Source organism: Aythya fuligula, chromosome 6, assembly GCF_009819795.1.
Source record: "Aythya fuligula isolate bAytFul2 chromosome 6, bAytFul2.pri, whole genome shotgun sequence".
Lineage (NCBI taxonomy): Eukaryota > Metazoa > Chordata > Aves > Anseriformes > Anatidae > Aythya > Aythya fuligula.
The window spans coordinates 12364633-12502060 of NC_045564.1; the positions used below are offsets into that span (position 1 = coordinate 12364633).

Consider the following 137428-nt stretch of genomic DNA (forward strand, 5'->3'; position numbering starts at 1 on the left):
AGCTGTCCGGCTCCCAGGCGGACAGCGCCAAACGCACGCGTGGGCACGGCGCGTGTCGGTGCGCGGCCTGCAGCTGGCCGAGCCCCTCGCAGCGTGGCGGCCGGGGCTGGCGCTGTGCCGCCGGCAGCCGCAGCGCGCCCGGCCCCGGGGCTGCGCTGGGGCGGCGGGGCCGGGGCCCGCCGGGGGGCGCTGCCGCGGCGGGGCGGGGGCGGCGGCGGCGGCGGGGCCGGGGGCGGCCCGGGAAGCCCGGCGGGGCGGGGCGGGGCGGGGCCGGGGCGGGGCCCGCGGCGCGGCGCGGTGCGGGGGCTCCCGGCCGCCCCAGAGCGCAGGTGGCGGCGGCGGCGGCGGCGGCGCCGGTCCCGGTCCCGGTCCCGCGGGGCCCCGCTCCCGGCCCCGCTCTCGGCGCGGCGGCGGCGGCAGGGGCAGGCGCCCGGGGCATGCGGCGGCGGTAGGGAGCGCGGCGGCGATGGGCGGCCGGGCTCTGCCGGCGCCGCTGCTGCTGGGGCTGCCGCTGCTGCTGGGGCTGCCGGCGGCGGGGCGCGCCGCTTCCAAGGCGCTGGTGTGCCAGGAGATCACGGTGCCGATGTGCAAGGGCATCGGCTACAACCTCACCTACATGCCCAACCAGTTCAACCACGACACGCAGGACGAGGCCGGGCTGGAGGTGCACCAGTTCTGGCCGCTGGTGGAGATCCAGTGCTCCCCGGACCTGCGCTTCTTCCTCTGCAGCATGTACACCCCCATCTGCCTGCCTGACTACACCAAGCCGCTGCCCCCCTGCCGCTCCGTCTGTGAGCGGGCCAAGGCGGGCTGCTCGCCCATCATGCAGCAGTACGGCTTTGCCTGGCCCGAGAGGATGAGCTGCGACAGCCTGCCGGTGCTGGGGGACACCGAGGTGCTCTGCATGGGCTACAACCACACGGAGGCCACCACCTTGCCGCCTTTCTTCGGGAAGCCCACGCGCCCGGCCAAGGACGCAGCCAAAAACCTGACGCCGCTCGGTGGGCAGCACCCTGCGGGGACGGAGTGCGGGCAGACTTGCAAGTGCAAAGCGCCGCTGATCCCCATCTCCAAGGAGTCCCATCCGCTGTACAACCGCGTAAGGACCGGGCAGGTGGCCAACTGCGCCATGCCCTGCTACCAGCCCTACTTCACCCAGGACGAGAAGACCTTCGCCACCTTCTGGATTGGCCTCTGGTCCATCCTCTGCTTCCTGTCCACCTCCACCACCGTGGCCACCTTCCTCATTGACATGGAGCGTTTCAAGTACCCTGAGCGCCCCATCATCTTCCTCTCTGCGTGCTACCTCTTTGTCTCTGTGGGCTACATCGTGCGGCTGGTGGCAGGGCACGCCAACGTGGCTTGCAACCCCGAGCACCACCACATCCACTACGAGACCACGGGCCCCGCGCTCTGCACTGTGGTCTTCCTTCTCCTCTACTTCTTCGGCATGGCCAGCTCCATCTGGTGGGTCATCCTGTCCCTCACCTGGTTCCTGGCTGCCGGCATGAAGTGGGGCAACGAGGCCATCGCTAGCTACGCGCAGTACTTCCACCTGGCTGCCTGGCTCATCCCCAGCGCCAAGTCCATAGCTGTGCTGGCACTCAGCTCTGTGGATGGTGATCCAGTGGCTGGGGTTTGCTATGTGGGCAACCAGAGCCTGGAGAACCTGCGGGGCTTCGTGCTGGCACCGCTGGTGGTTTATCTGTTCACTGGCAGCCTCTTCCTGCTGGCCGGCTTCGTCTCGCTGTTCCGCATCCGCAGCGTGATCAAGCAGGGTGGCACCAAGACCGACAAGCTGGAGAAGCTGATGATCCGCATCGGCATCTTCACTGTGCTCTACACCGTGCCTGCCACCATCGTCATCGCCTGCTACATCTACGAGCAGCACAACCGGGAGGCGTGGGAGCGGGCGCAGAACTGCTCCTGCCCAGGGGACCCCCACCGCCCCAAGCCCGACTACGCTGTCTTCATGCTCAAGTACTTCATGTGCCTTGTGGTGGGCATCACCTCTGGCGTCTGGATCTGGTCTGGCAAAACGCTAGAGTCTTGGAGGCGCTTCACAGCCCGCTGCTGCAGGCCCAGGAAGCCCGCGGGTGCCGCCGCATACGGCGAGGCCAGCCCGGCGCTGGCAGGCAGGACGGTGCTGCCCAGCATGGCCTCCTACCACAAGCAGGTCCCACTGTCCCATGTGTGACCGGAGGGAGCCTCGGTGACCCCAGCCACGGAGGGTTGCAAAGACCCCGTGCCACAGAAGAGGGAGTGGTGGCACAGCCACCCCCGTGTCCCCAGCCCCGCCGCAGCGGAGCTGCCCAGGACCGAGCACGTGTGCCCGCGGGGCACGGAGCAGCCCCAGCCCCTGGCAGGGGCAGGTAGCCCTGCGGCCTCAGGGCAGGTTGTGCTGGTACCAGGGCGTGGGGCAGAGCTGGAGCAGGCAGGGCTGGCAGTGGCCCCTGTGCCCAGGCAATGACTGGCACCAGCACTGAGCCTCTTGCTGGAGCCGGGAGAGCTGGCTGGGGGGGAGAGGGGTGATCCCCGCCCTGCTGCGCCTGCATCCCCGGGCACAGCTGTGTCATGGCAGAGAGGGCTGGGGGCCCCTGGTGCGGGGCGCGGGCAGCAGAACGGGAGCAGGGCTCTGTGTCAGGAGGAGAGCACAGGCTGGGGGTTACACAGGCAGAGGTAGAACAGGGCTCAGCGAGGACCTGCCACCTGGCCTCCGGGATGGGCAGGGACAGGGCCCGGCTTGCTGCCACGCAGCCAGGGGCCAAGTGACCCCAGGGTCCCTTTCTCTGCATGGGTGCGTGCTGGCTCCACGGGCAGGGCTGGTGCTGGGGCCACACCGGCTCCGGTGCTGTGGGAAGGGTGGGCGCTGCTCCGCGCCTCTGCGTTGGGGCGAGTTTCTGGCGTCTCCCTGGCGCTGTGCAGGCTGCCTGGGCTGAGGCGGGGGCCCCAGCACCCTGCCTGCCCGCCCGGGCACGCAGCGCAGCGGCTGAGCGTGGCAGAGCCGGCCGTGCCGGGGCGGTTGCGTTTCTGAACTGGGTTGTGTGTGCATGGGGGTTTTCCGAGGCAGACAGTCGTCTGTCTTGAGAAACAGCTGGGTCCTCTAGCAGCCAGCCGATTTCAGCTCTTCTTGCTGCTTATTTGAAAGCTATGCCTCTGTCAGAGACAGCACCAGGTTCAGGAGTTACCAGTTCACTTAGGAAAGCTCAGCAGAGCACTCATACTCCTTTCCCCCCAGCTCCACAAACCTTTTTTGCTTCCCTGGGGTTTGGCAGGAGCAGGGCACTGACAGAAGCAGTGCATGGCATTAAGCCACCATGACGGCAGGGCTTCAATAAGTAGGACGCTGAGGGGCCCTGTGTCAACCTCACGGAACAGTGGTGAGGCTGGGGGAGCTCCAGAGGCAGCAGGGGATGAGAGGTGTCTGTGGCTGGCTTCAGTCCCCCCGTGAAAGCACCTGAGGGATTGGTGATTCTTTTCCTCCTGCCCTAAACAGCGGTCATGTACGTAACCTCCCAGTGATTACTCGAGTTCTTTTTGCCCTCTTTCAAGCGTGGCACTGTGACCTGGCCGCTCAAGCACAGGAGAAAAGCAGCTGGCTTTGCTCCTGTGGGACAGCGTGGGTCTGAGGTTGTTCTTGACACCCTCAGACCACCTCAGTCAAGGAGCTCTCCACCTCATTTTAAAACCAAAGCCCGGGAAGCGAGGGGCCACTCAAATGGCACATCTACTGATAGAGGCACTGCCAAGACGCTGCATGCGTGTCCCTGTGGCACTGTAGAGAGCAGCTGGTGGCACAGGGCTGGAGTACTCTGCAGAAACTTTTTAGATGCAGGTATCAGCACTCTTACGACAGAGGGCTGGCTCTCTCCAGCACGTTGCAGTACTTCAGCTTGGACAGAATTGCACCATGTTCTGTTACAAACTGTAAATAGTTGTATTATAGCCTGTTTTGTACATAGAGGAGCCGTAGTGAACTTTGATACGGGTTTGGGACAGGTGTGTTCTCAGCAGCGGGGCAGGTCAGGTGCAGAGATGCTGTGGGTAGGCTCATGTTGTAATCCCGGGCATTAAATAATTCTAACTTGATCCAATCCACGCCTCACTGGACTTGTCTCTTTCTATAGTGCCTTTTGTAGATACAGCTAAACACACACCATGCAATACAATGAACAAAAACATGTCAAAGGTTGTGTTTTGTTTTTTTTTTAAAGTGTAACTGACTATGTAAATCTTTAAAAAAAAAAAAGAAAAATTCACGGTTAGCTGCAAACTGTTGCCTGTTGAAAAATGCAAGACTAACGGCAGGTTAATATAGTCAACTTGTATTTGAACCTGGCTTCTCAGCAACAAATTGCAGGCAGGAGAGAAGGAACATTGTCTTATGCCCTATATGCTGTAGGTAATTTACATCTTGGTTTTGCGTCTTCAGTTACTGATGTTCAACTTTGTTAAAATAACTGTATTATATTTTGTGAAAAGCTGAAGAAGTTTTATTCAAAGAGAAGTATAGAGATTAGTTATTTATGAGGAAAAAAATGTGTGTTGTTTTCTTTGCTTCTGCTAGACTAATAATTACCACAAAACCTTACTGTGGGGAAGGAGGAGGAGTGTACCAGAGGGCTGTGTCGGTCTCCTATCAGCAGGGATCGTATGGGACTTGTGAGGCAATTGCGCTGGCACGGTGTGAGACTCACCTGCTAGGCGTGCTGAACCCCACGCAGCTCTGCCCTCGGCATGGGGCTGTCACACACCAGCAGTGCTGGAATGGAGGCACCCAAAAAGGCACGGTGAGTCCCAACCCGGTGGCAGCAGCCTGGCTCTGGTCTGGGCCTCAGGGCTGCTGTGCTGGCAGCAGGTGCCGGCAGCAGGTGCCCACGGCCTCACTGACAGCATTTCCCTGACGGTCCAAGGTCACACCTCAGCGGTGGCAGAGGGTTAACGATCAACTTTTATTGGTGTTCTGCAGTTTGCTCAGTATCAGTGCCTCACCCCGCACTGAGATCAGGTGCTGAAGAGTTGCCCTTTGGTTCGTGCCAGGCCAAAGGGATGACAGCTCTTAGGCAAGTAGGATGTTGCATACTGATTTAAGCATCCGTGTTGCCACCTGCTGTGTACTCTCCTGTGTTGGGAAGAGCACTCCATGAGGACAGCAAGGGGTTAAGCTGGCTGCGCTGTGACTAATCGTGCAGGACTCTGCTATCTAGTTAGGTGTGTAGGCACACACAGGTCCCACCAGATAGGATCTCTTACCTGGAAGCAGCATTCCAGCGCCCAGCGATAAAACTGACGGAGAGCCGACAGCGCAGCCTGACTCACCTGATCCTGCCGTGCTGGTGATCTGCTCCCCGCCCTGCGCTCAGGTACAGCCAGAACAGTCAGAGGCTGACTGAGCGAGGAGCTGAAGACACCCACCACCTTCCTCTGGAAATAGCACCCCATTGGCAGCAGCGTTACCACCTTCACATTCCAGGAAGCCTCCACGTCCTCAGCTCTTCAGTAAACAGAGGTTTGGCAGAGCTGCCATCCACTGCCACCTCAAGACAGTGTTTTCATTTCAAGCATGGGAAGGGCCATTGCTACAGGCAGCTGTTGGTGAGCCACCTGCAGGACTCTGCTCCTGTATGGCAGCACAGAGCCCACCCTGACAGCGCATATTCCATGCCCCATTTGGAAAACTCAGGCTACCCTTGAGGTAGTCACTGGCTTCCTTTGGAGTTGAACAGTGCAAATGCAGCAAAAGTTCACTTACTTGGTGGTATGGGGAATGACAGTACCTGACAGCACAGGGAGAATGTGTCCTCACAAATGGGGTTCTTACATCACAGGAGCAGTAGGCAACGTGGTGGTTTCTTCTAGCAATGCCTGTCCACAAAGGCAGCCTGAGACTTCTATGGCAAACAAACCCACGGTCAGCCACATGCATTCCTCAGCTATTAAACTTGGGGGGGTGGGGAGGGGATGTATTAGTACAGCAGTGCACTTATATTCACTTCTGTAGTGTCACACTGCATTTGTTGTGATTGCCTTTTTTACAGAGAATGTTATGAGAAAGCCAGGCCTAAGCATTGCTGCTGCACTATTGCTCTGCGGGAACAGCAGCTCAGGACAGGGCAGCAGCCCTCCCGGTGCTGAGCTCTGAACAGGGCGGGCTGCCCACACATGGCTGCCAGCTCCACTGCGCAAGCTCTCACCTCAATTGCTCTTGTGGCCTCTTCTGCTTGCTCAGGTTAGTCTTGATGCCTATATTCTTATCCAGAAGCAATGTTCTTGACATTTATTCCATCCCTGAAGTGCCTGTCCTCTTAACTGCCAAACCCACACTGAAGTAGTTCTCATAAAATTCCCTTAGAAACAAAATACACAGTCTCCATACACAAAGGTAGAGGCCTGCTGAATCCCAAGGGCCAAATGTAGCCCAGAAATAGTGATTTGCTCCCCATATGGACAACAAACACACAATGCTTGTATTATGTTTGATGGACCACGATGTAGCTACTGTCTAAGCAAATTATTTTCCTACCATTTGAGGAGTACTACCCTGGAACTGAACGCAGCCAGAGGTTAGCTCACCACAGATTAAATATTATTCAGCTGTTGGGTAGCAAGAAACAAGCGTTCCTGTCACAAGATACGTCATTCCTGTAGGTGAACAGAAGGAGCAGAGGTAGGTAACATTCACTTTAATCCTACTATGATTCTAATTTTTATTTTGCCTTTGTAAGAACAGAACTGCCAACATTAAGAATAGCGGAAGTTACAGGGTATCTATACCCCACCCCAGTTCAGCTCACAGCAGACCCACCTAAATAGAATTCTCTCTGAAACAGTATCACTGTTTTTCCTCTCAAGTGCGCTCTGTAAGTTTTACTTCTTATTGTTTATTTAAGAAATGCTGTAGGTTTGTTTTCCAGGCTCTCTTTCAGATAGACCAGAATGTTAAATGTTAAATGGAATTGCTGTTCTCCCTCTCTTAAGAGGTCATGTAGTAGTTGAGCTCTATTTAGTATCTGCTGAACAGATCAAAATCCTATCGACTAAGTGCTCTGGGCTAAGCTACAGAAAAACTGGAGCCAGTTAAGGCTCTAGACAAAATTAAGTTATAAGCAGCAGTCTCCTGGAAGACAGGATGCAGAAGCAGCTGTCAGCTTGAGTCGTCATTTACCTGCCAGACAGATCAGCAGGAAGAGCCTTCATCTCCTTTGGCAAAAAGGTAAAGGGCCTGCCACGAGTCTCCTGCGCACCTTGGAGCTGAATGGCTGTATCTGCAGAAACCACGTGCCAGCCCGCAGTGAAGTGAATCCAGACTGACCTCACAAAGTTGAAGGCACCTGGCAGTGCTAAGGAAAGAAAAGCTCATTAGCAATTAGGTCACAAGTCAATCCAGGAGTTGGTCACTCGTAGCTTCCAATTTAGCACTCAAGGGAGGACTTAAAAACATAAAATCACCTCCAGACAGATTCACCCTACTTAAAGGTCGTTTATGTGCAAAGAAACTGTCAGTGATTAGTTACTGGAGCAGCCTGAGCCCAGTTCCAAGTGGAAGCGATGCAGGGGAATAGCTGGGCAGCTTCATAAGGCTCCTGCCACTCCTTCAGCTGAAGCCAGCTGCCAGGGCCCTGCCCGATGCTGCAGACTGAGCACTTCACAGTTGCCAAATGACCTCTGCTGCCAGCTCCAGAGACGTTCACAAGTAACTGCAGTAAAATGAACACAGGGTGCTGGTATGGGGAAAGGGGAAGGCTCTAATGCACACCACTGATTCCCCCCCCAGCCCCCCCCGCTTTTGCCGTAACTTGAAAGAAACTGCACAGCACCAAATACTTGTGAGGGGAATGAAATCAGACAACTGTACAGAACACACATTTACCTTTAACTTTAATTAAAATAGAGTTTATTAGCTTTTCTTTTAATACAAACATGAGAAAGGAAAACCACCTGAAGATGTAGCATTATTTTCAAAATTGAATTGTGATCAATACCTGAAGTGCCAAGTTCCATGGATTTGAGAGCCAGGGGCTGGCATATTTGCATACCACAAGAGACTTTATGCATCATTTTAACAGTTGAGTGCAGCCAAACCGATTGCACTCAGACATCCCCACTCTCAAAAGCATATGGACTTGCTATTCAGTGCAAGTTTCTGGACCTTGGCTGGAAGAGGAAGTGCACAGAAACCGTGCCATTTGGAGGGAGATCTGCTCCTAGGACAAACTGCCTAGAATCTATTTGGATCCAAGAAGGGAAGATATTACAAAGACTTGTAACAGGAAGAGTCTAATAATACTTATCCTGTTTAGAGTTCAGGTTCAGAGCCTGATAGTGAGGTCCCATTCCAAAGTCTCAGAAGGAACAAAACCCAAGAGCAGTTGCACAAGATAAAATTCACTTTAGGGGGAAAAAAGTTTTAAAGAAATATTTTTGACAATTATAAATTGAACTTTTTTTTTTTTTTTTTTTTTTTAAACCTACCCTGTTAGGTAGTCCAGGATTCTCAAACTCATTACTGTCTCGTTATGAATATAAATTCCTCCCAAGAAACAAATACTCAAGGAGAGCCAGATGGATGCACAATATCAGCTTTAGGAACTCCACTGTATATAGCACAAGAGATCTGCAGTAGAACTCGAGAAGCAGTGCTGCACACATGCCATTTACCACTGGATTGCTACACTGTTTGGGATGGTGATGATGTTTCCAGACCAACTTTCTCATTCAATGCCTCAGAAAAAATATACAGATTGCGTCTCTTCCGGAGCAATAATAAGTATTAGAAAGTGAGAGAAGCACCATAATTCACAAGAAATGCAGCATGGACCCTATATATTTTAACAATACATAAAACCATCTCTCTGCCCCCAGACAAAACATTCAAAGTCTTTTGACAATCTCTACTGGAGTGAAGTTGGTGCAGAGCTGGGATTCCTTCCTGCTGTGCAGCTTCTTGGTTACGAACAGATCACCAATAATAGCAGCTTTTAGTAGCCAAACCAGGGAAAAAACCATCAACACATGTCTATGCTATTGTTTTCAGCTCCAGAGTGGCTTTATACTTTAAAGAGTCCCATTTTCTGTTTTGTTTTTGTTAACACTGCATTTTCCTGAAATACAAATGCAGTGAGACTCTGGATGACAGGGGAGAGGAGGGAAGAACATTGTAACTATAGTAATGTGGTTAGTGTTTAACTTCTAAAATTTAAAACTACTTATTATTAAAAACCTCAAGAGTTCACAGCTATAGGCCTACATAGTAAGCAAACATCTGTGGGGAAAAGATGGAGAGAAGTTTGTTTTTGCACCTCTGGATAAATTAAAAGGAGGAGAGAGTTGATTTGATAAAGGTCTTGTCTTTTGCACCAAGTATGCTCCTCAAGCTCTGGGCTCCCTTGGCTAATTTTACCCCTCCTCTCCTCCTTTTGCTGGAAGACACCATCACCGCTGGCTTGTGTGCATGGAGTGGTGGTATTCCTCCGATTGATATGGATGCTGGTTCATGGTGCTGCACCTTTCTCTCTCCTCAGGAGAGGATGGCATTAGAACGGCGGATACCAACTAAATTATCAGCACTGAAAGAACGTCTCATAGCAGCTTTTGACAAGTCTTTGTATTTATCTTCACACAGCCGGGAGATAGCCTAGGTATCATGTTCAGAAACAAAAACAAAAATACACATTAGAAAAACTGGAACATTTCAAGGAAGCTTTTACAAGTGTCATACCAACACAGCAGGCACCCTGTAGCTGTGATTTTTTTTTTTTTTAAACCAAGAATGACAGTAAATAAGAACTACTTTGGAGGGAAAACATTGAGGGGGTCCCTCCCCATGCTAACAAGAATCCTATCCATCTGGAATTAAGACATTAGAAAGGTGAGTGGTTTCCATATCTGAGTATCTTCATTCATCTGCCAGCCTCATTACCTAATGGCAAACTTGGATTCATTTCAGACTTACAAGTTTGTGCAAGTTATGTACAGAAGCGCACACAGTAGCTAGGTCTAGTGTTTAGGTTTTTAACAGCACAAAAATGCATATAGCAAAATTTTCTCATTTATGAGAGAAAAGGCTCAAGCTAAAATGGTTTCTGTACTTCCTCAAGTACCTTGGCCACTCAGTGAAAACAAAGCTGTACTAGGACCTCTAGTTTTGCCCTTACTTTCTCTACACCTTCTTCCCCAAGCTTCCCAAGATCACTCATGTGATCAGGTCAAGAAGGGAGGGCAGCCCACTGCTCAATGGCACAGCAATAACCATGGCACTAACACAGCTATTAAATACCAGCACGTGTGGACAACTTAATATTTAATGGCTTTTTCAGCCACTTACTGGCTTACCTCTTCTCTGCTATTTCAAGCAGCTTTTAGTCCAGTGCAGCTTTTCTAGTATCAAGCCAAATTATTTCAATTCTAGTAACAAAATTGTCCAGAAAATAACGTGTATCCTCCCCATAAAGTCTATTTCTGATTGAAGCTTTCAGACATGATCAATGCAAACAAGTAAGGATGCCAGTAATAAAAGGCTGAACTGAATTTCAGTTCTGAACATTTACTTCCATTAATTATTTACCATCTAGCACCAGATGAACTTTCAGAGTCCTGCAATAAGCTACAAGCCTACACCTTCCCTTTAAGGCAGAACCCATTCAGCACAGCCAAGTGTTCTGGAAGTTCAAAAGGTGAAAAGCACTCTGAGCATGAATAAACTCTTAAGTGTATTTTAAAATAATTATTTACATTTATTTCTGCCGACCTTCTGGAGGCATGCATTTGGCTCAAGAGTGGCATTCTTTGAGACACTGGCTGTATGAGCTCCCAGTGCAAGACCAGACAGACTCTCCATCCTGTTCTAATGCTAGCACATCAATCATAAGGCAACCTGTGTTGACATATTTAGCCCCAGTCACCCACATGTTGTAAATCAGTTTTCAGTCCCTGGAATACTAATTCACTGCTTCATAAGGGCTCCTATCAGCTTCTCATGTGCCTCTAACAGAAAGGTAGAATTAAAAAGAAGTTTAGCAAATGGTTTAAATATTTATCATGTTTCAGAATTAGAAATCAAAATGCCCTCTGTGTGTTAGTAGGTGTGTTATGGCAAATCACACGCCATGCTGAAAATTACTCTGGTTTTAAATACCAAGCTCCCAAATGCTAGCAAAGAAGAAACAAAACTGGCTCACAATCTGTAAATCATCCACTTATGCCATAGGCACTGAGCAGTTCAGTAAACAATTTCCTGTGGAATATGAACTGCCCTACAACCACATTTACAATTAGTGACAGTGTTAGCTTAAAGTGCAAGTAACAAGGGTGAGACAAAGCAGAAGAGCTGCATTGCTTAACTTTAAATAAAGGAATTTGTAGACATATCATACCTATCATTCCAAAGGACCAGGAGGGATCACACTTATTCCCAAAGTTCAACCACTTTGGGATGAAATAAAAAAAAAAAAAAAAAAGGCACTTGGCAGAATTATTGGGGGTGGACAATAGACAAGAATACCATAGCACACCCCTTTTTGAAAGGGGTTATGGTATCAGCGTACACAGGGCCTGCATTAATGCCTTTGTTGAAAGGTCAACAAAACAACATGCACAGTCATCAATTAAACCCGGACAGATGAAAGGTTGCACTGATCCAACAAGAAATTTTGCCTGGGAACCCAGGTAGTTTAGATATTTCCAAAGTATCGTATATATATTCACCAACAAGGAATAAAGTCTGACACTGGAAAAGGTCTTCAAAACAAGCCTTCATATGAAGGAATGCTGTGGGGACTTGCAGCAGGGCAGCCTTCTCCATTTAGCAAAAAGGGTCAGTAATCTATATTTATACTCCTCTGGACATGCTGAAGTACTCCTAAGAAGCAGCTATCCCAAAAGTTTGTCTTAACGCAACATTTCTTTGGAAATGTGAGGTTCTAAAGATTGCGAAAAGAAACATACTATTTCTGCAGCTGCCCCCCTAACAAATGGTTTATTAAACCATGAGAGCAGTAAGAGCACTCCCTCTAAATTTAAAAGCAGCTGTGCAGTGGGATGCAGTGGGAAACCTTCAGCTGGTAGTATTTAGAAAGGTCCAAGTGTGACTGTCTCTAGGTGCTTGGAATACTGACTGTGACCAGGGAAGGACAGACAATCCATTACATATGACACTAATCCTTTCAATCTTCAGTAGCCTAGCTGAACTACAGTTCCAAAAATCCATTTTATTTAGTGATCTGCTAGACTTCCATGATCTCTGTTCCCTTCCTTTCCTCAGGATACTAGTTTAGCCTAGGTATGATTTTAAAAGCGCTAACTGTAGTTATAAAGGGGTTAAATCAGCCTGTAATAGTAATACACTAATCTAAAAGCTTTTTAGTTTTTCTAACCGCCACTTAATATGATTAGCAACAGATGCTCTTACTACACATGCACACGCACACACACAATCCCCTGCTCAGCCAACCTCAGACCATTACCTCCAGTTTCTGTGCTCTCTCTTTACTAAGAGGCTCCAGCAGAAAGCTCAGGTTATTGTCATCTGCTAGGGAGCGGAGATCGAAGTAGTATTTGGCATAAACACTGGCAGGAACATTGATATTAAACTGCAGTAGCTCCAAGAAGTGTCTTTCCATCTCATTCCTAGGAGGCAGAAAACAAAGGAAAAAAAGATTGTTTCAGCTGGCAGAAAATTCTGAAGAGACCTCAGGCTAGTTTTTAAAACCAGTAACTTTGAAATAGTCATTGAGAGGCCTGCATTATTAGTTTCAAGAGACAGTTCATTCACTGGTGCTCAAAACAAGGTGCAGCTTTTGAGTCCTGGCACCTTCAGCTAAGAGAGAAAGGTAGTGCCCTGTCGTGCACTCGCTCGGCTGACCAGGAGGCTCATTCTTCGGAGTTCCATTAGTGCAGCTGTACAATTCATGCGCCATTCTCACTCTCTTGTACGGCCCCACACTATAGTGATCAGATGAAAGGAATGATGTATGCTGTTTATTAGCTCTGAAGAACTTGCAGACATTTTCACCAGGCTGATAACAGGAAGGGGGTTTATTGAAGTAGAGGCGGACTAACAAAAGGAGTAGGCAGATCACCACGGCAACAAATGGATCTATGAAGAGCTGCTGCTATTATCTCACAGAAAAAAGCCTCTTGAAGCAACATGGATTCATCTCCAATAAATAAATAAATAAGCAGCATTAGGTGGGAGAAGGAATTTTCTCCTCAATAGCATTAGGCAGGATAACAAAGTACTGTGTCAAAGGGCACTGTCCAGTTTTTACTCACTCGTCTGTTTTCACTGGGCAAAATATTTGGAGGAAAGTGGGGAAAGAGCTGTGACATAAGAAGAAAGCTGTTTCAGCTACTGTACCATGGTCAAGTATATCAGAGATGTTCTACAGAGGAAAAACTTATTTTAAATAAACAAATCAACCTGGGAGAACCGGGTGGTACCCAAACCAAGCAATTCAGTTCAACACTAAGTCACAGCGACTGTTCCTACTGGCAACAGACCTTTATCTATAGGATGTAGCAACTGTGTAAGTCAAGTGTAAATACACCAGGAGATATGTTGCACAAATTCAGTGCCAAGGCTGTTCTTGCTTTTTGGGAGCTTTTAAAATTGATGTTTTACCTGTCAGGGAAGAAATAAATGAAGGAATCATCCAGGTTGTGTCCTGTATTGGATGGTGGGTCTCAATATCAATAGCAGCTTTGTGCTTGTGTCTAGCACAGTGGACTTGAGCACCATTGAACCTAGTGCCAAAATTAATTTCCTGTTCATATGGTCATAAGCCTATAGAAATGTAAATCAGATAATGTTTTGATGATCAGCTGATCAGAGCTTGATTTACCCTGTGAATAAATGCTCTTCACTGCCCCTTTTGTACTCACTACACTAATACATTTTAATTGTATAAAAATACAATTCTTCATTGGATTAACAAGACTATTAATAGTGGTTTAAAACCTGGGAAAGCATAATGCCCATGTGTTTGCTGTGCCTTATTTACAAATATATGTAGCTGAAAGAATGAACAGCATGTGTCCCCTTAACAAGCAATCACAGCAAGATTAGCAGCTGCACAGTTAATTTTTCAGTGATTATGGATTCACTCTAATCAAAGCAAGCAAGTTTTGACAAAGGATGACTTCCAAATATCAGTTTAATTTCCTTTGATTTTTTCCCCCATTAGAAGTAAGCAAGCAAAACCAAAACATGCTCCCCTCCCCCCCCCCCCCCCCCAAAAAAAACAAAACACAAAAACAACAAAACACACAAACAAAGAACACCACAACCAAAAAGACATTTTCAGTTAAAAACAAACACACACAAACTTTGCTTTGGTCAAAGGAGAAAGGGCTTGTGGTAGGAAAAAAAGAAGATGAGCACTTTATCTATCTTGAGTGGAAGGAAACTAAGGCAAACTAATTCATCTGTTACTCACGAGGCCAGTAGCACACATTCTTTAACAAATCACAGAATCATGAATGGTTTTTGGTTGAAAGGTACCGTAAAGATCATCTGATTCCAGTCCCACTGCCACGGGCAGGGACACCTCCCACCAGACCAAGTTGCCCAAAGCCCCATCCAGCCTGCCCTTGAACACCTCCAGAGGTGGGGCATCCACAGCTTCTCTTCCCATCCTCAAACTAGGGAGGAAAAAACCACCTAAATTCTTTTTTTTTTTTTTTCCCAGCACCATCACTGCTTTGAAAATGTAAGTACTGACAATTTCAGGAGACCCAGCACTGGCAATAGAGAATAAACATCCTGCTTGTTACAGATATTTTCAGTGCTATCAATTTGATTTGTCCCAAATAGGGCTAGAAGAAGGGACATCAAAAAGAGCAAGATGTATACTCCAGCACTCCTAGCATCGCTGACCCCACTTCAGCCATCTCAGAGTTATTTGCAGCAATGCTTCAAGTATGTTCCTCAGATAGATGAGCACTCTGAGCCAGGTTGAGTGAAGATGTACATTGTATAAAATCACTAATTATGCTTTCCAGAAAGCAGGCTGGCACAGCCCTGCTTTTGGAGACAAAGAACTCTCAGGCAAGGGGTATGCATAAAACAAGATATTATGTTTGCTGTTGATATTTGCAAAACAAAATAATTTGAAACACAAAAACTGTTTCATTGAAACAAACTCTTCTATTTTTAGAATAGAAAAATTTCCCCCCTCCCCCCCCCCCCAAAAAAAGCAACCTAAAAGGAACAAATCTGGATATTCCTCCTACTAAAGGAATTTACCCTAGATAGATATTTACTTACTGTATTTTAAACATTAGCTCTATGCTGAATCCAGGGAAGAAAGCTTTGGGCAAGAACAGAGTATTTAACTTAAGTAGCCTACTAGTGCTGTGTATGAACTGCTACCACCTCAGTGTTGTCTTGTACTAGAACTGGCTTTTACTACATAAGCCTGGACACAGTCACAGCACAACAGCACGATGGAACTCAAAAAAGGACAGAGCATTTCACAAAGTTTATTAAAGCCAGAAAGTGTGATGCGAAGCTAGCTTTCTAGGATTTCTACCACCATGATAAAGAAAACGCAGGAGATTGGCTAGAAGAACTAGAAATGTTGACATCTCTAAGCTTTCAGAAAGAGCTTCGCAAGAAGGAATTTAACAGAAATCTTATGGGCCAAATCTGCTCCACATAAACACACCTCCAGCCTGTAGCCTGGGCCCACAGCCACAAGGATGAACATCCTCTGAAACTGCAGGGTTTAAAGCTGAGTGCAGCAGGAAAAGAGAACGGATTCAAAATTTTTGAAAAAATGATCCAGTATCGGAGACAAGAATATATACAAGAAACAGCTTTACATAAACAAGGAGTGGTAAGACTGAGAAATTTGTTCTCAGCAATGTAGGCAAGTTTATGAATTCACCCAAAGAGGAAGACCTGTAGCAGCAGCTAGATGCAACACACAGAGCCATAGATACCAACAGAAATGACACCTGTCTGCCACCTTAAAATACTTAAATGTTTGCTCCTACATCTAGCCAAAGCCTAAGTCACAAGTGACATCTTACCTTGCAATTTTTCAAATTTTAAAACACAATACGCAAGGAACAAGTTTAGTTCTAACAGTTTTTTTTTTTTTTTTTTTTCCCCAGAAAGACTATTGGTAAGAATAAATGTAGGGCACTTTGAAGTTACACCAATGCAAAGCAGCCAGTCCCATGGCTCACCACTGGAGGAAAAAGGTTAAAAAAAAACTAATTTTGAAGTTACTCAGCCCAGTAGTCAGAAATACTAAACTAGATTTGTCTCAAAGTAAGGATAACCCAAGTTTCCTAGGTTAAAAAAGGGAATGAGGCCTGACACCAGACATCATAGCACCAGAGACATTTTTTTCAGTAAGGCATGATCACAAAAATTACCATTCTGGAAGAACAGATTATTCAAACCTTGCAACTTACATGTCCTCAACAGTAATGTCCTTCAATATTTGGCAATAATCCACATTCCAAACAGCCTGATCATCCCAGACTTTAGAAGCCAGCAGAATAGCTCCTAAGACTATCCTCTTCCAGTTACTAGGGCAGATGTCAATCTCTGCATAGGTTAAAAGCCTTTCCAAATAAACCTATAAAAAAAAAAAAAAAAGTTTTACATGTGTAATTAAGATCTAGAGCTGAGTTGTGACTAGCATGTTTGGCTGATCAAATATGCAAATATATTTTATCCCATTACAACTAAGTGTATAAAAATAAGTATCAGTGGGTAACTACTTACACTTTAGAATCTCAGCTTTCAAGAATTAGAGGTTTGTTTCTTTATTGAAAAAAGTGAACTGGACCACCAAGGTATAAAATAAAGATACTGAAGAATCAGTTCTGAGCAGCAAGTACTGCTGTTACAGTGAAACACTGCTAGAGTTCTTTCAGTCAGTCACTGACAAGGCCTATTAGGGCCTATCTGGGATAGTAAATCACTCAACACCACGCTAACTTTTTATCATGGTTAAGGTTCAGCACTCGCAGCTTAACAGGAAGTACTAAAACTAGCACTGTGATCTATAGTCATTGGACAAAGATGCATTAATTGATATCTCTCCACAATAAGGCATTATAGTACTATTTCTGCTTCATCCTCCAAGAAACAGACTTCATTCCTTTACCTACAACAATGTCATCCTCCACTTTCATCTACATCAGTGAGATATCCAAGTTCAAAGATATGTTAAGATATGTTCCCATGCAATCTCAAATTAGCCCAAAGATATTGAAGCAATGCCTTCCTTAAAAGTTTTCTACTATTTAACACTCCTGTAATGGTCTGCGTACTAAATAACTAGCACTTTCAAATTTGAATATTACATTATATATAATATTATATATATATATAATTTGAATATAGATCGTTTTTGACATCACATTCCCTAAACCTGGTGGGTACAGGAAGCTGTTGAATAGGTCCAGTGGCAGGGTCAATACCTATTACCAGGATCTCCTTATGCTTTCTTCCCGTCCTTCGTTTGTAACCTCCAAGTGGACTAAAAGTGTTCCTATAATAACAGAGCCATCTAGTGGTAAAGTCCACTTTAAAGCCAACTATTTTTTGTTAAATATTTCAGCTGGCTAGATTGCCTGGGGTTATTTATCATCTTATTCTGTCAAATCATTTGTGTATCTTTGGAAAAGCAAAAACCTCAAACTACTCTGAGTTTCAATAGCTCTAACTATATAGCCCTTTTAATTAGCTTATTTACTTAATAAAGAGTCCTTCAAGCTGAGTCTACTTAGTTGCCACAGTCTTTTGGTGACAGTTCTTTTCTGTTCTCCTTTCAAATTGTTTGTCAGAAGCCACAATGAAGACTGAAGTCTAGTGTGCAACGAAGTGCAGAGTTTAAGAGATTTTCTAACGCAGTCATTATATAGGTTGTGTCTTTTCCTTCCCCTTTACGTACTTATAGGTATATACCTGCATGTGTGTGCATATGTGCACGTATATTCACACATACATACGTGCAGACAAACTTAAATGTGTGTGCATAAAGAAAGTGATCAGTATCATCATTTTTCTTAATCCCATCTCTGTTTTGGAAAGCAAACACCTGTAGTGAACTTACATCCTTTTACAAGTATTCTTAAGTTCCAAGTACATCCACATCACCTGGGGAAAGAGTTCAAAAAAAAAAAAAAGAAAAGAAAGGGGGCAGATAGAGAGGTGGCAATGACTGAAGGACATAATGAGAACGTTTATCTCATGGAATTCCTGCAGTATTGATCCTTAACCCCTTAGGGTGTGTTATTTGTGCACTGTTCTTAACATGAGGTCAAATCTCCTGCTCTTGCCTCCATACCTCTGAAATAAAAGATGTCTTTGCTATCCTGCTGTTTATCTTACACCATTTTATCTGCCCTTTTCAAGCTTCTTCACCGAGGTACGTATTATGAAATAAACAAATGTTTGATTGGACAAGTAATAAAGCATTACATATTTATAAACAGGAAAGGTAGTTCCTTTAAATTTAACCACTTCTGTGACTACTTAGTATACAAACGAGTTAATTGGAAAGATTTCTGTCTTCATAATTAACATGGTTTCATGAGGTACTATAACTATTTAAATTGTGGTTTGGCCCAGTTCACTCACTGACAGGACAAAAGTATTCTAAAAGCTTAAATTTCAGTAATCAGGCATCTCTTACCAATGTCACTATTGCACATTCAGCTGTCAGTTGTGCAGCACTGAAAAGTGTCCGAACAAACCGGTAGATGTGCTTGTGATCAGGGTCATGCTTGTAGTAGTCATCTGGAACTTCTTCCCGCTGAAATAAAGTCCTTTGAATTACTGAAAGTTTGTTTTATTAACTGTAAAGAACAGCCACACACAGTTATTTCTTCTCACCAAGTAGAAGCTCATACAACCATGCTCATGTCACAAAGAGCTACAACAAGATCATATACTGAAAGAAATAAATAGACTTGCAATAATGAGTATTACAATCAAAGCAAACAAAACAAAACAAAAAAAAGGAATAGATTTAGCTGATAAGGTCTGTGTTGTCAACACTTTTTTGATCTGTAAGACTAATGGGAAAGAACATGAACTAGTATCATTATTAAAAGGAGCTTACTATTGCAGATGGAACTTTTTACAGACTAAAAAAAAGTTAAAAAGAAAACCCTGAAAGTTTCTCCAAGTTAAGAAAATCACAGGTGTATACACACAAGGGAAAAACTGACTTTTCAAAAAGCAAGATTAAGTTCACAAGATCCCCTTTTCAGCTGAGGAAAAGCATAGGAACACATTTCAATAATTTCATCACAGGCAGAACTGGATGGTAGCTTACATCGTCTTCATCAGACTTGTTCTTGAGAAATTTCAGAAAGACAAAGCTAATGAACAGCTAGATTTAACTGTGACACGATACTAAGTTTATTTCTAAATACTAAATTTCTAAATTTAAATTTAAATTTCTAATTTAATAAAATTAGATTAAATTTAAATTTAATTTCTAAATTTGAATTATTTCTAATTTAAAATTAATTCTAATTAATTCTAACTCTAATTTCTATTTTTTTTTATATAAATTTCTAAATACTAAATGCTAAATTTATTTCTAAATACAGAAGAGAAGAAAAGCTTATAAATAATTAAGTTTGTGAAAACAATCCTAAAACGAGTAATGAAGAACTCCAGCCTTGCACATTTATTCTGCAAGACTGGTACCTGTATTCCAGGTTACAGGTATAGTGCAATACAGAACCAGGTGAGAACAGCACAGCTACTTTATGTTATACAGGTAGTCATAAGCAAAGAAGCAAGTATTTTCATGTGGCTTTGTAGTTCAAAATAGCCAGATAACAGTGTCAAGTAAAAGAAGAGGTAAGTTGTCTACACAACCTTCTAATAGACCACTAACCAACATTATAAATAACATGGGCAGAATCCCCCTTGCATAATTCCCTGTGTGACTGAGGCTGAGCTCAAGCTCACATGTATTAAAACTTTTTGCTTTTATAATTTGTCTACAGAACCAACAGTCAGCATAGAGGGCTTTTGTAAGGGAGCAAAGAGGTGGGAAGACATGCTATCCCTATAACTGAGCATTACTCTGAAAAACGAACCAGCATGCAGCAACAGATCCTGGCACTACCATTGGGGCTTACTATTCACAAAAACATACTGTTGACCACAGACAAGTTCTCATGGACAGAAGAGAACCACAAGTGCTCGGCACATATACTTTCCCCTTTTGCCTCTGAGAGGATCCAAAGCGGTGCAATAAATTGTCTGCTCTCTCTCCCTTCACCAGCAAGGAGAAACAGGCAACAAGTAGACAAGATCTCATAAGTCAGTGCTTAAGATTCTTTTTCCTACATCCAGCCAAACTTACAAGCCAATTCAAAGGGTTTGCATTATTAAAAAAAAAAAAAAAAAAAAAAAAAAAAAAAAAAAAAAGGATCTCACAATAACACTAGTTTTCTCCAATGGGAATGTACTTGCAAGTATAGCCTTTAATTTACTGATACAGAAGTATCTAGGCCCAGCTACACTCACAGTTCAGTAACTTGCATCTGTGTTCTTCCACATTACTTCTCTGGTGGGGATGTTAAGGTCCTCACAAATGAAGGATGCAACATGCTAAATAAACAAGGAAATACTAGAAGCATGTAGACCCAAAGAACAAAGCTGTTCCTGAGCAACACCAGGTTCCCAAAAATAAAGATTTCTGAGGTGGAAGCACAACATTCTATTAGTGATCTTGTACCTAAAAACTTGTGATAAAGAGACAAGTGAAGAAGATACTAGAATTGACTGAAACACAAAAGCATCATGCAGAATAGCAAATGGAGCCCTCCAGAACCTGTCAGTATGTGCAGTACAAAACCACATGGAAACATGTTTTTGCTGACTGGAACTGAGGAGGAAAAGTCTAGGACCAGTATTAGTGATTGAGCCCTGTGATGCTGGTAACTTGCAGTTTGTTACTTTTGTAATGAAGGACAAGAGAGCCTGGATAGTTATCTGGATTTGGACTTCCTTGTAACTGAATCTTTATAGAGGACAAGTTGTGCAAAAATTTCTTCCAATTAATCTTTAAAGGAACCGTAGATACTAGGCCCCAAACCCTATTGCTAAAGACACTAAGAAGTAATTTATACCTTTCCCCTCAAAAGTATGACATAGAGCCTTAACACTACATATCTGTCTGTGTACTGCACTAGGATAGAATAAACCTTTAAGTGTTCCCTAAAGGATACAATGATTTTCCTCTATTCCTACTCACTAATTAGGAGGGGAGCTATACGAGCTGATCAAAACATGTCAGATTGCTAAAAAAAAGAAAACAAATTGTCTGATGAAGCGGATGGAGTTCATCTTACATAAATAATTCTCAATATGAATCAACTGATTGAGGCACTTAAAACAGTTTTGGACCAGGTATTTTTCTTGAAGTGCCACATTTCATACAAGAAATCTATATAGCTTTTCTCTGAAATTCATTATTTTGATTGAGTCAAGAGTTATGTTTATTAAAGTATACAATTCCCAGCACAATAGGTCCTGTTTATGGATGAACCTCTACCAAAACTTTAAACATTTTTTTTTTTAAACTGATTGTTAACAAGCCAAATAGGTGAGCTAAATTAAGCTGCATTCACTCTAATAAGTCACAGAGTGAACTGTGAATTTTTAAAGACACTACAGCTTTGCTAAATTTATTTCAGGTGAAAGAAAATAGAGTAAGCTGTCCTACAGGACAGTGAAAGCTAGTAGTGCTCAAACTGAACATGAAAAGCACACACTCCTCCAATCTTGAGCTAGCCTGTACTATGAGGTTTTGCATCTTAAAGATTGCCTAAAAAGGTATACCAGAACCGTTTACGTTGGAATCACATACTGAATGCTCCTAGATGTTAGTGCAAACAGCATTAAACATACTGGCTTAAAATTTTTGCCTTTTAAAATAAGGATTGCTGTCTCCTACTCTGTGTGATGCTTCACACATTAAATACTCCTGTTTACAACCTTAAAAGATTAGGAACATACCTACTATGTCTTCCCAAATAAATTGTTAAACTTAACTAAAGTAGCGTTAAAAGAGGAAAAAGGAAGGAGTCAGACAAGACAGCTCTGGTATGAAAAGTATATAAAGCAAGCACATGCTGATTCATGTAGACAGATTCAGATAATGCAGAGAAAACCAAACATACATTGTAATATTCAGAAAGACTAGTTTCTGTTCCTGATCTTGTTGATATCAGAAATCCAGCAGACACCATCTGCACTGTATTTTATGTATAAAGATAAAACTTACCATCAATTTGCTTTTGACCTGGTGCTAAGACTTTTTTTTTTTTTATAAGTTCTATGGAACAAGATTTTTCAAAAAAATGTATATTAATACACATTCAGAGGATCAAAAAAAGCTACACTTACTGTGAGAGGATGAGATTTTTCATCAAAAATATCCAATGATCTGTCTGAATCTCTACAAAGTAAAAATCTATGTTTTAACAACAAGACTTAATTGGTAATGCTATGCTCCACTAAAAAGTATTATTTATTAAAGAATAAAGGAACATATTTTATAGTTCATCTTTTCCTAGAACAATGCGTGAAATTATGTTGCATTTTTGCAAAGCATTTAATGGTAAGATCTTACAACTGAATATTTAACAAGCTAAACAGTGAAGTTATCCACATTCTCACCAGCAAGTCAAATTGAATTTCTAAATACAGAAGCCATAGTTCACATTATGCTTAGTACAGTTCTCCTTTAAAATGTGAAACCATGTCATTAATATCATTATTTCAAAAAAGACAGCTGCAATTTTGAAGCACATGCTGTAATTAGCTATAATGGCAATGGTTATTTGTACATGGGATAGTGTGTTCCTTCACATATCAAAACTGATCTGAACCTCTGCATTCAGAGGTACAGCTAACCCAAGTCCAAAGGCTGACGCGTGGTGAGTTAAGTGTATTTTCCTCACTCCCTCTGTTTTGACTTTTTATGCTTTGAAGCACGTGTCATTGGATAGGTGTATTATGGACCTTTGCATATCAACTCAAAAAGGGGTACAAAAAGGAAGCAGATACATCATGAAGTTACCAGATTTTTTTCAACTCTTATAACTGGCTGTTACTGAAATAATCAAGACCATATCCCTGGCTAAAAAAAAAAAAAAAAAAAAGAAAGAGAAGAGCACACTCACCTGTTCTTTATGTGGTAGAATATTGCTAATGTTACACTACAAAAAAAAAAAAGGAGAAAAATACAGTTTTAACAAAGCATATTGTAGCATATCCTGTGCAGATTATTCTGATGCAAAAGTTGTTCAGGGCAAACTGTTCAGAACCCATAATCTATTAGCATCCTCCCACATTCCTGAATACCCGTTACCCCATTTCTGATCCTTACCTGCCTGAAGAAAAACTAGCCAAATCAGACTTGCTAGCCAAACTACTTTTACATTTGATGTAGAGATATTTGTGCCTTGAAAGAAATAACATTATGCTGGATTTTAAACACGTACCTTCATTTCCTGATTAGGTGACATTTACTGAAAATGTGGACTATTCATAACTAAAATGTGACGTTCTATTTGATGTTGCATATACTCTGCTTATGTTTCAACTCTGTATCTCTGGCTGTCTAATTTAAGATTTTTTTTTTTTTTTTTTAATTGCAAAATAAAGAATGCCAGTGTTGACACTCATTTACTGCGGACAAATTTCAGATAGTCACAGTGACAACAGGAATACTGCCATCACAGGAAATCATCATGGACAAGCACTGATCTATTGCCAACTGTACACTACTTCAAAACTGCATCAGCACTATCTTTTACATTTGTTCTTCTTTAAAAAAAAAAAAAAGATAAATAACACACCAGATACCTTTGTCTGAAACCAAATTTGAAAGCAAAAAATCATCTTAGATATTTCCAAACTCTACTAAACTGTTAAGACAGTAAAGCTTTCTGGGCCTGAAGCTGTTGTACCTTCCTTTCCCTTCAAGCACTTCTCATGTAGAGTATTCCAGATGAGAAGAACAGTCTCTGTGGTATCCAGAACAACAGCTAAAACCGCCATTTCTACTGGAGAACCAAGACAACTAACTAACTGTCGAACTCACCCATCTAACATAAGAAACATACCAGGAAGAAATGGGCACTAGAACTAAAATCAAAGCCAGCAATATACTGTTATCCACAACTAGAGGGCAGACTAATACCACCAGGAAGTAGCAAACAGTTGTAGAAACTTTTCCTGAAACTCCATACAAAATACACTTCAAGTTTTCCCAGATCTACAGTTTATTGATTTGGCTTTGAATTTGAAGACTCTGAACTCACCCCAATACACAGTTTTAAAATCAAAACGCTTACACATTTCAGCACTGGTTCAGTTTCTCAAGTGTATGACAACTACTCTGAAATATGATACATTAGCTCTGTAACAAAAGAAAAAAAGAAAGGGAAAGGGAAAAAAGAAAAGGGAAAAGAAAGTCCACTTCAGCAGTCATTTAATTAACTGGACCTCTACACCTTTTCCATGACCAACTTGAATAATGCTCCCATCGCTGAAGTGTGATACTACCTTTGGAACAGACACCACCACAAAAATCCCAAATAAACTTAGCAGTATGTTACTAAGCCCGTTATTGATAATAAATGGCTCTTACCACTTTATTGTGCTTCTAAGATTAGGTTGACTGACCGTGCTGTCATCTATAAATATTGTTGAGCATGAGCTGTATTTTTTCGTAAGCTGCCCTGGAGAAACCTTTGGGAGGAGGAAAAGAAAACAACAGGAAATAAATTCAAAAAGACTGATTCTGTAAGCTTTGGTTTAACCACAGTGAATACCAGCTTTACAGCTAAAGTAGCTACTGAGAGGTCTTTGTAGATGATTGCTCCTGGTGTGTAAGCTACCTCATAGCCATCAAGTCGCTCAGAATAAGCCTTTGTGCAAAATTGGCTTATAAGCTATCCCTTGTAATATACATATTTTTAGATGAGTAATTTTCAGCAGAATTAGCTGCAGCTAAAGCAGCCAAGTCCTTTGATTTTCTCAGTTCTTTCACTCCACTCTTGCCAGATTTGGTCTCGGCCTTTCCCTTATAAGATTTTCTTAGATTTTTTTTCTTTTTATATCCGTCATCATTTTCTCCCTTTCTTTACACCACATCTTACTCCTTTACATTTCTGGTTATCCAATATCTCTTCCTGTATAGACAGTTTTGTGTTTTGAGTTCTTTTATATATTAGAAAAAAGTAAACCTCTCCCTAACATTTGCTCTCTTCAGTCATGTCTTGGTTAGCATCTGAAATCTGGAAATAAACAACTGTTCTATTTTGTCACCTGTCTTAATGCTGTAGATTTTATACTTTAAGAAATTTTCCTATGTTATTGTAACACTAACTCAGGCTTCCCTGAGCATTTTTAGAGAATTCCTTGAACTCAGATATATCATCATAATCGAGAGAAAAGTTTTAATCTAGCAATTCAAGATGTATTAGTCTCTGCAGCCATATTTTTAAAAGCCATGTCTAGAACTACCACCAAAAACAATCCAATCACAGTTCACCTTGGTGCTGGCAGACTAAAGCTGGTATTATAAGGAGGGAGGGCTGGATAACCCCATAATTGTATTAAATACATTTGAAATATTATCTTACTAGTAACTTATCAGTAGACACTTCTGCTAGGCAGCACTTTTAAACTTTGTTTTAGTATGTTCCATTACTAGTCATTATTTTATCCACTTATTAATAAAAAAGATGGAAGATAAGTCACATCAAAGAAAAATATCCATGTGCAGAAGCAGCTTAGAGCATATTTTCAAACTTTAAAGCTAATAGCTTATTATTTGTTCATGCTGATGATACTGTTTGTTCTTCATTCTTTTTTTATGCTGAATGTTCATTACAATAAGCCTTACAGTGATGCTCAAACAGTAAGTTGTTTAAGACTTGTCATCTCAGCTGAGAAATTAATCCAGTTTTATTTGTTTTAAATACCAACATAGGCAGTTTGACTTGTATTTTATTCCTTACTGTTTTGAAATGCTTAAGACTGATAAAAGAGAAAGCCATTATTATTCTTTTGTCATTAGCTACTCTATGCTCTGTAATACTATGCCTGCTTATTTATTTTTTATTTTTAAAGATGGGCAAAGATAATTAATTTTTATCTTGCTAAGAATGACTTAGAATGTATGCAGGACCATACACATACAACTACCACAGTTGTTTCTCTAAGAATTTTACTTACATGGTTGATGTGGTTACTCTTCCTCTTCTCTCTCACTAGAAAAATGGAGAAAGAATGTGAACTTTTCTAAAATAGAATCCTGATTTACATTCAATCAAGTCATCCTATTAACCTAGTCTTCCGAAGTACGTGAGCATTAGAAGTTTCTAATTTGACTGTTAGGTCTCTAGAGAAGTAAATTTTGAGCAAAAATGTGAAATTTTATCAACCTAGCAAACTACGCACTACTTCCAGCTTTCCACATGTATGTTGCAGAATAACTACTGCCCATCACACTGACAGGAAAACGTCTCAGCATTGAACAGATGTTAGTCACTATGACAAGCTGGGTGATTTTAAGATAGTTTGAAGAGATAATGTCTAATATCAAACAGCAACCACTTAGCGAAGTAAAACCACCACATAGCCAATTTGCCAAAGACACCTAAGAAGGAACCGAAGTGCCTTATGTACATGTTCTCTCTCTTCCCATTAGACAGCAGAAGGTAAAAAGTTATTTCACTACAAAGACGATGCTGGCACAAACTACAAGTAGGTATTTATCAGATAACTGCAACCATTTTATTTAATCACCTCAGACTGTCAGACTTAAAGAAAATATCAAGGACTAGCTCCCAGCTGTAACAATAGCAGTGAAACAAAACACTGTTGTTAGATGACAGCTGAGAGTTGCACAGGTAGTTTTAAAAGTGAAACAACCTATACAAATGTGGCCAGCCTGGACAGGTAACTGTACCTCCTGCTCCAACCTTTTGACCTTAAATTATTACCACTTGTAAGAAGGACACATTCTCTTACACATTTCAAAAAATAACAAATTGAAGAGAATGTCAAAATTTAGTCTTTGTTTTTTTTTTTTTAAAAAAATAAAAAATCTCATGATTATGATAACATCTCAGTGAGAGAGAACTTAAGGATATTAATTCTACTGATCCTACGGAAGTTTAACTAAAGAAGATCCAGTGAAATTACAAAATAAATCCTTATGCTTGATTTGTTGGTAAAAAATACCCTGTAAAAAACAATTCATCCAACTAATATGAACTTCAGAGAGTAGTTTAATAGCTATTAACTCACCTAGCAGACCATTTTTCTGCATGAATACAAGCATACACATTTCAGTACATTATAATTGAGGAATACTGAATCTGTTTAAAAGCAATACTACTCTCAACAAGGACATTCATATAGTTTGAAAGTTAAAGACTACTCAGTGAAACTACACTACAACGTTCAAGAACTACATCAACTTGTAGCTGCAACTTAAACAGAGCTTGCCTATAAGGAGCCTGAAATCGGCAGGTCAGATCCTTCTGTCTGAAGGCTGACATTAAGAGACCTCTAGAAAAGAGGCCTACATTTCCTTGGTATCATCTTTTCTGGTGAATCATGCTGTTGCTTGTTTCCACTGCTTAGAGATTATCTGAACATTGTGAAGTTGATATAACTGACAATTTTACTACTTGCAATAACAGTATCAGCAGGACTGCAAGTGACAGACCTGTCAAAATAATACTACTTTTCTGTGGCAAAGCTATGCCAAGGTGGAAGACACACTGTAGCTTTCCATCAACCCAAGCATAACACTAGCTTAGGAAAATGCTTCAAACAAGAACCAGCTATAAAACAGTACAGAAGCATTCTTAAACTAGTATCTTAAACTCCTCTTCAGTTGCAACTTCAAATTTTAATACAGTAAAAATAATTTTTAATTTATGCAATATGAAAATGCCTCTGCTTTTTAACATAGCTACAGTACAGTAGTTATAAATAGCTATAGTAATTGTTCAAAATTGGCTTTCTGATTTAAATAAAGGATCTGCAAGGGAACTGGAAATCCCAATACATCCATGTTATTAAAAACAGTAATCAAGAGTAATTATGCTATGGAAACTATTCAAACATTTTAAAACAACATATTCAAAAGTAACCGATGAAGACTGATGGTTTAGGTTTACTATTCCTTACTATTCATTCTTTTTAAACTTTTTAAGAAGTCCTTGGGTCATAAAAAAAACCCACAAAACTACTTCTTGAAGCTTGAGTTACATTAGTGAAGTGATAAAGCCTTGCTCCCTCAGATTACTGGAATCCAGCTTCTGAAATCTCCTGCTATTTGAAATAACAAGTATTTTTTAAGTGTTAAGTAAATAGCCTATGAACACATTTCTGTGTAAAAGTGTAAGTTACTAAGCCTGTGCTTTGAAAGAATTAAATTAATACAAGTATTCTTGAGGTGTATAACTAAAATAGGCAATTATTTTTTTCCAGTTTTCTTCCCCACTTTAATTGGAAAGAACTTAGCTTACCATCTGTTTGAGACTTGCTAAGGAAAATTGTGCTTGCTCTAGGATGATCAGATGGATTAGATTCCAATGCTAAATCTGAAAGAGAAAGGACAAAAAAAGGAAGACCATCAATAGAAGATGACGATTACTGCATATTCCCACCCAGCCTTAAAATGTTCAAGCATGGCGATAGAATCAAGATTAGAAATGCATAGAACAGGTTCTCTAAAGCAAAATCTCTCTTTTGCCAAGACAAATAAAAAATTGTCATCTTCCTTTTTACTGGGAAAAAAACGCGGGCTTCTTTATACTGCCATGCAACTCTGAAGCAGCTTACAGTTCCCATCAAAACAAAATCTGGAAAGGTAGACCTCAGAAATGAATATATACCTTCAGAAGTCAGTATACAGCCCAGCATGTTAGGATAGCTTGATGTGGAGCCTGTGCTCAGTAGATAGCAGAAAACTAGAACTTTATAAAGATCTTAAGTTAAAAAAATAAATAACATAAAGGACACTACAGACCTTACTTTCACTCTATACTTTATGTGTCCAAGATGTCAGTAAACAATCTTTGTGGTCCTATACAAGAGCTTAATAAGTAACTTCGAGTGCTGCTAAATATCAAAACACATGTCTAACGCTATTCTTTTCTTTTGGACTTTCAAGTAAAACTCTGCATAGCTAATAGTTACAGAAAAACAAAATGGTTTCTTTAATCCTTTGCTGCAGTGATGGCATCAGATGAGGATATATTACTCCCTTAGATTAAGATGGAAGTGATCACTAAAAAAGTTTGGACTGATCAATCCGTAAACATCATAATGATTTTTTTTTTTTTTTTTTTTTTTTAATCTTTGACAGCAAAAGAAGCTGCTTGAGGAAGTCACAAACACTCCAATTTCTGTGAGTATATCAATAGAACCATCTTGCTAATGCTATGATCCTGTACATCCCAGAAGGAGCAAACTCTCAGCAATTTACATTCTGGTCTCCACCTGTGCTATTTATGCCACACTAACCATAAAAGCAAGCAAGCTCACAAACTCGCACATTACTGTTTCAAGGCAGTATGCCAATACTTTTTTAAGGGTGTCACGACTGCAAAGTCATCTACTAAGCACCATCAACTTTTCATGAAAAAAAAAATCTTAAGAGGTTTTTATGCACTGAACCAACAGAGCTCTGATTAAATAGTAGTCAAAGTATGCGCAAACTCTTGGTGCTGGAAGTCTCAGCTATGTGAATGTTTTGTGCTACTGCACCTAGCCCACAGCACAGCCACAGCCCTCATGCGTCAGCAAGTGAACGTCACTGTCAAAGTGCGTGTATGCCCGAGACTTCTCGTTCCAGATTCCCATTGGTATGCAACATCAGTATCTAGGCCTGGATATTTTCCAAGTACTTGGCTCACATCACTGATCTTAGTCCAACCGTGTTGTTCTGACACTGGTCCAGGAAGCAGACCACTGTAATTTTGAATCTCTACTGTACAAATAGGGTAACCAACGTGTACTACAGAATAGGATGATTTTTCAGCCAGGAATTTCCCCCTCTCAAAAAAGGCCACAGTCAACTACAAAAGCATATCCTCTTGAGCAGGGTTGAAAAGCAAAACAGTATTTCTATTTCCACTTTACTGTGCTCATTCCTGGCATTCAATTAACAGATGCATGTATTTAATCACGTAGTTACAATGTAAGAAGCCCTAGTTTAGAAGTCCTAGAACAGAATTTACCTTACCACTTATACCTCAAGTACTGGTGGTACATACTTGATTCTCTGAAAAAAATCCAGCATACAATAGTATGCCACACCAGCACATTCCAACTACTACTTATAATATTGCAACAAATAGCTTAACTTATTTAAAACTTGTCCACAATGTTGTAACACTTTTAAAATCACTTTTAAAAACACTTTTAAAAGGCAATATGGACACAAATTCTAGTTTCTAATGCTAGCATTCTATTAAAAGAAAAAAAAAGACTGACACAAACCAAGGAATTAACTAATAATAGCAAATTTTAAACAACTTTTGGGATTTGTGAAAGGAGTTATTCAGGAACTGAATTATTTTACTAGACTACCAAATGACCAAAGTGTCATCAACAGATGGAAGAGGACTGCAAAATGCAGAATTAAAATACAGATTATTACATTATTTTTAAGTTTAGACACAAACAGAGAAAATCATTCAGAATTTATTTATTTACAAATTAGCAGCAACTTTTAGAGAAACAGAGTAAGTCAGGTTAGAACAGACCTCAGGAGGTCTCCAGCCCACCCTCTTGCTCACAGCAGTGTCAGCTCTGAGGCTTTACCCAGCTGAGCCTCCAAAACCTCCAAGGGCTGGAAGGCTGCACAGTCTCTCAGGGCAACTTGTTCTAATGCCCACCTGTCCTCATGAGAAAAAGTGTTTCCTTGTGCCTAGTTGGAACCTCTTATTTCAACTTACATCCCTTGCTGTCTTATATTCCAGCCACACACCACTGGAAAGAGCCTGACTGCATCACCCCAGTGACTTCCCTGTAGGTACTGATAAACTCCTGTGAAGTGCGCCTGCAAGGTTTGGCCCTCTTTCCTTCAGGCTGAACAAGCCCAGCTCCCTCAGCTTCTCTTCACCTGTCTCCAGGCCCCTGAGGGGGATTAATGCCTACAGGGCCAGGGAACTCGCTACTGAATGGTGCAGAAGAGCATCTGGGGACTGTACACAAGACTTAAGTGATATTTAGGGGAAAGACTGAAGGCTGGGAAAGGGAGAGAACACGGTGGACTGGAGAGGAACAAGCACAGGAAAAGAGAGAGAAAAAGGGATGGAAGTGGCATCGACTTGTAAACAGACTGCTGGTCAACATGCTTTCTCTGGCCAGGCATGGTGCCTGATCACTGCAGCCTGTCCTGTCTGTGCAGGTCCAAGCACCAGCAACTGGAGCTCAGGTCTGCAGGCCTCGGAGTTCATGTGTCCAGGTGTCAGCAACTGGACAGACTGTGCGTCTACCACCGGGTGCTGGAGGGACCCATGCTGTATATTTGCATCTTCTCTGCTAATGGGCTTTCATCCTGATCAGCCACGGAGGAGAACAGGATGAGGCTTCTGATGCTGTTTATGCCTGTATGTCGTGTTTTCTGCCTGCACTGATCTGTATGACCAGCTGTGTATGCATTGTGCACGTGTGCCTTTTGGGAAGCCTTATACGAACCTACAGCTGCAGCAGCTTCCCCACTACCAGGCTACTGAATGTGGTAACTCCCAACATGACTGCATTTCTCCTTCCTCAATTCCGTGAGGTTCCTGTTGTCCTCCAGCCTACTCAGGTCCCTCTGAATAAGCAGCCTCCAGCATATTGACTGTTGCTCAGTAGGGTGTCACTTGCAATTTGGGTGTACTCCATTGTCTCGTCCAGGTCACTGATAAACATTACAGAGGACAGTGGTTTTTTTTCAGGGAAGAGATAGTAAGAGTTAAATAGCATCCATCCTCTTTCACCCCAAAGAAAAATACAGTTAAAACACTGATTTCCCTGAGGTCTTGATTCACTTTGAAAGGACACTTCTTGATACAGCTTTCTTCTTGTGCTTTGTCTGTCTTTACATCCATCCTTAGATGTTAGAAGTCAGGTCTCAGGCAAAAAGCACTACAAGAAAAACACCTGCAAATACAACCAACTTTCATCCTGCACAAGAAGGGTCTGTAACAGGTGGCACTGTCGGATGTATCAAGGGACAGCATATTGACACAGTCACACAAGGAAAGCGTGCCTTCCTGAACCTAATCAGACACACGTGAAGAGAGAACAGCAGTGAAAGGAAAATAGACTTCACTGGCTCCAGTTCCACAGTGGTTCTGCTAGGCACAGGATGCTTTCTGCTAGACAACATTAGGTAGATCAGCACCCACAGCACACCAAACCCACATCGTCACACAACCAGGTAGAGTCATGGTACTAGTGAACCCCAGAACACCCCATGCAGTTCCTGGTACAACACACTATAACGTGATCGGGACCAACTGTAACCAGGCTTCTTAAACTAAAATAACGTGGCATTAACAGAAACAGCACAGCTGATCTGTCTTGCATGACACTGTGAAGAAAGAAAGATGCATTTTATAGACTGCCTGCCCGTAGCTTCCCCCTTCTATGCAGCCAGAGAATTTCAACTCTCTTTGCTTTACTGTTCTCCCTGGACACAGCTTTTCTCCAAGCAATGGAAAAATTATCACATGGTTTGCTCCTCCCAAACTGCCCGTTTTGATCATGAAACAGCAAAAAGGAACAGCAATACAATTGATAAAGGAAACATAAGGCAAGAGGCAAACAAGGATGTGAGAAGAGGCAAAATGCAATGGGAAACACAGCAAAAGTAAAGCCAGACAAAGAGATTAATCCACCTGCAACCACTTCGACTCACATCCAACCATAATTCCTAATACTTCATCTTTGTAGCGTTTAAAAATCCCAAACTAAGATATCTAGCTTGAAAATAAGAATGTCTTGTTTATGAGCTGCATCAGAAGACATATGACAGAACACTCAGTCTTCACAGGTAGCTAGCTGAAAAACAAAGGGGAAGAGTGGCATGCCATGGGGTGAACAGAAATAGTAGAAATTAAACCATGCAGAAACAGGAATGACAGAAGTGACAGAACAGGATGATGCTAAAAGGCAAGAAAAAACTCCAAAACGCTGTTTTAATGGCTACCAACTCAGTAGAAGTCAAACATTTTCCATCAGAACCTCACACTTCATGACACCGAGGTGAGAAGGGAAGATTCCCACCAGAAATGCAGTCTGTGGGAGTGGCACAGAAATGGTGCCCTCCACCTCTCCAAGAACTGCATATCAAAAGCAGCCTCCCCCCCCAGTTTCAGGGTACTACCAGCCCTGTCAGATCAACCCCTCTCTCTCCAATTAGAGCCCAGAGAAGCCAAAACTCGATTCCCTCTCTCACCATCCTTGTTTTAAAGAATCATTGCAGTTTGCTTGCCCTCCAGACAATCTCAGCTACTCCTGCTGCTGCACACAGATAAGGACACAGCTCCCCTGGGGCAGATCACATTGCTTGTGAGAGCAAACCTCCATTCTTAGCTCAAGTTCTTACATCCTTTCCTTGACACAAAATCTGCATGAAGAGTACTTTTACTCATCTGTCACGTAAGAATGCATGTGGGTTTTAGGAATTTATAATGCTAACTACTTGTCTACTGTCTTACACACCTCCACAGGTGATTTCTAACTATGAAGAGCACATTTTACATACCACATCATGTTACTTACATTATCTCCTGAATAAAGCTGACAATCAAAGATGTCACTGTTACTAAGTAGCAGCCCTTCAAAGATTTCACTACTTTTGGACACTAAAATATTGTATTTCCTGTGACAGTTTTATCCCCATCCTCTGCTTCACTAGACAGCAATAACATTTTGATAGAGCACATATTTAAAGCATTAAATCATAAAACCATCGCTGCTGTAAATTGAGTTTCTTCCCTTGCTCAGTGGGTTGCTAGTTTTGATTAATGGTTGAGCTTTCCTTATTTCATCACCTAACAGTGCATAAAATATGAGTTACTTAACTCACAATAAAGATTTAAGAATTAAACCAAATCAGACCAACAAATTTGCCCATCCATTTCACATAGCCTGTTACTCCTAACAATAACTTCACATAAAGTAATTTGTTCTTTAAAATTATGTTACTCTATTCCCAACAATTTACCTACCAAATTATAATTCTGGTTTCTAAATCCAACCTGCTTTGTTTACTCTGTGCCAACCACACAGAACATGCCACAGAACCAAGCACACAAAGGTTGCTTCCATTTGCCTTCCCCTGTTATGTCCTCAGTGACACACAGCTTAATCTATCTTTTCAATTTTCCACATGTGGCTTCTTTCCCAGATTTGGGCAGAATTAAAACATTTGCATCTCGTTTATTCATCTTCAAGAAAATCTCTCTCTTCCATAACAGGAGGGACTCAAAATATATGAAACTTGCTGTTTTAGTAACTAAACAAGCAAATTTGAATACATAAAGGACTTGATTTGTGGTGTAGCAGTGCTTTTAAGCACAACCAGCTCTAAGACAGGGTATCTATTTTGAGGGAAAATCTTGGTGAGGACTTAATCTTAACTAATACTTTCCTATATACAGGTCCTTTAAAAACACTCCTAACTCCCCACTGCCCAGAGGAAATCAACTATTTATTTAAGGAAAGCAACCAAAAACAACCTACACAGTTGGTGTTTGTTCACAGAGTGACAGAGTGGTTGAGGTTGGCAGGGAGCTCTTGAGGTCAGCTAGTCCAGCTCTCCTCCCCTACAGCTACAGCAGGCTGCCCAGGCCCAAGTCCATCAGGTTTTGAAAAGCTCCACAGACGCAGACTTCACAGCCCCTCTGGGCAACAGGTTCTAGAGGCTGACCACCCTCGTTGTTAGTTGGTTATTTCTACGGATCGTTACTTTTGCATTTCTTAAACTGCAGGAGGATCCACACTGCTTTGGCCGGCCCCTGCAGCCAACCCCAGCACGATCCTATTGCATGCTGGTCACAGCCCCTGTCAGGGAAACATGGTAAGAGATCTATTCCACTGCACACAGTACCTACTGCTTCTGGACTCAAAGAAATTAGGCTTCAGGCTGTGTACCTGCAAGTGTTACAATCATGTGCACGCATTTTAACTAGGCAGAGCAGGATGCCAGGAGCACCCAAAATTCCACAGTGAAGGCAGGACCAGTGAGAAAGAAGGAAACTAAATGTCTATAGAAGTGTATATTGGAAGTGGAAGGAAAACAATAGTTCACAAGTAAAATCTTAAAAGTAGCTAACATTTTGTTAGAAAGGTGTTTCTGGACAGCATCCAATGTAGAACCATTAACAAAGCCAAGGAAGAAGAACTGCTTCCACACTGCCCGCTTTTCACTGCCCATATAGACTTTTACATGGATCACAATTCACTACCATGATAAGATAATGAAAAAAATAGGAGCTGTGGAGTTTCTGCTCTAAGTCAAAATAAAATTTTGTAGTGGGTTTATGTGGCAAGGTTTTGGTAGCACGGGGACTTGGGGTAGTTTCTGTGAGAAGGATCTAGAAGCTGCCCCATGTTTGGTACGGGCCCCACTGTTGACCTGAGCCAAGCCAATAAGCGATGTTGTTTGCGCCTCTGTGAGAGCATATTTAAGACAGGGAAAAAAACGCTGCGCCACACAGCAGCTGGGAGAGTGAGAGGAGTGAGGAACGGCCCTGCAGGCACCAAGGTCAGTGCAGAAGGAGGGGGAGAGGTGCTCCAGGCACCGGAGCAGAAGTCCCCTGCGGCCTGTGGTGAGGACCATGGTGAAGCAGGATGTCCCCCTGCAGCCCATGGAGTACCACGGTGGAGCAGGGTTCCACGCTGCAGCCCGTGGAGGAGACCACGGTGGAGCAGGTGGCCCTGCACTGATGGAGGCTGCCACCTGTGGAAGACCCCTGCCGGAGCAGATTCCGGGCCGGACCTGTAGCCTGTGGAGAGGAGCCCACGCAGGAGCCGGTGACCTGGCAGGAGCTGCTGCCCGTGGGGGACCCAGGTTGGAGCAGTTTTCTCCTGAGGGATGGACCCCGTGGTACGGACCCATATCTGGAGCAGTTCTGGAAGAGCTGCTGCCTGTGGGAAGCCCACGCCGGATCAGTTCATCAGGGACTGCATCCCGTGGGTGGGACCCCACAGCACAGGGGACGAGACTGACCGAGAAGGAGCGGCAGAGAAGAAGTGCTGTAGACTGACCATAACCCCCATTCCCCTGCACTGCTCGGGGGGAGGAGGTGGAAGAGGGTGGATGGGGGGGGGGGGGAAAGGTGCTTTTGGTTTCTTTCCTTTGTTTCTCACTTCTCTAGCTTGTTAGTAATAAGCAATAAATCTTACTATCTCCTTATGCCGAGTCTGTTTTGCCCGTTACAATAATTACTGCGTGATTATCTCATCCTTATCTCAACCTTTGAGCCCTTTTCACATATTTTCTCCCCATTCCTCTTTGAGGAGGGGGAGTGAGAGAGCAGCTGTGGTGGAGCTCGGCTGCCCACTCAAGTGGAACCACGACAACGTTACAACAATAAATTTTTCTACACTTTACACATTGAAGCAAGATCAACCTAACTTTCACTCCTAAATCCATGCCAATAAGTTCAAGGGAAGGTTTATCCGCACCAATATTTTGCATGCACGCTGCCTTCCTTCTCACAAGTCATGGTTCAGAAAGGAAAACAGATGAGTATCACAAATCCCTGTATCATGTAGTGTCTACAGGTAACACAACTATGATGCACTGTGCTGTGTGTTAGGTGTCACATGCCAGTCCATCAGGTGGCACGTTACATTTTTCTCTCCTCTTCCAATTGCTGACATGGATGCATTAATTCAAGCTTCACATGAAGTCTGGATTTTTATTAAAGTTAAAAGGGTTTCAACACATCTTTTGTGCCATTTGAGGCACAAGCTCAAACACAGTCGCTCTTTACAGTGGCTTTGTGAGTTCTCAGCTTACCTTCATTTTGTTCAATAAAAGAACAATAACTATCTGTATACAAAACACGTCCAATGGTTTTAGAGGAAAGCTGGTTTTGGCTTTGAAAGAAACCAGCATTCAACAGTTTATTATCCAAGTCTGACTGACATGATTGATGACAAGCCAGTGTTACTTTTCACAATGTAAAACAACAAAAAAATCAAAACCCAACTATGTTTGATTACTGCAGTGACTGAATATCCTTTCCGAGTTACACAGGCAAAACTGTGCTATACACGCACAGTTCATCAAGCGCTGCAGAATGCTATCAGGTTGATAGCAGTATATTTGTATCAGCTGTGGAAGTAAAAACCCTGACACCTGTATCACCTACAAGTGGGATTTTCAGTTTTATTCATCTGGCTTCACTACCCATTTGAAAAAAACAGCAGAGCTATTTAAGCACAGTTGCATCTTCTTTCATCCCTTCAGGTGGAAACAATTCAAAGTTTTCTTCTGAAAACATGATTTTCATAGCAAGTGGAATAAGAGTGCACATTTGAACTCTATCTGTAACAAAGACAAAACAGTAAGATTTAGAAGTCTCAAGATTAGTTTGTTTCAAGGATCTGCAGATCCAAGGTCTCGGTTCTTAATATCTGGTAGTGCTTCCCTCCTACCACACTCAGTAACTTCCTCTTTCTTCCTATATGTGGAAGACTGTTGGAAGCCTTGATGTAACGTGTGATATGAATTTGGGAGGAGTAGTTTTTTGCTTTTTGTTGGCTCATGCAAGAGTTAGTTCCCCTGTTAGTCATCGTCTCAGTACAAGCTCAGCACACTGAGCACATCGGAGAGAACAGATACCTCTAGCTACAATACTTCTGGTGTTCTACAGCATCTACCCCAACAGGTAGAAGAAAAAAGAGCAAGTATCATAAAGAAAGCCAGAAAAGGAGAGGATCCGAGAGATAAGTTACATGGTAAACATAGTAATTTGGAAAAAAAAAAAGTTAACATGAAAATGAATTCAGTTTCCTTAACTCCCTAAGTTTCATTGAAACCCTCAGATTAGCTGTATATTTCAGTATGTCATTTTATGGAAATCTGAGTTATAATAGCTGCTACACTGTAAGTCTGAAGAAAGACACCAAAACAAACAAATCTGCTTCCCTCCAGGTATGCTTCCTGTATACGCATTCCCTATCAGTGGTTCTTAAAAACCTAACTTGCTAGTTACAGACATCCACAAGATTTGGTGGAGAGAAACAGAGGATTCCTTAGCCATCAGCAGTATCTACACATAAGAACAGAAATACAGACATTGTAGTATGGCAATATTTTCTTCTATTCCCAAACGTATAGGGCAATTTCAGCACTGCTTCTGAAGGACTTGCCAATCCCATCATTCCCACTCTGTGCACTTTTCAGGTCACTTCATAAGGCATTAGGCATCTTAAGCCAACAAGGTGGAAGGTGTTTCAGGCTTGTAAGAGTCAATCCTTTCTCATTTGTCAAGACCCCACACTATTTGTAACTGCCGCAAATACCTAGTTACATGTAATTCCTAGTCAGCGGTAGGAAAGGGATATTGATGCTCCTTGGGAAAAGAGAGAGAGTTATGTAAAAATCTCAGTAAATATGGGGAAAAGGGGAGCAGGAATAACAAGGACAAATGTATCTACTGGCTTCCATCCCCAGTTTCATATGTATCTAAGCACACAACTGAACAGAGCCACAAAAGACAACACAAGATGGTTAAGTCTCTGATGCCAGCAGTTTTCAGCACAGAAAAAAGCTGATTCCTTGCATCAAAGTGTTCATCTTAAAAAAAAAAAAAAAAAAAAAAAAAAACATTTAAAGCAGGATTTTTAAAAAACCATCCATATGCTTTAAGCAAGCTGACATTATATAAGAGATGAACAAACTTACACCTTCTGCAAGGAGGTTTAGACAAGTTATTGGTGAAATCTGATCACAGATAGTCAAATATATTGATTATCTCTTCATCTCCAGCACTGGTATGTAGACAACTTGAAGCTTGCCCCTTTCACTGCAGCACAGTTTCTGGACAGCCAGAGGTTGTTTAAAAAAAAAAAAAAAAAGGAAAAGCAAGTTCATGGGTAGCTTGTAAGAGTTATGCTATGCACTAGTCTAAGCCTGTTCAGGTAAATCTCACTTTATTCTCTATTAACTCTCCTCTCTCATGTCCCCTTATATTTATTTTCCCATCTAGCCTCCATGCAATTATCTTGTCCCACTCAGCACCCCTCCTGATCCTGTTTGCTTTTCCCTCTCATTCCTGATCCTCTTTTCCCTTCATTCTCCAGCCCCCAGCTCTTCAGGGGAAGGTACCGCATGATTGTGTCCCATCAGATCAGTAGGTCAGCAATCCTCCACTTGGTTCATGGAATCAGGCATGCCCCTGATCAAACTGCTGCACTCAGCAAACAGCAGTGCTGAAAGGAGATATTTTCAAGTACAAATGAGAAAAGCCTGCCAAGTGAGGCCTTGTTCTAGTTTTATCAAAGAATTAAGGAATTTATGAAAAACTAGATCTATGTTTAAACACAGGGATCTGGCAAGAAAATGTTAATTGCATGAAGTTCTCCACAAAATAACCAGAAAAAAAAAAATCAGAGGAAAAAAAATAATAACTCCCTAAAATAAAGGTTATCAGACACTTGTTTGGAAAAAAAACAGTAGTCAGCACAACACAACTGAAACACAACATTAAGATCAAAGAGCTGCTGATTGTAAAACTAAGCAGGAAAGCCTTCTTGGTCAATTCCAACTGCTTTGGACTGCTGCTTCACACAGAAGCAATGAACACTTAATGCTCGGCTGAACAACCAACTAACAGCTTTAGATTTTGCTTTTAGCTTTTGATATCAAACATCAACACGAGGCATGAACCTATTTAGAAGAAACTATCAGTTTTCCAAATTGTGTTTGTTCCATTTACTTAACGCAGCTTGGCTTAGAATATCAAACCACAAATGCAGGCTTATTTCTCATTCAGAAAAAAAATCTGCACGGAATAGGTTATAGCTCAGGATCTTGATAACAAAGTCATCCTTTAAATGCTCTTAGCAGCGGAACTGACAGTCTATTCCCATTTGAATCAACTTTTGTTGAAGCATTACATTTTCAGTTTCACAGTATGTTTTATCTCCCTCCCACTTACCCTTCCTTTTTTGTCTTATATAAATACCACCTCATAACCTTCCTTGTTTAATTCTGCTTTGATATAGACAATCTAAGCAGTTCTGACTGGAAAGCTTCTGGAGCCGGTTGACCACCATAAACCCTACTCCATTCCCTGAGGAGTACTTTGGATAAGCATTCTATTTCCAATTTTCGACAGCAGTTACTTCTATATTTTTAGCAATGAGATGTAACATAAGTATTTTAGATTTATATTCTGTATTTACCTACTGTATTTCACACAGTATATTTGTCCTTTTCTTCCCCAAAATAAAATTAACGTCCATAATGTAATGCTTATGAAATACAGTGCCTGTTAAGCAGTAAGCTGGAGAAGCATCAGAATAATCCCCATTTAAGAGTGTAGACCTGTGAGGACCACATTCCACTTGCTCAAAAAACAAACAAACAAAAAAAAACAACAAAACAATACCAAAAAATCCCAAACTCAGCTGGTAAATTATGCATTCCTGATAACCAACATATTCAATTCTAGCAAAACAAGTGGAAAAGGATTCAGAGATTCAGGAACAACAAACTTTAAAGGCAGACATTTAAGGAATTAAGTCTCCATGACATTTGGATGCAAGTTTTCTGATATATTTAGCTGTGTTCTTAGGAACTCGTAGAACTGTGCATCACAAAACAGAAATAGTCAAGATTATATTGATTTCTTTTCCCCTGTAGCTTTTTATTTTTCTCCAAAGGATACAACAAAAGGCCAGTTAATTGGTTATGAGGCTTCTTTTACTACAAAACTGTCTTATCTTAGCTAACCATTGTATTATACACTAAAAAAAAATATAGAAGTAATATTATCCCTCAAATTGAAGTGCTGGACTACCTACCACTACACCAACAAAGTCATGTTCTGTAGTAGCCAGCAGCACAGAAACGTGTAGGCTGCCTGCACAGTTTGGTATGCTGACAGCTTTTATATCCTAGAGTTAAGAGGGATAAGCATAGGTACCTGGTATGTGTAAGTGCTGCGTTTACAGATTTAACATTTTCATAGGAGGTCTTAAACAGACAGCAGTATCGCTGACAAATTCATTACAACGTCTGTTTTGTAACACTTAATTTCAGACTCTTCACAAATAATGTTTTACATTATGAAGTTGATTACTTATTCCTATTTGGTTAGCACTTCAGCATGTTCAAAACATGGACACAAGATACTTTACATCTAATATTCAACAAACAGAATTGTATTTTTGTAAATGTATCAAACTCTGATACTTTTTGCAACCCTAACCAGTCACATCAGTCAGAAAACGGTAGACAAACAGCACTCATTACTTGCAGCAAGATCTACCTCTGAGGCCATGCAGTCAGGAACCTCACAGCATAGTAAAAGTGATCTTTAAAACCGTCTAACATGCAAACTATCAGTACTAACCTTAGGATTACCGCCATCCTCAAAATCAAGGTTCCCACAGCCACAAAACTAAAGTTTGTGACAAACAACCACCACCTTATTCCTGGCCTACACACTTTTACTCATGTCTGCAAATTATAACAAATAAATAAATAAGTAAATTAGTACTTCCCTACTTTGAGGCCAATTCTGACATCTGAATGAGATCAAAATTAAACCTAATTATTTAGCACTGCTGACATGATCACATACTAAGGAGTCAATCAAATAAAACACTTATTCCTGAGCAGGCTTATTTAGCTTAGGCATTTTTGCTTGGCTTATTAGAACATTTAGAGTTTAGTTCCTTCCCGCTTAATGAGCATGGGAGAGTTCAGACATTTCTGCAATATCTTCTCGCAAGAATAAAGTTTTATTTCTCCTAAATGGCAAATAAAATTTTTTCTGCTGTATCGCACAGCTGTCTCAAAGGAGACCCAGGGAGCTGACTGCTCCATCTCATTTCTGTAACAGCTGCACCATACAGGGCTGTGCAGAACCACACAAGTTTAATAACTCCATTTCTGAAGGTTTCCTCGCCGTCACGCAGCCAGTTTCTCTACCACCACCAAAATTTGTTCACAAGCTTGATATGAGCACGGAGGACCAGTAACGATTGTTATTGTACGCATCCTACACTAAAGATGTCAGGCTATTTATTTTTCCAGCTGAATATATTTCATGTAGGCGTGGTTATAATTACAAAGAGGAATAGCAAAGCACTTAATTAGAGAAAGTTTTGAATACCATCAGCTCTTCCACTATGCCATATGCCTGCAGAACCACGTGAGCTGACAGGCAGACAGGAGCACCCCTAACCTGTTGTCTCAGTAACTCTGCACAGCACAAACCCGCGAGCACGTCTCAAGAGGAGTTACGCCGGGAGCGAGCCTTTGCGACACCCGCACCCCAGGTCCGATCGGAGGGGATGCGCGCAGCAACACGTCCACGGGCAGACCGGGGGCACGGCGAGCAACCTGGGAGCCAGGCAGCCCCGGCCGAGCATCGCACGGCGCAGGGCTGGGCTCCGAGCCCCCGGTGATGTCAGGCACCCGGCGCCGTGCCCTCGCTCCCCACACACCCTCTTCCTTCCTCCCGCCCGGCACAGCCTGGGAACGCCGCGAGCACGGCGCTGGAGGCCGGCCTCCCCCCGCGGCCGGGGGCGCCTCAACGGCGGCCGGGCCGGGCCCGGGGCGGGCAGCGAGGGAGGGCCCCGAGCGCCGAGCCCCGGGCGGAGGCGTTGCGGCGGGGCAGAGCCCGGTGACAGAGCGGGGGGCCGGGGGGGGCCCGGCCGGGACAAAGCGGCCGCCACCCCCCTCCTCCCTCCCTCCCTCCCCGCCCCGGGCACCGGCCCGCGCCGCCGCTCACCATCCGGGAACTCCCGGTCGCTGATGTGCTGCAGGTGGGGGCCGCCGCCGCCGGGATCCGAGTCCCCCGAGTCGGCCTCCGCCGCCGCCGAGCCGACACCGCCGCCCGCCGCCGCCGCCGCCGCCTGGTAGGCGTCCGCCCAGCGCTCGGGCCCCGCCGCCGCCGCTCCCCCCCCACCACCGCCACCGCCGCCGCCGCCGCCGCGGGCCCGGCCGAGCTTGGGGCTGGCGTCCGGCGACACGCAGCAGGTGACGGTGTTGCCCATGGGGCTCCGAGCTCCCCCGCCGGGCCCCGGCTGCGCGGCTGCCGGGATGGGGCGGGGGGAGCCGAGGCGCCGGGGAGGGGAGGGGAGGAGCGGCGGCAGGAGGAGGGGCCGCAGCTAGGGGCGGGGCGGGGCGGGGCGGGGCGGGGCGGGGCTCAGCGCCTCAGCGCCGCTCGCGCGCGGCCGTTGAGGGCGGGCGGGGCCGCGCGCGAGCCCCCCACCAACGGCCGTCGCGCGCGCGGCCGCCCGCCCCCGGCACGGGGAGGGGCCGCGCCTCGCTCCCGCCCAGCGGCCCGCCGCGTGACGCCGGCCCGCCAATGGGCGCGGGAGTCGTCACCGGGACCCCTCTCCCCCGCCCCCTCGCCGAGCCCCGCCCCCTCGCTAAGCCCCGCCCCGCCCCGCCCCGGGAGCACACGTGCCTCGGGCGCATGATGGCGGCGGGGCTGCGCCCGGCGGGGGGTGCTCAGCGCTGCCCCCCGCCCGCTCCCGTCTGCACGAGGGCTCCTGAGGAGCTCCCGCATCCGCAGGCTCGCTGTCGCCCACGCAGCCCGGAGAGGCTCCTGAAGAGACCGCAAGGAAGCTGCAGGGTTCTGCTTCAGCTGCACGCTCAGCATCGGTCCCAAGCGGAGGCCAGCTCGCTGCTAATGGCTGTGCCTCACAGGGCCCATGAGTTCAAATCCTCTCAGTTGTGCGCTGATCTTCACCTTGGGGTAGTGCTGCGTGTGCTTTTCCGAGGCTGGGTGTCTCCTCGTCTGTGGGGAGATGACACCAGCGCCGAGACGTGTTTTCATCCATTTATCCCTTCTTAGAAAGTGTCTCGGCTGCAGAGGAGGAGCGCGCTCTGATCTGGCTCTCAAGCAGTCTGTGGATAACTTGGAGGAGGGCCACGGCATTGTCTTTTCCTGGAAACATAGCTGCAGGAAGAATGAATCACCAGGTTGAACCTGTATAACCAACTGAAAACAAAAGCTCAGGCTTCTGTGCCTCACTGCTGCAAATAATGGGGGGAAAAATAGGCATCCTGTTTTGAAATCCACTACCAGCTGACGGGACAAAAATATTGCAGGCGTGATTGTCTTCTGAAGCTGACACGTAACATAAGACCATGGCCATTTAAGGGAAAAAAAATGAAGCAAAACAGTAGTTAGGGAAATAGATCCAATGCTTCCTTGAGGACTTGAATAAAAAGTAACCGGCGAGGTTGTTCAGAATACACAGGGTGGGTTTTTAGTAGCCCTAAATTTTCAGTTTTGAAATCACCTCCTGGAGTATTCTTGGCTAGGATGTATTCAGCACTACCCAGCGAGCCGGGGCTGGGAGGCTGTGCTTCGTAGCACAAAGACAGACTGCAGCAGCGGTGTCATTGATTGAAGTCATACTTTTGTCTCCGCAGCAATCCAAGATGTCATTACAGGCAGTGCAGGGGTTTCTTTATTAGCGTGCAAACATTTGGATCACTGCAGTGATGCCAATCGAACAAACATACGGCAGTGAATGTTGTTTGACCTTAGCTTCTCCTTTCTGATCCTACCTTTATTTTGTCTTAAGAAAAAATAAAACCGGCTTTGCAGTTATCAAAGGCTAAGGAGAACAAATTGCAGCCGGTAGAGTTAATGGAGACTTCAATGCCTGAGAAGAGAATTTGAGATGTGCTGAAGTCAAGAAAGAGCAAAGCCTGCAAAGCTGTCCTTTGTGTGCTGCTGGGCAGAGAGCTGATCGAACAACTATTCTGATGAGCCAAGCGTTAGAAGTAGCTGTTACTGCAGGTCATGTGTACGGTTTTCCTACGAGGAAAAGGAAAACGCTTTCCAGTATTTTAACACAAACATTAACATGGATGTGTGACTTCATTCAGAAAAGGCAAATTGCATGAGTAAGCCCTGCAGTAGGTTTGTTTAGGGTAAACTTCTGAAGGTTTAATTCCAACCTGGGCCGCCAAAGCCTGGAAAGAGGCCCGCGGGAACCCTTCCTGCAAGGTCTAAGGTACATGAAATTGCTCAGACTTGACTGTTGCTTTCTTCTCCATTGTCTGAAGGATTTTGTTTCTAAAAAGTGGAGAAAAGCTGCTAATATCATCATGAATTAAAAGAAACAAACAAACAAACAAAAACCATTTTTCTTAAAACTTGGTTTCTGCTTGGTTTAAAAAGAGTAACCTTCGCATTGTGGCAAATGCTCCTGCATCCATATGAATGTTCTAGCGGCTGTCTGCCTACGTATAGACAAATACTGGTTTTAAAGTGGTTTTAATTAGTTGTTGTTAACTAGTTTTAAATACAGTACACTGCTTGCACTGTAATTTCCCCTCCAATTACGTAACACTGCACCTATAGAACTCATCAGAAATTTGGGCACCTAAAATGAAGCCTTTAGATCCGTCTTCAGACTCCACAAAAGGGTATTTTTTGCAGCATTTTCCCTGCCCCAGCATCCCACATGCCAGCCCCACGTCAGCCCGGTGTGTGGCCATCAGCCAGCTGCAGCAAGCACAGAAGCTGCAGGAGGAGGAGGGCACCGGAGGGCCCAGAGCTGCCCAAAAGCCACCTGTGTGTGCACTGATGGCCACTCACACGTCGCTCATGCTCCAGTGGGTGAGGCGTGCTCCTGTCACACGGCCCAGCATGTGGCATCCTGTGGCCTGGAAGTCTGGCTAGTAGAGACCTGCAAGAGGCTGCAGATCAGTGAGCATCCACAAGCATGTTTGTAAGAGGTGGAGGTTTCCAGCAAATGAAGTGCAGTTGTTGCTTATGGAAAGGAAGATCTGGCTCATTTTGCTTTTTGTTGTTTAATTAAAATTTCAGAATAATGTCAGCTTTCAGAACTGCAAGGCATTTGAGAGATCAGTCACATAATTCCACTAAAAGCTAAGTGATTCTTCTGTAGCAAGAGAGTTAATAAACATGGTGATTATGTCTGACAGTTTATCAAGATGTGAGGTTTAAGGCGTGAATGCAATACTACTGATGGGAACTATTCCTTCTTCAGAGGCCCCAGAAACATCCTGTATTTCAGCTCATTCACTTATGAAATTATACATCTTTGTGTTTTCTCTCATTACTTCCATTGTTTAATGTAACTGTGTGAGTAAAGAAAATGATACAGTGGATGATACCTTATATTATTTTGATATTTATAATTTTTCAGTGATCTTGCTGGACCAGCAAGTTGTAATGTCTACAGATAACCTGTCAGTTTCTGCAGAAATTTAAGTTTTCAGTTTTAATTCACCCTGTTGGTTTCAAAGATGATCCAAGTCAGTTCAAGATGAGGCTGTCTTAAATCTGCAACTGCAAGCTGTGAAGAGCCAAATTAATCTCTGGTTTACTCCCTTTTCATTTAACAGAAAGCAGTTCACCACCCCATCTATCTCAGTGGTGTAGAGAATCTGGAAGCTCCTGGTGAAGATTTAAGTGTAAAAGTTTTTAACCATTTCGCTGCTAGTCCTTTGAATGGCCACTTACGGTGACAGTTAGGGAGAAAGACCACTTTCTTTTCTGAGTTTTCCTCCATGCCTTGTGTTTGCTAGTTTTTGTTGGCTTGATGAAAGTTCTTCACAAAATAGATATTTGTCAAAACTTTTCTTCAAAGACAGCTTTTGTTTTTCAGTGGAATGACAACCAGACGTAGATGATATTTATTTAGAAAGGAAGGATTAAACACGTATGACCAGAAGTTTCTACACAAATAGTTGCTGCTAGCCTTTTGTACAACAGAACCATTTGGGATAAGGCGTTGCTGTCAAAGGGTTATCAACAACACAAGTTTCCAGATACAGAGTTTAAAAAAAAAATAGATTGCTTCTATTTATACCTGCCTTTGCCTTGGTAACCAGAGACTGTGAGATGGATGCAGTATCTTCCCCACATTGGGGATGGTATTGTGGTACATGCAGTGTCTGCAGAGCCATCACAAGAACTGTTGCATTCATTTCTAAGGCAGGATTTTAAACATTGAGCAGTAAGGAGAAAATTTCAGTAAGGAAGGTATATTACTATAGCTCCAAAATAATTTGCACTCATTTCCAACTCATCTACTTGATTCTTTGATCTTCTGAGTATTACAAGGACCGCTACTCTGAAACACTTTTTAAAATTACCCGAAGAAGCTTATTGGTATAGCGCAATTTACTTACAGTTGGACACATTACGCCTTTGTTCTATTAAGCAGTTGAATGAGATAAGAACAGACTTGAATCAGTGTTTCTTTTAACTCACCCTTGCTTTCCATAAAATGAGCTGTTTCCTACTTTGAAAGTTTATCTGCTGCTTAGGTGTCTCTCTTGCTTTCTGCAGTCTTAAAAGGATGAACCAAGGTACATTCTTGAAACTTTATCATTGTGCTAAGCTCTCACCCTGCTGGGAGAAAAAGCATTTCAGTTCTGGACAATTGTTTTAGGCCTAAAATTCTCTGTTGTTTCATTTTCCTTATCATTTTACTGTCAGGAAGGGTGGAAAAAAAACACATCTCTTTCTTGCCACTATAGTAGTTGGATATTGTAACTTAAAAAATAGATCTGGACAGGGAGAAAGTTAAATTTAAGTTTAATTTAACTAAAAGCTTTCTGAGCTTTTAGTGCACTTGATTGCCTTTTAATAGCTTCACTATCCAGTACTAATCTGGAAAGTAATTCCTGACCTTCTGTCTAAGGCTCATGGAAGTCAGTGCCAAAGAAACATTAGCAGGGAAGAAGGGAAAATACTTCTGGGAACCAAAGCAGGATCGCTAGAGAACCTGCTGATCTCCAAAGATATTCAGGGATATTTGCCTTACAAAAACACATTCCTGAGAAAAAAAACACTCACTACCTTATTGTCTTTGAGAACAAACGCGTACATTTTCATGTACAGCCTCCTTTCGCTCTAGTTACTATCTAGCCAGATTCTACATCTTCCAAAATACAGCTGGGGAAGAAAACTGCTGGGGGTGGGGTGGGGGGAAGGAGGGAATTAGGAGCACTGGAGCCCTGCTGCACTCATCCACATCTCCTAGACTGGAGATCCCAAGGCTGGCATGTGATTTAGGAGGTGGAGGCAAAAGATGTGTGCCATTTGGGAGTTTCCCTCCATTTGGCTGATGGTGTAGTTTAAGCACAGTGTAAGTGAATCAAAAACTCACCCAAGCAGAGCTCTTATTTCAAGTGCAATCATTCTCCTAGCTTTTCCCACATTGCCTATATAAATAATTTAAAAAAAAATAATTGAGATAATAGCACAAGCAGCTTCAAACTCTGAAAAGCAGAAGCAGTGGCAAGGGACCAGCACTTTAGGACATAAAACCACAGTAAGCTGAATCATCTCACCTGCTCTGGCATGCTTATGAGAAGAAGTCTGTATTGCCATAAGACAAGTACAAACTGGTTTGGGGCAAATGAAATACTGGTTTTCATTCCCCTACAGTAGCAGAACCCTAAAAACAAGCTCTGGTTCCTGCTACCCCTGTGCAGCCTGTAATGCTCTTCCACAAAGGTTCATGAATCTTGAGCCATTCAGTCGAAATCAACGGCTTTCACATGTAACCACATTTGCTTTCGTCTGCCAGCCAGATTCACTGCTTCCTGTGGGAAAGTGTGGGTTTTTTTTTTGAGCTGGTTATGCTCCTCAAGTTTGAGGGCTGGCCTAACTCTTCTTTCTGGTGGTGACTTCTGGTTGTGTGCCGAGCCACACAGCCAGAGATGGGCACAGGGAAGCCATGCTACTCCATGGCCCCACTCCCCCAGGCATTTTTCTTGTGGCCCTCTGCACACAAGGTCTGGCTCCTTGCATGGGCTGAAGAACAGGTCTGGAGCTTCTATGCCTGTGGGTGGAATACCTGCAGCAGTGCTTCTAGCGAGCTGGAGTGCAAGCGCTGCCAGGACGATTCCCCAGCCCTCCCATGGCCTTTAGCAGGCTTTGGAGCAAGTTCAAGTAACTGGTTATGAAGACAGACAAAGGAGAGGAGCACTGTGTTGTTTTGCCAAACAAGATTAAACGGAGCCAAAGGTGAAGAGAAACCCATGCACAAACAAGGCAGCAGGAGCGTTAGCACCACACTCCCACTCAAGAGCAACTCTGGCTTTGCTGCCGTGATCAGTATTCTGGCCAGATGGACAAAGAGAGATGTGTTTCTGCCATGGTTACCTGGTTATTGAGGGGCTACTTCCAGGCTGGTGATGAGCACTTGCAGGGACCACGTTCACAGAGCTGGCAGTGAGCGATGAGGCTGGCAGGTTGGACAAATCTGTTTCCTTTACGGCCGTTACCTCAGAGCCCTGAAACAGAAGACATGAGCTGAAGCCACAGAGAGGCAACAGTGGCAGCAGACAGTGCCTCACAGAGCGCTTGGCACCTCTTACCTTTCGGTATGGCACCCAGGTGTCAAAAAGAGAAGCCCACCGACAAACTGGTACCAGTTAGATACTCACTGGGTGCCGTGTTCCCCCCTCCCCCTCTCCTTTCTTTCGTGTTTTCCACTTCCGCCCTCATTTTTTTTTTTCCTTTTTCCTTTCCCCCCCGCCCGTTGTGCAGCTCCTACCCCCACCCCGAGCCCGCCGCCGGGCCGCGCCCCGCCTCAGGCGCCCGGGGAGGGAGCGGCGGCGGCGGCGAGAGGCCGGGCCGGGAGCGGGGCCCTTCCCCCGGTTCCCCCGGTGCCTGCGGGAGGCCCCCGGGATGGCGCTGGTGCCCTACGCGGAGGGCTGGGGCCTGCAGGGCCTGCGCAGCCCCTGGGCCACGTTCCGCTTCGCGGGGCGCACCCTGCGCCTGCGGCAGGACTGGCAGCGGCTCGGCGTGGCGGCCGTGGTGTGGGACGCGGTAGGTGCTGCTGGGGCACAGCCCGTGTGCCCGGCCCTTCCCGCGACCTCCTCCCTCGGTGTAAATCAGCAGCGCGGTGATAACCTGACCGAGGCGAGCCCCGTGCTGAACTGGCCTTGTCTCCCCGCTTAGGCTGTCGTCCTGTGCGCGTACCTGGAGATGGGGAGCGTCGATCTCAGAGATCGGGCGGTGATCGAGCTGGGAGCTGGGACGGGGCTGCTGGGAATAGTGGCCACGCTGCTGGGTAAGGGTTGGTTTGTTTGCCTGAAGCGATTTACAGCTGCACTAAAACTGCCACTTTTACAGCTACATGCCTGGTACAGAAGTTAATACCAAAGCCACCGATGTGAACTGGGATGTATCCTGCCCGAGTCATCTCCCTTTCTTGTCAGCCTTCGGAGCCTGCTGCGTTATTTATTGTGGCGGTGGTGCCACGGCAGTGTACTTTATGGTGGGACCCTGCTAAGGCTACCGCCTGTTACCATGGTAGGCAGCTCGGCAGCACGGAGTTCTGCAGCTCTCTTCCCCTGGGGAGCAGGAGCTGTACTTGCTGTCTTCCCCTTGTCCTAAAATGCAGCACGGATGAAGCTCCAGACAGAAATCACTCTGTGCTTGTGTGAGCCTTGGTGGCCTGCCTTGCAAACAGGGAAACCAAGGTCTGGAGAAATGATTTACCTGGGATCCATGGCTGAGGCAGGGACAGGGTACGATGTTAAATTTGTGCTAACTGTCCCAGACTAGCTTTGTAATTCAAAGCTCTAGTGACTGTGGAAGGTGCCAATTGAAATAATAGAAGCAGTGGCATGACCACATTTTGTCAAACTGCTAAATCTCACATCCATAAATTTAATCTGACCTGTGAAATAGGCTCTCTAGCTGCCTCTCTTCAACAGCACAAGTAAGGAATCAGAGCAGGTTAATTGTAGCAATCCCTTTAACTTTGTTGTCACCTATGGAAAGGCAGAAAGTAACTACTTTCCCACTGAGAAAAAACTCCAGGACACTTTGTTTAATCTGACAATCTTTGTGTGAAAAATACTCTATATTCTTAAGTGACTGATGAAGAATAGGATGTGTGGAGACAGCGGGCTTTCTGCTTGTTTTGCTCTTTTGTTTTTAGTCAAACAGCTTAGGGGAATTAATAGTGTTTAACAGGAACTAAGGAGGCTGCTTGACTTAGAGCACTGTATTCCAAATGCTGTTTACAGACATTAACCTGAGACAAACTCTTGTACCACCTAGGTGCTCGTGTTACCATCACAGACAGGGAAGCAGCACTGGAGTTCCTGGAGTCAAACGTACAGGCTAACCTACCTTCTGAACTCCATCCAAGAGCTGTGGTGAAGGAACTGACTTGGGGAAAAGACCTGGATAATTTCCCTCCAGGAGCATTTGACTTCATCTTCGGTGCAGACATCATTTATCTGGAAGAAACATTTGGGGAACTGCTTCAGACATTAGAGCATCTATGCTCAGAGCAAACTGTGATTCTTCTTTCCTGTCGTATCCGCTATGAACGGGATAACAACTTCTTGAAGATGCTGAAAGGCCATTTCTCTGTATATGAGGTCTACTATGATTCCAATAGGGACATTCATATCTACAAAGCACAGAGACACAGTCACAAGGATGACTTTTGACTCTATACTTTTTTAATAAGCCACTGATCCTGTTCAACCCTATCCTAGTTTCTATTAAATACAATTGTTCCTAAGCATATAATTGCAGAGGTTGTTATTTCACCATCTTCTTCCACTTGGTCTGACAGAGCAAGGATTGTACTTACCTTCTGCTTGTTTAAGTTAAAGTTCTGCTTCATTCCTCAATAACAAACATATAAGGTCTTCCACTGACTTTTTATCAAATGTAATTTCTGAAGCTGATTTAAGCTTCAGAAATCTTCATGCATGAAAAATGTCATAAAAAGACCTGTTGTTTAAAATCAAACAACACTTAACTTCCGTGGGAAACTTAGATTGGGGATTAGGATAGATAAAGTGGGATTTTTCCTCCTTATAATTTCAGCTTTAGAAAAGTAAAGTAATATGGAAGAAATATAAACTAAGACTGCAGCTCCAAATGCTTTAACTCTTCAAACCTTCTGCACCTTTAAAGTTGCAGTAAAAGAAGCCATTCAAAGGGCAAAACCAACAAAGGTAGATGCTATAAAGTTTGTCTGTTGCTGCCACTGCTGAACTGAAGAGGCACAGGGAAACAAGGGGTGGGTCAGCAGGGGGGGAAGGAGCAGCATTGCAGAGTAAGCCAACTTGGAAATTAGCGGTGATTATATCTGACTTGCAATTGTGGAGGCTATGCCTGCAGTACTGAAGCAGTCCTGGTTCCTGGGTTGGCCCTAACAGTCTAACTTTCCCTCACACGGATCAAGGCTCCTCTGAGCAGACAGAAACGCATGCCAGCAGGGCAAATAAAACAAGGAGACTCAAACTGCTTTTTAAATGCCAGTCCTTGACTCTCAGAGTACCACTTCTTACATTCTACCTCAATTTGTTTGGGTCACTGTCTCTGAGGGCAGTTATTTAGGAGAGGAGACTGCTGCTATAAAATCTTTAGAGTTGGGGGGAATGTATTCTTCTACTACTGGGGAGCTTGAGGCAGCATCTAGATTTTGGCATGCCTCTGGTGCACAGTGATAGTTAGATGCTGTTTTAAGTAACCTGCTTTTTTATCTTTAGCTTTTGGAAATACCTGTGTGTTTATCCCATAAAACCTACATGATAAATAGGGCAGCTGGGAATCTGAATCACACCACTAGCAGATTTCCATCTCTTTCTAATGGTAGAAGCAGGAAACTAGTGAAAGCAGTGGCCTAGATTTTTTTTTTTTCCTTTAAACTTAACCCAGGTCAGGTTCATGCATGTCTTTGGCACTGACAACAGCAAAAGCCAGCAGCTGCTGCTTTGGGCCATGGATGTAACAAGCTCTATATCTCCTCTGCTTCTATCAAACTTCCCAACTGGAAAAGATGCAGAGGGTCTGTGGTCCAGAAATGAAAGGTAGACTGCAATCTGGAAATGACACATTTGTCATTACAGCTCCGATCAATGAGGCCCAAAGGTCTTGTGTTTCATCACTGGAGAGTCTGTCAGCTGTTTTCAGCTGAAGTTCTCTGCTTGGCTCTGAACTCAGCCTGAGGGTGGATGTTTTGTAAAACACTTGCTTACATTGGTCTGTTTAGAAGCCACATGGTGTCACTAAAACAGTACTTACACAGCTTGCTGGGAATCTGCAGTCTGAAACCAGTGCTTAAGTCCTTTGAGGGAAGGAGGACATCAGCTTTAATTAAAAACAGAACACAGAATGAGTTTTAATGTGCCAGACATAGCATTTTCTGTCCTATCAACTGGGTGAGCAATGCTTGGGAAAAAAAATTACAAGCCCTCCCCACTCTGTTTCTGTATAGTTTCTGGAATGTGACTAAGTTCTCACCACTCCTCTTCCTTTTCCTCCCCACCAGTGCTTCCTTCTCTCTTAGCTTGTCTGTGGTCACTGCATATTTTAGCTTCCCCTGGGGCTGGAGCTGGCAGAAAGCAGAGGGCTGTTTTCTTGTGCCTGGGTGTGCATGTGACTTGGCCCATGGGGAAGGTCTGCTACCTAGCCATGCTCAGCTCTTGCAAGAAGCTGCAGCTTGCACTGTTACCTTAGTAGGAACCTGCTTAAAATGCTTAAACAGCACAGAAGAAAGCCTACGTGCTGTTAAGAAGAGGGTTTTGCTCCAGGCGTTGCTTTGACAATAGAAGGTCTGCATTTTTAAAACAAATCCGTTTAACTGTATCACTTTCTAATGTCTGGCAGCTCACAGCATGTTTTCCTAGAGCTGCTGTTACAACCCATAGCCTTCTGAGAGCAGGAATGTGGCAGAAGAGATGAGGCCTGACTTTTGCAGTGCTGCTGTTGCACAGGAGCTTTTGCAAAGCTAAGGGAGTATGTTCGAAGGCACTGCTAAAGAAATGCTGCTGCTCATAAGTAAATACCCATGGAGCACAGCATAAGACAGATGCTGGCAGCTCAGGCAAGTGCCTTGCCCTGAGCTGCAGAGCAGAAATTTTGGTGGCCCCACGCCGCTCAGTGAGCTCTGAGTACAAAGTGGCACCCCCTGAAAGGGACACCTTGTCTTCTGACCACCACTGGGGTGCAGGCACTCCTTTAGATTCAGATGAGACCCAAATCTAGGCAGGCTAAGCAGGGCCTGCCTCCTCTCCCTCCCATAGCAGTCCCTTCGTGCCTGCAGACCCTCATTTTGCATTAAGTGAGGCCAGCAAGCTATGGCAGGGCAGAACAGGGCAATGTCTTCTAAGATGCCCCCCACCTCTTCATAACAGAAGAGAGTAAAGCACATGAGTTGATGCAGCAATACGAGGGCAGGGGTCCCCATTGCCAGTGTTAACTAGCAATCTGAGGAAAGGCAGGCTGTGGGGTGAGCCAAGAGAGAGAAGGAGAAAGGGAGAATAGAAATACTGCTGCTGGGCCACCACCCCAAGCACATCAGTTCTGGTTGCTTTTTAAGCTACAGTGTTCAGTGGCAGGCAGCATCTGTGAGAACAACTCAGCTGAATACCCCACTCCTGTTGGGGTGGTGCTCTCACCCTTCTGCACTAGCCAATGAGCAGTACCTTCTGCCATCCAAAGCTAGGCTACAGAGCTTTTTTTATATTCCCATTACACAGAGCTTTAGGCAAATGCTGGCTGTGAAGCACTCCAGATGTGCAGGACAGCAGTAGGACAGGTGTAATTGCCCAGTCAGCAAGCACTGATAGCACCTCTCTGCGGTGACACCTGAAAGCCTGAGGTGGAAGCAAACTCTGGTGTCCTGACCGATCAGTCCCAGGTGAGCTTCTGATGCAGAACAAGATGATGCACATCAGTGCTTCAGCAGCTGTATGGTATTTATGCTAACACCCTGCCCAAGCACCTTCTGTCACTGTGTTCATCCTAGAACTAGAGAAATCGCCATGATTCCATTTTGGGTGGTTCCACTATATCAGTCCTGCTTTGTGACACGATGTGAACTCAGCTGGAGGCAGGACCTGTTTGTGCATCAGTCCCTGAGCAGTAAGGCAGTGCATAAATAGACTTGCAAGAGAAAAAATACTCACCCCTGGGAGAGGATCCAAGACACAGGAAAGTGACTGGATAGACATGAACGTGATGTGAATTTCTGTAGTCACTCCTCAAACATGTCATGCTGTGAGGAAACAAACTTTTCTGAAATGTCATTGCAACACTGAAGTGGTATTCAATTAATATAAAGACATGGACTATGATATTCAACTCTGTTTTATGGACAAAAGAGCTTTGCGGTGCAGTATCAGAAGAATCAGCTTTACCAGATGACCTACTGACTGCAGAGGGACCTGCATTACCTGATTCTTTCACCATGAAATTCAAGACAAACTGCATTTTTATCTTATGGACTAATCCCTGCTTGATTCTCCTTCATTACCGAGACGTGGATTTTGTGAACAAGTATAGGACTGACATTATGCAAGTGCTTAGTTGTGAGAACTACAAAATCCCAGCCATAATGAGCTGACCTTTCTTCTTTGCCTTGATTTCACTAGAGGTGTGTTTGCATCAGTGCTGAATTTGTTCTTCTGGCTTTTATCCCAGTGTTTTGATTCAGCCTTGCAGATTACATAATCAAGTTACAATCTTTGCAATGCTTGCTGCCTTCTGTTCTGTTCTTAAAATTGGTAGTACACGGCTTTCAGGAATGCTTAAAAGTGGGAAAGACAGCATATTTAAACTGTGAAAAGAAAAAAAATCTTTCACACATTATTAAAAAACAAAACTAATTGCCACCAAAGCAGATACAAGAAAGCAGGTTTAAAAATAAGTATCAGAAGTGGAAGAGAAACTGTTATTCAGGATTTAACCTCTCATTAATTCTATCTAATTAAGATTTAAAAAGCCTTCTATTTGGGAAAATTATCTCTTGAATACTCACAGCAGGCCACAGAACATGAGAGGACATCATCATTGGCTTAAAATATGCCTTTTCACATATTCCTTTCTAGTTTTACCCCTAAATTAGTGTAAACTGATCATCCTGTCCAAAAAAGAGACTTTAAGAGTTTTTAAAAGCATGTTTATGTGACTGCACATAAATGTTTGTGTAAAAAGGGAGTTATGACAGTTTATACCACAAAGGTTACAGTAAGAAAAAGCACTTCTTTATGACAATAATTCACAAATTCACAAGAATCACTTTAATATACAAAGCAATTACTACCATTCTGAAACACAAAGCAGCTAATATGTACATAGTGTTAATAAAATGCATTATAACCCAGTACATTTTTTTTTTTTAAAAACACAGATAAAGCACAAAAAAAAAAAGTAAAAAAAAAAAAACACAACAGGGATGTTTCTAAATTTTGGGGAAAATGTAAATAAGAACTTATTTTCCTCCAACAATGGATTTTCATTTAGTCTTTTAACTTCCACAGGAACGTGGGAGTCAAGCTCAAATACCCTGTTCTGTGCTGACATGGTTTGGGTAAAGAATCAGAAATGCAGATGAGGTGAACTTGCTCTTTCCAGCTTACATTACAAAGGGAGAATAACCACCCTCGCTCTGGAAGCTTCCCTGAAAAACACTGTTTCAAAACAATTTCAACTTATAAATCCAGACTACAAGTAACTCATTTTTGAAATGAACAACCAACCTGTGGACAAGTCTGTGGAGGGGTTGGCTGCCAACTAGCACCTCTTCTTGTCCTGTTCCCCATCCCATCCCTAGAAGTCCATATAAGCAGCACAGCGTCAAATCTCATACAAACTCGCAGTTCTAGAACTTTTTAAACTTCATGTTTTTATATAAATAAACGTCATTACACACACAAAAAATGGAGTGGCACCTGGATAAAACACAACTTGTGGAGAGCATCCAAACATCCCCAGTTCTTAACAGCGGCCATTTCCAGGTAACTGACTGGCTCAAGGCCTGCCTTCCCCTTGGTCTCACACTCAGCTATCCCCTAATTTAGAGAAATACATAGTTGAGGCTGAGACCCAGTGAACTGACTGCTCCCAAGTCGTGAGTACAGTAAACGGTCAGCTTATGGAACTGCACTAACCGTGGATCACTACGGCCGATCCCTCGCCCTTCCCCTGCCAGCACCCAGCTCCTGGTGACAGCTGGCTTTTTGTCCTTACTGCTGGTGAAAACAAGACCTAAACTCACCATTGAGTAACACAAGTCAAAACCTGCACTTGCAGCACCACAACAGGTCAATGTCTTCAATTTGTGCTACGCAAACTAGGCTGAGCAAGTCTCTTTGCAGGCCAAAGCTTAAATACACATAAAAAATACATTCCAAGGCAAAATGCTTGAAATGTAATCCCCCCTTCACCAACTGGATCTGGTCCCTTTTCCTAAAAGATGCACAGATTTAAGACACATCCATCCACAAACCTGAACCTGTCACAAGCACACAGCAGATAGGTTTTCATCACCCTGTTTCTCTTTACCAGTCCAGCTCCTCCCAGAGTGACCAAGCTTCATGATACATTCAGCTTTCTGCAAAATCACTGTCTTTTACGACTAGCAAATTCAAAAGCTTAGGAAATTGAGTTCCCAGGCACAGTACGTGAGAACCATGTACGTACCGTATGCTTTTAAAACCTGCTTACGGTGACATATTTTAGGATTATAGATAATTATCATTGTTCCTGCAAAAGGAAGTTAGTTGTGCTTTTTTTCTTTTAAAGCAGGCTGACACGCTATCACTACATCTTCAATTCCTGGTGCCAAAGAATTGTGATTTTGATTTATTTTCCTAGAATGCAACTTCTAAAATTTGCAGCCAAATTTCAAATTAAGAAAAGGGGAATAAAGTGACTGAGAAGGAATTTAGTTTTCCTTCCAAATTAATTTACCTTTCTCACTTGGGGTCACTGAACTAGTTCTACTCTGTCTAAAAACAATTTAATAACCATCCTATGCCTACTGCTATGACACCATACACTTAATTCTTTCCAGTCTTCAGTAGTGCCAGCCCAGATCTGCCATTTTGAAGCAATGCCTACTGGAAGCCAGGTGCTAATCAGCAAGTTAAATTGTTGAAAGAGTCAGCTGCTGTGGGGAGAGGAGTGAGTTGTGTGCAGGTGGCAGGACTATAGCAATTCTGCCAGGGAGCTTCTCAAGCAAACCCAATTTCTCTCTCTTTTTTTTTTTTTTTTTTTTTTTTGTTCTGCTTTGTGTTTTTTTTTTTTGTGTTTTTTTAAAAAGTGCACATTTTAATTAAACATTTACAAAGAATACCGTGTAACAAAAATAAATACATGACCTTTTGGTTAGATCATTGGCAAATGTGACATCACTAACCTGCTTCAGGGTAAAAAAAAAAAAGACAATAAAAACAGGGTCTTAGGAAACCAATGAAATCCCCTATGATCTGTTGATCTGTCGTAGATTCGCAACCACTGATAATAAACTTGCTTTGGTGGGGAGACTTGTCTTTAACCCATAAAAAGCACTGGCTATCTGTCTAAAATAAAATAAAATTAAAAAAAAAGGCAGAGGCCAGTTTTCACTAATAGATGACTACTTGCAGCTGCTGTTTACTGGAAGCCCGGATTTAAAAAACCAAAACAAAACAAAACTATAGTACAAATTTAGATCAGAAACTATTAGGGCTGTTTTCCTTATTAAATCTAACTTTTTTTTTTTTTTTCCTGAGCCTCTTAATGATTCCAAACACCCCACCAGTTTTCTGATCAATGTAAAGTACCAGAGAAGATAGTGGTCTGCAACAAACATGAACTACACAAGAGCCAGAACGTATAGGTGTCTGTACAGTCCTGACAATGACAGGCTAAAATTGTGCTTTCAGATACAAGCAATGGTGCCAGCAACTATCTGATTCACTGGTGAAATCACTGCTTAAATAAAAATGCACAGCCACTACCCCAGGAGGAAAACAGAAGTCTTACCAGTGGTTCCTTTTAAAAACAACACCTTAACAACCTTTCCAATTGATCTGCCTTTGATATATAGCTGCCAAAGAGAAAAAGCACAAAAGTGAATTATGCTGCAGGGTGGTAGTTGTTTTAAAACAACTGGTTATATAATTTCAAAATTCTCCATCAAAAAATAAAAAAATAAAAACAAACCAACTCACAAAAATCATGAAAGATGAAAATAAAATTCTTGAAAATGGATAACTGAGAAACAGCACAAAACAAATCAGTAATAAGCGCTAGAATAATGCAGCCCAGGACTACTGGGGCAGGGGAAGCTTTCACACACGCGCACACATCCACACACACCCAGACACACACAGAGAAGTAAAAATTTTTTCTGACCTCCATATACTATAATACTCAGCATTCCTGACTTAAAAGCTCTCAGAGCTGTAGATTATATACTGTGTGTATATATATATATATGTACATATATTATACATATGTATTTTCCAAGAATATCTAAATTAAAAGAGCACCTCTGACAATATCTTAACTGCCTGACTGGTGCTGTTGTTTTGCAAAATAATGACATTACAAAAATTATATTTCAAATCAATTCTTGTTTATTATGAACATAATGGATCTAGCCCTTTCTAACCCTCTCTTCAGGTAAAACAGGCTATCAATTCTTGAAAACTCACAACCGTGAGATATAAAACTAACCTTCCCTCCCCCCTGCCAGCATAATTGCTGTCCTACTTCCAAATGGCCTTAGTTTATAGAAGCTGATTACCCCAACCTCACTACTTGGTAAGTAACATATGAATGAATGCCTGCATCATATCCTTTCCCTTTTTGGGTCACTATGAGTAGTAAAGTATGTATGGGTAACCCTAGCCAGCCTTGTACTTGGCCTAATACATTTTTTATCAACATCATTTAAAATTTCCATTAAAGAAATTCAAGTCCCTAAATCCTCAGTGCAGCATAAATAAAAATAAAGATTCTCGCAGATCCCTAGGTACTTTAAAATAATGTTCTTTTTCTCAATTAAATGCTAGTTGCTAACGCAGTCTACACTAATAACACAATAGACTACTCACAGACCACGCACAGACAAACTGGTAATGCAGTTCTCCTCTCACTGCTTCACAAATTGGCTTCAACGGAAGAACCATGTCCAGGAACTGCTTTAGGCTCCCCTGTCCATTCAGCTGCCAGGCTTTGTGCTGCATGACTACCAGTGAGCATGACCTGCTAGGAACAGCTCCCAGATCTCGGCTAGCCTCATGCAGTTTCAGTACAAAACCTCAAGCTTTTGCAGACAGATGGTTCTGCAAAAGAGAAAGCCTTCATGTAGGAATGTACATCTTTTCTTCATGTTTCTCAAAGCTGGAGAAACCATCCCATGTAACTGTGTAAATCAGGCCATCATAAAGTTAAATATTTTACGAGAATTACTCCTGCATTATCAACAGTCTATTTCTTGCGCTAGTTCTGAACAACTGGTAACCGTCATACATGCACATATTCTCTGTCTTCAAAAATCAGACAATTGTTAGAAAAGCACTGCTGAGAATTTAGGGTCTTCTTTAAATTTGCATTGCTAAACTCATAAATTCATTCTCCATTAAATAAAATCATGAAAATCAATTCTCCATGACAGATAAAAATAGACCATTTATAAACCCCCTCAAAACTTAAGTTGAAAATGAATTCTTTCATAATTCTGATACTTATTTTCTCTTATTTGAAATACAAACGATTTGAAATTATTGATAACTCTAGATTTAACAATAATGCTACAAGTTTAACCCTGCTCCTTTTAAAGTCTCTTGGAAACTGAATGCCCTCTCAAATGAGAAAACTAGAACTTTTAATACTGCTTAGCTGTTTGAGACTCAACTATCAAGAGTCTTGCAAAAGTTCTTCCTACGTCACATTGATTGTATAACCTTTTAGAAGCTCATGTTTGAAATTTATCTTAAAAACAGATAGAGCAAATGGGAAAAAAATATTAGCTAATACTTTGCTAGGCAAGGCATTAGTATAGACCAGAGTCTTATTCATATGTCTCTATACATAAAAGTTGGACCAGAGGCCCAAAGTAAACATACTCCATCAAATGACCCAAGTTGAGAAATGAAGAGACTGGCTTCAGAGGGCCAGTAAACAAACTGAGCATGATTCTTTTTGACACACAATGGAAGTCCTAATGCCGAGTAGTTATTTTTAACATGATCTACCTTTTTAACAATGTAAATCTGTGAAAGATCATGTTTCCTCAGTACACACAAGAAGTTTGATTTTGCAAATGTCTGAGGCACATAAGTAATTTTACCTACATGAATAAACTACTTGGTAAATCTGACCCTTTGCATGAAAAAATCCTCTGAATAAATTAAGAATTTGTTTAGCCTGGGAAAGTTCAAATAATATTGTCTCTTGCGAAGCAGAAGCCAGTCGGAATATTCATGTTTGAAGTTCTCTTCGATATTTGAGGTTGTCCTGGCAGTTACCATACTGCAGTTTAATTAACGGATGGAAAGCGCAGCCTCAAAGTTTGAAAAATAACCTAGCAAACCAGGACAATGTTTCCAGTAAGTACAATAATTCCAATTACATAAGATAGTGGTAGGGAAACAGAAATACCTGATCGCTTGAGAGGACTTGGGACAAACCATCAGAGAATATGTATGTGGAGTTGGCCGTGCTTCAACTGTTTAGTTGTTCTGCATACACATAGGTAGTGCTTTCGTGTGTTACCCTTGCTTACTACACATCTGTTTTCAAAACGTCACTATTGTACCTTTTTAATTCTGAATTCCATCCCCATCTAAATATCATTTGCCAACCAATAACCTCTGAAGCTGGTGTTTTCTTTCTGTGCATTCAAAATGCTGAACACACTTGCACACATATGCTGCAAGAAGCAACAACTGACCAGTGAAGCTCATTTCAATCCATTTGTTTCTGTGGAATAGAGTTTTCACTAGTCCAGGAGGGACTAGTAATGCAGATTACACATCAGAACCCCTCCTGTGCTAGTTTAAAAAAGGTATGTTAGCTCCACACACAGAATGTGACTGTGAAGTGCCTTTCCTTTGGCATGCCACTTAGACATGTATTTTTATAGTTTAAAACAAGTATGTGAAACCAATTTGGCAACCACTGCTTCTTAATTGCACCACGTGTGCTCCACGTATGCCGGCCCACAGCTCTCTGGGCCAAGAGGCTGGGGTAGTTCCGTCTCTAAGGCAATGGAAAGAACTCAGCACAAATTCTTGAAATCATTACAAAAGGACCCTCCCCCACAGTAACTTCCCAAGTGACCACTGTTATTCCTTGAAGAGGATGGGGAGATGAGAAAGGAGCCTGTTCTTCTTCACGCTGAGATTATTTGACGATGAAAATAATCTTGTAAGGGGAGAACTGGAGGCAAGTATTTGAACATTCACAGTTTGATGCAAAGCACAGATGAAGTATATTCTGTAGTTGCTTCAGGCAGTTTTGCGCATAGAAAAAAAGAAATGTTTAGAAAATAAAAAGTTTACATTGTCTCTCTGGGTATAGCCAGAACCAGTCTCTATCCCACCTGGACAAGTGAAAATGGGAATCCAAAATTAATCCGATTTGTGGCAGTAAAGGTCCTTAAGTGCTTTTAACTCCTCAATCAGTGTCTTGTTTTGGTTTTCAAGCACAGCCACTCGATTTTCTAGACATTTCACATACTCCTTTTTCTTCCTGCGACATTCACGTGCTGCCTCTCTGCAAAGCAAAAAAGGACATTCAAATCCAGAACAATTACTTGCAGACACCAGCTATTGAACTGTTCAGGTCAAACCTTTACCTAATACTGTCATTTTTACAATATGCAGGTACTGGAAGAAACATTCACGAATTAGTAAAAAAGGCTGACTTCATAACAATTTCTCAAGATCCGCGGTTTGTTTCAGCATATAGATCCCACTATGTTAGGCTCTCTTCCTGCATCATGGCTTGTCAAAGCAGTATACTGTAGATACATGTAACAGACATGCTTGTTTGCCCTGAATTGTGAGGTGCAAAGGAGAGCAACTTCAAAAGGAGAGCGAATATTCCTTCATCGTAAATACTGCATAGATTGGTGATAACATCAATGTTCTGGGAAATGAGAGGACAAAATTGAACCCAGTTCTTCCACTCATTAGGTAAGTAGTAACTGTACTACAAGTTAAAAAAGAGCATCTGTTCCAGGATCTATCTAGTAAGACAACTCTAAAAGCAACTTTTGAAATTCAGCCAGCTCTGCAAATGAAACAGGATGAAAAAAAAAATCTAGTTTGTAAGCCCTGAAAGGACTCAGGTATCCATTTTACACTCCTACAAACACAGGTTCATGTGCTTGTAGCACTTCAGTGGGCCACGTGGAACATTTGTATTTTAAAGTCATTTTACTCTATTACTTGTTTCACCAATAGATTAACTACTACTACATCAGGAAAGAGTTGTGCCTCCCAGTGGTGAGCTACTAAGTTGTCTCTTGGGTGACAGCTTTTTCTTTCTGTGACTTTGTGCCAGCTTGGGCTGCGTGTTAAGCCACTTTGAGTCTGTGTACATTAGGTTTGCATTATGAACAGCTAGAGTTACAGTAGTTTACACAACAGCTTTTAAAATGTAAAAATTGCTCACAGAGAAATTGCACAATAATATCTATGAATATTTACACTCCAATCCTTCATTAAGTACCACCTCCCCATACACCTCCTCTACATCCTTCTCCCCTGCTTCCCTGTGGAGCCCAGATTTGCAAATACCTATTAAGTAGGCAGGCTAAAAGCACCAAAAGCAACATGATACTGTTGCAAAAGCTGTCCATTTAACTCAAATGGAGATAATTTTCCACTGTTTTTCTAGGCTTTTCCAAACAGCAAAGCCGTCTTTTCCTGGAGTACGGTTTCTGACTCAGTGAAGGGATTCAGAATTTTAAATAAATTTTTCACAAATGCAGAGCTAGAATGGGTGAACAATGACATCTACTATTTACTGATATCCAAGAAATATGTAAAAAGGGAAGACAGGTGAGATTATGTAAAAAAGAAAAACAAAAATTTAAAAAGTGAACTCTTGTTCTTCAGCACTATTTACCTCTTCTTTCAAACTACCCAAACAAGCAATGGGTTTGCTCAGGCTTTCTGTTGTGTTCAGAACTTAACAATCCACAGAAGATAAATGCAACTGTGTGACATAACAGAATGACAGACCAATTCAACAGCACTTCCTGGGGCTTTCCCTCCACATTGGGGAGGGAAGCACAGCCCTTTCCCTGTCAGGGTGTAACATACAGGCTCAAATCTCTGGCCTGTGGAGGGAGCTCAAGCCTGGTGTGATGATGGGTCCTCTAAGGCTCACCACTTTCCTCTTTCACAGCAGGTACTCTTAAGGAGCATCAGCCTGATTTCCCCGTGCAGTTCCATTTCTTGGCATCCCCCACGAAGCCCCACCTAAGGAGGCTTGGTGGATCCTCCACCCCACACACTAACTCCTATGGGTCAAGTCTCCTCTCTCAGCCCCTTTGCTGCCAATACTGACTCCACAAAGCATAGCTGCTCATTTAGCCTCCCCCTGAGTCTTTCTGCCTCTGGAGAATAAAACCCAAAGGGCAAGCAGCTAAAGAGAACAAGTGAGACATGATAGAAAGCGCTCATGAAGAGAGTGAGTCAGCCAGTAGCAAGGATAATGCACACAGGAGGCTAAGCTATAGATTTCAGGAAAGAAAACTACATGAATGTATTAACTTTAAAAAATCAACTCACCTCAGTGTTCATGACAACACACCTGCAATCAAACAACTCTCTCACCACTGACTTTTTTCCTTATGGCAACAAAAAAAGGGAAGGAGTAATTCACTCACCTCACAGAATGAGTCTGACACCGTTACTTAAGGTGTCCTAATCAATGCATGGCCCTCGCAGATGTGTTTCTTTGCTTTGCATCTTTAAATGACTAAGAAAGATCACGATTCTTACTGCTTAACACTCTAGTTCTATGCAGAGCTGATCGGGAAAGAAAAAAAAGGATCTAAAGGTACATGCCTGTTCTTCATTAGACGCACTTCTCTCTTCCGTGCGGCCTCTTCTGCTGGCTGGGTTGGAAGTGCTGGAGATGATGCCATGACTACTCCTGGTGCAATGGTGCTGGTAGGGGCGGTGCGAATCTGGTAGGTCTGCACATCTCCCGAGGCAGCTGAAAGACAAAAAACACCGGTGACCATATCAGTTGGGTGACAGTACCGTTAATCATCTATCTAACCACATATTTTGAGCTACAATACAGGATGGATGACCATCACCTGGGTGTGTCGTCATTGTCATCTCACTCTTAGTTTATTAACCATATGTAAGTTTTGTGCATTCCTGCTGAAGAAGTCTTCACTTGTGCTTGGTAACTTGATTTGTCTGCTGCATTGCTGTACTTCTTCCCTTAGCACATTTCTTTTATTTCTCTGATTTTAGGCAGTTTTAGCATTGGTAAGAAAATGTAGGATGCTAAGTGGTATTTCTAGCTGTGCTCCAAATTTCTACCTGCAAAAGGAGAAACTACGTGTGCAGGTATCTGGGGCAGAAAGAAGGGTATAGAAATGTAGCATTTACTCCAACAAGAGAGTGCAAATTAGGCACACTACTCCACCACTTCTCTAGAATGAAAAACGTCTTGACTTTCTTTCATTTGTTTTAATCCAGGAGTGTATTATACTTGCCTGAGTATAAAAAATATTATACCACCTAACAAGACCACACTTCGTTAAGAACACAAAAAACAGAAAATTAATGCAACAATAGTATTTTTCTCAGCTATGTATTTTCACTGGTGCCTGGAGACCTCTCCACTGGATAACCTTCAAATTACCTGCTTTAGAATCATAAAGGCAGGGATACAATTTTCTGTTATTTATAATAAATATTTTTCTTAATAGCCTCCCCCTAATTAAAAACAAACAAACCTGTATTTTAATAAAAAAGAGAAACTTGGTCTAAGACTGAAGTACCCCTGCTCTAAGTGGAGGTCTTGATGAAATGACCTAGAGCACTTTTCTGAAGTATTCTACGATTCTAAGACTTGATGATTAAATATTTGGTGACTAGCTGCAAACCCACAACAGAAAGGAATTATGACTTCCACTTGTAAAGGGGGAAAACTTACTTATCATTTTTTGTAGAACATGTAACACAAATCATGTAGGCAGACTGCAGAAATACAGCATGGAAAACCAAAAATGAATATATCATTTTAAGAAGTAAGACCCAAATATCTATAAACGTATTGATCTGAAGTGAAAGGCTCCGAGAAAATGTGACAAACAGCTTTGTCCAGCATTTTCTTTAATCATTTTGGAGACTGATTCTGTACCAAAGTTGTTTGTTTCCTGACACGTTTGAGGGAGTTAGGTTGGCAACTTATATCCACGTGAAGAAAATGTTAAACAGAATGACTGGCTGTGAAGTATCTCACCTTGTACAACAACTTGGTTGCTGGGTACAAGTATCTGCTGTCCATCTGTGGTCTGTGCATATTGTAAAATGGTGGTGCCAGGTTGGGTTGCAGCTGCGTTGGTCATAGTCAATGTCTGAAGACCTTGCACGCCATCTGTGCCATTGTTAGACAACTGTATCGCCCCTCCTTGCGTAATAGCAACTGAAGATGAAGCAATGGGATACAGTATTTAAGACATTAATGCACTCATTAACTTATAGTAATAAACCTAGATGCAGAAGACTACTGGTTCAAGTTAAATCCTCTGAACCCTTATACACCTTCAAATCAGATACATGACTTTAATGTACATTTAAAGAAATTATACTTTGACAGTAAGCTTTTAATTTTTCATGAGACTCATTTTGGGGGAGACACAAAAACCACAGCTTAAAACACAAATTAGTTACTCTAACAACATCACACAGAGGAGCTACAATCCTCCCCTGGGGAATACTTCTTATTTATTAGTTAGTATTTTCTTCTTGGTTGGTTTAGGTTTTTTTCCTTGCCTTTTTCTTCTCATCTGAAATTCCTCGCCTCTTCCATGCTTTACTCCCTTCAGTATCCTCTGCTGCTACTGCTATCCATCTTGTGTTTCACTTTCTTCTTGCTTTGGCACTTTTTTCTTCTGATTGTATCTCCTCCCCTTGTCTACAACTTCCTCAGCACCTTCCTAGCAGTGTTTTCACTCATACAGGTCCAGTTTCACACATTATTTTCTTTCCTTCATGCAGTCTTTGTTTTTGTTTTTGTTTTTCCTTTCCCTCAATCCTGTCATTGAGGTGCACTGAGACATCACTTCTCATTTCTACTTCCACAGAATTTCACTGTGTTCCTATATACAGACATACCAAAATCTTAGGTATCTACATGACCAGGTAGTTTTTACAGTTATGGCAAGAAAGCAGAGTTAACCACATCAGTTTCAATAAAGTTAGGCAGGGTACAAGTGGCTAAGGAGTAAACAGAGATACAACATTTTAAAGAGATTTTAAGAGAAAGATATGAACCGAGAGTTCTTTCTCCCTCTTGTACATTTAATACTGAGTTTGCTTGTGCGAAACAGTATGTGGATTCTAGCTTTACTGCTGTATCCTCAACCCTTTAAGTCAAAGGACTGTATCTATAAAATCTAATGAATAAAGACATTGAAAACACACAGAAACTTTGATTTACTACATGTTTTAAAAAAGGTTGCTAAGTCCTTCTTTTTTCAGGACTTTCTAAAAATGCAATGGCAGACTAGTGGTTTTTCTATTAAGTAGCCAACAATTTGGTCACCTGGGATTAATAATCTGTCAGATAAAAAGGAAACTTCTGAATTACCTCATCTGGTTCCTGAAGCTAAAAAGTTTATAACAGCATTGTGGTTAACTCATATTTTGCCTCAGGGCACATTAGCTGCACTAGCTGGCAAGCAGTCCCAGAATGTTCACTGACCGTTTTGAATATTTACAAGAGCAATGTGTTTAAAGGGCATGGTCATCCAACAGTCAAATTCAAGTAATCTTATTTTCATCTCCTGCTTTGTCCTAGCCCAAGCAATTATATAAATGATAGCTCTTCATCTTCTCATCCCCACTTACTAGCACCACCGAGAAATTCAGACTACATACTGTACTGCCCACTGCTGGTTTGGTAAATGGGAGTTGGCACCGTAACAGTGGCGATGGCAGGTGCTGCTGTTTCCTCTTCAGACTTTTCTTCTTCGATCCTTGGCACTCCTGGGGCGTCTGAAGACAAGTCATTCAAAATTTTTCTGGCAAAGACAGTGTGTTGTAGAGATTTTAATAAAAAGTGGGAGGAAAAAAAAGTATTTTTGATACGTAATTCTGAGGAAAACTGCAAAATGCAGTGAGCCAGCAAGGTAAATATGGAATGAAAAACCCAGACTAACTTCAAACTCTTATTGGAGAAGACTGCTCAAAGTGCCATGCGTAGATGGGCAAGGGAGCCAGCGAAGAACAATGCAGGTACTTCTCAACCCAAGAGACAACTATTGCAACCTTCCCGTTTTCTTAAAAACATGTTTCTATCTCATGCATTTTTACTTGTTTCCTGCTTTTACCCACAAAAGATTTGAAGAAAGCAGAGTATGCAAAAAACTATCTCCTCATTTACATCAGGGGGAACTGCTTCATTTCAGAGACTGTAAAGGCCTCAGCCAGAGAGCCAGAAATAAAGGAAGTTAGAAATGCCTGTAAAGAGCAACCAGCTTACAACTGAACAGCTTCCTGGGAGATGATGCTGACTGTTCGAGTGGAGTCACACTATTATGTTTACAGTGAGGTAAAAACCCTGCCTGGGAAAGCTTTGAGATTAGCATTGGTAAAGAAAAAAAAACAGTTTGTTAATTACGTCCATGGGTTAATTATCCAAAGACCAAACAGCTAAAACATCACAGCTACAGGTCCTGTTGACTGAGATTGTAAGACTGACCATAGCAATTGTAACTTGCATCATTTAGAATAAGCACTGTCCCTCAGAGAGGACCATCAAGCCCTTTTTAGTACTGGCACATTCTACTATGCCACTGAAAAATGCTACTTAGGTGAAAGGGAACATTTTTCTTAATTCTCCTCATATACTTTACTGTGAACTGTCTCTACAGCTCAAAGTGTGATGAAGAAAACAACTGTAGATCCTAAGCTCCAAGACAACAGTCATTGCTTAAATAAGGCTCCTAAGGCTTTGGGAACTAGAACTTCTGTACATATAGCTATCTGGGGAGACTGGTCACTCTGCTAAGCAACTTGACAAACAGAGCTTTGCTGTTACTATTTCAGCTCTGTGGGCATGCAAGAACCCCAGCGTTGCACAAGCACTCCACTGTGCCAAGCACCACTTGGACAAATAACAAATTCCCGCCCAGAGAGTTTGCAATCTAGGTGTTAGACTAGAAAAGTTAGTGGACAAAACAGATTAAAAATATAGAGAAAGTGGGCAGGATGAGGAAGAACAAAATCCAAGAAGCTCAAAATAGAAAAGAAGAAATTACAGCTCACCCGATTTTAAACTCATGCCAGATACGATTTGATAGTTAAACTCTATCTTTGCATTCTTAAAGATGGTTTTAAAGTAGAAGGTAAGGTGATAGCTATATAAATATACGAGATATGAACTGACATGGAGAACACATGATGTATGTCAGTACCAGGATCAAAGTGGAGTTTCTGAGGAAGAGGTACAGCTCTTCAGTTCTGTGAACTTATCTGTACCAATCTTGTCTCTAGGGCCATTTACAACACCTTGGATAAAGCCAATAGGAAGTCACCAAATACAGCTGTAGTTTGGATCAACCTTTCTGGCTGAGCCTGGCCCAGAGGCTGAGCTGTGTATACAAGCTTTACAATCACTAAGTTTTGCAGTTACCAGGATCTGATTTGAAGGACAGAGGCTGTGGTGTGGCATCAGTGCAGGCATGGGAGTACAATCCAAATGAGAAGTTAGCATGCACAAGTCCCCTCTTTTCAGTTTTGCTGTTTGTTTATTTAGCTCTGTTGTCTCATGATATTCAGCTCCTCTTCCATATATAGTAAAAGTGTTTCGCTGCAGAAGCAGACTGCAAGGAAGTCTGTAACAGCATTTATGTTAACATTAATGTTAACATTAGGAGCAGTAATGTTAACTGCTCCTCACAAATAAGAGTGTTTTCCCAGATATATTATGGTTAGGGATATTCAGCAGAGATTTGCACTATCTTCAGCAGGACAGCCTTGAAGGCTCCTATAGAATGTAGAAAATAATCTCCAAGTGCTAAAAAAAACACAAACATATGGGTGAGATATGCTTAGACTAGAGTCTGTCTTATATTTCTAAGGCTATGTTCATAATGAAAAAAGGGAGCAGATGAAATTTCTGAAGCAGCAGGAATCCACAGGTCACTTAAAAACTGCTGAACTCCGTAGCTATTCTTTGAAACTATTTAGCATGTTTTAAGAATGAAAAATGAGATTTAGTACAGCCAGAAAAAGCTGTGGATAGGCTTAATTAATAAAGTAACATATACTAGATGTCTATCATTCCATTAAACACATCCTGACTTCTCAAACTTTAAATATAACTTTAATCATAATTTCGCTCAGATAGAAATTCTCTCTGAGCCACAGAACACCCCGTGTTCATTGAAAGTTACATGGGAGAAAGGAATTAAGTTTGATGGCTGCTAGCATTTCAAAACAGTGAAAAACAATAGAATCGATTTTATGCAGACTACAGATTATGCAGAAGCCACTTTCTTGCAAAGCTTCAGAGTAATGCGTGTGTTAAGTATGCAATAAATTTATTTTTAAGACACCGAGCACAGTGAAACCTCAATGTTTCACAAATTTTGCAATCAGCTTATTCTCAGCTCATTTCTGTCTTAATTGAGTGTAACAGCTGAGGTTTCTTCCTTCTCATATTTGTTTATTTCTTTATATCCTATTACAGAAGAAGACATTGCAGAAGAGAGATTTTGGTAAAACAGTAGATCTGAAAATAACCACTGAATCCCACCATTTGATTCCCCATGTGAAGAACACATCCATCAAGCAAAATGCATCTGCTTTTGACCCCCATACCTGTAGGACGGTCGTCTGGAAAGAATTTCTCTCCGTTTTTGTGAATCTGTGACACTGTCCACTGATTCCTGTGAATCTTCACTTTCTGCTATAGTGGAGATCTGAAAATAAGAACAGCAATCAAATTTAACAGGACGTTTCCGATGTCTGTATTTTAAGGAATTGTTGATATGTGAAAAGCACTAAAATGCAAGTATTAAAGAGAACTATTACCTAGGCAATGAACATAAAGGGCAGGCTGTTTGGTAACGGATACAGTGAAGAACAACCAGAGCCAGGTATTTACCCATGAGATACCCAGGTATTTAATGTGTCCCCTAGAATTTAAAAGCCCCAATAAGAAAATACAAATAGTAATCCCATATACTTCTTTTCCTTTTCAAGAAAGACCTTGTTTCCATCCTTTTTAAGGGAAACAAAAAGGTAGTCAGATTTAGGGAGAGAAAAACTGAAAACAAATTAAGATAGAAAGCAGAAAGGTTAGAAAACAAAAGAGCAAAATATTGAAATTGAGAAACATTAACTTATAAATCATTGTAGGGATATATTACAAAAAGACTACCTTTTCTTTGGGGAAATTGTCAGGAAAATTTCATAACTAAAGATGCTACAAAATAATGCAGTGATACAATTCTGAAAATCTGTGCTAAAAAAATTACAAAAATTGATGACAGAAATCTGGAATGTTTGTATCAATTATAGTTCCATAATTTTAAATTCAAAGTGTGCCAAAAATATAAAATATCTCCAGCATAAAAACACAGAGACTGTTTTCCAAATGGCTATACTCATGTTACAAATATACAAAAGCTAATGACAGTGAAGGGCAAAATGCCTATGTGAACATAGCTCGCGGCCTGACACTTCAAGCACCGTAGGGAAGATACCTCAAGGCTCAAAAAGCGTGCTGGCTCCCAAATCTCAGTTATCGGATAGATGGCCTGGATGGGTCCAAGGCTGATTGTGAACTACCAGGCTTTGAGTATCGCAGCATTCCACACACATTCTTGTTTTGCACTGAGCCAGGTGAATTCCAACCATGCTTTCATTGTCAGTCTCTTATCTTCCACCCCTGGGCTAGTAACTTGTGCACTTATCTGAAAATTGCTTGTCTCCAATAGATTAAAACCCTAAACTTCTGACTCCGGCAGCTGAAGAGGGTAGAGCCTGCCAGAAACTCATCATTCAAGCTGACAAGGAATACACAAAGATTACTATCAGAATGACCTAGTTTTAAATTATGCATGCTTTATTATTTTTACAAATAATACCCAGCTAGATGTCTGTATCAAATAATTACAATGTCTACCTTTTAAAATTAACCTTTTTTTCTGTGTTCAATGTACTAATAACTAAGGAATGATGTACAGTCCTTGCCCTGTGTAGCTACCATACTCCAACCAATTTCTGTGTTCGGTAACACTGGACTTGAAGTGGTTCCAAAGGAAAAGGAAGGAAAGGGGCCATGGATTTCAGACTACTTTTCTCCTAACTCTTCAAGCTCTCTCTTCATTCACATTGCATTAACTTTCTTGCTTTACAGAAGAAAGACAACATTCAGCCGGCAAATTAAAAATTATTTTTATGAGGAGACTAATAAGTATATTTTAAAGACCATTAACATACAGATGTGTTTTTTAAACCAATGCAAACATTTTCTAAGCAGCAAAGACTCTAATCCCAGAATATCAGCTTTACTAACGATTAACAGGTTACATTATAAGAAAAATTGCTGTTGTTCACTTCAGGATAATTTGAACACTTAGTCATACTCTTACTGTAGGAAAACACAGTAAAGAGAACAGAAAAATAATGTAAGAAAAGAGAAATACTGTAAGAAAAAACATTAAGCTGTTAAACTCACCAACAGAGTTCTAGAGGGAAATGATACTCAGTGATGTATGAAAGTGTAAAGTGGTTAAAACAGAACAGAAAATAGTCACAGAGTAGCAAATAATGTACAGATTTTGCTGTTAAGTTTATAGAAGTGAAAACATAATCCAGGACATGAGCCCACTAAGAAACCAGCGAACTGGCAGAACCATTCTGAAGGCACAATTAATGTATTAGGAAGTTCTTCAGAAAGTACCTGAACTGTCTGGACCTGTGGAGACTGAATAACTGATGGCTGGGCAGCCTGAATTACTCCATGCACTTGAACCGTCTGCCCATTGGGCAGCTGAACTAAGGTCACCGTGGGTGCAGAAGACGTTGCGTGAGCTGCTGGCATAGATACCTGCAAAGAAGAGACAGTGAGCATAAATTAAGTTATTGCAAAATATTTTTTTTTCATGATCAGGAACACTTTCTGGTGAAAGAAGAATGTCTCTTCTAGACACCAGCTAGATGACCCAAATGTTTCAGTGTAACACAAAAACCTCTGAATTGCTATGCCCAACAGCTGACCTACTTTACAAATTAATCTAATGCAAAATTTCTGCAGGCTTAAAACATCACTTGTAAAAACACTGAAAAGAGTGATAAAAACACAACTGCATCTATTCTGAGGTAACCTAATAAAAACATATTATTAACCTTCACTTACTTCAGTTACACACTGCTAAGAATTGGGTGTACTCCTACAGACACTGTTGAGTCAAAGGCAGAAACATATGGGAGTGGAGCTATTTTTGTTTTCAGTCAAGAAAATGCAGTTATTTGCCAGATGTAAGAAGTTAGAATTTTTAGGGAGTCATATCTTTCAGACTTTCTGGAGATTAAACCACGCGGAGCAGCTGGCAAAGTCCATTCAAATGAAGAAAACTGACCATGTGTTTAGATAGAAAAAACAGGTCTGAAGAAGAACAAACCGTTTGTAGGCAGTTATTTTGATCCAGTGTAACGAGTCAACACATCCTCTAGTCTTAGAGTTATTTTATTTCTATGAGGAAAAATGGCCCAAGTCCTAAAACCTCAGTCTCTAAACACAACTTCTCTTGTAAAGCACAGACCCCCAGGCACAGTGGCTATGCCAGCAGCTAACTGCTGCTATGGATGTCCCCGTCACAGGAGCTCCAGCCCTGGGGACAGTGGTACCCAAAGAGCTGTTCATGCCATGCAGGGAAGTCCTGCTTCTTCACTGTGGCAGGCGACAAGAACCGCGATGGGCGACTGACAGGCCGTGCACTGGGGTTGCTTTGCAGCTGGGCAGATGCTGGTGCTCAGCCCCAAGCTGGTGACACGATGCACGTGGCCATTCCTGGGGCTCCTTGGCTCCTGACTCACCATCGTAGCCCTCAGAAAGGACTCGTAGGCCGCAGCCAGCTAAGGGGTCCCTCACTAGGCAGCCTGCTCCTGGGCACCGAACAAAATAAGTCTTCCTACGTGTAATGGCATTTTCAAGAAATTCAATCCATTTAGCTCCAATGGGAGAAGGGGTTGTACTGCTGTCCCACCTAGTCCCAGAGAATGCTGTATGGACCGCAGAAGTAAATCCTCTGCTGTCCTCATGGACACGTGGCTCTCAAAACGCTGCAACAGCTGACCACTGAATTCCCATAAACATCCATCATTTACAAAGAAATCTTGCTCAACAACAAAATTAAGGGGAATTACATGTAGACCTCTCTCCTCCACAGCTGTCCCTTCCTAACCCACAATCTGTGTTTGCCTTTCCCTTCCTTTTTCCTGAAAATGGCTGCGGTGTTACGTGGCGGTACTTAACTCACATCTGAGAGAAACTGGGACTGAGATTAGCATGAACTCTCCTCTGGCAAATCACACTCCTTCACCAAGCGACCTTTTTTAATACTGCGTGCCTGACTGAACAGTCCTTGGCAATGACAGCAAAGCTGATCAACTGGAGGCTACTCTGCGGTTTCACGAAGCCAACAGCAGAATGCAACTTCCGCAGATGTCTCTGACTCATACCTTGTGGAACTGGAACAGTTTCCTTTTGACTCTGAAAACTACCCTGAACTCGCTAAAAATGCAATGCTTAAACTCAGCTTACAAAGGGGGTGATCTTACAAGAGATAATGAAAGAATTAAATAGACATAATTAATTATTCAGATTTGCCTAAGCCTCTGAGGGCACTCCCTAATGCCAAACACTGCTACATCACATATCAAAAATAACACACTAACATAAAACTGCTGATCAGAACAAGACAAGGCATTACGTTTAGACTGTTCAGTCACCTCCAAAAGGAATATAAAGTCTGGGAAATAGCCAAGGTGCAAATAATACAGTAAATGACAATAGGGGAAATTAGGGAAAATATTACGTATTTGCTTATAGTTTGCATGGGTTTTAACCATAGCTGTATAGCTTCTTCTTAGTCAGAAAAAAATTCTCATTCAAGTGCCAGGGTAATTTTGCCTGAGTAAAGTGCATTCAATCCACTACGTACCTGTAAATTTAGCTACCTGGAGGGTAGTATGTCAACACACAAATTTAAAACATGCTTGCTTCTCTGGACTATATGTTAATGCATACAAAGTGAGAAGCAGTTTACTGGTTTTGCAAGAGAAATAAACGACTTCCACTTAGTTGACTCTTAAGTGTTATTCACACCACCTACATCCTCTGCCTAAGTTAGACAGTGAGAAAACTGCCCAAAGAGGCAAGCTGGTGCAAGGCAGCTGGTGGCCTGAAAATTCACACTACAGGTCACTGAACAAAAACCACCCTGCTCATTTCAACAGCTCTGATCTCTGTAATATCACTTGAATGGAAGTGTGCTATCTCTGCTTTACTAAATGGTATAGAGTTCTTACAGACATTAATCATTTATAAAATTTAAGTGATTCAACACTTGTGCCACTTAAAATACATTAAATTCCCCAGACTGTGTAAACTAAAAAAACTGTTAGTTCTTTACAGACTGCAAAATTTTAGTTTTAAAATGAAATGGTTACGTGATAGAGAAGAACAGACTCTGTACTCGTTTACACAATGGAGTTGCTCCTGCCAGCCATCAATGTATCCAAGAATGACCCCAGGTTCCAAAATTAGAGATGTAGCTGGGATTACATAATTTCTTGTCTCTCCAAAATAAATTTGGGGTAATAAAAGATCTACTATCTCTCTGAGCAGCGAACAATTCTGTGAAATTCAATAGGATAACATGAGCTGTCAGATACCAGTTTGTTCCACTTGGTCATAATGTTTATAGTATTCATCTTAGATTTTGAGTTTATTTCCTCCAGAATTAATCTGCTATAGACAAGATTCTAACAGAAAAAACAACAGCAGAATAATCCAGTCAATATAAAAAAAGACAATAAACTACATGTTTAAAAAAAAAAAAAAAACACACCTTTCAGTGGTATGGTTGTGGTGAAGAATGCTAGAAAACTTTAATTATTCTGTTAAAATTGCACAGTTTACATACACACGGTTCTTCAGATGTGTGATGTGAAGTTAAAAATCTCTACTGCTATAAAATTCTGAAGACAAACATTAAAGGAACTATACATAGCACCTGTTTCAGAATCGTATCAATAGGACCTTCTCTCAGGCCCATAAGCAGACATTATCCCTCTAAAAAAAATTACCCAATAGGTAAAACTATTATACCATATCATTTTATACCTGGGCTAACGTTGCAATCTGTGGTTGTGCCTGTACTGTCATCTGTTGGGTTTCTGCCTCTGTAACGGCTGCATCTCCACTCTGCTGGTTCTCTGCTCCAGATTCCATGGTCATTTAGTTACCTACAATCACAATATTTGTCATAAGTCTGTGTTGGTATGCAATTCCATTACGCTTGGTGGATCTGGTAGCAATCACTGCAGCTGAATTCCCATTACTACATATTAGTTTCATTTGCATATTAAAATGTTGCCAAACTATTAGCATTCAGGCAAAGTTTTGCATGCCATGTGTCTGCCTCAGGTTGAGTTTTCTGTGTGTAATGTTTCTGAAAAAACTGGTCCAGTCTCCTCCAAAAATGAGATCAGAAAAAAATGTGTTTTGCTCATGTTAAAAAAATTGCTTGAGCAATTGTACTATGATGATCTAGTACCTCCATAATTTGGAACAGTGACCCATAGTTTGTCAGGAAGCCCCAGTGCCAAGGTAAAAATATGCCATAATCAAGTCTGAAAGGCATTCCCTGCTCAGCCCTCCCTCTCCCCGAGACTGCAGTTTGCAGGTAACCAACAGCAATTGTTTCTGTGTTGGGTACTTAGCTTTCAGTCTTCCATCTGAGCTAAATACGCAACATCTCCATCCAAATTGTTTCCACAACCAGACTGTGTATAGGCCTATCTATGCCACAGGTCTTTTCTACTCTGCAGTTTTAAGATCATACATGTAAAGATAGAAGGCATTTCTATATGAACCTTACTGCAAGTAATTATTTTTATACTAAGAGGTACACAGTATTGTTATGACCTCAGTTTTGTATCTTACACGTTTCATGACAAACTTTTATTTTTAAGCAATAACTGAGTAAGTCTAGATCACCAGAAAACACAACTCTATAAAAAGAGGTTGCATAACTTCCAAACACCAGCATGTAGGCAGAGTGCAATGAATGCTAAATTCTGCGCTGATCTGTGAGAATTAGTTTTCAGTTCTTCTTTAAATACTGATATGAAAGTATTTAATATCTAACAAAGAACTTCAAAATACAAGGAAATCTTCCCAACAGGGATACGGCAATACAATAGTAAATATACAGAACTCCAAATACCAAATAAGAGGAATGGCCATTACCTCCACAGCCACAATACCAATGTTGTGTACCGCTCTGTGCTGCCCAGTTACTCAGGCTTCTCTCTACCCAGCAGCACCACACCTCTCCAGAGCTGGAGCAAAACCACCAGTAGAGCATTTCTGCTTTCGGAAGGGCCTGGAGGCAGAGGATGCTCAGATCAGTAGGAAGGTGGGAAGAAGGAGAAATCCCCCTCTCCCTCCTGAACTTTACTGGCCCTCTGAGAAAAAGATTTAGAAGAGTCAATATAGACGTGGTGGCACCATGACCACATTTGAGATACTGCATTTTAAACAAAAAGTCAGGGAAATGTACATTTCAATGCAAACTATGCTTCAATGTTATAGCAAAGAGAATACTCCTTGGAGGCATTGCCTAAAGCAGTAGGGTCACACTTCAAATCCCAGTATAATAAGAAATTTCCATCTCATGGTAAATGACTGCTAATCGAGATAAAACAGCATTTCAAAGTAGTAACTACATCTAACATAAAAAGAAGGCAAATCAATGTATATAAACCCAAACCTGTATGTTTACTACTGAATGTGACTGTTCAAATGAGCCTTTGTGTGTGTGTGAAAACACTGAAATGTGTACATACCAAATATTTAGTTCCAACATCAGTTTATAAACTGTTAGGAAGTGAAAGAAGCAAATAATTAAAGCTGTTTTTCCTTAAAAACAAACAAAAACGAACAAACAAAAAATAAAAATTACAAATTTTTGGAAGAAGAAAATTGAATTCTCTCTCCCAAGCGTCTGGGATTTTGTTCTGCCTCTCCCTCGTCATGATTTTATGTTCCACACAAAAACAGACATTAGTCTGACAAATGCTCACAGATGAATAATACTCTACTTATAACTATATACTTGCAAACTGGCAACGAAAGAAATTCATTGTAAACTCACTTAATTTTAAGTAATCTATACATTACTTTTTATAAGAATGTCAAGATTACTTGACATACTGTGCCCATGCACACGTAACTCCATTCTCTTCTACAATCCCAAGTCTCTGCCATGCTGCACTTCATCTGCCAGAAAGCACAAATGAAAACCCCTGCACTATTATTATTAACAATACACATTACCAAACAGTTCTTAATTATGTTATTAGTGACACCAGTTTAATTGGTTTTCTCTAACCCGAGTTTTAATAGTTTTAGTTTCCGTTGTCATATACCCAACTTTTTTGAGTATCGTATGTTTTCAAAAGTTCAAACTACAAAACAGAGTACTGCAGGTTTCCCATGGATTTTTATCATTTTTAAGGAGGTGTCCAGTTTGATCAGGTTTTTTCTCTGTGTGTTAGCCAGTTTGTCAAGGTAAACACAGCAAAAAAATTCTCCCAGTTCCTGTGTATGTATCACGGTCACACCAGCCAAAGGTCTACCTAAACAGACCCAAGGAAGGATTTACAATCTTCTCACACAGTATTAAGCAAAGGACCCCTGGTTTTACAAGCTTGGTTTCTATGCTTGCATCATCTTTTGTATTTATCAGTTTAAGTATTAACTGTTTAAGGTGCTCCCTCCTCTACAACATCAATAATTTGGAAATCAAATTCTTAACCCAACTTGCAAAGACCTAGAAGGAACCTCCTCCTAATGTCCAGTAAGCATCAAGCAATGCAGGAAGCTGCCTGCATGATTTCCATCTTGACATGTGCAGTTTAAACAAGGGTGACTTGCAGGGTTTTTTGGACAGGCTCTGAGTCTTGTTTTTTTTGCAGGTTCTAAGTAATCTTGATATTGGTTCAATTTACTATGCACTTACACCTCACAGCATTTGTATTCTAACGTCTTAATTACTACCTTTTATAATAACTTATGAGAAAAAGAAGGAACTGTATTTGTGAGCATTGTGGCAACATATTCCAGATACACTGACTACTACATTGTCTCATGTTTGCTTTCGGAGCACAGTATTACAAGATTGCCAAGATATAAAAGACAAGGCACTTAGAACACAAAAGCTTATTAAAAAGTACAGACTGCTGTATAAAGCATGACTCGTTTTACAAGTGTTCCTTAAAAAATATTTGTTAAATTTATCCATCTAAAAGAAATTACCAAGTCTTTACATGATGCAGGTATCAGTTTATTAATTACGTGGTTGTGTGTAAGACTATCATGGCTAAAATTAAGGTTAGTAATTCCTATTAGTTCTTGCAATTCACAGCTGCAGTTCATACACAACTGCTCCCTGTTTCCAGGCTGCTTTCCAACTTGTCAAAAAAAAACCCTCACATTCCCACTTTGAGAAAAAAATAGTAATCGGTGTAGTGCATTTTGACCTAAGCATTCCTAAAAGAAACTAAATGATGAAAAAAAAAAAAAAAAAGTTAGCTGTAACAAGCAGAGTTGAAAAAGACAGGAATCTGCTTGCCCAAAACACTCCAAGTATGAACTCAGAACACAGGTTCAGAAAGCTGATGAGATTACTTGTTGAGATACAGTTTAACTCAACACTTTTATTTAATAGATAAATTTCTTTATTAGTTCAAAAGAACTAGCATTTTTGCCATACTTACTAATGATCTGAAGTTTCAGAGGTGAAGAGCAAAACATGCAGCTGACACACAGCAATTTGTTTTAACCACATCAGGACTAGGAGAAAGAAGTTTAGCAGAAGCTAACTGTACTAGGCAAAGTTACAACATGACAGCATAAGATGGATGATAACGAACACAAACAGTTGCAGAATGCACAGGGAATTCTGAACTACATACACTGCAGAATAATCCAAATAAACCTGTCTCATTCATAGCATAAGCCTGGGAAAGGGGTCTGGACACTACTGCAGCTAGTTCAACTCAGATTTCTGCTTAACATACACCTATGACAAGAAAAGATGAAAATTTAGAATGCTAGAAAAATAGTTAAAATGTCAGAACAGTAATAAGATACAGGGTAGCCCTTACAAGTTCTATTTTTATAGATGGACCCTATACATCAGCTGGATTACAGTGCAGGTCCATCTAAAAAATTAATGTTGTGGAATTTGGGTGTTCAGAGAAAGCAAGCATTTGGGGAATGAAAACCTGTTGAAATGTTCACTGGCTGAATGCAAAATAGCGAAGCTGAAAGGTGACAAATTTTAAAGTATATAAAAAAAAATTAAAATGATTAAAAAATATGAAAATTGGTACTTCATGTACTACACAAAAAGGCCATGGATGCTGCTGCTGATAAGCACTTTATCAGAATTCAAACAAGGGTTAGACATGCAGAAGGACAACAAGAATATCCAGAACTAGAGGTCCCTTCCGACTCAGGATGTTCTATGGTTCTTTCACACAAAAAAAATGTGCAAAAATGAAAGGAAGATAACATCTCATGAGTCAGGCTTTAAATCAATTTCTAATCCTTAAAAAAAAAAAAAGTCTTCATGAGGGGGGCAGATTATCTCGCATGTAATTCTTGCAGTTTCCAGTACAGTCTTGAGGTACTTTCTGATCTTCAGTATCTTAGAGACTGGATGCTGAACAAGGTGCTCTGCAGCTAACAGTAATTCCCATATTCTCTGTAAATTAAAGTGAGCACCAATGCTGTTTATTCAGGGCATGAGTACAGCCACCTCACTTCCCGTGTCCCTTAGAGCCAAGAAGATATAACTTTTTCTCACAGCTTTCATAGCTTCTTCATTCCACAGTACTCACCTACTGGCAGCTATTTGGTCTCCCTGGCATATTTTGTTTCCTGACTCCTTTTATATCTCCTATTTGAAATAATATCCCAAGAAATAATATCCCAAGAAATAATATCCCAAGAAATAATATCCAACATCTCACCCAAATGTGATGTTCCACTCCCAGGAACACTCCTTCCACTCCTTCCTCGTTTAACCAGAGGCCTCTTTTTACTCACTCACAAGCACCACAGAGCTTTCCTGTTCTGCAAAGACAGCTTGTCATCATGCAGGACCAGAGTGGGGAAAACACGTAGGGGCCCCTTCCCAACCACCACCATTAATATCAAGAAGCAAAATACCTTGCTGTGGCTGCTACAGCAGAGCTAACCTATGCAAGGAAGGTACGGAGTGCCCCAAAGCTCTGAGGCAATATGCATCAGTCTACACCTGAGACTTAGTGCCACTGCCTGCTCACCAACAGGCACAGCCATTATCTGCAACTTACCATGTCACACTCTGTGCAACTTTGGAAGGTCTCCTTCTCCTCCACAACTAGGTGATGGCTTCTGGTTTTACTTTATTCAAGTACCCACACAGATTTTGAAGAGCACCATGACAGCCTCCAACATCAGCACGGAGCAGAGGCCCAACAAACCCAGGCCTGCTGAGCCTGACACGAGCCACATCCAGTCACACCTTCACACAGACATCACCTGCAAAGGCCACTGCTATGGCCACAATCTTCCTGGCCCAGTTCAACACCCAGCTGAAGGGATGCTCGTGGCAGCGCAGGGCCAGGGCAGTGTGGGGGCTGAGGGAAGGGAGGGCGCCTGCTCCAGAGGAAGCACCCCATGTTCCCCTTTACAGCCTATCAGCAACAGCTGCTCCATGTTCTGTTCTGGTGATTTTCTGTTGCTTCCTCTAGGCCTGTGCTTTCTGTTTCACCATAACGTGCTTAGGGCCTAGGAAGTGCTTGTGTTGTAAAAGGTATGCGTGCCTAACTCCTACATTAGAAAAGTCGCTGTTCCCAAATGGACAACCAGTAGATGACTCTGTTTTTCCTTTGATTCTGAAGTCTGAGGAACCCCAAGAGGAAGGAGGGAACACCTCAGCATATTCGACAACCCTCAACAGTCTCATTCAGCTACTGCATATCAGATAAAAACTTGTTAAAGGCTCACAAAGATGCCTCTCGTAAGGAGGAGTGAGAAAGGCCTACTCTACAGACGTGAGGCTATCAAGAAATTCTCCAGCAAAAGGGAAAATTGCTTGGCTCAGGTTAACTTGCAAGGAAGCTGTGAACCAGAGTGAGACTGAGGTTCTTTAAAATACATTTGTAAGCAAAAATTGGAATAACACCTCTCCTCAAAAATATCTTTAAAATGCAGTAGCTACAAATAGAGAGGTCTAGATGTATTAAATGGAATAAACTGTTCCACAAAGCACTTGCCTTTCACATGTATCACTTATAGCTTCTTGTTCTAAATACATTTTTTGCCCCCTTCTGCATACCACCTTTCATTTTATTATCTTTGGCAATATTTGGCATGAGATGGATTCAGGGATGTTCAAACAAGAAAGTAAATATGGTAACAGCTTTTGTTTTATGGCAATTTAACACCAGTGTCAGGCAGCTACACAAACATTGTGTATACACCAATCCTGACTTCACTGGATGTTCTGAGTTCTGGAAAGCTTCTCCAAAGCGAGCACGTCAAGTCTGTTCCTCAAGCAGTGCTCATTACAGACTGTATTTCAATTTATTCATAGCAGGCATACCAGCACCATTGTTCAGAAAGCAAATACAGCTCCAGTCTACAGTTCCAGGAATTCAACTCACTCTGTATTTACTACATGTGGCTTTATAAAGCCAAAGATCCACCATGAAAGCACTGAAAAGGTCATAAAACATGGCTCTTGTGTGCTATTATTTGTTTTCACCTTTTCAGTGTAATTACTGAGGACATTCACTTCAAATCTGTAAACATTTCTACTATTACCTTGCAGCGTGGCAGCCCTTTCAGCTACGGCTGAGCAGCTGGCTCTATGAATTCCATTCAATCTCTGCCAGGCTGAAAATGTTCACAGAAAAATAATTTTATTTACAGCTAACACATGGGACTTCAAATAACTAGCAATAAATGTTTAACAGGACAAGACAGGCCCATAATTATCTCTGTCACTAATGACTACAATGAGTTGGCACAGGAATTGCAATTTTACCAGAGCTTCACTGTCATCCTAAACTGCCACTGTTCTCAAGTATTTGCTCATGCCTTGCTCTCTCCTTTAGGTGACTGAAGACTGTGTGCCATGCTGTGAACACAACTTAGTTTGCTTATTGTTCTTAAAAGTACCTTTTACCACTCCTCTGAACCGGTTCATCACACACCCAATTGACGATTATGCTGGCTTCTAGAAAGGGCAGTGCGAGGGCCATGCAAACCAACTTTAAGTGTGAGTACAAGAATGGCCTCAATAATCACCTCTGTTGAAAATGCCAAAAATGGAGAAGATTCCCCAGATATTTGCATCCAAGTACAGCATTCTGCCTTGCAAATTGAAGAATAAAAAGCTGGAAAGGTTCTTCTTATCGGTGATGATAAATATTTGATCTTGAACTTAGACGGAAAACTGAACCTCACTTTAAATAGTTGTCACACAAAGTGGAATCAGACAATCAGCTGAACGTAATACCCACAGTCTACATCAATATGATACTGAGAAATGCCTCTGAACACTGTTTACTGAATATAAACTGTAGCAGCCAAAGCAAGTGAGGTGAACAATGTAGTATTTTCATACAGATAGATCACTGAAAAATACAACCAGGGAACTTGGTTATTACACGTAACAAACATTTTTGTCTCATAACATTTTTAGTAGAACTTCTAATGCACTTGTAGCTGTACTTTCAAAGTCAGTGTAAGCTTCTCATAATTAATAGATTTAGGTATCGAAGTGATGGCAGTATCGGAACAAATTATTTGGTTTGCATGCTCAATCTCCCTCTTACTAGTGAAAAAGCTGTCTCAGGGTTTAAAACAAAGGAGGGAAATTTAAAATCTGAATTCATACCTACAAAATAGAGCACTCAAATCAGCCATCAGTTTTTTTATTTTCTGTTAGCGTAACACAATAAAGCTTACATTTACTAGGCAGAGGTGAACCGATATCACAGAATCACAGAATTTTCTAGGTTGGAAGAGACCTCAAGGTCATCGAGTCCAACCTCCAACCTAACGCTAACAGCCCTCCACTAAACCATATCCCTAAGCTCTACATCTAAACGTCTTTTGAAGACTTCCAAGGATGGTGACTCCACCACTTCCCTGGGCAGCCTGTTCCAGTGAACATATGCACATGTGCAGTGTGTGAATGAATGATGCTTTAGCATTCTTCAGTGCTGGATTTTCCTCGTTCGACTCTACACTCTTGGCATTGTATTAGTATCCAGTGTTCCTGCCTTCAAGCTTGCTTAAAGGATCAGAGACTCCGACAGTAATTAACTGCAATTTATTTATTGAATATGTGAATTCTGTGAACAAATACATGAATTCTGTGAACAAATACAAGCGCATCCAGCAAGCACCTGTACACATTCATAATTAATCTGTACCACCTTTTCTTGCTCATTATAACATCACCAAGGGACCTAACTGAATTATAACCTTTTCCTTCAAGAATAGGAATTGGGTGCTAAATGTAAGGTGAATCCTCCTGCCCATCTTAAAAAAAAAAAAAAAAAAGAGAAAAAAGCAAACGTATTTTAGTGCAGCTGATAATATAGTTTCTATTTAAACTACAAACCTCATCTAATAGTTGGGATGAATCTTGTGTGAATACACCACTTTTGCCAGGGAGCCCTCTAGAACCAGAGGGCAGGAGATGAGAGCAAGCCTAAGACATTAACCATGAAAAGAAAACAAATGCCTTACCACTGTCAGACTTTACTTAAACAAAACGTCAAAACAAATTCAAGACAGGTTATAAAGTCATTTGCCAGCTATCATTATTACTATTGAAGATAGAATCCTTAAATATATTCTATTTATAAATGTTCTGTCCACATACTGAATGCACATAGGGTATGAAGAGAGTAATTCATATGCTTTATGCCTGTGATCTTTATCATAAGACAGAAACATGATAAATATTTATGAATACCTTTAGCAAATATGTGAGAAAACAGAGATTTTTAAGGATGACCTAGGCAGCATACACAATCTATTCACAAAGACTTCAGGAGAACTTGCATGTTTCTAAGAATTTAGCAAATCTTGTAGTTCTTTTATGTTTCTTGCCAATGTTATCTATAAAGTACATTTACATACAAACTGATGGCACTTTACCATCTTTTCTCTGCGATCACTTTTGGAATATAGTAAGCACCTACTTTTCAACCTATACTCATTTCTTTTAATTCCTACTAGCTGTAGAAAGTAAAAAAATCAAAACATAAAAATATCAAAGTATAGCGCTCTTTTCTCCAAATGTCTACTGTAAGTAATGTGTCTTATTCTGCAATGTGTAGCAGTTAGTAAATCAAAAATGATCACAACGATACATCTGTACAGTATTATTTGTATGCAGACATCTTTAATACAACACAAGACACAAGCATCAAATGATTTTTGTGACAGCCCTTGGGAGCCAAAGGTCCCACTTAATATATCATGAAGTTGGGAAGCAAGCTCTTAGCAATTGGTATGGGCCTAGAGAACTAATAATAAGCACAATTGCTCGTGACTGTGTTTAATTTCTTTCTGAACTGTGGGTGGAAAACTGAGGAGTAAATAGTCCCTGAGATCTGAACTTGACCTATCAACATGACTGACTGTAGCAATGACATCAGTCACTTTTTTGCACTTTAGTGCTAAACTGTAACCACTCACTAGCTTGATGGCAGTTTTTAATAAAAAAGGAAGACACACCTGTGTTAATACAACTGTTTTTGGTTTTGTTTTGTGACTCCAAAGGCAGCCTCTGTGATGCTACTAGATGCTGCAGCTTACTGAATACGCTCACTTCTGCAAACAGGAGGTACCTCAGAGAGGGTGGGGACTGCATCTGCTGAGTCCACGGCGAAAGCTGGCTGGAAATGAACCAACAACAATCTCCAAGTCATGTGGTGTATTAATGCAGCCTGAACCCAAATAATGTGAGTACAACAGTAAGTAAACATCTCTGTTCTGCTAATGAGGCCCTGCGCCTGAGCTGGTACACCAGGCCTCTTAGCAGGCATTACTGGCTTGGGCTCAGCACCACACGAAAGCAGCTGCATGACTCCTGCCTTGAGGAAGTAGGTTGGACCTGGCTGGCACTGAGTAACTCAGAAACCATGCTCTGGTGACACTCAGCAGCACAGAGATGCCCAGTAATTTATCCTGCCATGCTGGCCAACAGGAGGCAGAATGTTTTGGCCACCTCCTTTCATAACAAACACTGGCATGTGACAGTGCTCCAAGAGAGGGGCTAAGACAGTCCAGAATGTCAGAAAGGAAAGCAAAACAGACAAAAAACCTCCTTCCTCCCCAGTGAGAGGGAGAAAATGGGAGGTGGTGTTAGACAGAGAAACTGTGTCCATACCAGTGACGCAAGTAGTATCTGCAGCAGAAAATGATGCAAAGCTAGCAAGGTTAAGACCCATCTAAGAAGGTGCATGTGTTCCTTTTTTTTCCACGGTGTAGATCTGGAAGGGCTTGAAATTTCTTCTTGACCTGGCACAGTCATTCAACCGGATCATATTTGTTTTCCTCCATATGCACTTCTGTGTCTCATGGCCTTTAACTGCCCCACCAGTCATTCTGGCAGAGCAAGGCACACTTTGCTGCGGGACATATTTGAAAACATTTCTATGTGTTGCAAAGATCTTTGTCCACGTGCCAAGCAACCTTTAAACATCCCAGTTCAGAGGCACCAGCTGAAGGAACCGTGGCAATCCCAAGCGTGCAGCAGCGTGGAACTCTGCAGGGAGACACTACGCACATCTGTGTTCACTGCACGGTTGTCTCTGCAGTAGGGAAACCACTAAACTTGTTCTCAGCAAACAATTACTGCAGCAATGACTGGCTGCTCAACAAGAGTACTCTCTTAGAAAACGTGAATTCGGACAATGATGTCATGGGGTCAGCACAAGGGTATTTAATAATAGGACTTCCTGCACGGGCTTTGCTCTAAAATATGCAGAATATTTTATCACTGGATCACTGGGTCCATTAGCAAATACTTAAGTGAACACCTATGACTACTTTGAAATTACATAAGGATCATCCATCTCTCTTTTGGTGCTCGGAGCAGATCAGGAATGACACACTAAAAATAAAAAATAAAATAAAATAAAAATAGATCATTACACAGAGTCACACCAGTCTGGCTAACCAGAGTGCTCCAAGCCCAAAGGCCAAGAGTGCAACACAGAAGTGATCTTGCAGCTGTAGTAGAGAAAGGAATCGTCTCACTACAGGTGTTTCCTTAAATGTTATAATTTAAATTACATACCAGGTATGATTTAGGGAAGCATATGTAGGAATGTGACAAAGACAGATATCCATAGAAACACATGTTTATTATTACCTGAAATCTTTCATTTCCGAAGTAGCTCATTTTCAGTGTCTGGGTTAATTTTATAGTACAAAAATATTAATACACACTTATCAGAATAGCGTACTTTAAGACTGGACTGAAGCTTCTTAGAGATTACAGTGATTAAAGATGACACTCTAATATAACATGGATTTAACTTTATATTAAGAAGCTTAATCTACTGGAAAGTCCCACAAATTCAGGGGACTTTCCCATGAATCAAGTAAATGTTTCCTTTCCCATCCTATAATGATGGAGGGCAACTGTCAGCTCTTTATTTGGTCACTTAAAATATTAAATTAGACACCTGAATTTCATCATCCACTTGTGTTTTTCATGTAAAAACAAAATAAAAAGCCTGAGGTTCAAATACTAGGTCAGCTCAGCAAAACACTGCACATTGAAAAGGGTCAGATGTTGGATATTCCAAGGTGATAGACTACATCTTTTTTCTTATTGTTCTTCTTTCTCAGAGAACTATCAATCAGTTAAGAAGCTGAGGGCAAAATAGGGAGGTTTAAGTATTATCAACATATAATTAAACTTGACAAGAATTTTACGTAGCAATTTGTGTTTGTGCTGAGACTTTGTCTGTTGACAAGAATGGACGGCTCCATTCCAAATGTTTGTAACCCACTCGTGAATGTCAGTGGCTAAATGATTAATGTGTTAAAAATGCTACTTCGGATATTTACGCTTAAAGTTTTATAAGTGTAAACTATTAAAAAATATACTGTTAATTCTGATTGATGCTTGGATCATGTGGCACTTCTAGAGTTCAAGAACACAAAGTTCTATAACTTGGAAATACCGGGAAGCCTTGTTTAAAAAACACCACCACTTTTAATGAATTCGGAAAGAAAACACAACAAAATGGATGTTTCAGACCAATGTTTTCACTGTTTTATTAACAGATTATCATTAGAACTGGTCATCTGAAAGTAAGACTGAATTATTCATACAAAGTTCATAATTACCAGATATAAAGTCAAACGTCTGAAACAAATTCAAAATAAGCTATATCTGCCGAAGCAACGTATTTTTTTGTTGTAATAGCTTTGTTTCTTTCTTACCAGACAGCACAGACTCATTTCTGCTTTAATGCTCTACAGTGAAAGCCTTTGAATTTTCTCTAAGTGTTACAGCAGAACATGCCCAGGTATGCACAAGAAAAACAGCGCTTCCTTACAAACCTTGTCCTTGTCCAACTTCTGAATGCTTCCTATTCACAAAATTTATTGCAACATTAAAACGGAAAGATTTGGGGCTTAAGCCACCACTCAGACTTGAAAATATTTTAAATCCCAAAATTGTTCTGGCTTTTCTAGTTATACTGAAATCATTGTTAGTTAATTGGTCAATTAGGACTGGTCTTGCAGCAATAGAAGACACCTTATCTTGCTTAATGTACCAAAATTACATCAATGACATACCCTCTCCCTAAAAAACAACTGAACTTAAACTATGACCAAATATTGTAGCAATGTTATCACCTCAGTGGATTCTGGCTTATTTTCTATGTATTTTTATATTTGCATGGACAGTGCAGGAAAATTTAAAATGAAAAAGATCTTTCCCGTGCCTGCCAGGCAGATCTGCTCTGCATAAGTACCATCTCCATAACCAAGAATAATTTATCCTGGTTCTCAGATACTTAAACAGAGTTAAGAACTGCATTACCTGTGGGCAACACAGCTCTCTTGCTGGAACAGAGATGCGACTTGCTGGTAACTCAAATGCAGAACGATGACCCTGAATAAGCAACGGGGGAGCCATTGATGAAGCAAAAAGGGTCAGTGAAAGAAACAGTCTGTGCCTTACATTCGTACACAAAAGTGCATTAGCGCACAAAAGAAAATCTCTATTTTGCTTTCTGCAACTATGGTCTTACAAGCATTTCTGACGGTAGAACTGCCAGCTCCAGCTCTGCTTTCCTCCTTATTTATTTCCACCCTTAGGGCTGTCTGTGAGGCTGTGCAGTAAAGGGGGCTGGGGAACCAATTTGGACTGGAAACAGACCAGCAAACACAAAGTATCTTCAACGTGGACCTGTTCTCTGATCCAATTCACCTCACATAGCAAGCAGCTGCACCAGTACTAGTGGCATGGGAGCAGCAACAGAGAAGGCGAAAGCAGAGCCTGCTCTGCTGATGCCTCACCCACCCATGGAAGTACAGCTCAGGTCACGGACACAGGTGTCTTATGTCTGGAGGAAATGAACAGACAGGCTGAAGAAAACATATATTCTGTAATTTGAGTATTTCTGTTTTCCTGATGACTCTCCTTATGAGTGGGAAGCTAAAACCAGGCTGATTAGTTCTTATGTAGTCTACACAAGCTTGCCGAGGACTGGGCAGGGCGCCACGCTTTTCAAACAGCTCCATCTCCAAGCAAGCAGTTGTTTGCAGCAGGTAACGTGCCTCCTCCTCCACCCTGCCCAGAATATTATCCACTAGTTATATAATCCACATTAACCTTTTACTACAACTTTCATGCTAGTAGTTTCAGCCACAGTTGTTACTTTTAAAATCAGGAGGAGAGGCCGAAGCATTTATCTGCAGTAGCAGTGAAAGCAAAGCCAGCTCACTGCCCAGGTGCCTTGGGATGGATGGCAGGATTTATACTGAGGTGTCGGACCTGAACCCCTTCTGGAGCTTTGTCTTTCAAATCAGGGTTGGTTAAAACTATCCTAAGTAATGCTGATCCAACGTCCTGAGAAGCCTAACACCTACCTTTGCTGAGGAGTAGCTAGTTCAACCACACAGCTTCACAAGGCTTTCAGAAGAGGGAAACTTTCCTCTCAGTTTCTATTTAATTTCAACTGAAACACCACTTACTGTGATACAGCTTTCTAGCTGCAAAGACAAACGGACAGAGCTGACTCCTCCTTCTGCCACTAGAAACAAGGATGTGCTGCAGCTCCCTGTGACAGGCACAGCGACCCATCTCTCTGCTGCTGAAGGGAGAAAGTCGTGTTCCTCCTTCCTCTTTCTGTGCTCTCACTGCGAATTTGTACCAGAGCCGGTGCTAGCAGGATCTCCATCACCGACTGATTCAGCTCGCTCACGCAGCAGAAAACTAACCTGCCAAGCGCACAGCTTTCCCCTGGGTTAGTGGTCTCGTTAAGCTGTACAGTCAGCACTACAGCCAGCAGAAGGGATGGAGGCACACCACACAACCGGCAGCAGGAGAAAGGGAAGGAGTAAGATGTCTGTCTCTTGAGAGCCACTTACAGTTCTGTCAGCTCAGAGGAAAACAGAGAAACAGACTGCTGCTGCTGGTATGCTGCGGTGTTACCACACACTGCCCTTTTTCACATCTTCCCTCCCTTGCTATTGTCCAGAATTTTCCTATCAGCACAAAAGAAAAAAATTTGGGTGAGTTTCACAAAGAGGGCCAGGGGCCCTCTTTACTACTTTTATAGTAATGCTCCAGGCTTTTTTTAATAGAAAGCTCTCTACAGTCTACAAAAGCTTAAATTTACAAACCCTGTGCATATTCCAAGGCACTTGGAGAAGTGGACAGGCACCAGCAGAGTTTGAGGCAGGGCCAGCTATACAGCGCCAGAGGAGGAGTCATCAGAGAAAGGCAAGAAAAATAACATTTCCTACCTATTATTCTACAGGGTATAAAAGATCAGCTCCATGAGAAGAGATTTCACATTCAGCCCTAGGAAAGGTGCAGGGGAAAAAAAATTGGATTGCTCTTTGAACAGCTGTAGAGAACGGAAGAAGATTTAGGGTAGCATCTACCAGAAAAACACATGCAATACTGGAGGTGAAATGTGACAGGAGGTTGTAGAGGCGCTGGAGAAATGATTAAGATCGCAGCAAGGCGCTGCAGAGGACGGAGACAGGAGGGTAGAAGATGAACAGATGAACAACAAAGCATGTGAGAGCAGGACTGAGGAAGTGAGCATGACAGTTGTTAAAGCGCACAAGCAAATAGGTGGTGCAACAAACAGTATGTGGACGTGGTACTCAAGTTTAGGAACAGTTGCTGCTTGTGTTCATTGATTTACTCATCTAACACACGCAAAAACTTAAACATAGCTAAATGACCCAGTGCTGCATCACAAAGAGCAGCATCCATGTGATCTAATTTGGTTATGGACACAGCAGTACCTTAAAAGCCTTATGCAGGCTGCATTTTCTCATTTAGCAGCCCTGCTGTTCAGGCTGCCCCTATCTTCCTGCTCATTGCAGTCCCGTCCCTTCCCCTGATCGTGCTGGCTCCACCACCATGCAGCAAGCAGGGAACGGGCCTGGGGAAAACTAATCCAGCCCCCCAAGGGTCACTTCCTCAGCCAGTCTTACTATGTAGTGACCCAAACGTTTGTGACAGGGCAGTGAAGAAGACTGAGCAAATCACCAGGTGTGGAGGTGCTTAAGCCGGTATTACTGTCCAAAAAATGTATGTGGAACCATGGTTTTGGTCTGTGAGGCAGTAGGCAAACTTCAGACATCCCTGGATTTCTCAGGCTACCATGCTGTACTGCTCCTTGCTCCCCAGGTGAGTCTCTGCTCAAGAAAAGAACCTGCTAAGTTTAGAAAGCTTATCTCAAAAAAATTCTACCAGAAGAGGAAAACACAACCCAGACTTGCAGTTCCTCCAAACCAGAGACAAGTTTTACAGATAAACCCCACTGACCAACCAAGCTGTCACTGGAACAACGCTTAGAGGATCAGAGAGACATTGCTTAAACTCTCCCCCCAAAAGTGTGAAAACCTCAAGGGCAGACATCTTTGTTTCATTTTCCTGCAAGAAGGCTGCTTTAAAATAGTTCATTCTAAGGCTTTCTGCAGCTTTATCTAAAGAAGCTGGTGTTGTCTAGTCTGAAAGACCAAACCGACACCTAATGAAATCCAGAAGAGCAATTGGCAGGACTCTTGTATCTTTGCAACTATTTTTACATCCTTCTCCTAATGGTCTGAGATTTATGATAAAGATCAAGTCTGAAAATGCTCCCAAGAGAAAAGAGGTATGCTTATTATCTTAAGGGGTAAAAAAAAAATCCCTGTACTATGCATTGGGCTCACTGTGATACTACATAAAAAAGCATCTATGTTGTTTTAAAAACGCATGTATGTAAGTTCATATATAAATAATTAAATAATATAAATAATTTACATGCATACAGGAACACACTTCTTTCAAATCTTTTACCCCCTCCCATTAGGAGGCTCTTCCACCACCTGCAGTTTTTTATTCCCTCCACTTCTCAAGAGATTCTCTAAACCTAGTGCTGCCAGAAAAAAAAAAAAAAAAAAAAAGACAGCAGCAGCATGAAATGAGAAAATCCTCGTCTGTTTGCAAATGCTGTTTTACCTGGCAAACCTAAAAGTGCAACTAGACCCAGCCACATGTTTGTCTATCTCCTACATAACAGCGCACAAGGCTGTTTCAGAAACATCCAAGAATGGAAGGTGTCGTGCTTGTTCTCACTCACCTTTGTAACTGCGGCACTACCAAGTGACTCAAAAGTTTTGAAAAATAAACCAGGTGCCAGTGCCTTAGTGCTGGCAGAAGCACAAAGAAAATCGCTAACCACAGAGCGGTCAGGTTCTTATAATCACCATGAAGTGTGACCACACAGACTGCAGATGAGGCAACACCATTTTTGATTTAGAGAAAAATCACGGTATTGCCACGAAACTTCAGCTGCACGCAGGCAGGGCAGCAGAGAGCTCCAGCCGAATTCAGCAGGGTTGTTTCTGTGGATGAGCATTACTGTCATTTTCCATGAAACTAACTTTAGATGCAGAACGCTAGCAAGGCCTTCTCGCTACAAAAAAGCCTTGAGACGTGTGGCATGAGTAACTGATCTCCACTTGCTTACAGAGATCCTAAAATAGAGGTGAAGTGTGAATATCCCATTTGTTTCACAAGGGTGTCAACAGAAATTCCTCACGAGGGCCTTGTCTACTATAGAAATCTGTACCTACAGAGCTGTAGCTGCATATAGGCAAGAGGCTGTTCACTTCTTACCGCGGAGGAATGCAGTAAGATGAACTACTACAGAATATTTTATATTTGATATCAGGTCCAGCAATAGCTACACGGGTGCAAGCTTCCAGGACGTGGACAGATCGATGACTTGACAGTCTAAATTAGATGTTCCTAAATTTTCTTCATCGACAGATCACTCTCCCCTTTCAAACCTTTTTTTTTTTTTTTTTTTTTTTTAATCACCCAGGAAAGTAAGCACCTTTATCACCAAAGCTGGGGGAGGAGGGAAATAATATGAATCAGATGCAGACGACTTACAGCAGATCTGGATATAAAGCTGGGAGTACTCATTTTAATATTTGCACCCTATCAATTGAATTAAAAATTATTACACTTTTCTACATTTAAATGTTTGATTTTAGGTCACCTGGAAGTGATGCTTAGCAGACACACAACCACCTGCCTGCTCCCTTTTCCCTGTGATGCATGAGGACACAAAGCTCACGAGGAGATGCAGGTGTATGTATTAGAAAACATGGATCATAAAGTCCTGTATGCTATTATGAGACAGAATGTTCTGTGGATAAATAAGGTGTTGCGTTTCTAAAGCTACAGAAAAACGACATGCAAGGATTTAACGACATGTTTCTGTATTTAAAAAGTGCATATTCCATCGGACCGAGAATGAATGAAGTACACCAGCCACTACGCTTTGTTTAATCACTGTCAACAGCTACATTGCTCCGTGAAGTCCACAGGCAGCTATTAATCAATTACAACTTCAGAAACCCCCTTTGCACGTTGCCGTTATGGAGAGCTATGTAGAGCACCTTTGGCCTTCATTCCAAAAGAAGTGAGGGACAGAGAAGAGCAATTCACACAGCATGGACAGGCCTATCTACACGCAGAAATCACTGCTATTCAGCTTGAGTAAGAACTTATTTCGGTGGCTTGTATTTTAATGTGAAAAACTGCATTTGTTGGTAACGGGGCATTGCTGTACTGCAAAGAGGAGTGCTTGGTGGTTACGACAGGTCTGAAACGGGTTCTCCAGTGCTCCTAAACACGGCTCTGGTCCTTTATTAGATAAACGGGAAATGAGGCGCTAACCCCTGGAAGAAATGGTTTTGTAACAGGTGCTGCTCCAGAAGCAGTTCGGTATTTAAAAGGGCGAGCAAAAAAAAAAAAAAAAGGTTAAAAAAAAAAAAGTCGTATGACCTAAAAAATAAAAAATATCCGTGTGTGTGTGTGTGTGAGCGCTGCAAGCACCTGCGGCCGAAGCCCCTTCGCAGGAGGCTGCTGCCACGTCAGTCTCGCCCGCTGCCGCCCGGCGCCGCGGCCCCGGCCCCGGCCGTGCTCGGGGAGCTGCCCGGGGCTGCCCGGGGCCGGGCGCCGCTGGCGGAGCGCGGAGCCGGGCGGGCGGCGGCGGCCCCCGGAGGCCGGCCCCGAGCGCTGCCATCCGCGCAGGGGTCACATCCCGCCGGCCCGGCCGGGCGGCGCCGCCACCGAGCCCGCGGGGAGCCGCGGCGAGACGAGCCCGGCCCGGCCCGGACGAGCCGAGCCCAGCCCGGCCGCCGGGGCCGGGGCCGGGGCCGGGGCCGAGCCGAGCCGAGCGCCGCCGCTGGCTGCCGCCGGAGCGGCCTCCGCCCGGCCGTGTCGGCCGCCGCCGGGGCCGTCTGGCATCCGCCATTATCCTTTGTTCGCGGCGGGGCCGCTGCGGGGCTCGGCTCCATCTTTAGCGCGGGCGCCCCTCCCGCGGGGCGCTGCGGGGCCGGGCCCCCCGCCTGCCTGCTGCCGGCCGCGGGGCCCCGCCGGGCTGCGGCTGCTTCCCTCCCCCCCGCCCCTGCTCGCTGGGCGCCGTCCTCCTCTTACCGGTTACCAGGCTGCTCCGTCACTGCTTTCGTTCGCGCCCGGGCTCTCGCCGCAGTTTTATTCTCTCCCCCACGTAACACACCGCGTCAAACTACACCTCCGCCGCGTCACTCGCGCACACACAGGCGCTCCCAGCCCGGCGACAGGCAGGCAGCGGCCGACTGAGGAGCGCCAGCCAGGGAGCAAGCGCCGAGCGCGCCGCGGCCCGCACGGAAACCGCCGAGCGCTCACGGAAACCGCCGAGCGCGCGGCGGGGCGGCGGGAACGGCCGAGCGCGCCGCCGGCCCCCGCGGAAAGAGCCGAGCGGCCGCGGAAACGAACGAAGCGCCCCGGAGGGGGAGGCGGAAAGAGCCGAGCGGCCGCGGGAAGGCGCGAACGGCGCTTCCGCCCCGGGCGCCCGGCGCGCGGGACCCTCCGGCCCCTCGCGCCGCCCGGCCCCGGGGCACAAAATGGCGGCGGGCCGGGGGCGCACGCGGGGCTGGGGCTGCTCGTGCGCGGGGCGCGGGGGGCACGCGGGGGGCTCGTGGGCACCGGGGGGGCGCGGGGCGTCTGCGGGGCTCTCAGCAACCGCTGGGCGAGGCCGTGCTGGGGGGGGTCCCGAGGAGCCGGTGGCACCGCCAGCACGGCTGCAGCGGGTCAGGGGGCGGCGGGGCGCCCCTCGTCCCCCCGCGGGGTGAAACAGCTCCGGCAGCAACTCCTGGAGCCCCCCGGCCCTGCTTCGTGCGCCGCAGAGCCTGCAGGTGGCACTGCGCGACAAGCCGTGCGGCTCCGCTCTGCGCGGCGGCTGGCCCGGCACACGCCGTGCAGGCACCGCTGCCCCTGCCCCAGGCAGCCTGCGGTACCGGGCGCTGGGCCGGCCGAGTCTGCTCAGGGAGGCTGGGCAGGTTTTATTCAGATAGCTAAATGCATCAAAAATTAAAAAGAGATGCCTCAATTAGGTGTTTGCTGCCTGTTTGCTTTTGTTGATTGCAATCATTCTAAAGCGGACTGAAATAAACCACGTTTGATTTGGGATGTTGTGCTACTGATGGCACAAAATACGGCTTGGGCCACATCTTGTTTTCCACTTCTGTTGCACTTTTTCCCTCTGACCTGTCTGCAAGCAGGAACTCCAAGGTTGCAAGAGCCTATGCAAGAAAATACCTACAATGAGCAGAACAAATGTAGACATCTGAGTGTCTCCTGTCTGATTTGTGCTTTTCTTTAACTGTTTTCCCATTCCTTCTCTCCTCTTTGTGTTCACATTCGTGTTGCATCAGCTTCCTTTGTTCCCCTAGTGACCAGCATCACGCATGCTGTTTACACATTCCCATTTCCCAGAACTGCCTTGCCCACCCTGGAGCAGCAAGCCTCAAGGATCATGGCAGTAAGTCTTTAGGAGAATAAACTCCAGTCCTCGAAAGGCAACTGAAAGGCACTAAGCAGGCTTCAGTGAGCAGCTCCCACCAGCAACCTGGGCTGCATGCTCAGCCAGAGCAGCAGGAGGGCTGCCGATGGGACCAGATTACAGCCGGTCCCCGAGCTACTCAGGCAGGCAGCTCCTTGCGTGGCTCTGATCCTGCTGCCCATTTAAGGCCAGGCCGATCCTCTGGCATCCCGCTGGCCCTCCCCAGCCCTGTGCTCGCACGCAGCTCTCAGCTGTGCTCTCAGTCTCTGTCAGCTCACCCCTGAGTCTGCAAAGGGCAAAGTGCAGGGGTGGCTGCTCCAGACGGTGTAGGCTCCCCGTGTAACACACAGCCGAAGAGTGCAATTTATCTCAAACCAGAACAGATGCCTCAGATAGGTCAGATGCCTGGAGTCATTTGAGATTGCGCCAATGTTATGTTTCTGTGGTATCTTCATCTCTTGCCCACGGCCGAGGCTAAGACCATATGTGGACTGGAGCTGGCTTCAGCCCGGACTCACACCGGTTCAGTGGAAGGGCTGGGTGAACATCTCATGTGCAGCTGCTTTGAAACCTTCTGGCAGCTGTTTTGCACGTTCCTCTTTTCTTTCCATTTTTTTTTTTTTTTTTTTTTTTTTGCCTCTCACCAGATCTGAGCAGAATCAGGACACTAAGCAAAACTGGAACTTCTTTGGAAGTGGGAGTGAACATCTGAGCTGCAACAAAATCCTTCCCTCCCTGGCATCCATGCGTTCCTTTCACCATGGCCTTGTGGGGAATTTTAATAAAACGGGACAGTAATGATGTGCCAATTACCCACAAAGTCCAAGAGGGAGAGGTTGACTTGGGGAGCAAACTGGGATGCTCAGCAGTTTTCCTCTACATCAGCAAAACTTTGCTTGATGATGAGTGAAACCCAGCCAGATTAATTACTTTTTTTACAGTTAAGCCTCAGGGGCAAATGAATGAGCTTTGCAGCTGCCAGGCAGATTATCCTGGGCAGTGGGCTCCGTGCACATGGCATTGCAGGTTGACTGCCCCTGGGCCAGGGCCTGTAGAGGCTAATGGGTGACACAGACGCAGCAGGGCTGGCGCCTGGCTGTAAGGTGCAGCAGAGCCACAGCGAGCAGAGCCACTCAGAGCATCCAAGGCTACTGATGCTGTTCCCACACAAGACAATACTTACTGTGGAAACACAGAGATGCATGCATTTTCGGCACTCTGGTCTACACACTGCTGTGAAGAGAGCAACACAAAGTATTTTCTACTGGACACAGCTGCCTCTGTGACTGATTTATAACAAAATAGTCTTTTGGCATCAAGTCCTCGCTGCTAATTCCTACAGGAACATTGTGGTCTGGCAGTACAGGGGCAGAGAGAAGGTGTTTGGTACAAGGATGGTTTAACGTACAGCACGAGAATTGCTGGGGAGGCAGGGATGCAGAATGTGCTCCAGGGCTTCGCAGCCACATTCGCTAATGGATATTCTCCCAAGGAAAGAGACAAAAGGAGAGTGTTTGCAAATAATGCATGTGGAGGGGGGCAGATGTTACATTAGACGGTTAGCAAAGTGCCCAGCACATTTCAGTGTAACGGGTATCGCATTGCACTTCCCATCCGACGCAAATGTTGCAGCTGATTTCAAAGCAGATGCAGGGGGAGGCAGGGGGTGCCACCATGCCCCCATGATGGACACGGCCATGCAGGAGCACTGATCCGATGACGAGTTTTGGGGCAGAAAATGAAGTTAATAAAGAGGTGCTATTCTGAAACCCAAGCAAAGACATGTCAGTCCTCCATTTCGGTCTCTGCGCCTGAGATGGATGGAGGCTTAGCTTCCAACTCCCATACAGAGCAATCTTCTATCATTTCATAGCCTCTCAGGACCAGCTAAAACTGCTTACTCATCAGGATAAGGACAAAGCCCTACAGGTTTAGTATCTGCCAGGGAGCATAAGATTCACTGGACTCCCTGAGCACTTTATTACAGAAGTAGGTCTAAATTCACAGTTACCTCAGAACAAAGTAACCAAAAATAGAAATGGTTTTTCAACATCATCCCACTTAAAGTTAATGAACTGCAGCTCAGGTCTGCCCTTCCTGCTCTTGGACATTCATCATTGCTAAAAGTAATAAATCTTCCAGGCCAAATACAGGCTTTACAAGCAGGCAGATCGCATGCTCAATTAGCCCAGGGAAATTGTTCGCTTGGCTTAACCCCTGCCGTTTGAAATACGGAGTCCTGCCGCCGCGCCGGTCACATTTCTCCCACGGATGGAGCAGCCCAGAAGGGGAAATCCCGTGTCCCCAGCCAGGGACATGCTGCTCCTTGCCATGCCTCGCAGGCTACTCCAGGAGGACTCGTCTGCTCCAGCAGTGGCCTGTCCCTGAGCCAAGCGTGGTGCCGGGGGAGAGGTGCGGGGTGTGTGCTGTGCATCCCCCAGCACAGGTCTCCAGCAGCCACGGCCCTGGGTTGTGCAGTTCAGATACAGATGTTGCCCCGCTCTTTATCCAAATATTATGTTGCATTCCCCCACCGAGTCCTCTTCCTGCTAAGCTACGTCCTTTGCCCTGATCTCGAAGCCATTTGGTGATATATCAAAGGTGGGATTTTGCCTGGGTGCAGCAGTGCAGGTGCAGGTTCACACCGTGCCGCTGTTCTTGCCTTGGGATTGACAGATAAACGGCCTCGCAGCAGCTTGGTTATCGCTGTCATTGCACCTGATGGCAACTCCCTTGTGCCAGGTGTCAGCAAAACCGCGGGCTGAATATCTAAAGGTCACGGGGGCTCTGAAGAGCATCTTGTGTTTCCAAGTGACGGACTGTCACACGGAGGGAAGAGCTAAAATGAATTGCTGACCAGCGAGGGGCTTAGAAATGCTGCAAACACATCCTTGCACTCCAAACCACGGTGACATTTTTCTTGTCTATTAAGCTCTTTTATCACATATTTCATGGCTTGTGGGCATACTCAAAACCCTTCTGTTGCTTAAAGAACTAGAAAAACTGATGAATGATATTGGCAGCGCTCACTAAAGAACCAGGCATGGCAAACGTGAGGAGGACGGGTCTGCAGCTGGGACCCCATGTGCTGGGGTGTGCTGTGGGGTGAGGAAACACCAGCCTGAGGTGAGGGAGAGCTGAAGCTGCCTGGGAAGCTGCCCATCCAGAAGCTTTTCCTTCCCCACAATAACAGGATTTTATCTACCACATGTGGAGGAAAAAGCTGTCGGAGGAGGCCTGGTGGAAGTCAAAGCTGAAATGAAAAAGTACACCGAATCTAGTGACTGCTGTTTGACTGAAATGGGGAGGAGGGGTGGAATTTTTCAAGGAATAATTCTTGGAAATATCCACTGATTTTTGGCCAGCTTCGGCCCCGAGTGCCTGCATTTTAGCCCAAAGTTGGCTGCTGGGGGTTTTTGCTCTGCTGGTAAATTCTGCGTTTCTATCGGCACAGCCTGCTGGCTTTGAGTCAGCTCTTATCATATAAAAAACATTATTTAGAGTGACTTTCACACTTTGAAAAAATAAATCTTACACCTCCCTAGCTGTCTTTCTGCCATGCGAGAAGCTAGCAAACACTCATCTGGTGAATAATTTTGGTGGTGGCAGGAAGACGGGAGCCTGCGTGTGTGGTGTTTGGTTTCGGGATTGCTATCTCACCGTCTCGCTGTAATTTAACAAATGTCTGCGTATGTTGAGCTGCTCCAGTTTTTAGCATGTCCATTCACTATGAAGTCAGGTTGCCAGAGTAGTGGGAAGGAGGGGGAGGTTGTTGGGAACCAAAACACCAGTAAGAACACTCAAAGGGTAGTGCAGGTTGATCTGAAGCAAAACAGGAAAAAAACAGGGTGGGTGGAAAAGCAGGGGAATAATTACCATTGTCTTCCTTAGTTTTCCATTACAAGTGTGTGCTATCTATTTTAATGTAGCTGCACGAGGGAACCACGGTTCCTTTCACACATGCCAGGGCTCTGGTCTGTCTCTCAGCCTGCAGTATCCAAACAACAAATTGGGCTCCCAGCTGGGCTGTGTTTATCAGCTCAAAAGGAACTGAATTTTTCTTCCAGCCAGGAGGAGAGCATTGTCTGACAACACAAACTGAGATCAACATGCTCCCTCAAACTCCCTGCATGTGGGCAATCTTAAGCATCTGGGTGTCCAGGTGCTGATGCGACTCTGCAGGCTTTGAACGTGCCCTGCAACTGGTGGCACATCCCTGTTGTCCCTCACCCATCCCATCGCCCATCCCCATCCTTGTCATCCATCCCCATCCCCATCATCCAACACTGTTCCTATCACCTGTCCCATTGGCAGCCTCCAGCAACACCTTTTATCCTCCATCACCTTCCTCTGCACCACCAGCTATGCTGTGACCTTTGCCTGGATGCTCTGCTTTGAGTGAAGATGTCTCTAAGCTGATCTGAATCGCAATTTAAACAGGCTCGGTTTAAATAACGAGGTTTAGCCTTTTCTTGTATTTGTTCTTGCTTATTGTCTTTGAGGTCGATTCTCACGGACTGCTAACTATTAAAACGTGGTGATTTGTACAACACTTCTACTAACCTTGCTATTATGTGTAGGTGAGAATGAGATACTGTATCTAATCACAAGTATTTATTTATCCAATTACATAACATATTTACTTGTGCGGCTATATAACATATAATTTAATTTGTTCTATTAAAATAGTGAGCTTTCCTTACTAGATTTGTGTCAAACCATCCGAACATAAATTGGAATTCAAATAAAAAAATCACATTACTTTAAAGTATTCTTATTTAACTATTGATAAAATAGCTCAAATGGGCACTGTGTAAATGACAGTAAAATTGGCGTTTACAACAGACCTATTAGACAGAGGGGAATTGGACTGAGAAAAACAAATCGATTTTTTTTTTTTCTACACCGTGCTTGATGTAAAAACTGTGCATACAGAAGGGATCTGCTGATTTAGAAAATCCTAATTGAGGGACAAATGCTTGCTTTCTTCCTCCCACCTCTCCATTTGGGGGTGATCTCCAGGGGTTTGTGGGGCCACAACTTGTGGCTGCTTCTGCTGACCTGCCGCGAGGGGTGGGGAAATGGCCGGGGCCTGGGACCATCCGTGTGAAAATCCATACGAGAAAGCAGTGCCTGAAGACCAGCTCCTCATGCACGACTTGGTTACAACACATCCTTTATTTTTGGAAGGCTCCAGCTCCTGCAACACACGTTTTCCCCCTGATGCACTGCTCCCCCTAGCCACGAGGTACCCAGAGCTGGCCAAGCAGAGGGCAGCTTTCGGGGCTCCGCAGGCAAGTGAGGCTGTGCCTGGCCGACGAGATGATGTGAGTTTTGCTGGTGTGTAGAAGGCTGGCTCTGCCACACACTGGGAAGAAAACCAAAGGGGCTGATGCTCAGCTGGTGAAAAACATCAGTCTATTGACTTCAAATCTCTTTGTCAAGATAACTATTGATTACCCCTCTTCCCTCTCCCTTAACTGGTCAAATTTGATATAAATGAGCTGCCATGCAGAGCTATGGACAAAAGGATATTATATGATAGGGAAAAGCCAAAGCCAAGCATTTGGCTGAGTTTAGGCTGCTCTGTGCCTTTCCAAGCACACTAAAATTGACAGCATTATCTCTGTGTGCGCGCTAGCACTTTTGGAAGGCTAATGGTGTCAAAAAGGCAAAGGAAAATGAGAACAGGTTTGGGAAGACAGCAGAGCATTATACCCAGACGAGAAGATTTGCAGTTTAATTTGAATAGCTTCAGGTTAGAAAGACTGGCTGGAAGGGAGGTTATGCTGAGAAAGGAATCCTTTTTCCTGCTCCCCTCCATAGGACGAGTGCAGCAGCAAGGAGGCTGGTTGAGAGCACCATGCAGAGCCCTGAGGTTTGTTAGTGGAGAATATTTCCTCACCTCTGTTTAGCACTGGGGTGTGGGCCATCTCCAGCTCTCTCCACCAGACCAGCCTCTGTCTGCCCAGTATATGCAGCTCGTGGCAGCATAGCAAACAAACAAAAACATTGCAAGGGTCTGTGGCAACAGTTTTGTTTCACTCATGGATGCTTTCAGCAGAGAGGGAGCAAATCTGGCAGTGTCTATCTAGGTATCTTGCTGGAAATTGGAGTTTCTGGTGAAACACATCTGGATGAATCGTCATTTTTGTGAAATGGAAATGGAGCAGGCGCTTTGTGGCTTGCAAAGCCACAGCCAGGTTTGGCCCCCTGATGATGTCTCCCACCAAGGTTCTCATGGTTGACAGCAGGCCCTGAGTTAAAGCAGGTCTTGTGCTCCTCAGTGCTGAATTTCAGCCTCTAATTCTCTGGGGTTGCCTTCAGAGCCACTTCCATCATGGCTACAGCATCAACGACAGCGTGTCAAACTGCTGGAACTGGTGGAATAAATATCCCAGAGCTGCTTTTGGCTTCAGGAAGACGTAGCAAGGCTTGGCAGCCCTTACGATTACTGTGATTTGTTGGGAACAGGAGGGATCGTGAGCTACATAGCGAGAAAACACTGCAGCACGGTCCCATTTCAGTGCCAGATTTTCACGGGTTGGCTGACACAAACATCTCAGCCAGGCAGAAGAGCAAGAGCCACAGAAAACCAAAAATGCAGGAGGAAGCACAGTGCTGCAGCATGAACTCCTGTTTCTATATGCATGGTATGGGGTGTGTCAGGGCACACCAGTCCCACCCCAGGTGGTACAACCTTGGGGTAAAGAGCTGCAGCTTCCCCTGCAGACCTGCTTCTGCTGTAGGAGGGCAGGAATGGGCTGGAGGGCTGGAGCTGTGCAGAGGGTAAGCGCTGTGCCTGGGACAGGGCTGCTGCCCCCAGCACACAGGACAGCTTCTGGGAGAGCAGGATTTTTCCTATTTTTTATTTTTCCTCGTAAATCTTCCAAAACAAGAACTTACTTGCAGCCCAAGTGAAAAGTCCTGAGGTGACAGCTAGCAAAGAAGAGATATAATGACCGTGTATGGCTAATGACAGATCGTACATAACCGGTGGTGTCAGCTGGAGGTCTTCAGCAGACTTGATCTTGAAATGGTAGCTGCCACCCATTATCTGCAATGAAACAAATGGAAATACCTTTATGTCTTTGCCTGATGCCCTTTTTTATGTCTCAGATCTGGAGATTTTCCTTCTTTCCGTGAAGCAGACTGCGCTGACAAAAAGGAAACCACTTGCAGCTGACCTGTGAAGTGGCTCACGTCGTGGGTGCAGCCTGGGTGTCCCTGGGATGCTTTTTAGGGGTTGCTCCAGACTTGGTGTGCAGTCAGAATGGGTGAAACATGAAAGACAAAGACAAACTCCTCTATCTCTTCTTCCTTACTGCCTGTGCTGGCAGTGCGGTCCTGAGGGGACAGTGCTGCCTGAAGGGCTGCTTCAGCCAAATGTGGGGGCTGGCAAAGGCACTGCTGTAACCATGATCAAACCAGCTTATTGCTGTCCCTTTATCTGCCTTCCATCATGTGCCTTACACACCTAGGTCTGTGTTCACAAAGAAAAGAGTGATTTCTTGCTGCGTGTTTTCCCTTATGCAGTCCGTGGAGTCACATAAACAGAGCATTTTCTGACCGAGTCAGGGAAAAAGATGCAGTTCAGACTGATCCAGATCGTTCTGGCTGATACAGACCTTCACGGCTTTGATTTATCTCACCCTTTCTAAAAATAATCCATCTATATCCACTGCGACAACAAAAAAATCTGTTTTGAAGAAAAATCAACAGATTTTGATGCTTTCCCATTTGCTCTGTCACCGTGAGTGCTGGATAGGAGTCATAAAAACACCTCAGGACTCTCGACACTCACTTCTCGGCGCTGATTTGGGAGCAGTGCCCGGCTGGCACAGGTCCCTGGTCCCTGGAAAGGCGCTGGGTGCTCTCCCTGCTGTATCCAGGATGGGGTCTGGCTGCGGGAGGTTTTGGGGTGGGGGATACCCCAGCACGGCTGTTCCACAGCTCGTGCATTATCAGGGCAGAGCTGAAGATGGCAGCAGGAATTTGGTTTCACTCCACCGCCTTGTGTCTCCTTAGGAAGCGTGGCCGGGCGAGGAGGCTGCGGGGGAGCACAGATGGGGCCAAGCATTTCAGGATGAACACGTTGAGCAAGCACCAGTCCTGCTTGCAGGGGACTGAAGCTGGGGAGGGGGAACGGCCAGCAGCACTGGGTGCTGGGGCTGTGCCTGCTGCGTCACGAAGCCTGCCCGTGGTCAGGCATGGGGCGAAGAGGATGCCTGGTGCTCTGCCAAGCACACAGCTGCCAGCACTTGGCTCTCGAGCCAACGAGAGAGGGGCCAAGGAAGGCAGAGGGAACTTTATTCTGCATCTTAATTTATAGATGTTTCCTTAAGCCTCTCACAGACCTCATCTGTTTGAGAAATCAGGTTCATATGTCATCCGTAATGTCTCCTTCCAGACAAATAGCACCACAGCATCTGCAATTTCCATACGTGTGTTGCACTTTGAAGACAGAGATACATGGGACACTTCAGTGTAGCTTGCTTTTAAGTGCCTCAGGATTTGCCTCATCAACATAAAGGTCTATTCACCATTCGGCATGTGCTGGTATTAGTTTGGAGTTGCTCAGATGCATCAAAGGCAGAAGAGCCCTTTGCTCCAGGAAGCTGCTGTCAGTTCATGCATTGCCCGGGTCCTAATTCAGAAGGCAGAAATTGAGAGGAGGCCTCAAAAAAAAAAAAAAAAAAAAAAAAAAAAAAAAAAAAAAAAAAAAAAGCAACCCCATAAACTTTACATAATTTCCCCAGTTTCATTCATTTTGCTGTAATTTTACACGTCTTCACATTAAGTGCTTATATTGTCAGAGGACCACTCAGGATAAGTAATGTCACTCAGTGAGTCACAAATGGAAGCCACGTCGGCTGGCATTGCAAAATGGATCTATAACTGGCTTTTTGTCCCTCGATTTGAAATGATCTAATTTGATTTCTATGATTTACGGTGAGGAGGAGGACGCTCACTGTCTTCCTGCTTCCTCCGTGCGCCCCAACTCCATTTCTTCCCCTTTTCTGAATATTCTGAGTTTTAGGAGTAATTAGTCTCTGGAAGGAGACTGAACGTATTTCTTGCCTAAACTGGTTTGTATACCAATAAACGGAAGAGGGAATTTTTTTCTCCTGCCCTTGCTGACAGCCTGAAATAGCAAGTATCACTCATGCCAGTCCCGAATTCGGAGATCATAGTGAAACTGCATTTATAAGAAAAACGAGTCAGGCATTTGGGGTGAATTATGGAGACCCACAAGAATTTACTGCCGTAACAGGGAGCTGCTGGTTTTGGTGGCTGTGCCTGGGTGCCAGCGATGCTGTGTGAAAGCCTCCTTGCTGCATGAGCCACCCTTGCCATGGGTCTGGCACAACATCTCCCATGCCTGGGGGTTCCCATGGGGTTCAGCAGGCGTTGAGTCAGAGTTGTGATGTATAAAAATGAACCATCTATACAATCTCACAGGCTACTGCTTGGGTAAGGAAAGAATCAGGGCTTTATAATACGATTTAGCCAAAAAGAGGTGTTGTATCTCAGCATCAAATAGATTAGCACTCGGATAGCTGTGCACAGACAGCACGTGGCCAACACGTTGATCTTTGTGGCTGTAGTTTCTTCATGTCGCTGCAGTCTGCAGTCCTCTCCCATGCCCACACTGGTTACTGCACCTTTCCATCCCTTTAAGCGTGGCCGTAAGCACTGCGTTGACTTTGTGAGACAGGATGCGTAGAAAAAAAAAGCACCTGTCCTCTGTTCCCCTAAAATTTGGGCAAAATGTACTCTGGCCATCAGAGGTGGCAGGATAGACCCCAGTGGGTCGCTCTGGCTTCCTGGCACCCTCCTCCCTTGCTGCATGTGGAGCTCAGGTCATGAATAAATGTATTAACCACATGATAGTCTTAAGCAAACATTTATCTTGCAGAGCAATGGCCGCTGCTACAGGCTGTGGGGATGGATGTTGAGGAAAACAAGTCCATTGGAGCGCGGCGCTGGAAATGAGGACATCCTCACAATATTTTTTTCTTTGGGTTAACAGTTTCCAAATAAGCAGGTGAAATGGTCTGAGGTGATTAAAGCAATAGAGAAGATTAGTTTTGTTACATATAATCACCTTTGCTTCTCTTTTATGCATGGAGTGATTTTCTCAGCAGGATATGTTATCTATTTTAGCGAATGCTTGACTTTTTTTTTTTAAATGTAAATCAGGTTTTTAATCTTTTTGTGTCAATTTGATCGACTGTAATAGCAATTCTGCTTGGTAGTAGTTCCCCCCTCCCCCAAGCACTTCTGTGCATTTAATTGCCTTAATTGTTCTAATTTGAATAAATCTGGGATCACACTTCGGCTTCTTGAAACTTGCCGAGGACCCAAAGTGTGGGTGCGGGTCCAGGCCTCCCTGTGCCAGCTGTGATGGGCGAGGGCCTCCTGTGCCCACCCTGTCCAGGAGCCCACGCCGATCATCCCAACATCCTGCATGGCCAACACTGCGGCCTCATTGTGGCAGAAGGCTTGGCTTAAGGCTTTATCTCCACTGTTCTACTGCTCCTACAGGGAGCAGACACCTCTTCCCCCTTGCTGTTGCTGTTTCCTCAAAGAGGTGAGGGTTTGGGTTAAAAGGAGGTGACTCTCAAAATCTAAATGTGCTTTTTTTTGACATTTGCAACTTTTTCTACTGATCGATCCAGTGCTGGAGCGCTCGCCTCTGCAGGGCTTTCTCTCTCTGCACAGCAGCAACGACCTTTCCCAGCAGAGCTCAACTCTGCCATCCTCTGCACTCTCCTCATTTTGGGGATCGACGTGGCTGCCTGTAAGCCAATGCTCCTGTCTGACCCCCTGCGCTGCTCAGGGCCATTGGAGCCGCAGACCCTGATCTGCCACACTGCTTCAGATTAAAGCCCGAAAGAAGGGAAGGTGCAATTTGGCATCCTCACATGCTTCACTGGTGAGCCAAAAGAAGAGGAAATTGCCATTAACTTTCTCGCTGGGAACCTGAGAGGTGCAAGCGAACGTTCCCAGAAACACATTTATTTTGTGAGGACCACTGATCACTTTTCTGCAAAGAGCTAAAGACATTAAGGAAGATGCTGCAGCATCAGGGAACTGACATTTGGGTAGCAGCCCCGCTGATGCCCTGTGGCATGACCTGGGCACAAGCAGGAGCGGCAGCATCCCCGACTATCTCCCCTGGCTGCTTTTATAGGAAAGTTAAGTCCCAGTGTTATTGGGAAATAAAGAAGGAAAGTGTTAGATCATTATCGGGGAGGAAAAAAGGTTATAGTAAAAAAGGAATTAAGAGAAAAATAACAAGTTGACCATTATTAGGATGGGAGATGCAAAGAGATAAGGGACAGGGGGGAACAAACATCTCGTACAGTATATTAGACTTCAGTGCGGATGTAAGTATAAAATGCTCCACAAGTCCTGTAATTGAGAAAATCCATCAAATGTCCTGACAGCTGTTCCAGCATTTCCAGAAGCGATAAAACTTGAATTTATTTCACTTCTGGAAAGGGGGCAGTATCACCTTCTGGCGGCTTTAATGAAATGCCATAAAATTCGAGGAAAAACTGTGCAGTAAAGTAATAAAAAAGGGCGGTCGGCCACGGATTGTTTGCTGAAGCGCTGTCGGAGGGGACGTGGTGTCCCCGCTTCCCACAGCACCAAACCCACTGACCCCAGGGGGATTTTTCACACCCTGGCCCCGATCCCCACATCTGGTGCCCCAGTGTCCCCGGTGCCAGTGGTGGCCGGCTGTCCCAGAGGGTTTCTTCCAGGCAAGAGTCCCACAGCAGAGGAAGCCCTTTGCAAAACGTCAAAAAAACTGCAAAATGCCTCCCCGTGCGCAGTAGCTGCTAGGCAGTGAGCTTGTTTTTCTATTTAATTTGTTAATTGAAATTAAATTTGTATTACAGCATTTAACTTATTTGAAGACTCCTGGACACTGTAATTTAGACCTAATTTGTTGGCAGAAGAGCACACCTTTTGCATTTATTTTTCTTTTTGGCTCACTGTTGTCTCTCCCATAATTGCTGGAACGGTTTCCTTCCACTGCCTAATTTTGTGTCAATGCCGCGGGCACCCTGCGATCCAGTGCTGCCACCCACAGCTGCCAAGCGCTGTGGGCCTGGGCAACGTGTTCAAACAGGAACAGGACAAGTCTCAAAACAGCCGAGGGGGATGGAGATGTGCTGGTGATGCCACACCAGTGGGCACCTCTTGGTTTGTGCAGGGGAAAGGGCCCGTGAAACAACTGGGGGGCAGCGGGGGCAGCTGGCACAGGTCTCTCCTGCAGCATCCCAGCCAGGCTGCTCCTCTCTGCCCACAGAGAGCACCCGGAGACATCCCAGGACTTTAAATATGAATTATTAGAGTATCAGGAAGGGGGATTTCCTGAGACCTTGGTGATTGCACATCAGGAGCTGATATTGAAATACCCATTGACCTGCCCGGGGGCAGTGCTAACCTCTGGCCGCGGGGGACACCCCACTACCGCACGCCTGTGGGTAGGACTCTCCCGATTGACCCCAAGTCCAGCCTCCTGCGTGCAGGTTCCCATGGCAACCAGGCTGCAAAGATTAAATATTTAAAAATATGGAAGTGCTGCCAGCGCGCGAGGCGAATGCAAGTGTGGGCTGTGCTTGTGCCGAAGCCCTTGGGGCCGCGCTGTGCCCCACGTGTGCCCGTGTGCCATGCCGGGTGGGGACGGGTCTGCAGGGGGGGTCGCAGGGCTTGCAGCCTCCCCTCCCCAGCCCTGCCAGACACTTCTCTTTCCCCAGGCTCTTTATTCCCCCTTCTTGCTTCCCATGTCATCCCAAGACACCAACGCGGCCCCAGCCGAGCAGAGAGGCGAGGATTGTCCCAGGCTGGGAGCAGGGGGCTCTGGCTCCAGGGGCTGCATCCAGCCCTGCCAAACCCTCCAGAGACCTTGAACCAGTAAACCAGTAAGGAAATGCTCACGACGGTGCTTCTGCCAGCACTGATGTTCTGCTCCCTGATCCTGCTGGGAAACACATGGCCTTTTCTCTCCCATCAAGCAGGGGTGCTACAGGGCAGGGATTAGGGATTAGAGGTTAGGGATTAGGGCAGGACACCACTCAGTGCCCGGGGGACAGGGCCACATATCCTGGTTAGTGCTGCAGTGCCAGTGGCGACACCAAAGCAGGCATGTGCAGAGAGGTACAGATGGCCCCTCCAGACACAAAGGAAGTTTAATGGGACCAAAACTTCAGCTCCTCTCTCTGGAAAAGAGATATCTCATCTCTGAAATCACTGAGAAGTTACAAAAGTTGAGTTTTTAATGGCACCCACCACACCTATATCCACGTTTAACATTTCAGCCTTGTCCCTAAGGTAAGGAGAAGTGGTGCTCATTAGAACCTTTCTTCTAATTAGCTGCTGCAAACAGATTTTCTTTTATAAATGACTGAATGTAAAGTTATTTGTGTACCTAATTTCTTTTTTATGTTACATTTATTTTTAAGTGTAATTCACTAAGGCTTAACATTTGTAATTCTTGCAGGGGCATTACAACGAACGATGCACATTTATTACAACCCCTTAAATTGCCGCATTTTATTTCCATATGCTTTTAAATTGCTATTGAGCTTGTTTTGTGCTCTTCCCACCGTTAAAGCGTATTTTTTTATTGTACATAAATGGTAAATAATTGATACCTGCCATCTGGCGCTAATCATCCTGCCAGCCCCGTGTCTCCACCCTGTCCCTTTATTCCTTGCTACGTCTCCCCCATCAGCTCTTCCCCTTTCTTCCCCAGACAGTTTTCTACAGCTCCCGGCTCCCCGGCGGCTTTCGAAGTGATGCCCCTGGGCACACTCGCCTCACCCCCGTGCCCAAGCACCCATCCCAGCCTGTCCCATCACACAGGGGCCAGGAGACCCCCCTGCAGGAGATGCTTGCCCCCAGGCACCACGGGGCTTTGCTGCGCAGCCCCTGTCTCGTTACTTTAAAATTGATGGTATCGTTGCCAGCATTTTCTACTGTGTTAGCAGCAGTGTGTAGAGATCTGCATGAGATATGAACACCGAACTGCAGAGCTGGCTTTCTTGCAGTGTAGACTGTGCTGGAGGAAAGCAGCCATACATTCTGGTATTTAATGGCAGCAAACCCCAAGTCTTGGTGGCTCCAGAGGGAAGCAGTAAAGCAGAAGCCCCGGTGACAAGATGATGTGACCACTGCCTGCTCTGCCAAGGAACAAAATGAAGTCCCTCTGACTTCCCAGGTTGCTGAGGGGTGAGCTACAAGGGTTACACACGCTAAAAAAAAAACAAAAAAAAACCACTAAAGTGTCCAATTGCCATATTGACATAGGAAAACCCTGTGTTTGACTGGAGCTAAAGCGTGGCTTGGATGAGCAAAGCAACCTCTTGCTCTTAGCCTGAATTACATCTTTCCAGAAAACAAAACCAAAAAAAAAAAAAGCCAAACCCTCAGAGGCAAATTCTTGGGATGGAGAATTTCTGTCTAAATGGGTTAAAAGTTGAGCAATGCTGTGAGTGACCAAAAGCAAGATTTTATAATGGGAAATGCCAGGGAAAAACAGTAGCCAGAATTATTACCAGCCTAGCCCATAATAACAGCTTGTGCTGTGCAGAAATGTAACCAGCCATGCTGAGCTAATTGTTGGTAAAGCCCCAGAAGCTGCAATTAGCCCCGGCACGACTCCACGCGCGGGTGGGACAAGGCAGGCACCTCCTGCTCGGGGAAGCTGGATGTGGCCACGGGTGCAGGATGCTCCAGGGCCCCTCGGGACACACAGGCGCTTCATCGAGCTTGGTGTAAGAGAGATGGTGCTTCAGCCCTCCCCTTCTTTCCCACATTTTTCTCAGTCTTGCTTCACCGGGGGACCAAACGGTCAGAAATTAAAGCAGGAGAGGAAGATCTCATGAAGTGTCCTCTCGCCATGCGATGTGTTAGCTACATCCAGTCCTGGCTTCCCACTGTCCCCGAGGCTCGGCAGCTTGCTCGCTGCGTGGTGCTGCCCAGTCTCACCACCAAACAGAGGAGCATGGCAACGTGAATCAGCCCAGAGCGTGCCCCTGCTTCCCCCTGTGGGGTGCTGTCCAGGCACTTCTTCCTGGGCTGGTGCAGGCCTCTGAAGCACTTAGCTAAATGGCGGCTGCTTCTTCGGGGGAATTTCTTCAGAGAAAAAATCCTGAACCGGAGCCAGGCACCACCAACGTGTGATTGATAGCAAGTGGTGGGGTCTGCAAGCAGCAGCAGGGGGGGAGAAACGCTCTTTCACTCCCACACGTTTTTGGCACAAGCACTGGCAGCTCTTTCGAAGCTTTTCCTGAAAGCTGGCTGTCTTGCGGGATTAAAAAATAATGCTGTGTCAACAGATGTGCCTGCACTGAGCAGGTGAAGCAGCAGTGAGACAGGGAGGGAGTGAGAGCTGCAAGGAGCTGGGGCAGAGCAGAAATTAAAAGCTGCTGCCACCCAGTCATCCCTGGGCACGTAGAAGGGAAGGGAAGGGCTATTGCGAGCTTGCTCGGGGTCCTTTCCTCTGGGTTTTCCTGCCAGAGATGATTTCTTTTTCCTTTTCCCATTCTGGAGGTTAATTGGATAAAGAAGAGCTGAGAGCAGAAAAACACCCACTCCAAAACCAAGAGGGTTTCTGTGCTCTGGGCAGCTTTCCCCATCCCTGCTTGCCCTTGTCCCCATGCCTGCCCACCCACCCGCCCCTGCAGCCCCCACATCCCAGTGGGACATGGGGATCGGTGGCACCAGCACCAGCACCAAGCCCAGCCGCTCGGCCGGGGTGGCCTCTGCCCGCCCCGCACTTCCCCGCGCTGCCGTGCCTGTGTCTGATGGGCTCGTTAGCGGTGACTGACATTTCGGGGGTTTTCAGGGCACTTCGGGGGAAGCGCAGAGAGTGGGAAGAGGAATATGTTGACAACTTTTTCACATAAGCCTTTCCAGCCCCCTCATTTTTCAGTCAACTGTGGAACGAGTCCAAATATCTGGGATTTTAATGAAATTAAAAGCAGTCGGACCCAAAACCCTTTGAAAAATGCCAGAAAATCCACAAATGGCCATTTCCCTCCCATCCTGCCCCCAAACTACATGGGATGGGTAGCTGAGAGCACCCGGGGGTGGCATGGTGTGGCTGCCCCGTCCTCGCCTCCATCTCCATGCATGTGTGTGGGATTTGGGGTGAGCATCTCCCCGTCCTCTGCAGCCGGCTGCCAGGTCCTGCGGGAAGGGCACTGAGTCCAAAGGGACTCATGAAGACTTGCCACAGGGAAATAAAGCTCTTTGTATTAATAAATAGCTAAAAATGGTAAGCCACAGGGAACGATGTCAGGACAAAGGCCCAAGAAGAACTGTTCTCCTCTCCTCAGAGCCGTAAGGCCCAGACGCTCCCGCCCGCAGCACGTACCTGCCCCTGCGCTCTGGGCTCCTGTGGGCTTTAGGGCACGGGCAGACTGACAGCTAGCTCGCCTGGACCTGCACAAAGGACACCTCCAGCAACAGCTATTTATCTATTTTAGCTTGATTGATCTGAGGAAAGCCATTTATGTGAGGCACACTATGGAGGTGCAGCCAAAGGCAGTTGCTGCTGGGTATGGGTACAGCAGCGCTCACACGTGCAACCTCCACCTCCGCTCCTCAAAGCCTCTCGGCCTTTGCACTGGTTTAAGCGTCGCTGCTGGTGGCAGCTCCGGCATTATCTGATGCACGATGCGAACCGGTGCGCAGTAAATACCTAACAAGCATGCTGGATTTGCCTTGGAAACGGCAACCAAAATTACCTGCGTGGCTGGGAGTCATTCTTACATTGTCACTGCCACGGCTGCTCACGCTGCGCAGAGCCGGCACGTCCCCGCTTCCGAGAGGCATTCTTATTTCATGCTAACGCTGCAAAGGTGCAATCCAGACACAGCTGGAGCTCTGCCTCGTACGAGATATTCAAATCTCAGCCTGCGAATACATACGGCCTGTATTTTCCCTGGGCGTCCTGCTTAGCCTTTAGGCTTCCTGGGCTTTGAATTGACTCTGCCTCGAGAGTGGGAGTTTTAAGAGAGAAATAGCAGGCTGAAAGCAAAAGAGCAGGCTGTGCCGGCTAACCATTTGATTTCAGGAGAATGTGGGGAGTACCGAGGGGAGAAGGCAAAGCCTCTGCTTTGTGAGCTGAGCAGCAGCAGCAGCACGCGCGTAACATGGATCCCGATACCTACCACCCTCAATTTAAGATTATTAATGTTCCTTAGCCTAAACGAGAATGGATGGGAGGATTTTCCCCCAGCATGGATTAGGCAGTCAGGAGAAAACCAAAATTCAGCAGAAATCCTCTTAGCCGTTTCTATTGGGGTGAGATTTTCACATCTGAATCTCAGCTGCCAATTTGCATGGATAATCTCAGATTAGTTTTAGTCTGTGGTTTATTTTTTTGTTTTGCTGCTTTTCCCCCCTCCTAAGTAAGCGCACTTTTGCAGTCACAAAGGCGAGGAACAGCTCTTTTGGAGAACGGCTGCGACATCTAAATAACAATGATAGCAAAGTCCATCTAAACATGAGCAGCTCGGTGCTTCTGCCCCCCCTCCATCACGATGCATTATTCATAACAGGACCAAATGTGTCCGCTCCCTGTGCAATTACCGGGAGAACATGCTCAAAGACATGTGCGAGTGCCTCGTAGTGAAACGAGCTGTGCAAGCACCGATTCTTTGCAAAGCACTGCTACAAAACCTGCAGGTTGGACCCCGAGGCTGAGCTGACTTGACCCCCCAGCAGCTCTGGTTACGCATCCATCACTGTGCAAGAGCGTGGTCGTTGCTTTGTGTGCATATAATATGCGGTTGTTGGGCACACGCTGGTGGAAAAATGTGGTTTGCATCGATTAGCCTTTCTCATAGAAATGCCTGGGGCTGAATGACAGGGCATCGGCAAGGTGTTTGAGACTCCAGTGTGTCACTCAAGGCCAGGTGTCACCGAGGTTTCCTGCACTGCCACCACAGCTGCCCTGTCCCAGTCCTCCCCAGCACAGGAGCCTTGAGGAAGATCATCTGCTCTTCTGATTGCCTTCTTCATCCTTCCTGATCCTTCCTTCCATGTAGGCTGCCCTAAACTGAAAGGATCCTTGGACTAAATCCGTTCTGCATTTACGTACATGCACACTGCTCAGACACAGACCCCACTGAGGGGGCAGCAGACATGTTTATCATGATGCGGAGCATGAGGGCTTTTGTGAAGCTGATAAATGCAGACACTGGAACTTCTCTGGGTGGTGGAGTGATGCTCACAGGTCCCACCAAGAAAGGGACTGAAATGAGAAGGAACAACAAAGCCCTTGTCGTGCCTCCTGTGCTGGGCATTGGTGTGTTTTAGGCAGCCACTTGGATCAGGAAATGGCTCTGTAATTTGGTGAATGTTGGCAAAATATGCACCCGTGTTTTTTAAGCAACCCCACTTCCTGCGTTGCTTTGGGTGGCAAGGCATCTCTTCCAGTTATCCTTGGCTGGGAGGACTGACACTAGCAGAGATCTGGTGTGGTTCCTGTGCAGATCCTTAATGTAGACATGCTGCAGCACTGCAAAGGGAATTGACTTCAATGCAAATTAAGGAGGGCCTTAAGTGCTTTGTTGAACAGCAGCCGAGCTCTTTGGTAATGAACAACAGCGACAAAAGAAATAAAGAAACAAGACATGATAGTCTAATGTGGCTGCAGTAGGATAACTGTTGTGATGTGTGCCGGGGTGCAAGATGACACATGAACACCATCCATCGCTGCGCGTTGCTGCAGTCTTTCACCAGAGGCTAGCTGAAAAACCTTGGAAGACTTGGCAATTAAACACCTCTAATTGAAACAGAACAATGGCAGGTTTAAACACATGGGTTTAAAAGCACATTTTTTAAATCATACAGAAATGATGCCATGTGTACTATGCCTCAAGAGCAGATTGCGTAGAGGTGGAAGGAATCGTTTCTGCACAGCAGTGCGGCTGCACGTAGGGGCAGCAAACACGTGCTGCTTCAGTGGACACCATCGTGCTAGAAAGAGAGGGGGATGAAATTCTGCACTGGGAGATGCTGGAGGTGCTGGCAGCAGTGCTGGTGTCCCCTGTGACAGGCACCCAGCTCTGTGCCGGCCAGAAGCCGCCGGCAAATAGAGGATGTAATTTATTAATATACTTCCATAATTCCTTTCATTTATGAGAGCCCCAAGACACGCTGCAGCAGATAATCCTCCTGATCAGCTGAATCAAAGCTTTGCAAGCAAAGACTGCACACTGCGTCGGGAGCAGCGCAACACAAAATCAATGTGGTGGACGAGTGCTTGCTACATCAAGCATCCGAGGGTGCTGCTGCTTCAGAGCCCTGGTCCTCATCCAATTTCCAGGCAGGTGACAACCAAAGATCAGCTGTGTTGCTGGTTTTTGTTGCTAATTAACTGCTGGCCCAGGGCCGGATGACACTTGAGGTGTAAAAGAAGCTGCCCGAGCCCTGGGGAGACCCCACATAGCCACAGCCCTGTGGGGGTCCCACCAGCACCCTGGGTCTCCCCCTCTCACCCCACGCGGCAGCAGTGATGTTCCGTGGTGGGGAAGAGTTTTGGGGTAAGAGGCTGCACCCACTGCCAAGGCTGCAGCCTCCTGACAGAGGCTGTCGGATTGGAAACATCCTGGTTGTGCTCTCAGCAAAAAAAGGCCACTGGAGGACTTTTTTTTAACCTGCCAAGTAAAAGCCTTATAGCTAATATTAATAGGTTTTGTCTGATGAAAACATTGCTTTCATCAGGCAGGGAAGGGCTTCCACCTCTCCCCACATTAAACATTTGAGGAGATGTTTTAATTTTTTTAAGCTGTCATTGATTTTTTGGAAGCAAAACCGGACATGATCAAGCAGAAAAAATCCATTTCGTTGTAAACCAATTTTCATTTGGGAAAACATTTCACCAGACAGTTCTTGGTTTGGCCTCCTAGCACGCTCCCTGCACCACTCTTCCACGGGGCAGAGCCTTGCTGGATACTGACAAACACACCAAATGAGTGAAGTTGCTTTAACAGTAACAGGAACTTTTATATTCCTTCCCAGACAGTGTCGTCCTGCTGCTTTCCTTTGTGCACCACCGCAGGTCAACCCGAAGCACTGCTGCAGCAGGGAGCTGTTGGTGGAAACCCATGTGCAGCCGGCTGGGGATCAGCAGCAGCAAGGAATGGGGAGCGAGCCCGTTCCCTCCCCATCAGCTCCCCTTTTTTTTAGCCAGCCCTATTTATGAGCCAGTCCAGGGCCAGCTCGGTCCTGCCACCAACCCAGCACCTCTGCCTGCATCCTTGGATGTGTTTTGCCATAGTCTCTGCTTTGTACCACCTCGAGGAAAACGGTGAAAAGGTGAGGAGCAACGAAACCGGCTCCCGCATTGTTCGCTTCCAAAGGAGATAGCGAAGCTGCTGCTCCAGTCCGCAGGGGCACCATCTGCCATGAGTCAGCAAGCAGCCAGATTTACTGCCGATTGATTAAATTAGCATTTGTTACAAGCCAGGGATGGGAGGAAGGGGGGAGAAATCCTCTTCACGGCTCTTGAATTATTTATGCCCTGGAAGCCTCTGCTCCGTGCTCGGGGCAGGCACAGGCTGCAAGGTCCCCCGCATGGGGACAGGCTGGGACCTTGCGGTGCCCTGTGTCCCCTTACCGAGTTCAGCCTTCGGGGTGGCTCAGTGGCTGTGGGTCCATCGCATCCCATGGGAGCTGCACCGCTCCAGAGGGCATTTTGCTCCAATTATTTTGGCAACGGGCTCAGCTTTCCCCAGCATGGCCCGATGGATGGAAGGGAAGCACCGCTGTAGTTTTAATGCCCTGCACCCACCAGGCCTTTAGTTAATTGCGCGAGAGCGACTGCAGGTTCCTGCGATGAGGGGAAGGCAGTGCTGGCTTTGCTCTGCTCTGCTGGCAGGAAGCCAGGCGTGGGGAAAACAAAGCCGAATTCCCACCAATTTGATGTGAGATTTTTTTTTCCTAGGCACTGATGATTAATCTGGATGGAATCGGCCGGGTGCCCTGTGATTTCGGAGCAGCCAGCCTCCGCGTGCAGCGCCTGAGACACGAGGCGCCGAACCCAGGATGCGGTGGGTCCTCCTACAGGGGCTGCTGGGCTTGGCTTCTGCGTGGCAGAGAGGATGAGAAAAGGTGGCGATGTCGAGAAATGTGCCGTGAGGGCAAGCTGCTGAGCGGGCAGGATGCTCTGCACGAGAAAATCTATGCAAATCTGGGTGCACAAACCGCCCTGGGAGCAAGGAGCGGACCGCAGGTCTTTTGTTCTCGTTGCTTGTGCCTGATTTAAGAGCAAGCCAGACCTGACACAAGACAATAGCGCTGACCACAATGTCCATTTATTTGCAGAGTTGGCAGCTGGCCTGAGTAAGAAATAAGGAAACGCTTCCCTTTTTCTCCTATAGACCAATATCCTACACGAAAACACCATCAGGATGCATTTCCTTTTTGCTGGCTGACCATGTGTGTGTCCCACAGCCCCTCACAGGGGTGAGAAGAGAGCAGAGCGCTGCTGTTCCGGGGCAGGAGACGGCCAGCAGGCCTGTCCCAGAGAACAAATTTAGGTATTTAAACTCCTTGTTACAGCCAGCCATCAGATATTCACAGCAAGAGATAAACGAGGAGAGGAGGGGCAATCTGACTGCACGAGGGCTGAAAAGGGAAATAACTTTTTACAGCCAGCCAATTAAGTTATAAATCTGGTTGCATACAGGATTTATTTAATTTGCTCGCTGGAAGTAAGCGAGGGGGAGGCTGCGGCTGCGAGCGAGGCAGGGAGGCGTGCAGCTGGCCAGGCTCTGGGAAGCAGCACCAGCAGCCCATGGGAGCAGAGCCCGGTGCTACAGGCACCTGGGGAGCCGATGGGGCACATGGGGTGACCACAGCAGTCCCTCTGGCCTCAGGTTTGCAATGGAATGGCTTCAGATTTTGCAGGGAAAATGCAAATTTCATGTCCTCGGGGGATATGAAAACATTGGCCTGGCCGAGGCAAAATCCTGGTGCAGAAGGAGGCTCTGTGAGAGCCAAGCCTGGCTGCCTGCAGGGCAGCTCCTGCCCAGGGCTGTGTGGCGATGGGGCACAGGAGCAGTCTATGCAGCTTCCAGCTGCTGCCAGTGGCTCTGGGCACCAGCAGACATGAGGATGGTTCCCCTGTGTCATCCCTGGTGCCCCTCGTCATCCCTTCATGTCAAGGACATGGCTTTTTCCCTGCAAAGGTCACAGCGCATCTCCTTGATGCGGTACATCCGCAATGATGAACGGGTGCCCGGAGCCCTTTCCCAGCCTGTCCATCCGAATTCCAGGATAACACCATATTGTCAAGCTCCTGCTTTTCAGAGTTGCGAGCTGGAGGCACGCCAAGGTGAGCGCAGCTGCTGATGAAGTTTCCAGTCATATTCTATTTTAATGTTGAGATCCTCCATTTGTTCGGTTCCTAAAGGTGACCCACAAAGGAAAGTAAAATTTGGGGTCATGCCCAGTGTTCACTTCCCTGTGCTGAATAAAAAGACCTGGAAGTATGTATATTGATAAAGCTACTTTTGTACATTATAAATTTGGATCCTTGCTTAACTCAAGAACTTAGGGTGGCAAAACAACTCATCAATAGTTCAGTTACAAAAATGATAACTGTGACCTGAGTGGCAGAGAGGTGACCAGAGCAGGCTGTTTACTATCTGGTGTTCCTCTTTGTTTTGTTATTAACATCCATGTAACTTCCACGACCAAGTGACATTTTGGATAAAAAGCCTTTGTGAAAGTACCAGCGTCCCTCCCCCTGCATAGCCTTCACTTCCCTGATACGTTTTCCATGGCCTCACCCTCCATCTGCTTCAGCAAAACACACTGACTATCACTTCCACGAGCTAAAACAGCAAACGGGAAAAGCCTTTAATATTTTCTTGCCATGTCCCCACCCTTTGCAGCCCTTGCTGCTGGGCCAAGGCTAGTGCTGGCCCTCAAGCACTTGCATCTGTGTTGGCCATGATGGGAGTCCCACTGTACAGGGAGGATGAAAGCAGGGCAGGGGCTGAGGATGCCGCTTCGATCCCGCTGGTGCTGAGGCACACCACGACAAGATCCCATGATGAAGCCTTTCCTAGTCCTTTGCTGCCTAATTCATGCCAAATCCCATTTCTGCTTCTTAAATACAGAACATATACAGCAGTCAGGTGCTGCTCAGCGAGGAGAAGAAAAGAGCGAAGGGCCTGGTTGGTGACCATCAGAGAGGGCAGGAGGTGCAGTTACTGCAGGTTTGCTGAACCCACATCTCAAGGCAGAGAGGTCCTGGGAAGGCAGAAGGAGGGCAACACATACATTAAGAGGTGCTGGGGCAAAGATGGATGCTCCAGACCTTTGTTGCATTTCTTTGTCTCCCAGCTCCTTCCCTCTCACCCTCTGCTATCCTAGGGCTGCTCTCTGAACCCACCAAAGGTGCTTCTTCGGTCTTAACGCTAATTTTAGCAAAGGTTCTTCCTTACACTGGGGATTTTGCTAGCATCCCTGTCAAAGCTGCCTTTGAAAGCTTTGCCACTCATGCTCACTAATAATTTATTGCTTGGCTTCCTACTGCTCTCCTGGCTCCCCCAGTCTCCCTCCTGGTACACTCATCTTCTTCCTCACGCAGGTTTGGGAGCAGGAACCAGTTAACACTTGGTTTCTTCCCCTGAAGGCCATATCTGGGAGGCATCAGGGGATCAGAAGGAGCCCAAGGAGGCACAGCCCTCCCAGATGTCTCATTTGGCTGCCTTTGTGCCTCAGGACACCCGGCCCCTCTCCCCGCACCCACCCCCAGGGGCTGCTTTCCCTGCTGATAATCCATTATCTGCATTTAATGCCTCGCTGACGTCCTTCCCTTTGTCTGGTGGTGAAACCCTGACCAGATGTGAGGCTTCTTCTCTTACTAATGGCAAATCCTTTTGCAATAGCTGGTTGGAAAATGCGGGAACTGTTTTCATGAAGTGAAAATTGAAACACTGGAGACATTTTCCTTCTGCAGGCCTCACAAAGGAGCAGTTTTTGTTTGACGCTATTTCTACTTTTCTACTTTTTTTTTTTTTTCCCAGAAAAAAAATCTGTAGAACCATGGCTGAGAAGATGGGTTTGTATTGTCAGTGCTCTCGCTGCTAAACACCTCCCCTGCTGGCCGGGTGTAGCTCCCATTTCTCTCATGTTACATTTTGCCTCTGAAAAAAAAACAAAAACAAACAAACAAAAAAAAAAAAAACACAACAAAACAAACAAACAAAACAAAACAAAACAAACAAACAAACAAAAAAAACCAACAAGCAATGGAAGGTGTCCTACCTGGACAGCACAGGTCTGCAGGATGCCCCAGGCCTTTCCTAGGCAGCTTGGGGACCAGGACAAAAGCCTGCCCTGGGGAAGGAGAGGACAGGTAGTGCAACAAGCCCCTGCCCTGCTGAGGTGTTGCTGGGGGCTTTGGTCTGGCAGTTGTGCCTTGTGTGTTGGGACCTACATCACCTCTCTTGAGGAGACAGGTGGTAAAAAGAGATCCTGAGCCACAGGAGCGCTGCCAGCAAGGCTGGGAAAGAACTGTCCTCCTCACCAAATGCTTGCTCCCGTCACTGCAGATGTGCCTATCTATGTTTTTCCTTCAGAAGCAAGCATTCATTTCTGCAGCTAGTCAGAAAGTCTGCAAAATGCCAACCTGAAACGTGTCATCTCCTGTTCGATGAACTGTCACTGAACCCGGAAAAAAAGAAAAAAAGATCTGCAAGGACATGCCCAGGTTTCTGGTGGGCCAGCCCAGAGCCAGGGTTGGAGGAGCCTCCCACATTTATTCACAATGTTCTTCCAGTTCAGGGGAAATGCAGATAGTTTTTAAGTTTCGGACTAATTCAGGAGGATTTTTTGTTTTTCATTTCTGGGTACAGTGACATACCCTGTGAACTGGAAAGCCTGTGCACTGGCAAAGGTTTGCGTTAGGGCCGTGGAAGTTCTTGTGTCCTGTCACTTCGGATAAAGAAGTTGATAAACTTATCTGATACCCAAAATATTCCAAACAATGGACAGAAAATGCCAAATGCAGACACACGAGGCAGTGTGAGCAGAAGCCAAACTGTGTTGCCTGAGGCATTTAATGGGAGTTGGTACAGCAAACACTTTGCCAGTTATTTCTCCTTGCTGCCTGTTAGCACAGCAGCGCCTGCCATACTGCGATCAAGCAACCTGGGGCCTGCAGGAAGTTTCCTTTGCTGCCATCCACACAGTTGTTTCTCTTGAAATTCCTGCGTCTTCACCACGACATTTTGTGTTTTCCAGTCCAACAACACAAAGCGCCTCAGCTGCATCAGTGGGATGCTCATCACAGCCTCTGGTGGCACCAGGATCCCATCCTCAGCTGCTGGACGAGGCAGGGCACAAGGTGTGGGCAGCTGCCCTTTTCAGCAGCCTGCCACTCGCTGCCTCACTCAGCACGTGCCCTTCCCTCTGCTGTGCACAATGCAAGGGGTTTCTTGTTCCAGGGAGAAACCCTGTTATTTCCACAGAGAAAAAGCCCAGGGGACCACGCTGTGTGCTCCGGGAAGGTGCCTCTGCTCCTGCCTTCAGTGCCCATTTCAGAGTGGCCCTGCAAAAAGCCCCAGGTGCTGAGGGCTGAAATCTTTTCCATGTCTGAAGCTGAGCCCAGCAATGGGATGGGGGTGTCTGACTGTGCCTGGCCTCTCCCCACCAGCAGGGCTTCATTTATTCATGGGCTGGAACCCACCAGGCGAGCAGGGGACGGATCCAGCACAGCTGGCCAGCCACGGGGAAGGACAGCATTGTCACCACACCGGGGGAAACGCTCAGCCCACTTATCCTTCCACGCACACCTACAATTTTCCCTTTCAATCTCGCTCCAATCCGGCTGCTCCCACATGAGTTACTAATGTAGGGCACGCAACGGGGCTTCTCCCCGCCCGGCCTATCCTCATCTATTTGACTAATTAGCTCGGTTTCGCTGGGGGGGGATGCAGGAAGATGGAATGTAAGGGGAGGGGGGGATCCTGTCCGAAATCCGCCTTTCTGCTCCCTAACTCCAGGCTGGTCCCAGCTCTAATGCATTACCCAATGCTCTGCAAAACTGAGGGGCACGCTGGCCCCTTCCCTCCCACCCTGCCAAAACACCTGCCCATGGCAGCAGCAGGTGTTTGAGCAATATTGCCCCTGCCCTGGGGAAATCATAGTTCCCAGCCAGCCGGCGAGGCATGGCAGAGCAAACAGCAGTGGTTTCAGATTTGTTTTCCTCCTGCCCCCTCCTGCAGCCTGTCCCTGGGGCACGTCAGACAAGGGGTTTTGGGGTACATCATCCCCTGGGGGCACCCTCCAGCACCAAAAATATCCACAGCCGGACCTGTGCCACGTGAGCAGCTTTATGAGTCCTTCGGCGGGGAACGAGTGGTTAATTACCATGTGCCACTGCTGTTAACCTCTGCAAATAAGTCTAATTATCGCAGATTAATGAACAGAGCACAGGCACATCCGACAAGCCGTCGCTGAGGGTCTTGCACGGCCACATTTCATTATCTGGCTGCGCACTGCCACCCCCACACTGTGCTCGAGCCAGTCCCTGCAAAATTCGGCCTGTCTGCCCCCGGGCTGCTGCACCCATGGAGAAGCCCCCGGCCTTGGCAGTGCACGGTGCTGCTGCCAGCAGTGCTGCTTTGTGCTGTCCCTTGCTGAGAAATGGGAGGAATTCAGCACGATCAAGTTTTGAATAACAGGTTTGTATTTCCTGCCTTTCGGCGCAGGTTATCCATCTCCTCTTCTGGATCTAATGGAAAGGGAGATGCCACTTCTGCCTGGAGCCATCCGGCCACACCAAGCAACCGGATTCAATATGTGTGATTGCAAATACCTGGCTGAAAAATGGGATACACACAGACAAAAGCAGAGGGATGCCAGCACTTCAGCAGCACTGCCAAGGCAGAAGGGGAACTCCTTTTTGCAGGCTGAAGACCTAGATGGGTGCAGGCATGGTCCTACAAGGACACTCACACATCAAGGCCATCTCCTCCCACAGTTTTATCAGGAGCCCTCTGATATTTGGGTTGTGCTTTCCCTAGAGACCCTGGCTCCTGCAGGCCAAGAATCATCTGAGAGTCTCCCATTTCCTCTGGGAAAGAAAAAACAAAAAGCTAAAGCATGAAGTTAACTCTCGTGGTTGCTGGTAAAAGCTCAAGTGAGTCTCACAGACTAAGAAAGCAGACAAAGGAAAAGGAGAACACACTTCCTGGTATTTAAAAACACACACAAAAAACCACAATCTTAAGAGAGCCCCGTGACCAGGAAGGCTGGAGTCCTGACACTCATATGCTGGGGGCCAGTGCAGCAGCACCCCAGCATTGCTTGATAGAGCAGAGCTGCAGGATCGGGCCCAAAGAGGCAGAAACATCAGATGCCTGGGGGTGGTATGGGATGTAGTCTCAAAGAGAGCAGCATTAATAAACTACAAGATTTTATGACCATGTCAGGAAAGCTTACACTTCCAGGATCAAAATAAATAATGAAACAGGGTGGGTTTTTTGGACTATTCTGGCTTATTTTCAGCAGTTGCTGAAGGGTTGAAGCTTTGTTATGGTTGCTTACCCAGCAATCAAAAGTATCCTTTCAGATTTGAACCAATTATCCCACACTCACCTCGACAAGCACCACCACCACGTGAGACTGCTGTACCAAGGCTCCTGTGCCAGCAAATCGATGGAGCCTCTTCTTGTTACCCAGCCTGAATTAAAAAAACTTGCTACCCCGTACCCCATGCTCTGAAGTCAGGAGGGATTTGCCTGCAGAGAAAGGAAATCTGCGCCTGGGGACGCGCTGTCATTGCAACCGGTGCCTTATGGCCCTGCAGAAGAGCTCCGGCAGCCTCAGCTGTGCTGGATTGAATGCTTCCCATCAGCTCCCTCGTGGAGATTTCGCTGCTGAACAGCACAAAAATGTCCCCAGCCACGCTTTGCGCTCCGACACACTGCCGCATGGAAGAAACCGGCAGATGCAGAGGAAGCTGAATGGGCAAATGAATGTTAAAATAATTGGAGCCACCATTTCCGACTTGATGAATATGTTGCTCAAATTACAGTTCTGCCTTGCAAACAAAACAAAACAAAAACCCCAATGAATGTGACATTAATTTAATAATAGCGAAAGTTGTAAATAATGTAACACTCGTGTAAACGGTTGCTCATGCAAGATCTCTTGAGAGGAGCGTAAGGGACGCTGTAGTTTTGGGGACGGGATGACACATGTTCTGCAAAATGCGGTGTTTTATTCTTTGTCCCCCAGGAGCTGAGCAGAGGCAGAGGCGCTGATGCCAGTCCCCAGCCCTGCCCCGAGCCCTGGGGACCCACCTCGTGCCGCAGCACCACCAGGCGAGGGGTCACATCGGGGTGGGGGGGAGCTTTGCTGCACCTATCCTATGAATAAACAGGGCATGCCTTTCCTCCCGCTGAGATCAGCGCGACCATTCCCAGAAGCCTTGTGTACAAAGCCCTCACACCCCCATTTCTCTCCTCCTCCTCCACGCTGCACACAATTAAGGTAAAACCCTGCGACTTTGTGTTTCCCAATATAGCAAGCATGCTTTACTTGTCTAATATACAACACACTTAATGCACCAAACGCTGTTTCCAATTCACAACAATTACGGCAGAATTGCCTTGCTCTATTTACTTAAGGAAGCGATCTGTTGGCTTACAGCACGCTCTGCCCCACGCACTGACGAACCCGCATGCAGAGCTATTTACTGCCAGGAAGCCCCCTTCCTTCTGTACACATCTGTGGGACAGTGGGGAAGGCCAGCACTCAGACGAGCCATCCAAGCCTCTCGGTAACAGCCACTACGGGCACAGGATGATGCTACAGACAGCAGCAAAGCCCACAGTGGCTGCAGCCTCCCATAGGTCATGTCCTGCGTGGGCAAGCTCCTCTCTGGGGCCTGACCTCCCCTTCCTTTTCCTTTCCCTTTTTTCAGCTGTGCTGCAGGTTAAAGGCCATTTGTTTGGAAAGCTGCACATCTTTCCGGGGCCATCTCCCACCTCATGGGCATCCCCCACATGCCCCCTCCCTCTGCTTCAGCATCTATTCAAACACTTATCCTCTCCTTCACCCTCCACCATGAGGTGGAATTAAATTCACAGAAAAACACAAAATGCCATCCAGGGCTAAGCTCATAATTGCCATCAAACACAGAGAAAAACAGAACAGAGACATTCGATCCGATTCTTTGTCCCTTCCATTTTTTTTTTTAAAGTTGCCCTTTTTTTTTTTTTTCCTTTCTTCCTTTTTTTTTTTTTTTTTCTTTCTTTTTAAACGCCTCTAACAGCCTATTACCAGCATCTACAACTTCCTTTCACCAAGGACCTCTGGGTTTTTCCCTGCCTGCTTCCTCTGCTTTATTTATTGACATATTCAATAATTCAGAGAAATCTTATTTTAAATGCACAGGGCAGAACTCGCCCCCAGGTTTAAAAAACAAATCCTGTCACGTTTGGCAAACAGCTACACACAGAAGGCAGACATCAAACATATACACCCAAATATGCAAATTCAAAGAATCAATAGATACGGCATATTCTTTATGTTCATTTTTCATCAGGAAATAAAGTCTGGCGCACAACATCGGCATAACACTGCTGAATCGATGTCCTTGCGGTAAGGAGCATCCTACAAAGCGTGCCCCGTGAATAAGCTTTCCTCCCTCAGCGAAGGTCAGCCTGCTGTCACGGGGACTGCTCCTACGCAACCAAAAATGCTCCACAGAGAACTGATCAGCAGGACTGGGCTCCAACCTAATGCGACTTCCTCCTCGGCTTCATTTCCGTGCTGGCTGAGGAAAGCCCTGAGGCACAGGGCGCTGAGCACAACTCCCAGCCCACCAAAGCGTGCCCTGCACCAAGACCTTGCTGGGCTGGGGAACACGGGGCCAAATCCTGCGGATGGACGCCTGGCACTCACTCGCCCTCCGATCCATATTGATCCTCTGCAGTAAATTTTTTCTGCTCCTCTATGCTATTTGGAAGGTTACCGCTCCCTTTTCACCGCCTGGAGTGTATTTATTTTTCACCTCTCCCGTGCCCAGCACCTCACACAGCCTCACAGTTGACCAGCTCCCTCCAGCTATCACCTGCCATGTAATTGCCACGCTTTGTTTATAGATAATCGAAAAAGAAATGTAAACGCGCCGAGATGATTAAGATATACACAGCTGGTGTCACCAGAAACCGGGAAAAATGAGTATCAAGGATGTATGAGAGTAGCCTGTGCTGCTTCACAGTGACTCATCCAGGAGCGTTACCCTCCGCACGATGCCAAAGGCAAAGAGGCTGCGTTGCAAAACCGCTGGTTTGTGCCTCTGGGATTTTTTCATACATTATCATTTTCATCTCACTGCTGTCAGTTCTACAATAAATGTGTACATCAATACAGTAGTGGCAAGCAGGAGTCTGTTTTGAAGAGACGTTGGCATTGTCTTATAAATGTCAGCAGCTGAACAGCACAGGGCTCCGTCACCTGCTACCGCTTCTAGCGCTTCCCTTTTATTAAAAATACATATTGACAATAAAAGCTCCAGCTAAAAAAAAAGCCCCTCCCCCTCCCCTCAGCAGAAAGACCTTGCTCGGCTCATCTTGGAAAATCTTTAAAACGTGCCCTGAGAAGTGACCTTACACATCTCCCCACCTCCTGTGTGCATCACTGAAGTACGCTTTTAAAACCCGGCCGTAAAAAAGGAGGCTCTTGCAACCATTTGGATAGCAGGGCTCCTCGGAGACTCTGTAGAGCAAACGTTGGAGCTTTCCCAACCACTGCATGTTGTCCAACCCACGCTGTGCCCATCCTGCAAGGCTGGAGCTGCAGCAGCACTGTGCGGGCAGGAGCAGGACCAGAGCTGCTCGGCAGGGCTTTCATTTCCCTACCTGGGCACAGGCAGCAAAGGGGCATCAGAGGCCAGGAGCTGGGCACGTCTGGAGGGGATTTATCACACCTGGCTCAAGCACTGCAGATGGCACTGGTGTAGTTTTGCTATGACAGCAGTTTAAATGATTTTTTTCTTTTGGGCATTTTTTTTTAAACTGAAAATTATTTTTCAAAGTGGAAAACCCTTTCATTTCTAAGCAGCACAGAAGAGAGAATTAAATTTCAAAAGCACCCTATGAAACAAAGGGGCTTTATTTTTACAGCCACTGCCTACAACCTCAGTATTTCAGTTTGGCTCTTTTTTATTTTTTCTTTTACCAAGCACCCTGGGGAAAGAGTGCTAGTGATATTTTAGGAGAAATGCTCCCCATATGCAGCACGCAGCGCACTCAGACTCACTGCTATCTCAGGTGCACAGCAGAGATGCTGTTAAGCAGACAGCAGTTGTGTCTTCAGCTTACACCCGTTTACAGCTCTGTACCAGGGAACAGAGAGCTGCAAGTCCCGACTCCTTTGCAGAAACTCCAAAGAAAACACTTTGCTCAGAAAGACAGAAATGTAAACACCACTACATAAATGCCAATCACCACAAATCTGAAACATCGGCCATTTCTAAACTATCTGACTGGAAGTCAAATTGTTTTATGGTTAGAGGAGTGTTTAATACACTATGAACAGTTTAAAGTTAGCATTTCGTATTCAGAGTGATTAATGGCACCATATTGTATTTCAATTACTATGAGATACTTCCCCGTAATAAACGATGGCAATAATATTCACATTAAGTCAATAAAAAGCATCTTCAAAGCGTGATGTATAAGTGCCATTATCGCAGCGTAATTTGGAAGCATCACACAACAAGTTAGCAGCACCGATAGCTGAGTCCCGGCACCCAGAGGTAGGCGCTGGTCCTGATGCTCAGGGAGTTCAGCCGAGCGGTCATTTCTCCCTTCCCAACCACTGGACCTCACATCCACGTGCCTTCAGCATCTCATGAGAGAAGTGCCAGGCCGAGGTATTGCCTTCTCGCTTGGGAAGCGACAGCGAGATGCCATCACTTCTAGGTACAGCTTCATAATCACCAGACTGGGAGCTGATGAGCTGGGGATGGCAAACACAAACACCTTCAAGTCGCTTCGGCCAGCACGAGCTACACAACAGGTGACACTACAGCCCTTCATCCTATCTTCTTCCATGTGAAACCTCATTAACTGGAAAGGGAAATTATTGCTGCCCAGATTGTTTTAACCTGCTTGCTTTTTAATTGCTAGCACTGATTTAACTCAAGTGCCCAAGAGCACACTGACTGGCAACAGAGCTGCTTTCCACAGCCTCACACCCCAGAACATAGCTGTATTTCCCATTAGGAAGTGAAAAATTAAAAAAAAAAAAAAAAATTTGTTTGGATTCAGAAACAAGAAAATATTTAATTTTAACAAACAGTGAATTGTTTTGTCTTGGCATCTGAATTTCATTTCACTAAAATAAAAAGACGCTTGGTTTAGATGTCAAAACAACAGTATACATCAAGATTAGGTATGGTATTAAATATCATCTAAAGATAATGATAAATTAATAGCTTATGAACAGTATATTTCTAGTTAGTAGAAAATGGAATAAAATGAGCAGGTGGAAGTAAAACATTTTTACATCACAAAAATGACAATTTTGTCTCTATCAAAACACGACATTTTGACATTAATGAAACAAAACAAAAAAGCCCAAATGATTCACTTTGACTTTCTTGTTGAAAATTATGTTCAAATTGACACATTCTCATGAAACGCTTCAATTTCAAAAAAAAAAAAAAAAAAAAAAAAAAAGCTGCATGTTCTGATGAAAACTCACTTCTGCTGGAAACCTGTGCAGCCAGTTCTGCTGAGGGGCTGGGAGAGAAGGTCTCTATGGTCACACGTTGGCACCTCTGCCCCTCTGGTGAGGGGTTCAGATCCCCTGCCCAAGAGCACACGTTCCCTCTGCTCAGGACAGTCCTGATTCTGAGGTGAAAAGCAAGCAGTTTGCCTCCTCACTCCACAAAAACCAAGGCTCACCCTTCAGTGCCACCCCCAAGAAACAACGAGCATTGCACCGGTAATAGCGGTACTTCAGAGAACTCTAAGAAGCACTAAAAAAAAAAAAAAAAAAGAAATACATATTTTTCATTGCGGGTCAGCTTTAATGCATCCAGCATGGGGATCACAGGAGAGCACGAGAATCTCGGAGGGAGCCATTATCTGTAGATCACTGCCACAGCAGAACATAAAGGCCTCTCCTGAGCTATTAGAGGCAATTGTTTCAATAAGCATTCGTCCTGCAATCAATGCCAAGAAAAACGGTAATGCCCTTTCAGACTCCCTCTGCTTTAGTGGGGAGGGGGCGGCCCTTGGGGAGGGGGGGACAAGTCCCCAGGGACGTGCCGCTGGCCTCACCACGATGCCCTGGCTGGAGCTTGGAGCCTGAGCAAGGCTTGCTCCTGCCTGGGGCTAGCTGGGTACCTTTGGCACAGTTCAAAGGGTTGTGCCAGCGGTGACGGCTCCCTCCCTCCACAGGGCCTGTGGCAACTCCACCCTCACAAGTCGGTCATCCAAAGCAGGAGCAACACGTGCAGGAAAAATAGAGGTGCTGTGCACCCTGATGCGTGCTCTGTCCAAATCCAATATAAAGTGAAAGTTACTGGTGGAAAACAAGGAAACCTTTACAGTTTATCAGCCCTACCCAATTAATGCTCATAATATAAGTTACCAACAGTACGCAGCTCTTCTACACAAATCAAACTCGTACCACCTACTGCGCAGCTGAGGCGGAGGCTGAAGTAGCAGTAAAACACAGGCTGAGTGTCCAGGTCAAATCAGGCCATGCCCTGACCATATAAAACTTGGAGAAGCGAGGAGCAGCATTATTCATTTCTTTAAACACATGTTCCTACTTAAGTCAATGGGAAGCTTGCCATTGACTTCAAAGCAAGCCGGAGCAAGCTCCTGCAGCAGTGGCTCTCTTTAAGGAGGATGACTGTGCATCCCCAGTTCTGGCACAGGGCTCGCAGCCCTGCCCATTTATAAAGTCATGGTCACGCTTAACACTGCAAAAGCTGGGGGACGTTTTTTGCAGGAATATTCTGCTCAAATTCATCATAGCAAGTGATGGACAACATACCCAAATACACACAGAATTCAGCCAGCGGGTTCATAAAAATGGTTAAAAATACATGCACGAAAAGGGGCAAGTCACCACTTCTCACCACAGCAGGACAACACCTGAAAAATGCAAGAGGGCAGAGGTTCAGCCCCTGCATTTGTGCTCCCCACTTGGCTCCTGGTAAGCCCAGGCAGCGCAGGGTGGAGGAGCCAGAGGTTGGTGAGGTGGCAGCTGAGGCTGTTCCAAGGTACTGCTGTGTGTCACCTCGTGTGACGTCCAGGCCTTTTGCTGTGTCCAGGCCATGCAAGCCCTTGTGACTCCCCTGTCAAAACCCCAATGATGTCTTTCTGTGTTGCCATGGAAAAAAGTGATGTCAGAGGCAGCCAGCATTCGCCTGCTTCCAGGAATCTGCAAGAGTTTCTGGAGAGATGCACATCTCCCTCTTCCTTCGCTCTTCCAAGGCTCTGCCTCTCAGTTTCTTAACTCTTGGCTTCAGAAATCAGCACGAATCCACCACACACAACCGGCACCTGCCTTTGGCTGTACAGAGCTCCGTCAGGAAGGATTACGCCCAGCATCTTTACCCTCAGCTACCCATAAATCAGCTCTCGAGGCAGGGGATTGCAGAACAAGGCTCAGATCTCCTCAGCTGCCACTTATCACTTGTATCACCTCTTGCTTTCCTTCTTTCCTCAGAAAGAACAACCTCCCAGCTCACCTTCTGCAGGTATTTACCTCCCGTTACAGAGAAGAGAAGCTGTGCTGGTGCCCTCCATTTTATAAAACAATTCCCCCCACCCCTTATAAAACAATCTCATAACATTCCCCATGGCTTTAATAATAATAACCAATTACTCACTGGTGGCAGCAATTGCTATGGGTAGAAAGGGCAGGGATGACAAACTGCTGACTACCCTGCTGAGCACTGCCCTGGAGGAAATGACAGCTCAGCAGAGCTCTTGTCTCATGAATCGACGCGGGGAGCCAGGAGTTTTCTCCCATCACAGAGGGCTCCGAGGGAGCAGGTACAGCAGCTACAGGCCAGTCCCTGGGCATTAATCTGCCCTTTGAGAGGATCCAGGTTCATTCTGAGATCTGACTCACTTTGTGAGTTTGGACAAAGCTTTGTCTCTCTCACATTTAACCCATGAGGTCTCATATTGTGCAACCAATACCCCAGGATCAATGCTGCTGCCTTTCTACCAGCAGCCAGGTATCCACCTGACCCCCTATGCAACACAGGTTGCATGGGTATGAGATGCTCAGCAGAGCCCCATTGATCCTCTTGGGAAATCCCAAGGAACAAAAAGCACGGTGGGAGACAGGCTAAGGACAGGCTCTCCCTCTAAAAAAGATCCTTCCACTTCCATTTCAGCAGTCCACAGCTGCCTGGCTGTGAGGGCTGAGCCCCAAGAAGAATTTGGCTGTGAGCAGTTCTTCTTACGGACCACGGCTGCAGGGCCTTGGTCAAAGGTCTGTCTTCAGGTAGGGTTAGTGCTGACAGATGGAAAAATGCAGGAAGCACAGCTGGTGTTGGGGTGGGAAGGGGCTGCCCAAGTGAAAAACCATTTCTGTCTCGTTTCATACAACATCAGTCCCCAAAGAGATGCTCTTTAGGGGGAGAAATGCTGCAATACTCAGGTGATGTCGAGCCAGCAGCCCAACCAACAAACCAGAGCAGGGAAATTGGCCTGGAGTTGAGCTGGGCTCTGGTCCTCACTGTTTGTACAAGGCTTGGTTGCTGTTGTGAGGTGCGTGCTGGTGCCAAGCCAGGCATTTCGTTCTTTGTGCACGGGAACAGCTGCAGCACCTGCCTGCACCCAGCACGACTGGCTCTGACAAGCGAGCTCGGAGCCTTGATTTTCATTCCCTGCACTCAGGCATTTCCTCGTTAATTCACACATCCACGCTTTACTGAGAGCCACATCTTCAGCAGCTTTTTGTAAGGAACGGGACTAGAGAGAAACCCCAAGAGGCTGTGAAAACAGCACAGTAAGAGAGTCTCACAGCTTCCAGCTGAAGACAAGTTTTGCTTTGAATGCATTGCATTTCTTTCATCTGTGACAAGACTAGAAAGAAAAAAAACAGCAATGCTGCTGTAACCCCTGCTTTCTGGACAGCCTTCTCCTTTGCACAGGCACCAACTGGCACAGGTATTCCCTGCGGTGCCACCAAAGAGCCACGCGCAGCAAGCCCCCCGTGCTGGATGTGCTACCTGTGCTGCAACGCCAGCTCTTCTAAAAAGAGCTCCTGCTGGCTACAGCAAATACGAACCAACACTTTGTCCAGAGTAATGTATGTAATAACGCAAGCCAGTCCCCAGTAACCAGCTGCTGAACCATTCAAGTATCCTTCTATTTTACTGGAAGGTTTCCTATACATTTCCTGAGTGTAATCCAGCTCAGTCATTAAAAGGCCACCAGCCCAGAGATTCCACACACAAATGTGTCTCTCTCATGTCTGGTAACAGCCGCACAACATCTCCCATGGCACCAGTTTGTATTTTTACATTGAAGTGTGCAGCAGAGGGACAAAAAGCCATGGCCTCTGCCCAGGGCTGGCACTTCTTCGCACCCAACACGTGAGGAAAAGTCCCGCTGTCCTCAGCGTGACCATCAAGACAACCAAGCCACCACCACACAGGAACCCACCCTACCACACTTCCAAGCAGACCTCCCTGGGCTGAGGACCACCTTTTCCTTCATGCCAAGAACAAAGGGGCCCTATTCCCAGCCCACTCTTTTGGGCAGCATTGCTGCACTGCCAGCAACAGCAGCCCAGAAGGGTCTTCCAAGCAGATGCATCAGGTGGAAGCTGTAAGAGCCCAGCCTGAGCAGACATCCAAAACTCAAAGGTCTTCCTTGCAGCTCATTATTATTTATTATTTGTACTGTAGAAGTACCTGAGAGCCTACTAATATGATCAGAGACTGTTTATGTCAGATGCTGAACACCGGCTGAATAGCAATGATAACTGCCCTTGCAAAGAGGTTCAGGAACATGAAGATCACTTTGGGCAAGAGGCGGAGGTCTCTGCTTTGCATGCACACACGCTGACCTTTGTCATCCCCAGAGGCTGGGAGCACAGGTACAGCCAGGAACTGAGAACAACTTCACTCCTCTAGTACCGGTCTACTCTTATATGATTTATAGATTTGTAGCACAATCTGGAGGACAAGGGGAGTGAGGGGGAGGGTTATACAGCCACATCACTTCTCTGAGAAGGACAGACAGCTGGTTAAAGGTTCAGGACTGGTAAGACAGAAGAATTGGTTAGCTGCAGATGGGTTCAGAGCTCTCAGTAGGACCCAAAGGAATTCACATGTCCTCCCACTAACGCTGTGGTTGTACCTACTACATGCTGCTGGAAGCTTTGACCCATCACCATACTGGTCTGTGCACAGCAGTATGCTACACTACTTGCCTTTACAGCACTGCTTTACTCTTTACAGACAGATATCGATGCAAACAGACACAGTTCTAAGATATAAATGATAGCAAGCAACGCAAAACCTTACAGCACGTGAACCAACCACAGCAGATGAAGACTCCTTCCCCAAACTGAAAACTCATTTCTGGTAAGTTCTGAGTGTGCAGTGCCCTTTCAGGACCATGGGGCCAAAAGCCTCCAGTTCAGAACCAGAACAGGCCCGTCCAACTATTATCTCAACTTCCCTCAAAGCATCAGGCTTTGTTTTTCAGCACAGCCCAGAGAACTAAGCTAGCTGGGTACCACCTCCCTGCATCTTCCCAACATTTCCACAAGTCACAGCAGTGATGAAGTTTGGAGCTGTCCTAAAGAGATCCTTTCACCTTCCAGATTATTCTCTTTACTCATTTCAGGACAATTTTGTGCTAGGGCTGAAATGTTCCTCCTTACACTTCCCACAGGTCCAGCTTTCAGCTTTACCTGAGTGTTGTGCAGTCCTTTGTGCCCTTGAGCCCGGCAGCGTAGTGGTGGTGCTCCTCCTCCACATTTGATTGCGTTGCTCTCTGGTGGGTGGCGTGGTTGGGCCAGAGAGGGTTGAGTGGCTATCTGCCAGGAGTAAGGTCAGCACAGCCTGCAAAACAAGAGCATGGTAAAAATTGCTTTCCATTACCTTTGGGTTAGCACAGGTATATGCTACCCCAGATGCTGAAGCGAGAGCGTTAACACCCAGCGTATCACCACATTCATTTTTTGTCCAGACTTTTCTACTTCTGCACAGCAATAACCCCATTCTGCTTTTTTCAAGTGACCTCCAAAGCAGAGTATCCAAGACAATAAAAATGCAATGTCTGCCTGGAAACCACCCAGGCAAGCGGCCAGATCTGTAGCCCAGCTCTTCACCTCACGGCTCGCAGCCAAAATCCTGCCCTCAGACAATTCCTCCTGTAGACAGCCAGAGCAGCAGACCAGCATCTGCTCACCGGATCCGGCCATCAGTTACGGTGTGCCTGGGCACAGGCAGGGCTCTTTGCTGGGGAAAAGCAGCTGAGCTCCACCAGAGAACAACCTTCACCCTGAGGGGGGAAGAGAGGCTGCTCCTACAAGGGCATGCCCTCAGCAGAAAGTTCAAGATGGGCTAACAGGGATTTTAAGTGTCAATCCAAGCCAGGGCTACTCGGTAGCAAGCAGACATGACTCTTTATCACAGCAGAGGGGATCCCTGGGCGGCCGTCTACACACAGCAACTCATAGGTGCAGAGCTTTGCAACCAAAACTGACCAACCCACAGCTCACACAGGCCACTTCTTTCACACCTGTGTTAGAGCAGAGGCTTGCCAATCAGAGCACTATACATCCTATTAAATAAAAGGGTAGTATGCTTAACAAGGTCAGAATTACAGTACCAAAATGTTTTTCAACCACAGGAATCACAGAATTTGAAGATAAAAGTGTATGTTTAAGCAGCATTCGCCACAAACCTTTATTGCTTTTGTCCTGTTGCCTAGCTGAGGTCAGAAGCAGCCTCTACATATGCATATGGCCTTATTCTGACCAGCTCTTAAGGAGCAATACTTTTAGAAGCTTTTTCTGAAACTGGTATTTCTTAAGTAAACCTCTGGGAGCAGGAGCTGTGCTACAACACCCAGGTGCTGCTTCTTACCAGCTCTGACCATCTCAGATCAGTTCCCTCCTCCGTCTTCAAGGTGTCCCAGGAATGTGTCGCTGTGCCAGCCCGAGGCATGCCTGGAATCGGTAACGACCGCCTGCAGGACCTCCAGCAGCACACGCCGCGCTGACCTTCCCTCTCGCCTTCCCGCTAACATGCGCATTTCCACTTCTGTGGGTGTACTGATGAGAATGATCAGTTTATTATTCACGTCCAGTCTCACACCCAGCTCTTCTGCAAAGCTGAAGGTGCTGGAGGTGGGCCTGCTGGAGGCAACTGACGGCTCCTGAGGCAAAGGGTGAGAAGCAGGCATCCCTGCCACAGCCAGCTGCAGGTGAGCTGCCCCCAGACCACCCTGAGCCTTTGCCTAGGGGTGAAAGCCATACGCAGACTGCCACCAGCCACTTCTGTAGCACAAGTGTCCGCACAAGAGGTATTTCCACACAGCTGAGAACATTTACTTGAAAAAACTAACAGTCTCTGACTGGTCTCTCCCAATTACAGCCTTCTGTTACAGCTCCATTTCCCACCACATTTTGCTTCCCCAAACGAGGGTGCGGTGCTCACTCTTTTTATATAAAAAGATGTATGAGCAGTGTCAGCCTACAGCACCTTGGAGGATCTGTGGCTTGGTGCAGCCACAGCGTGGGCAGCGGGAGGCTTATTCTCAGAGGCCTTCTCCAAACGCAGCATTCAAAATTGTTAACATGGGCCCGGTCTTGGAGAAGGCAATTTGTCTTCATCACCAGGAAAGAAAACATACCATGAACTAATTAACGCTGATGAGTTTTGCTGCCTCATATTTTCACATCAATCCGGGCGGGACACCTGGGATGAGCCGTGCGTGCGGGAGCAGCATTGCACCAATTTGTGCCAGCTGAGGCCAGGCATGCTCACTGGGCTGCAGGGGAGGCAGCGGGGAGCACGGACATGGGCATGGGGAGCGGGGAGAGCGTGAAGGAACTGCTGCAAAACCAGATGGCCCTGCAGCATCTGCTGAGGGGACACCTGGCCCCATGGGGGCGGGTGATGCTGGACCAGCAGCCTGGTGGCAGGATAGGGCTATGGCCATGGGGCTGGTGGCACCACAGTACATAAGACAAGGGGTTTGTGGCATTGCTGAGCCCATCTTCAG

At 44.7% G+C, this 137428-nt stretch overlaps 4 protein-coding genes across 11 annotated transcripts; 2 read left to right on the forward strand and 2 right to left on the reverse strand.

Moving 5' to 3' along the window:
• Nucleotides 1-466: 466 nt before the first annotated feature.
• Nucleotides 467-2197, forward strand: FZD5 (frizzled class receptor 5). Its single transcript, XM_032190342.1, has one exon. It carries the CDS (start codon nucleotides 467-469, stop codon nucleotides 2195-2197), a length of 1731 nt encoding a protein of 576 aa, XP_032046233.1.
• A 6244-nt stretch (nucleotides 2198-8441) lies between these two features.
• CCNYL1 (cyclin Y like 1) lies at nucleotides 8442-50242 on the reverse strand. Of its 5 annotated transcripts, none has more exons than XM_032190092.1 (13): nucleotides 50203-50242; nucleotides 49381-49511; nucleotides 48380-48434; nucleotides 47479-47619; nucleotides 28546-28620; nucleotides 26237-26271; nucleotides 24645-24745; nucleotides 23173-23208; nucleotides 22394-22445; nucleotides 18654-18773; nucleotides 16420-16586; nucleotides 12462-12624; nucleotides 8442-9634 (listed from the first exon to the last, which is right to left on the reverse strand). In XM_032190092.1, exons 4-13 carry the CDS (start codon nucleotides 47489-47491, stop codon nucleotides 9518-9520), a joined length of 879 nt encoding a protein of 292 aa, XP_032045983.1. In that variant the 5' UTR covers nucleotides 47492-47619; nucleotides 48380-48434; nucleotides 49381-49511; nucleotides 50203-50242; the 3' UTR covers nucleotides 8442-9517. The 5 variants fall into 5 exon arrangements, with proteins under 5 accessions (XP_032045983.1, XP_032045982.1, XP_032045985.1 ...); XM_032190091.1 differs by lacking the exon at nucleotides 50203-50242 and adding an exon at nucleotides 49596-49688; XM_032190094.1 differs by lacking the exons at nucleotides 48380-48434; nucleotides 50203-50242 and adding an exon at nucleotides 49596-49688 and having other exon boundaries at nucleotides 47479-47616.
• METTL21A (methyltransferase like 21A) lies at nucleotides 49909-51764 on the forward strand. Of its 2 annotated transcripts, none has more exons than XM_032190095.1 (3): nucleotides 49909-50049; nucleotides 50182-50293; nucleotides 51292-51764. In XM_032190095.1, exons 1-3 carry the CDS (start codon nucleotides 49909-49911, stop codon nucleotides 51687-51689), a joined length of 651 nt encoding a protein of 216 aa, XP_032045986.1. In that variant the 3' UTR covers nucleotides 51690-51764. The 2 variants fall into 2 exon arrangements, with proteins under 2 accessions (XP_032045986.1, XP_032045987.1); XM_032190096.1 differs by having other exon boundaries at nucleotides 50182-50280; nucleotides 51230-51420.
• A 7448-nt stretch (nucleotides 51765-59212) lies between these two features.
• Nucleotides 59213-95897, reverse strand: CREB1 (cAMP responsive element binding protein 1). 3 transcript variants are annotated; one of them, XM_032190170.1, is made up of 9 exons: nucleotides 95756-95897; nucleotides 77719-77854; nucleotides 76591-76712; nucleotides 73144-73290; nucleotides 71055-71155; nucleotides 68109-68251; nucleotides 66469-66651; nucleotides 65052-65202; nucleotides 59213-62745 (listed from the first exon to the last, which is right to left on the reverse strand). In XM_032190170.1, the coding sequence occupies exons 3-9, from the start codon at nucleotides 76702-76704 to the stop codon at nucleotides 62601-62603; spliced, it is 984 nt and encodes a 327-aa protein (XP_032046061.1). In that variant the 5' UTR covers nucleotides 76705-76712; nucleotides 77719-77854; nucleotides 95756-95897; the 3' UTR covers nucleotides 59213-62600. The 3 variants fall into 3 exon arrangements, with proteins under 3 accessions (XP_032046061.1, XP_032046060.1, XP_032046062.1); XM_032190169.1 differs by lacking the exon at nucleotides 77719-77854; XM_032190171.1 differs by lacking the exons at nucleotides 76591-76712; nucleotides 77719-77854.
• Between the last annotated feature and the right edge of the window lie 41531 nt (nucleotides 95898-137428).

Coding starts and splice junctions, on each gene's coding strand:
- FZD5 (XM_032190342.1), top strand. CDS start 467: ATGGGCGGCCGGGCTCTGCCGGCGCCGCTGCTGCTGGGGCTGCCGCTG.
- CCNYL1 (XM_032190090.1), bottom strand. CDS start 43,267: ATGGGCAACACCGTCACCTGCTGCGTGTCGCCGGACGCCAGCCCCAAG. Junction 18,774..22,393: donor AAAAATCTCATCCTCTCACA/GTAAGTGTAGCT, acceptor ACTTTATTTCAG/CGGGAAGAAGTTCCAGATGA. Junction 16,587..18,653: donor AATGTGCAATAGTGACATTG/GTAAGAGATGCC, acceptor TTTTTTTTATAG/GTTTATTTGGAAAGGCTTTT.
- METTL21A (XM_032190095.1), top strand. CDS start 49,909: ATGGCGCTGGTGCCCTACGCGGAGGGCTGGGGCCTGCAGGGCCTGCGC. Junction 50,050..50,181: donor CGGCCGTGGTGTGGGACGCG/GTAGGTGCTGCT, acceptor CTCCCCGCTTAG/GCTGTCGTCCTGTGCGCGTA. Junction 50,294..51,291: donor AATAGTGGCCACGCTGCTGG/GTAAGGGTTGGT, acceptor TGTACCACCTAG/GTGCTCGTGTTACCATCACA.
- CREB1 (XM_032190169.1), bottom strand. CDS start 76,704: ATGACCATGGAATCTGGAGCAGAGAACCAGCAGAGTGGAGATGCAGCC. Junction 66,652..68,108: donor AACCAGCAGTGGGCAGTACA/GTATGTAGTCTG, acceptor CTTCATCTTCAG/TTGCTATTACGCAAGGAGGG. Junction 65,203..66,468: donor CAACCAAGTTGTTGTACAAG/GTGAGATACTTC, acceptor TTTGTCTTTCAG/CTGCCTCGGGAGATGTGCAG.